Source organism: Carya illinoinensis, chromosome 5 (assembly GCF_018687715.1).
Source record: "Carya illinoinensis cultivar Pawnee chromosome 5, C.illinoinensisPawnee_v1, whole genome shotgun sequence".
In the NCBI taxonomy this organism is placed as follows: domain Eukaryota; kingdom Viridiplantae; phylum Streptophyta; class Magnoliopsida; order Fagales; family Juglandaceae; genus Carya; species Carya illinoinensis.
Window position 1 is genome coordinate 41,975,970 of NC_056756.1, and position 142,634 is coordinate 42,118,603.

The 142,634-nt window shown below is 35.2% G+C and overlaps 11 protein-coding genes and 2 long non-coding RNA genes across 20 annotated transcripts; 12 read left to right on the forward strand and 1 right to left on the reverse strand.

The window, feature by feature from the left end:
• Positions 1-7,448: 7,448 nt before the first annotated feature.
• LOC122309421 (probable arabinosyltransferase ARAD1) lies at positions 7,449-13,873 on the forward strand. The gene is made up of 9 exons (XM_043122905.1): positions 7,449-8,037; positions 8,128-8,301; positions 9,040-9,197; positions 9,290-9,437; positions 10,490-10,605; positions 10,691-10,829; positions 11,812-11,922; positions 12,229-12,297; positions 13,435-13,873. Exons 1-9 carry the CDS (start codon positions 7,579-7,581, stop codon positions 13,561-13,563), a joined length of 1,503 nt encoding a protein of 500 aa, XP_042978839.1. The 5' UTR covers positions 7,449-7,578; the 3' UTR covers positions 13,564-13,873.
• A 719-nt stretch (positions 13,874-14,592) lies between these two features.
• On the forward strand, positions 14,593-17,212 carry LOC122309422. Its single transcript, XR_006242430.1, has 2 exons — positions 14,593-16,837; positions 16,955-17,212. It is a non-coding gene; the product is annotated as an uncharacterized LOC122309422 (long non-coding RNA).
• Positions 17,213-20,220: 3,008 nt separating this feature from the next.
• Positions 20,221-35,389, forward strand: LOC122309423 (cellulose synthase-like protein D3). Of its 2 annotated transcripts, XM_043122908.1 has the most exons (5): positions 20,221-20,550; positions 21,155-22,070; positions 22,747-23,554; positions 23,841-25,291; positions 34,738-35,389. In XM_043122908.1, exons 2-5 carry the CDS (start codon positions 21,190-21,192, stop codon positions 34,991-34,993), a joined length of 3,396 nt encoding a protein of 1,131 aa, XP_042978842.1. In that variant the 5' UTR covers positions 20,221-20,550; positions 21,155-21,189; the 3' UTR covers positions 34,994-35,389. The 2 variants fall into 2 exon arrangements, with proteins under 2 accessions (XP_042978842.1, XP_042978840.1); XM_043122906.1 differs by lacking the exon at positions 34,738-35,389 and having other exon boundaries at positions 20,226-20,550; positions 23,841-25,859.
• On the forward strand, positions 32,812-34,510 carry LOC122309424 (ribosomal L1 domain-containing protein 1-like). Its single transcript, XM_043122909.1, has one exon. The coding sequence runs from the start codon at positions 33,026-33,028 to the stop codon at positions 34,310-34,312; it is 1,287 nt and encodes a 428-aa protein (XP_042978843.1). The 5' UTR covers positions 32,812-33,025; the 3' UTR covers positions 34,313-34,510.
• A 5,356-nt stretch (positions 35,390-40,745) lies between the features above and the next one.
• On the forward strand, positions 40,746-44,815 carry LOC122309425 (4-coumarate--CoA ligase 2). Its single transcript, XM_043122910.1, has 6 exons — positions 40,746-42,137; positions 42,597-42,795; positions 43,015-43,160; positions 43,766-43,833; positions 44,226-44,328; positions 44,445-44,815. Exons 1-6 carry the CDS (start codon positions 41,058-41,060, stop codon positions 44,580-44,582), a joined length of 1,734 nt encoding a protein of 577 aa, XP_042978844.1. The 5' UTR covers positions 40,746-41,057; the 3' UTR covers positions 44,583-44,815.
• A 2,866-nt stretch (positions 44,816-47,681) lies between these two features.
• LOC122310997 (ATPase family AAA domain-containing protein 3-B-like) lies at positions 47,682-56,140 on the forward strand. 2 transcript variants are annotated; one of them, XM_043125328.1, is made up of 8 exons: positions 47,698-48,289; positions 49,159-49,254; positions 52,065-52,175; positions 52,248-52,557; positions 52,838-52,928; positions 53,277-53,607; positions 54,703-54,851; positions 55,290-56,140. In XM_043125328.1, exons 1-8 carry the CDS (start codon positions 47,978-47,980, stop codon positions 55,801-55,803), a joined length of 1,914 nt encoding a protein of 637 aa, XP_042981262.1. In that variant the 5' UTR covers positions 47,698-47,977; the 3' UTR covers positions 55,804-56,140. The 2 variants fall into 2 exon arrangements, with proteins under 2 accessions (XP_042981261.1, XP_042981262.1); XM_043125327.1 differs by having other exon boundaries at positions 47,682-48,289; positions 52,065-52,557.
• A 1,251-nt stretch (positions 56,141-57,391) lies between these two features.
• Positions 57,392-61,014, forward strand: LOC122311357. Its single transcript, XM_043125905.1, has 4 exons — positions 57,392-57,743; positions 57,930-57,970; positions 58,135-59,388; positions 59,548-61,014. The coding sequence occupies exons 1-4, from the start codon at positions 57,497-57,499 to the stop codon at positions 60,763-60,765; spliced, it is 2,760 nt and encodes a 919-aa protein (XP_042981839.1). The 5' UTR covers positions 57,392-57,496; the 3' UTR covers positions 60,766-61,014.
• A 677-nt stretch (positions 61,015-61,691) lies between these two features.
• Positions 61,692-67,727, forward strand: LOC122311358. 2 transcript variants are annotated; one of them, XR_006242767.1, is made up of 2 exons: positions 61,692-62,316; positions 67,358-67,727. It is a non-coding gene; the product is annotated as an uncharacterized LOC122311358 (long non-coding RNA). The 2 variants fall into 2 exon arrangements; XR_006242766.1 differs by lacking the exon at positions 61,692-62,316 and adding an exon at positions 66,121-66,918.
• A 9,916-nt stretch (positions 67,728-77,643) lies between these two features.
• Positions 77,644-79,592, forward strand: LOC122311359. The gene is made up of 2 exons (XM_043125907.1): positions 77,644-78,343; positions 78,491-79,592. The coding sequence occupies exons 1-2, from the start codon at positions 77,744-77,746 to the stop codon at positions 79,385-79,387; spliced, it is 1,497 nt and encodes a 498-aa protein (XP_042981841.1). The 5' UTR covers positions 77,644-77,743; the 3' UTR covers positions 79,388-79,592.
• A 17,149-nt stretch (positions 79,593-96,741) lies between these two features.
• On the forward strand, positions 96,742-105,686 carry LOC122309436. Its single transcript, XM_043122924.1, has 4 exons — positions 96,742-97,021; positions 97,209-97,261; positions 102,894-104,147; positions 104,311-105,686. The coding sequence occupies exons 1-4, from the start codon at positions 96,766-96,768 to the stop codon at positions 105,238-105,240; spliced, it is 2,493 nt and encodes an 830-aa protein (XP_042978858.1). The 5' UTR covers positions 96,742-96,765; the 3' UTR covers positions 105,241-105,686.
• Positions 105,687-106,236: 550 nt separating this feature from the next.
• On the reverse strand, positions 106,237-113,171 carry LOC122309921 (pentatricopeptide repeat-containing protein At5g27270). Of its 3 annotated transcripts, none has more exons than XM_043123709.1 (8): positions 112,496-113,171; positions 110,642-112,046; positions 110,156-110,467; positions 109,127-109,231; positions 108,958-109,045; positions 108,729-108,850; positions 108,376-108,440; positions 106,237-107,831 (listed from the first exon to the last, which is right to left on the reverse strand). In XM_043123709.1, the coding sequence occupies exons 1-8, from the start codon at positions 113,024-113,026 to the stop codon at positions 107,274-107,276; spliced, it is 3,186 nt and encodes a 1,061-aa protein (XP_042979643.1). In that variant the 5' UTR covers positions 113,027-113,171; the 3' UTR covers positions 106,237-107,273. The 3 variants fall into 3 exon arrangements, with proteins under 3 accessions (XP_042979643.1, XP_042979645.1, XP_042979644.1); XM_043123711.1 differs by having other exon boundaries at positions 110,642-112,062; positions 112,496-112,632; XM_043123710.1 differs by having other exon boundaries at positions 107,629-107,791.
• Positions 113,172-114,916: 1,745 nt separating this feature from the next.
• Positions 114,917-137,443, forward strand: LOC122310510 (transcription factor-like protein DPB). 2 transcript variants are annotated; one of them, XM_043124422.1, is made up of 11 exons: positions 114,921-115,329; positions 115,529-115,782; positions 116,330-116,409; positions 117,361-117,404; positions 121,252-121,314; positions 121,431-121,577; positions 121,688-121,756; positions 121,958-122,056; positions 122,425-122,495; positions 122,591-122,831; positions 137,102-137,443. In XM_043124422.1, exons 2-10 carry the CDS (start codon positions 115,556-115,558, stop codon positions 122,826-122,828), a joined length of 1,038 nt encoding a protein of 345 aa, XP_042980356.1. In that variant the 5' UTR covers positions 114,921-115,329; positions 115,529-115,555; the 3' UTR covers positions 122,829-122,831; positions 137,102-137,443. The 2 variants fall into 2 exon arrangements, with proteins under 2 accessions (XP_042980357.1, XP_042980356.1); XM_043124423.1 differs by lacking the exon at positions 137,102-137,443 and having other exon boundaries at positions 114,917-115,329; positions 116,333-116,409; positions 122,591-123,261.
• LOC122310509 (caffeic acid 3-O-methyltransferase-like) lies at positions 127,591-131,910 on the forward strand. 2 transcript variants are annotated; one of them, XM_043124419.1, is made up of 4 exons: positions 127,591-128,128; positions 129,903-130,213; positions 130,495-130,559; positions 131,446-131,910. In XM_043124419.1, exons 1-4 carry the CDS (start codon positions 127,695-127,697, stop codon positions 131,752-131,754), a joined length of 1,119 nt encoding a protein of 372 aa, XP_042980353.1. In that variant the 5' UTR covers positions 127,591-127,694; the 3' UTR covers positions 131,755-131,910. The 2 variants fall into 2 exon arrangements, with proteins under 2 accessions (XP_042980353.1, XP_042980355.1); XM_043124421.1 differs by having other exon boundaries at positions 127,984-128,153.
• Positions 137,444-142,634: the final 5,191 nt, after the last annotated feature.

A 142,634-nucleotide genomic window follows, 5' to 3' on the forward strand; every position in this document is an offset into this window, starting at 1 on the left:
TTCCAAGCGGTTACAAGCTAGAAATTATGAAGTTGAAAAGCTCAAAGAACAAATTATTATACTTCAACGAATTGTTCAAGAGTCTCACACAAGGGAAGAGATCATTCGGCAGAAGAATAAACAGTTGAAATCTTTATTATATTCTTCATTCTGCTTGTCGGTTCTCATGGATAAGAATGATATGATATTGTATGAAGAGAATGAGCGTCTCAAACATTAAGCTAAGAATCTCAAGTTTATGTAAAAGTATTTAAAAAATCTCTCTTTATTTTTATTGACTCTGGTCTATCTTTTAAGAGATATTCATAGCATGCATCATACTTATTTCTCTTCTGATTATACATAATTTATCTTTTGGTAAAGGTTTTGTGAAAATATCTACTAACTGATCGTGTGTGTTTGTGAACTTTAGTACTATATTACCTTTCTGCAAATGATTTCGAATAAAATGATATCTTATTTCAATATGCTTAGTTTTAGAATGTTGTATTGAGTTTTTTGAAAGATTTATAACACTTGTATTATCACATTTGATTGGAATGTGATTATACATGAGTTTAAAATCTTCAAGTTGTTGCTTCATGTAGAGAACTTGAGCACAACAACTACCCGCAGCAACATATTCTGCCTCAGCAATAGATAGTGCAACAAAATTTTATTTTTTACTAAATCAGGAAACTAGTGCATGACCTAAGAAATGACATGCTCCACTAGTACTTTTTCGATCTATTTTACAACCAGTATAATCTGTATCTGTGTAGCAGATTAGATCGAAAGATATGTGCTTAGGGTACCATAACTCTAGGTTAATTATATCACTAAGATATCTAAGAATGCGTTTAACTGCAATTAAATGTGATTCTTTTGGGATGATTGAAAGTGTGCACATAAGCACACATTAAACATAATATCTGGTCTACTGGCTGTTAAATATAATAAGCTACCAAGCATACCTCGATATATCTTCGAGTCAACTCGCTTACCGGATTCATCTTTATCAAGTTTAGTTGATAGGCTCATTAGTGTTCCAATTTCCTTAGCACCTTCCATCCAAAACTTCTTCAATAATTCTTTAATATATTTTGATTGATTGATGAATGTCCCACTTTTTGCTTGCTTAATTTGCAATCCGAGAAAGAATGCAAGTTCTCCCATTATGCTCATCTCAAATTCTTCCTGCATAGTCTTAGCAAAAACTTGACACATATTTTAATTAGTAGCATCGAATATTATATCATCAACATAAATCTGAATCAAAAGAATATCATCATTTTCATATTTAATGAAAAGAGTTGTATTGATTTTTTTTTTTGAAAAACCTTTTTCAATCAAGAAACCACTGAATTTCTCGTACCAAGCTCTAGGAGCTTATTTGAGTCCATATAGTACTTTTGTGAGTTTAAAAACATGATTTAGAGAAATATGATTTTCAAAACCTGGAAATTATTCAACATATACCTCTTTATTTATAAAACCATTTAAGAAAGCACTTTTAACATCCATTTGAAAAACTTTGAAATCTTTATAACAAGCATATGCAACTAGCATTCGAATAGCTTCTAATCTTGCGACTGGTGCATATGTCTCATCATAATCGATTCATTCTTCTTGATTAAAACCTTGGGCACAAGTCGAGCTTTATTTCTAGTAATGACTCCGGACTCATCTTTCTTGTTTCTAAAAACCCATTTTGTTCCAATAATAGTATGATTTTTGGGTCTAGGAACAAGTGTCCAAACATCATTTCTTTTAAATTGATTCAACTCTTCTTGCATAACTAGAATCCAAGATTTATCAAGAAGTGCGTCATCAATATTTTTGGTTCAATCTGAGATAGAAAAGTAGTATGATTGCAAATATTTTTAAGAGATGATTGAGTACTTACACCTTGTGAAGGTTCTCCCAAAATTTGTTCCACTGGATGATCTTTCACAAATTTCCACTTTTTGGTTGCATCTTGTATTAAATTTTGATGATTTTTCCTGATGGTTCTATGTTGAACTTCTTCTATTATGTTCTCTTTGTTGAAATTGAGACTTTTCGTGTTATTTATACCTCATGTTTCTTCATCAATAGATTTCTTGGAGAGTGAAAAATTAGATTCATCAAATACTACATGCATAGATTCTTGTACAATCAAAGTCTTTTTATTGAATACTCTATAAGGTTTACTATTAGTAGAATACCCGAGAAAAATGCCTTCATCAGATTTTGCATCAAACTTGTCTAAATTATCCCTGTCATTCAAAATAAAACATTTGCATCTAAATACATGAAAGTAATCAATGTTGAATTTTTTCTCATTTCAAAGCTCATATGGGGTTTTATTTAACTTAAATCTTAACATAATTCTATTTATAATATAACATGTAGTACTTACCGTTTCGGCCCAAAAATAACTAGGCAAGTTGTTCTCATTGAGTATTGTTCTTGCCATCTCTTGAAGATATCTATTTTTCCTCTCTACTACCCTATTTTGTTGAGGAGTTCGAGGAGCAAAAAAATTATGCATAAAATTATTTTCATCACAAAATGTTTCAATATTTTTATTAACAAACTCTTTTTCCCTATCACTTCGGATACTTGAAATAGTATAGCCATTTTCATTTTGAATTCTCTTGCATAACTTAGTAAATACATTATGTGTCTCATCTTTATGAGCAAAAAAAATGACTCAAGTATATCTAGAGAAATTATCAACAATAACAAATGCATAATATTTTCCTCCTAGACTTACAACTCTATTTGGTCCAAAAAGATCCATGTGTATTAGTTGCAATGGTCTAATAGTGGAAATATGTTTATTGGTTTTAAAAGAAATTTTTGTTTGTTTACCAAATTTGCATGCTTTACAAATTTTATCTTTAAGAAGATTTATTTTTGGTAAATCTCTCACAAGATCATTTTTTGAAAGTTTGGAAATAAGTTCCATGTTGGCATGACCTAATCTTCTATGCCATGGCCAACTAGTTTCATTTTGAGCTGAAAAGCAAATAACATCTTGTGAGGTAATTTCTTCAAAATCGATTGTATAAACATTGTTACTTCTAAAAGTAATAAAACAAATATTACAATCATGATCATTTAAAATAATGCACTTATCTATTTTGAAAGTAACTGTAAATCCTTTATTACATAATTGACTTATGCTCAAAAGATTATGTTTTAGACCTTCAACAAGTAGAACATCTTCAATTATGAGAGAAGATTCATTACCAATTTTACCTATTCCCACGATCTTCCCTTTTGAGTTGTCTCCAAATGTTACGTGTCCTTATTCTTTAGATCTAAGATAAAAAAAACTTAGTCTTGTCTCCCATCATGTGTCTTGAACATCCACAATCTAAAAACTATTTGTTTTTGTTTGTGGAGGATTTCATGCATATCTATAAAAACAATTATAATGATTTTTCTTAGTACCCAAGTTATTTGGGTCCTTTATTTATTAGTATTAGAAGAAATAAAATTTTTAGATATCCATATGACCATAATAGTCATTATATGCTTTCTTCTAATAGGACAAGCATGATAATTATGACCATTTCTATTACAAAAATTACAAATAGCATCTGACATATATGAAGAACTTGAGTAATTATAATAATATCTTTTTTTGACAAAATTATTTTTATGAAAAAAATTTTGAATGTTGGACTTTGATGTAGAAGGATTATCAAAGAAATTTTTATAAGATTTGTATTTTTGTTTTGGCATATATCCCAAACCTGCCTTATCAAAAACACATCTTTGACTACCAAGAAGTTTTTTAAAATTTTTTTTACATTCGTAAAGTTTTCAACAATATTTTCTAAATCAGTTTTCTTCTTATTCAACTCAAGATTTTCATCTTTCAAAATGATACTTTCTTTTCTTAAAATATCAATTTCGTTTGTTAAAGAATAATTTTTCTTTTTCAAAATAGTATACTTGATACCCAATTTTTCAAATTCCTCATATACCTCTTCTAAAACATTTTATAATTTTTCATATGAAAGATCTTCAATATTATCAAGATTTGTTATCTCAATGTCATCTTTAGCCATAAGATAAAGATTTGCTGATTCTCCATTGCTTACTTCACTATCTGAACTACTTGAATCATCATCCCATGTAGCTTTTATTGCTTTCTTGCCCTTGTTTCGATCTTTCTTTAGCAGAGGATAATCTGACTTGATACGACCAGGTTTATTGCATTTATAACAAATTAAAGTGTCATTTTTACCTGAATCTTTCTTGGAAAACTTTTTGAAGGATTTTTTCGGAGGAGTTTTATTTTTATTTAAGAACCTCTAAATTCTTCTTGTTATCATCACAACTTCTTCATCTTTATCTTCATTTTCCTCATCTTCATCACTTTCATTTTCATGAGGAATAGCTTTAAGTGCCAAGCTCTTCTTTGGCTTTCCTTCTTCTTCTCCTCTTTTCAATGTGTACTCATGGGTGATAAGTGACCCGATGAGTTCATTCACTTCGAGCTTCTTGAGGTCTCTAGCTTTAAGAATCGCTGTCACTTTTGATTCTCAGCTTTTTGGTAGAGAGTTAAGAATTTTTCTTACTATCTCTACCTTAGAATAAACTTTGCCAAAAGATGTCAAGCTGTTTATGATGTTAGTAAAACGAGTGTGCATACTAGAAATAGATTTATCATCATTCATCTTAAACATTTCATATTTATGAGTAAGAATATAAATTTTTAATTCCTTAACTTGCGAAATTCCTTCATAAGTAATTTCCAAGTTATCCCAAATTTCTTTTACCGTAGCGCAAGTCATTATTCTATTAAACTCATTTCCATTGAGAGCATTAAATAATAAATTCATAGCAGTTAAATTCAAAGTATAAAGTCTATCGTCTTCACGATCAAACTCTTCTTCTTCCTTTTTGACCTTTATTCCATCAACTACTTTTGTTGGAATATAAGGTCCATTTACAATGCATTTCCAGATTTCTCGACATTGAGCCTGAAGGAATATTCTTATTCTAACTTTCCAGAATTGTCTCCACAAAAGAGTGGAGGTCGACTGCTAGATTGACCTTCACCAAATGAAACTACAATGTTAGCCATAAGATCTTAACTCAAAAGATAGTTAATCTTATAATAGAGCTCTTAGCTCTAATACCAATTGTTGCCCAGATGACTAACACAAGAGGGGGGATGAATTTAGTTATATTAAAAAAAATAACAATTATAAATCAAATATACAATATAAAATATAAACAAAATATGAAATAATAATAAATATAAAGAGTAAGGGTAAGAGAGAAGCAAACTCAGTATGTTAACGAGGTTCGGCCCCGTCCTCGCCTCAAGCCACCCTTGAAAATTCCCAAATTCACTATTCAACCTCTTTCAGGTGGAGATAGAAATTTATTACACATTTGAGCAATGCCGCTATAAAGGATCCGTGAAGAACACCATCTACACTTGCAATCACCTTACACGTGGTGATTCAACTATTCCCTATGTAGAACACTTTCTACACGCATAAGAGTTATACACACCCTTTTACTGATACAAGAGCTGATAGTGGATAGGTTATCAGAAAATACTCTTCAATGAGTGAAATAAGAATAATACAACGCAAACTATATCTCTCTCAAAATGAATAAGGATTAATGCTCAATACTTAGAGAAGAGAAAATGAAAGCTTTGAATGAATGTTATATGTTCTGGATGTTGTGAATGTGAATCTTTCAAATGATCTATTTATAGGCATATGAGACTTCATATTCAAATTTAAAAAGATTCACATGTCAAAGATAACATTATTTACTTTTTCAAAAAATTCAAATAAAAGGTTCTTATTTTTCAATTGTCAAAGACTACATCATTAATTTTTCAAAATCATTAATTTTTCAAAAATTTCAAACCTAATCTTTTACTTTTGGCATATGACAAAAGGAGCACACTTTACTTTTTAAAAAATTCAAACATAATCTTTTACTTTTTGCATATGACAAAAGGAGCACACATTACTTTTCAAAATTTTCAAATAAAATCATCTATCTTTTACATAAGTCAAAAAAAGTATCAATCACTTTTGAAAATATTCGAATAAAATATGCACACGTGAAAGATGACAATCAATCATCTTTAATATTTTCAAAGTTTAACCCTTTAATCAAGGTATGCACATGTGAAATATGACAATCAATCATCTTTCAAAATTTTCAAATTTAATTTTCAAAATATTCATGCACATGTGGAAAATATATTTTAATACTTTATGATAAAATATTAATTTTGAGCCTTAATCCTAATTTCGAATTTTTAATAGATTTATAACATTACTCTATGATTTTAATGTGAACTTGTTCCCTTCTTGCTCATGTTTGTTTTCTTGATGTGCTTGACTCCATTGTGAGCTTGAGACTTCTTTATTTTTTGAATTCATTTGTTATCATCAAAATCCATATATAGATATATAATTACACAAAACTTGAAACTTTGGGTTCAACATACATTATTTAATTAACTTTTTACTGTTTATGTCAATTATTAACTTCGAAACCCAAAAATGAAATAAAAACAACTCATACCTTTTAGATAAACAGACTAAATTGCCGTAGAGCCTAAATGAGAAAGATGACATCCAAACCGGGCTTAAGAGTTTATCTTACGTTTTTAACTTCAAAACCCAAAAATGAAATAAAAAACAACTCATACATTTTAGATAAACAGACTAAATTACCGTAGAGCCTAAATAAGAAAGATGACATCCAAACCGGCCTCAAGAGTTTATCTTACGTTTTGATAAAATTTTAAATAAAAATGATGCTAATTTAAATTTTAAATATAAAGGTAACAGTATTGATATGCAAATTAGCATATGAATTCACTTGTACGTAACAAAATTCTAAAATACTAACCCATAAGTAATAGTTGGAGGAGATAAAAGAGTTTTCAATATTTTATTTAATAGACAAACAATTGCGTAATTTTCAATGTCATCAATTACCGTGATGTATCTAATAAAAGAGTTTTATTACATATAAATGAATTCGTATACCGATCTGAATACCAATACTACTATCTTCATATTCAAAAAATTGACACAATTTTTATTAAAGTCTAACTTTTTAACTTATTACATTAAATGAGTGCACTTATTAGTAAACATAATCGCTTATAACCAAAATTTTCCAGCATTTTATCTTTCTTATAATGTTTTCTTCTTTTAACTTAAGAGAATCCCAAAAGAACTTGCATAATAAAAAAGAGTTATGTTACTGCATAATAAAAAAGAGTTATATTAAGTATAATCACTTTTATATATATATATATATATATATTTTTGTATATAATAACTTTTCATTTAATTTGGGATAAAATAATAACTTTGATAGTTTAGTTATTGTATTAATAAAAATAGTGAGAAATTTGAGGAGTAAAATATAATTTTCTCGATATTTTTTTAGCATTAAGAAAGACATTCTGTAATTAACATGAGATGATAATCAGCTTGCTCCGCAAAAACCCAACCATATCAGATGCGAGTCATGAAGAGGTGAGAACAGTAGACTGTGTGAACATGTGAAGAATCGAATTCCCATTCAAATTCTCCGGCGAAAACGAATATGGCCGGTAAACCGAGTCCTAGAACCAGGTCCAGGTCCTCCTCCCCAATATTCCTTGTTACTCTCTCTCTCCTTGCTCTCTCCATTCTCTTCTTCCTCTTCTCCCTATCCCCGAGAACGCTCCCCTCCGACGCTTTCCCGACCCTGAAACCCGAGACCTCCTTCGTCGCTTCGCTGGAGCACTTCCTAGTCCACCAGGCCCACAAATCCTCCCAAGCAGCCCGCTTAGTCCGTGGTACAGACGACGTCGTTACAGATCTCGACGACTCCATGTATGGGATAGAGAGCAAGAGGGTGATTGGAGACCCGTACTTCCCCGTTGGAATGCCTATTAGGGTTTATGTGTACGAGATGCCGAGCAAGTTCACCTACGATCTGCTTTGGCTGTTTCGGAACACTTATAGAGACACCTCCAATCTCACCTCCAATGGCAGCCCCGTCCACCGCTTAATCGAACAGGTTTTTTTTTTTTTTTTTAATAATTATTGTTAAAGGTAGAGACAAATTGGGAGCGATGGAATTTTTATTTATTTATTTAAATGAATGCAGCATTCAATTGATTACTGGCTGTGGGCCGATTTGATTGCTCCGGAATCGGAGAGGCTGTTGAAGAGTGTGGTGAGAGTTGATAGGCAGGAGGAGGCAGACCTCTTCTACATACCATTCTTCACCACCATAAGCTTCTTCTTACTGGAGAAACAACAGTGCAAAGCGCTTTACAGGGTGTGAGTGATCTTCCAAGTTTTACTTTAATGTATTATTGCTGTACATCCCTTTGTATATTGATATTAATTTACTGTTTATTTACTTGTCTCTGTGAGTGAATATAAACTTGTATCAGACCAATTCCCATTTTCGATTCCAATGTAGAGGAAAAGGTACATAATTGATGAAAAAGTTGAAAGGTAAAAAAATTTGTTGATCGTCTTGAAAAATTGTTTATGGCAGGGCTTCAATTAAAAAAAAAAAAAAAATATTTGCTTTTTGATTAAAGGTGATGGTAATGCAGACAAATTGAACATTTTAACATAACTTTTGGAAAGTTTCAATATACAACGAGACAACCCAAAAAGGGAAGGTTATTTATCTTTTTCTGAGGCAGACAAGTACGATTTGCCAGTGAAATCGACAAGGTATGAACCCCATTATGTTGTCTGTTGCATGAACTTTGTCTCAGGATACAGTTGAGATTACTTATGAAGTTCCATGCCTTTTGGGTGCAAGGATGGAGGGCTTTGTATATTTGATTTGAACCTTGGTAACTGAATATAAAATACTGTAGATTACTATCATTGAGTAATCAGGCATCAAACTATTGCTGTGGAAAATTTTAGGTGTGCTCACCCTAGGAATGCATTTACGTGTACCACCAGTAAGAGAGTATTGTGGTTCTCTTTGAATTTCTTATAGAATTATCTTATTTTTCCTAAAACTCTGACAATACTTTTACCTGTGGAATAGGATGCTCTTAATTGGGTGACAGATCAGCCTGCATGGAAGCGATCTGGAGGAAGAGATCACATACTTCCAGTTCATCATCCCTGGTCTTTTAAATCTGTTCGCAAATTCATGAAGAATGCAATTTGGCTGCTACCAGATATGGACTCCACAGGGAACTGGTGACTCTCTCAGTTGGAAAGGAACCTATATTTTATTTTAGAAGTTCATTATTCATTAACTGTAATCAAGTGACGTTTCTTCTGACTTTCAGGTACAAGCCGGGACAGGTTTTTCTGGAGAAAGACCTAATTCTTCCTTACGTTCCCAATCTTGATTTATGTGATGCCAAATGCTTAGAGGAAAGTTATTCAAAGAGAACCACACTACTCTTTTTCCGGGGGCGTCTTAAAAGAAATGCTGTAAGAATATTTGCTATTCAATGATTATATATATATTTTTTGATTGGTACGATGATTATATTTCATTGGTTTGTGTTAGAACTCCTGGAGTTAAAGCTAATCTTTGTGAGGGTTTGACTGGGCACCTGGTTTTCTTGTGTGGCATGAGTTGAATGTCCTGAATTTGTGAGATTTGATTGCTGCTGCAATTCATGATAAATATACTTTTGTTGAATCTTTCAAGAAATACAGTGGAGCATTACTAATATTTTTTTATAAGTAAAAAGAAAATTTTATTAATTCGATGAAATAGGCGAAGCCCATGTACATAGGGAGTATACTATTGAGAGTGTACAAAATGGCTCGTACTTGTCGGTGTATTTGGAGAGAAAAAAGAAAAGTAAAGAAAGAGGACCGTGAATGGACGATGGATGAGCTCAAGAATTTTCTTAATACTCTACTTTGGGCAACTTCTTTAGACTTTAATGTGCTTAATTTACATGATTTTCTTGTATTTTATCTCTTTCTAGATAGGTGCATCTCTGTATACTTCCTATGTATTTGGGTTGCACCTTTTGTGCATTATAATGAAATCTTGTTACTCATAGAAATATGTATAACATATTTCAAACAGCCCAAACAAGGTTTTAAACTATGGTGTTTTGTAGCTGATTCATCTGATGCTATTTTGGGGTGTCCAAATCAGTCCAATGGACAAATTTAAGGGAAGAATAGGGACATAAAAGAAACGCCCCGGGAAGAAAAGACAAAGGAGAAGATAGTTATCTGTGAGTTATGTTTTTATTTATTCTAGTATGGAAAGGCAGATAATGTCTCTAAACACGACATTCATTGGCCAGAATTTTTGATGGTTTTTTCATCTTTTCCTTTTAACTCCTGGCTTTTGATGTCTCTAAATTATGATTCTTGATAACAGAACTTTCTATTTCTCTGTCAAATTATTCATGTGTTTCCAACTTTTATTTGCTCTTTTTATAGGCATTTCCAACTTTTATTTGCTTGTGTGGATTTTTATGTTTCAAGGTTATGCTGTTATTTTGGTATACTTTCAGGGAGGAAAAATACGTGCTAAACTTGTAGCTGAATTAAGTGGTGCCAGGGATGTAATTATAGAGGAGGGAACAGCTGGAGAGGGAGGCAAAGAAGCAGCCCAGAATGGCATGCGCAGGTAATATGAATAGATGCTTACTGTGTTTTGTGGTGTTCTTTGTTATTGCTCAGTTAAGTAGTTGAGTTGTTTTGTCTGTAATCAGGTCCATCTTTTGCTTAAACCCAGCTGGAGACACTCCATCATCTGCTAGATTGTTTGACGCTATTGTTAGTGGATGCATTCCTGTTATAGTTAGTGACGAGTTGGAGCTTCCATTTGAAGGAATACTTGATTACAGAAAGGTGTGCATGCATTCCTAAAGATTGTTGTGTTATTTCCATCCCTTGATTCTTCTCTTGAAGCCATAAGGAAAAACATTATTGATTAAGTGAGGGAATACACTTGTTCTTATTCATGTTAAGCATTTTGAAAGAGGCATCATTGACCCAGTCAGTTGGAAACTAACTTTAAAAATCCCTGCATTAGCATAAATTCCTTTCCTGATTTATGTCTTCATAGTTTTGAGTTTAGAAGTTACAGTTGGACACAAAAGGGATGTTTTAGTAAAATGAACAACGTTAACATTCTTGTTACTTGTGTCTTAATGATTGGATAGTAGATGAATCAGGCCCCTAGACATGTAAGTATAGCTGGCAGGTGTGCCTTCTTTGTTTGGATGGTTTTTCTTTGGAAAAACCTGACCATGGACAATCTGAGGAAGCAAGGGCTTCTTGTTATGGATTGGTGCTATATGTGTAAAAGAATTGGTGAAACAGTGGGCCATTTATTGCTTCACTGTGAGGTGGCCAGGGTCTTATGGGATAGGATTTTTAGTGGGACTGGACTTGCGTGGGCAATGACTAGGGAGGGTGGTGGATCTCCTCGCTAGTTGGAGAGGCCTTCAGGGTAATCACCAAATTGCTGCAGTGTGGAACATGATTCCGTTACGTCTCATGAGGCATATTTGGCTGTAAAGGAATGGTCAGAGTTTTGAAGATTGAGAATGCTCACTGGATGATCTTAGATGCTTCTTCTTCCATACTTGATTCTTGTGGGCTTCTGTCATTGTCCTCAATGGGACTAGGTGTTCTCCATGTATACTTCTTGTGTACTTGGGCTTTGCCTATTTACTTGATCAAACAAATATTATTTTACCTATATAAAAAAAAGGTGTGCCTTGTCCATTTTACATGGCAGGTGAGAGCTGAAAATTTTATGGGTTGCCGTTGTTTAAATATGACAGCAATTTCTTGAGGCTTTTGATGTCTTTATCCTCCTATGCAGATAGCTTTATTTGTTTCATCCAGTGATGCTGTACAACCGGGATGGCTTTTAACATTTCTAAAAACTGTTAGCCCTGCTCATATTAGAGAAATGCAACAAAATGTAGCCAAGGTTTGTGACTTTTTTTTCAAGCATTCTGGTTCCACTGTGTCATGGATTTTTTGATATATATTTTTCTTTTCTTTTCTTTCCTAGATCAAAGGCTTTACTGGGTGTGAAATTGTGCTTTGCTTCTTAGAGCTGGAGCTCTTCTGTTTTTATTTTATGCATTGGATTAAATAGACATACTACATATATAATTTGATTGACAGTTTACCTCTAGCTTGAAAACAATATACTCTTGAACATTCTTCTTTTAAATAAGGGTGGTAATTGAGCCATTTCCTCGAGGTTACTCACAAATCTTCATTTTTGCAGCATGCAAGACATTTTCTGTATTCCAGTCCAGCTCAACCTTTGGGTGCAGAAGACTTGGTTTGGAGAATGGTTTGTAACTTCTCTTCCTCAAATAAGAAGTTTGCCTTTGGTTGAATATTTGCCTTTGAGGAAGTAACGCTCGAGAAACATTATGCTGATTATTATTTTGCCCCCATGTGACTACAGAATGTCATTTAACTGGTTTTTTAGATAGCAGATATTTCAGAGGGACGATTCTTAATTTGTTTACAACTTAGAGAAGTCCATGTGGTCATAATTTTACGAGATAATGGTGTGGAGCATAGCCATTTTCTTTTCTTAAATAAAACTGTATCGATGCGATACTAGGTATGTACATATCTTCTTCTTTTTATCAACCGGAGGAAGGAACCTCCAAAATTTATTGCAAAATACCCCCTTTATGGTAGGAGAAAACCATTACAAATAACCCAGGCATAAGCCAGCAACACCATTACCAAAACTAAACAAAACATTATAACCAAGAAACATAATAGCAAACCAACATTGACTATACCAGCCGTATAGTGGGAAGACCTATTTTTTCAAGATGCAAAATGCCTTTGAGGAGTGTAGGCAGCTTGCGAGCAGACCACCAATGACAGCTTGTACCTTCTGCCCCCAACCTTGCCAAATAATCTGCAGATTTATTCCCTTCCTGGAATATATGAGAGAAGTGAGCGTTTAGGCCCTGTAAACACTTGTGGTTAGTTTAATTTGAGGATTATCCATGCTGATCCAGTCTTTCTGTACTTAAGGGTCCCAATGTTAGTCTCACGTAAGTGTGATCTTGGGAGGGATGGGTTTGAAACTGTCCTACCTTTCAGCATTTTTGCATGCAGTGACAGCTCTCAGGTCTCAAACCTCATTGCGCTGGGCTGCACATGCCAATGCCCCAGGCACTGACCCTTTGCAAAGCCAGTCTTTCAGGATATCATAGAATCCACAACAATTGATGTTTTAATATTGCTGTGCGATTGAGGAAATTGACATTTTTTCATTTTGTTTATGAGTCTCCCATTTTTCGAACAAATCATTATCTTTGGTTTGACATGTTTCTTTCATTTTCCGTCTTTTGAATTCTGTTTTTGTATAAGATGATAGTAGAAGTAATCTAACAATAATCATAATGCTTGTCACAAACTTCAAGCTCGAAATTATGATGCACCCTTGTTTTCTATTTAACAGATGGCTGGTAAGTTGGTAAGTATCAAGCTCCACACCCGGAGATCTCAGCGTGTGGTAAAACAATCTAGAAGCCTGTGCACTTGTGATTGTCAACGAGCCAACATGACTAGCCCTGGTCGCTTCTTTTAATGAACTGCCACTTTGTGATGAAAATATTCTTTCCTGCACTGGCATAATGCTGGTAAGTCAAATATAATATGCACGGTCGGTCAGAATCTTTTTGTTTACCTGTAGTTATTGTGGATAAGATTTTGTGAAATGCAAATTTGTTTCCATATACAAGCTTAAGCTCTCCTTCCCCCAAATCTCTCTCTCATGTAAACAACTAGTGGCAGTCTTTGGACTTGGAGGATTAATTTGTTTGTGTAATCTTCTTTTTTTGGACTTGGAGGGACAAGGATAAATTTTGAGAGCAATATGATTGCAGAGTCTTTGACAAGTTCTGACTCACTCACACACACACACAATCTTTTCAATTTTTCTTGTGATCTACATATCATTAGATTTTTTATTTTATTATTTTATTGGAGATCTATTGGGTCGATGGCTAATAGGGCTGTAATCGAGCCCAGCCGAGCTGGTTTTTGGCTTGCCGAGCTCGGCTTGACTCAAAATACTCGAGTTCGGGCTCGAGTTTGAGATTTTTTTTTTATTCTTCGTTTGAGCTCGACTCGATAAGTTAAACTCTCAACTTGAATTTGAGCTCTAGTTCGTCCTACAAATGAGTTCGAATTATTTATTTATTTTATTTTTTGAATAAGATTTAATAATTAATAAAATAAATAAATAAAGAAATAAAATATTTAATATTGAATTTATACAACTAACAAGTAAAACATCTATTGAATTATAAAATTTTAAAAAATTTATAAATAATTAATATCTAACTAGTTGATATTTATCCAAAATAACAATATATTATATGTCTATATATATTATTAATACATACACTTAATATAATAGCATATATCTATTTTATATATGGTTCCTATATACTAATATATGAAATTATTTAATTTTATCGACTAATTATTATACAAATTATAAAATATACATATGAAGTATATTCATTGTATATATATAAGTAATTAGATTACATATTATATATTCAATTATAAAAGTGGTATGCTTATATTTTTAGCTAATACATATATATATATATATATATATATATATACATAGGTGTATGTATATATTTATCAATATATGAATGAGTTTTAACTGAGTCAAGCTTACGAGTGAACTTGAGTATAAACGAGCGGGCTTTAACGAGCCTTAATTGAGTCAAGTTGAGTTTTGTCAGGTATGTGTCATTTACAAATCGAGCGGATATCTGCTTTTAAGAACGAGCTTATTTTTTTAATGAGTTGAGTACGATTCGAGTTTAACTAAGTGAGTACCGAGTGGGCTATCGAACAGACTGGTTCATTTACAGCCCTAATGGCTGCATGATTGGAGGTGGTACTCTCCCTTTTGATAAGTCCCTCTTTCTTGATGTAGTTCGTATACAAGCTTTTAATTATCTCCTTCAGCCGTAAAAAGTTTTATCGACTGAATCAATAGTAGTTTACAAGTCGAAAATGGTACTGAGTGAATATATATGATTATTTTATTAATAAATTGTAAACAAAATGTAAATGGGTTGTAACTCTATTATTGCTCTATTGGCATACTTATCTACACACACATGGAATTTATAATCCATCTACTTACATGCTCACATCCCCCACACCATTAGCATGACAGGAGCTAATTTATAAGAAGAGAAGTAATATATTCATAAATAGATATCATTAAAGTTTACAAATGTGACTTACTGAAATATTAGAAATTTAGATTCTAAAGGTTTTTTTTACTATAAAATAAATTTAACATATCGCATCTTTTATATGTTGGTGCAGTCGGAGAGAAAAATGATAGAAGTTTAGAAGATTGTAAGAGAATAGGAAAAAGCTATTTTGCCGCCTGGGGTTGACCGCCTTGGTTGACCGCTAGGCAAAATTTATTTATTTATTTATTTTTTACTTAGTGATTAAGAAAGTGATTTTATGTGTATTGGTATATATATTTTTTTTACTTAATGATTAAGAAAGTGATTAAAAAAATGTGAAATGGAAAATGAAAAAAAAAAAAAAAATTAATGCTGGGTGTACCGCCCAGCATTACATTTGGGGCGGCATAGTAGCCGGACCCAAGAGAATAATAGATTAGTTGAAAGTTTTCTATTTTAAAACCTTATTTTTATTTATGTGTGGGTGTTAATTATTTTAATAAGCTAAATGTCCGCAATTTTCTAATTTTGGTTGTTATCTCTAGCTTAGTATTTATATGCAGCTTGTATACTTGAGCTATGCCTTATTTTCTTATGAATAAAACTTCTTGATTACTCATAAAAAAAAAAAGTTAATGAGTTTACCTTTATGAGATGTATTTACAAATTAAACATTTCTCTTATAAAAAAAGGTCTAAAGATTTTCTAGTTTGACATGTTCATAATGTGAAAGAAATGTCTTGACACATCGACCTTGGAGACAGAATTTGTGATCCAACACGCTTGTATAGTTTTAGCGTGCTTCATTTATGTATCAAGAAATCGTGGATTCTCATTGTGATGACATAGCATATGTTCACATGAATATTAATGAATAACAGCTCATCAGTCAAGAAGAAAGCAATAGTCTATTTGTGACCTCAGTTCTGCAATATTTTCCATGAACAAGGCGACCTGTTATGATACCTTTGTTTTTTGTGTTGACGTTTGATGTTGGTTAATGTATTTGTAATGAATGTTCATGCATGGCTTAAACTTGAAGTTAGCTGTAAAAAGTCATTATACTTTAAATCATAAATGTATCAGTGCGCGGTACATACCGTACTTCATAACAGATCATGGTAAGAGTTACAGATTCAATACAAGTTACAAAGAAGCTTCGGCCTTCTCTCTATTCCTCGATCGGTTTTCTCATCTTCATCTTTGTTGTTCTTACCAAAAGCATCCAATATCGCAGAACTCAAATGTTTGTGCAGTAACACGAGAATTGATACAAAGAAGACTGTACATGCAATTGATGATACAAGTACGTACGTTTCTTATCTCCTTAAGAAGCCGTTTACGTACGTTAGTCATAAAAGGCGCCATACAAGGAAACCCATACCAACACACGCTAGATGCCTGATCTCTTTCTTTCGTTTCTAATTAGTTTCTCACTTTGTCTTCTCTTTCTCATTTGGTATTTCCAGCGCATTGCATGCATCGTGTCACTCATGCTACTCTCATCTCTCTCTTGTCTCTACCTCTATCTCTTGAAAGCTCATTATATGTCAACATGGTCATGTTCTTCCAAATTAAAGTTATCATTCACTTATTCCTTGACTTGGCAACGGTGATAATGACGTGAGAAAGGTAATTCAGTTCTCCATCTTGGCTTTTAGTTGTGGATTCATAGTACTGTTATATGTAATCTGTGAAAAGTTAAATGAATGATACTTGTTTTTGTTTACACCATTTCTTTTTGTGTAGACGTGAGAAGTTTTCGCTCCACTCCGATTTCGAAAAGGTGGAACGGAACTAAAGTTTGAGCCTCCTCGAAGTCAGAATTGGAATTAATTGGAGTCGAAGTTCAAAATCTAAAATCTTGACTCTATTTTCACTATTACCATATATTTAACTATATAAATGCGACAATGATTGTAATAATGTACATAGTTAATAACCTTAAGTTTTGACGTTGAGATGAGATAAAATAATGAATTTATGAATATTATTTTTGTTTGTAAATAGTAATAAATAATTTAAATTAAGATATTTTATAAAGTTTTGAAAAATGAGAAAAAAAATAAATTAAAATTAAAATTAAATAAAAAAAATAAAAATTAAAAAATATTTATGTTAATAGTTTCTTCTTGTTGAAATAAATGAGATAAGATAAGATTGTTATTTTGTTAAAATTTAAAATTGAAAAAGTATTTTTGTATATTACCTCGTCATCAATTACATTCATTCTGATTGGACCGTGTTTTCCACGCTCCTTAGTGGGGGGGAGGATCCGTTGTCACTTGTCACGAATCACGCAGTCGAAAAGCAATGCAGGATAGGAATAGATTAGGAGGAGACATGCGAGAATTACTCCGTTATTCCCTCCTCCATTAAAGAATTAAAAGAATTGGATGGCCAATCTTGTAATAAGTTGGACAGGCGAAAGGGCATTCTCGCAATCAAAAAATACGTTCCACGTGAGCGAGCCTATATTTACAGCAGTTTGTGCTCTGTACCCAGCCAACCAATGGAAAGACGCCACCTGGGGCTGACTAGCAATTCTGTAATTCTTAAGAAACGCGGAGGGCAACTCAGTAGTTTGGAAATGAAGAAAGATTAGTTGGAATGGGAACAATGAAACTTCGTAGTTCCCAGTTGAGACAGCAAATTAAGGAGAAGCGTGTTTACACTCCGCACACGCTTTCTATTCTAAAGTCCGAACAGCTCAACCAACCATATGAAAACCTTTACATATGTCCAACAATAAAATCCACTTTTTTGTCAAACATAGTTTGGATGACGAGACGAGATGAAATGAGTTGAGATGAATATTAAAATATTATTAAAATATTATTTTTATTTTAAAATTTAAAAAAATTAAATTATTTATTATATTTTATACAAAAATTTACAAAAATTATAATGATAAGATGAGATGACTGAACTAGCTGCATTAGTTGGATGTCTATTTATATATATATATATGTATGTGTTATTACTTGTAATGTTTAATAACTTGTTTTAATTGACAGTATATGACTAAGTATATTTCTTAAATTAAAAATTAGGAAAAGTCTTCCTCTCCATACGAAACCATTATTATAATTTGTACGACAGCTTATAAGAGTAATATTAAATATAATTATAATGTGTTTAAGTCTCATTTCTTCTCTTTAAATAAAATTGAAATTTACTATTAAAAAATTTATTTATTTATTTTCTAAAAAGTGAATATGTGAAACTTGCATATTCTAAAACTATATAAGTCATTTTGTAACTTAAAATGTTAATTTCTTTAATCGGAACCATTTTATTAAATAAATCAAGTTTTTTTTGGCAGTAGTTGTCAAATTTAAAATACGATCGAATATGATAATTGGAAAGATCATAAATGTTACATTGGTAGAAGTGATAAACACTAGCCTTTGGACTCTTGTGTGTGAATGGTAGATTATGAAATATTCTGATAATTGTTTTTGACTCGCACAATATAATAAACTTTGGATTCTTGTGTGTGAATGGTGCATGAACTTCTCCTCTTATACAATCCTAAAGAGTAAATTTAAATTAAAAATGAGATGCTATGATGAGGATACAACCAAATGAGATATATGTCCATTATCCACTTTTGTTGGCTTGATAATACTTTTATTTTTAGGTGTATTAAAGTCAAGCAAAACTCTAATTTATATTGATTTTTAGAGAGTGTATGCAGCTTCCTATTATTTAGATTCCCAGTAAATGACCATTCAATAAGGTATAAAATACTCTTGTGATTTCTTATAACCCTTTTTACAATCTATTACATAACTATGTTTTAAGAAAAAATCTATTCATTATTTATTTTCTCATCATTTTATGATGTGGTATTTAATGACAGGTTTATAAATGAAAAATAATAAATAGCCTCCCGTTATCTAATGCTATATCATGGAAGATGAGAGGATAATGAAAATTGAGATAATGAGTAGAGTAGATAAACTATGATTTTTACACAGATTTATTAAGATGAGATGAGATAATACTTTAGTAATCTCATGCTACATCTAATAGTAGTCCCGTTTGGTTACATAATTCAGATAAGATAAGATTATATGTTTTTAATAGTAATGAATAAAATATTATTATAATATAATTTTTTAATATTAATTTTATTTTAAGATTTAAAAAAATTAAATTATTTATTATATTTTATATGAAAATTTTAAAAAATTATAATAATAAATTGAGACGAGACAAAATAAGACAAGATAATTTAGATTTTAATAAACAGACGGTTTCACTCTTACCTGTGTTGAAAAATTCCAAAGGAGTACTCCATTTCTCAAAGGGAAGAAAATGCCATGAAAGCACCCTTTTTCAGAATTCTACTTCACTCTTTTCGGGGATTAAAAAAAGGTCGACTTATTCTCTCATCTTGGCCTAACACATCCCCTTTATCAATTCCACCAAATACCAACCCAGCTCCAGCTCTCCCTAAGCCAACAAGCCTAAAAGAGAAAAAAACAATCATAATCATATAAATGAGAGAAAAAATGTGTTATATATAATTAATTTTATATATTTTTTTACGTATTTTATTGATATGATTGATCAAAATAATTATTTTATATTAAAAAAGTGATATAACTAATCATATTAATTAAGTGTATAAAGAATATAAAAAAATAACTGTATATAAAATTTTTATTAGATAAAAAAATAATTTCTAATATGTATAATTCTTATATATTTTTTTTTCAAAAAAGTAATTAAGTTTTGAATTTATATAAAAAATTTATATAATTGACATTTTTTTAAAAAATAAAATATGTAAAATTTACACACTCGAGAAATATATTTATTATTTTATAAGCACATGACATAAATAATAGAGTAAATAAGAAAAACACGCTTACACGTATGAAGCGGCGGTCCAATGAACAGCCGGCGTTCCACGCGAAAAGAACCAACGCAACGCATGTATTATGTTGTTTGAAAACCTTTCCTCAGACAACCTAAAGGAAATAAAGAAAAAAATATTTGAAAAAATGGCTGTCACAGACGTGGGCCTTCCATCATGGCCGATTAGTGCTTGATAGTAGTTTTGGTGCCCACGACCAAGCCCCCAAACTCTCTATAACTTTGTCTATATATAGCTGTCTGGACTTCGGATGGGGGTAATGGACACTTGAAGGCCGAGTCGCAGCATGCTCTCTGAACTAGTCGTCTGCTAGCTGTAGCTTCTACGGTGATCGCTTCAAACATTGCAGCTTCGTTTTCCTACAAAGGCTTTTGTTGAGGTTCTCAGAGAACTAAACAAACAAGGAGAGGCAGAGATCTGACTTGATTCTGCTGCCATTTTCATCATACCGACCGAGGTACTAAATTGTTTCTTTTGTTCCTCTTTTTTGTTTTTTGTTTTTTGTTTTTTTTTTAAATAAATGGGCTGATCTTCTTTACTGGCTAGCTTAAGGGAAAAGACACACGTCCTACCATGGAAGTCTTCGCCCTGCTCTGTTTGGTTGCTTTAAAATGTGCGAAAGAAGCGGAAATTTGAGAGAGTTCTTTTGGATCTAAGGTTTAGAGATTAGGGAAGACCAGAAGTCACGAGTGTCTTGTTCGACTTCTCTTTCGTTTTCTCGGGAAACAAACGGATAGTTAAACTTCATTTTTCTTTGTTTATCTTTGCTTTGCTTTGTTCTACAGCATTTTTCCAATTTGTACAAAGATTTTGACTTGGTATGGACTCGGTCAAAGGTTTCTGCCATTTTTATGTGCTATTTGGTTGCTTGTAATACGTAGAACAAAAGAAGATTTTCCCTTAAATCGAACGTAATATTCATAAAACTATATAGACCAGTAAAATCTAGCTTTTAAACTTCAGTTTAAGCTGTGTTATCTTCAAGATCCGGTCTTTGTTTTGTTGAGATGATTTGAAAGCATGCTGATACGGGTCCACTTGTTGGGATTGTGGAAATACAGGACCTTGGAGGATAGTTGCTCTCGGTGTTTGAAAAATGGCGTCCAGGTCCTTCAAGGCGAGCCGGTCAAATCTATCGTCAACCTCCGATGCGCCTCCTGAAGCACTTAACAAACCTCCAATGCCTCCGACTGTGACATTTGGTCGGAGGACTTCCTCAGGTCGCTACATCAACTACTCAAGGGATGATCTAGATAGTGAGCTTGGGAGTGGTGAATTCATGAATTATACAGTACACATACCGCCAACTCCTGACAACCAGCCTATGGATCCATCCATATCGCAGAAGGTTGAAGAACAATATGTGTCAAATTCGCTCTTCACAGGTGGTTTCAATAGCGTTACACGAGCTCATCTCATGGACAAGGTGATTGAGTCTGAAACCAGCCATCCCCAGATGGCTGGTGCAAAAGGGTCCTCGTGTGCAATTCCTGGATGTGATGCTAATGTGATGAGTGATGAGCGTGGGGTGGACATTCTTCCTTGTGAATGTGATTTCAAAATATGTCGTGATTGCTATATAGATGCAGTGAAGACAGGGGGCGGGATTTGCCCAGGATGTAAGGAACCTTATAAGAACACAGATTTGGATGAAGGAGCTGTGGATAATAATGGGCGGCCGCTCCCTCTTCCTCCGCCAAATGGGATGTCAAAAATGGAGAGGAGGTTGTCGTTGATGAAGTCAACCAAGTCAGCATTGATGAGGAGCCAAACTGGGGTTGGGGACTTTGATCACAATCGGTGGCTGTTTGAAACAAGGGGAACATATGGATATGGGAATGCCATATGGCCAAAGGATGGGGGTTTTGGAAATGGGAAAGATGATGAAACTGTTGAGCCAACAGAGTTAATGAACAGACCGTGGAGGCCACTTACCCGGAAATTGAAGATACCTGCTGCTGTTCTCAGCCCGTATCGGTATGATCTCTTTTTATTGTTCTCCTCAAATATAACGTGTTACGTTGTTTCTCTAAATTTCAATAGCTTTCCTGCTATGTTTTCATTTCATCCAATTGTGCTATAAAGAGTGAATTGCCCATAATGATAGATATAAGGACTGCATGCATACATGCCTGTGTATGTGTGCAGTGTGCGCAGGCCTCGCCCCCAACCCAATATGAAGCATAATATGAAGTTAAAGTGTTATGTGGCTATACGTGTGGGCATGGAAATCATATGTCTGACTATTGTCTTTCCTTCCATGATGGTCACATTAATATCTGTTGTGGCATGTCATTTGTGATCATTCTCATGGAAATCACATTAATACCTGTCATTTGGTTCAATTATGCAGTGTTCAATATTTATCATTTTCCAATTCGACAGGCATGACAGAAATGTCATATGGTCAAGTAGAGTATATATGCCTTAAAGTTGTTTGAATGTGGAATGCTCATCGTTGATCTTAATTTTTCATCTTCTTCCAGTTACGTCAATTGATGGGCTGTTGATTCGCCTCTATTTGTTTTGTCTCTTGTCAATGTGTTTTTATCACTTTTTCTTTGCAGATTTAATCTGACCAGTTCCTTTTGTCATTTCCTTTACCCGCAAGCTGATGAACATCGTTTGCTTTGCTTTGAATCTGTGTAAACAGGCTTCTAATTTTTGTTCGAATGGTTGTTCTTGCACTGTTTTTGGCATGGAGGATCAACCACCCAAATAATGATGCAATCTGGCTATGGGGAATGTCCATTGTCTGTGAGATTTGGTTTGCTTTTTCTTGGCTCCTTGACCAACTTCCTAAGCTCTGCCCGGTCAATCGTTCTACAGATCTTAATGTCTTGAAAGAAAAATTTGAAACACCTACCCTAAACAACCCCACTGGAAAATCTGATCTCCCAGGCATAGATATCTTTGTCTCTACTGCAGATCCGGATAAAGAGCCGCCTCTTGTCACTGCAAACACTATCTTGTCTATTCTTGCAGCTGATTACCCAGTTGAAAAGCTTGCTTGCTATGTTTCTGATGACGGTGGTGCACTTCTAACCTTTGAAGCCATGGCTGAAGCTGCAAGCTTTGCCAATATATGGGTTCCATTCTGTCGTAAACATGATATTGAGCCCAGGAACCCAGAAACGTACTTCAATTTGAAGAGGGATCCTTACAAGAACAAGGTTAAGTCAGATTTTGTCAAGGATCGTAGACGAGTAAAGCGTGAGTATGATGAGTTCAAGGTCCGCATCAATGGCCTGCCTGACTCAATACGTCGCCGATCAGATGCGTATCATGCTCGAGAGGAAATCAAGGCAATGAAGCTTCAGCGACAGAATAGAGATGATGAACCAGTAGAGATTGTGAAGATCCCAAAAGCAACATGGATGGCTGATGGTACACACTGGCCAGGGACTTGGTTGAATGCTTCTACCGAGCACTCTAAAGGTGACCATGCTGGTATAATACAGGTATTACTGTTCACCCAGTAGGTTATATCAACTGTCAGAATGATAGATAGATTGAGTAAATTATGACTTCATTAACTTAGAGTCCATGTCTTGGTATATGTGGCTTATTAATATTCTTTTTTCTTTTTAAATACTTATCTAATTGTTAGCTACTAAGAGAAGTAACAAAAGAATTACTTATAAAAAAAAGGGAAGTAACAAAAGAATAGAAGTAAGATGTTGGAAGGAGGTTGAGAAAAAAGAAGAAGCGAAGAAGTGGACTAAATGGGGCTGATTTATAATGCAGGTGATGTTGAAACCTCCCAGTGATGAACCACTACATGGAGGTGCTGATGAAAGTAAGCTCATTGACCTCACTGATGTTGATATTCGTCTCCCCTTGCTTGTTTATGTGTCTCGTGAGAAGCGTCCGGGCTATGATCACAACAAGAAGGCTGGGGCCATGAATGCTCTGGTTCGAGCCTCAGCTATTATGTCCAATGGCCCCTTCATTCTCAACCTTGATTGTGACCACTATATTTACAACTCCCAAGCAATGAGGGAAGGCATGTGCTTCATGATGGATCGGGGAGGTGATCGCATTTGCTATGTTCAGTTTCCTCAAAGGTTTGAGGGTATTGATCCGTCCGATCGATATGCCAATCACAACACTGTTTTCTTTGACATCAACATGCGAGCTCTTGATGGGGTTATGGGCCCTGTCTATGTCGGAACTGGTTGCCTCTTTCGAAGGGTTGCCCTTTATGGCTTTGACCCACCGAGATCTAAAGAACACCACACTGGTTGCTGCAGTTGCTGCTTTGGTAGTCGTAAAAAGCATTACTCAGTTGAAAGCTCCCCAGGAGAGAATCGAGCCCTAAGAATGGGTGATTCTGATGAGGAAGAGATGAACCTCTCTTTGCTCCCTAAAAGGTTTGGGAACTCTACTTTTCTTATTGATTCAATCCCAGTGGCAGAGTTCCAAGGTCGTCCTCTTGCAGATCACCCAGCTGTGAAGAATGGACGCCCACCTGGTGCTCTTACTATTCCCCGTGAGCTTCTTGATGCATCAACTGTTGCAGAGGCAATCAGTGTGATCTCCTGCTGGTATGAAGATAAAACTGAGTGGGGACAGCGTGTTGGGTGGATTTATGGGTCCGTGACTGAAGATGTGGTCACTGGGTATAGAATGCACAATAGGGGGTGGAAATCAGTTTATTGTGTGACCAAACGTGATGCCTTCCGGGGAACTGCTCCAATTAATCTCACTGATAGGCTCCATCAAGTCCTTCGGTGGGCTACTGGATCAGTTGAGATTTTCTTCTCCCGTAATAATGCCCTCCTGGCCAGCCCGAGAATGAAGCTTCTGCAGAGGATAGCGTACCTTAATGTTGGCATCTACCCTTTTACTTCAATCTTCCTGATTGTCTACTGCTTCCTCCCTGCACTGTCACTCTTCTCTGGCCAGTTCATTGTCCAGACCCTCAATGTCACTTTCCTCGCCTACCTCCTTATCATCACTTTGACTCTATGCATGCTTGCTATTCTTGAGATCAGATGGTCTGGCATTGAGCTGGAAGAATGGTGGAGAAATGAGCAGTTTTGGTTGATTGGAGGGACTAGCGCTCACCTGGCTGCTGTGCTTCAGGGACTTCTGAAAGTCCTTGCTGGAATAGAAATTTCTTTCACTCTGACATCAAAATCAGGAGGTGATGATGTGGATGATGAGTTCGCTGATCTCTATATTGTCAAATGGTCATCCCTGATGATACCACCACTCACAATCATAATGGTCAACTTAATCGCAATTGCTGTTGGGTTTAGCCGAACAATATACAGCACTATACCACAGTGGAGCAAATTAATAGGCGGTGTTTTCTTCAGTTTCTGGGTCTTGGCTCATCTATACCCTTTTGCCAAAGGGCTGATGGGACGGAGAGGGAGAACACCCACCATTGTTTTTGTATGGTCAGGCCTCATTGCAATCACGATATCCCTCCTTTGGGTGGCAATCAGTCCCCCTTCTGGTCAGGACCAAATTGGAGGTTCATTCCAGTTCCCCTGATTGGTTTTTTTATCATGTCAAGATGAACATATTCAGTAATATTCCTTTATTCAATTACCTCTTCAGAAAGTTAACCATGCTGGTGAATGGACTAGGCATGTTTTGTTTCTTGTCCTCCATATAAAGTCTCAAACTTTTACCGATCTGAGTCAAAATGGATGGGACCAAGAGAATGGGAAACTGTGGTTTTCCCGGCATTTTGTGATTGTTGTATGATATCTTACATGAATTATTAATTTTAATGTTTAATTTTTACATGGAGAATAGGATTGCACACAGGTATATTTTTCTGTAATATTAGCCAGGCCAGCTACTGCGAGATTTTTCTACTTGATCTTATTTTCTTAGCTTGGAGAAGAAAAAATACGTTGTCAACTGATCCGGTTGTTCTAGATTGTGGACAGAACATTTGTCTGAATTATGTGTGGCATAGGAACCCCCGGCTTTGATTGCAGTGTATGACTTTTACCTGTTAGAACTGTATCATTGTCACTGAGCTAAACCTTGGGGAACCTCTTTTAAGTTCAAATTTAAAGATGAAAATTCCATACAGAGTTATCCGATTTCCACATTGCATGAGGCGCATTGAAATGTACAAGTTTGAAGTGTTTGAAGCAAGGGCTGATTGATGGAGTATGGAGGGAGTTAATGGGGTTGGTTACAAATGAGGTTTCATCAGGCATCAACCAGGAAAGACCACACAATGGTAAGCAAATCCCGTACCTTAGTGAAGAGATGCATAGAGCCAACTTCTTCACCGTTGTCACGCCCATCAAGATGGCGGCCTCTCTCGATACAAGTCATTATAAAAGATCATTACTATCCTATTATTTGTTTATCATATACTTTTTTAATGCATATTAAATTGCATCAAATCAGTTTCCTAAAACGGCAACTTATACATCAAAATGCATTAAAAAGAAAAACCATAGCACCCAAAAAAATATAAAATGCATGAATCAGCATCATCAAATTCCATCACATCAAGTTATAATTCTTCTCTCTATCGTATGAGGAAAAGCGATATTGGTGAAGCTAGTTAGTCTTCTCTATTTCCGAGGGAATAGGAGGAAGGAGAGGCAGTTGGAGACGGAGGGGAAAACTTATGGATGAATTGGAAGAGATCTGTGATCGATTGAAACTGAATGAAGAAGAGTCTACTCCAATAACAGTGGACATTGGAGACTTGGAGGAGTTGAAGAAAAGAGGTGACAGAAGCGTGGTGGCAAAATTGTGTTCGGAGAGAGTTGTAGGAAAGGAAGTGGTGAAATCGATGATGGAGAAATTATGGAAAGTAAACAAGCTGATGAAATTCTATGAGATCGGGGTAAATTTTTTTGTTATTTCTTTTGCTACGAAGGCAGATAGGAATAAGGTGCTTGAAGGCTGCCCTTGGCTCTTTGATAGCCATCTGTTGGCACTCAAAGTGTTTGATGGAAGTACTCAACCGAACCTAATTGATTTCTCCAAGGAAGAATTCTGGATCCAGCTGTTTAACTTGCCACTAGGAGGAATGAATCGTAGATTGGGGGAATCTATTGGCAGTTCAATAGGAAGAGTGATAGAAGTGGATACTCAGGAAGGAATCTTGGCATGGGGGCGTTGCCTAAGAGTGAGAGTGGAATGTGAATTATCAAAGGCTCTGGCTAGAGGCAGAACCATTCTGTTTGAAGGTAAGCAAATGTGGATTCCTTTTAAATACGAAAAATTACCTAAGATCTGTTTTAGATGTGGTTGTATTTGTCATAATAAAGATGGTTGTAGAGGTGGAGAAAAAGTGGAAGGAAAGAACCAGTTTGGTTCATGGCTGAGGGCCCCTGCAATAAATAGAAAAAGAATAGAGAGAAGGGGTGAAGAAAATTCTCAGAGTTTTGAATCTAGTGGTAAAGATGTGGATAATGAGGAGGAAGTGGAAAAATTAAAAAAAGTAGAGAAGAAGGAAAAAGTAGAAGAAAAGGGAAAGGTTGTGGTAGAAGATAAAGAGAATGAGGTGGAAAAAAACATGGGAGGGGAAAAGAATATGGAGGGCTCGACCTTGGTAGGGGAAGGATGGGAGGATAGAGTAAATGAAAAACAAGTGTTTATAAGGGATGAGGGAAGGGAATTAGAAGGGGTAGAAGGTATGCTGAAGGGTAGTTCTGAAAATAATCTTGAGCTAAAAGTGATGGTAGCAGAAGGAAGCTTTAAAAAAGAAACAAAACAACATGGGGGTGGATGGAAGAGAAGGGCAAGGGGTAGAGGAGTAGGAGGGGATCCAATAAACTTAAATGTTTCTTTGAAAAGAGATGCAGAAAGATGTGGTTTGGAGGAAAGGGAGGATGGTGGAAGAGAAAAAAAGAAAAGAATAGAAAATGAAGAGGTGGGAATGATGCTTGTTGATGAACTGGCGGAGGCTGTGAAGCAGCCCCGCCAACAGCAATGAATCTTTTATGTTGGAACTGCCGAGGGCTTGGGAACCCTCGGACAGTTCAGGACCTTAGCACTATTGTTAAGGATAAGTGTCCCAAAATTGTTTTTCTTATTGAGACAAAAGTGAAGGGAAGTAGAGTGGAGAGGTTGAAACACAGATTGAAGATGGATGGATGTCTGGCTGTAGATCCAGTGGGTAGGAAAGGGGGGTTGGGGCTTTTCTGGAGAGAGAAAAAAATAGTAGATTTGATGAGTTATTCTCAATGGCATGTAAGTGTTAAAATTCATGAGGATGATGGGAAAGTGTGGGTTTTCAGTGGCTTTTATGGCCATCCAGATTCTGCAAAAAGGAAGCATTCTTGGGACTTATTATCAAGAATTCGACCTGAAGGGGGTTTAGCATGGTGTGTAGCAGGTGATTTCAATGAAATCTTAACACAAAGCGAGAAGGAAGGGGGAAGAATGAGAGCTGAAGGTCAGATGAAAAATTTCAGAGAAGCTTTAGAGGTGAATGAGCTGTATGATGTGGGATGTGTGGGTTCTGTTTTCACATGGAGTAATGGCCATTCAGATCTCTCTTTCACTAAAGAGAGACTTGACAGATATGTAGTGAACAATGAGTGGAGGAATATGTTTAAAGATTTTATGGTGGAAGGGTTGGTGGCTAGGTGCTCTGATCACAAGCCAATGCTCATGACTGTTCTGAAACCAGAAGTTTTGATGAGAAAGAGGAAATTTATCTTTCGATTTGAGGCTAGTTGGTTGAAGGAAGAGGACTGTGGAAAAATTGTGAAAAAAATCTGGTCAGAAAGAAAACAAACTCAAGAGCCTTTGAAACAAGCCCAAAAGCTTCTCAAGCTGTGTAGTGGTTCTCTAACAAGAAGCTTCAGAGATAGGGACAAGGACAGAAATGCCAGTATAGAAAGGTTAACCAAAAGAATTAAGGAGCTACAAGATAGGGAAGGGCCACAGTACATAGAAGAGTTAAAGGTGCTAAAAGGGGCAGTGGGAAACCTTTTAGAACAAGAAGATATAAGGTGGAAGCAAAGGGCAAAAAGGAACTGGTATAATTCAGGGGATAAAAACACAAAGTATTTTCATGCTTGTGCTAGCCAGAGGAAGAAGAAGAGCCTCATTCTTTCTGTACTTGATGCTCAATCAGTTCTAAGGAACAATCATGAAGAAATAGCCGAGGCCTTCAGGGCACATTTTTTTGAGGTTTATAAATCTGGAAATCCCTCTCAGGGGGCAGTAGAGAAGTGTGTTCAGGAGATGGAAGGGAAGGTGACTAGGAGTATGAATGAAGAATTGATTAAGCCTTTCTCAAGAGAGGAAGTGGAGTTAGCTTTAAAGCAAATGGGGCCCTACAAATCACCTGGTCCTGATGGATACAGTGCCTGCTTTTACCAGAATATGTGGAGTAGCATTGGGACTTATATAAGTGATGCTGTTCTGAGTTTTTTAAATGGGAGTAGTCGGATGGAAGAGTCTTTAAACTTTACTTATGTGGCCTTAATCCCTAAGATTGCTGACTCAGAAAAAGTGGGGGATTATAGACCAATAAGTCTATGCAATGTGTTATACAAGTTAATTGCAAAAACTCTGGCAAATAGATTGAAGAAAGTCCTGAATGCTGTTATTTCCAAAAACCAGAGTGCATTTGTACCAGGGAGATTGATTGTGGATAATATCATAGTGGCTTATGAGACCTTGCATACTATGAAATGTAGACAAAGGGGAAGAATGGGAAGTATGGCTATTAAACTGGACATTTCAAAAGCATATGACAGGGTGGAGTGGCCTTTTTTGAAAAGGGTTATGGAGAAGATGGGTTTTTGTGGGAGATGGGTAGAATTAATAATGAACTGTGTCACTTCTGTTACCTATTCAGTGCTGATAAATGGAGAACCAGGGAAGGTGATTTATCCAACTAGAGGATTAAGGCAAGGGGATCCCCTATCCCCTTATCTGTTTCTGCTATGTGCTGAAGGTCTTAGTACCTTAATCAATGGAGCTGAAGCTAAGGGTGAACTACAAGGAGTAGCAGTGGCAAGAGGAGGGAAAAGAGTTACACATTTACTCTTTGCAGATGATTGTATCATCTTTGGGAAGGCTTGTTGGAAGGAATGGAGAAAAATCAGTAGTATATTGAAGAAATATGAACAAGCCTCTGGACAGTGTTTAAACAAGCAGAAAACATCAATTATATTCAGCTCTAATGGAAGACATGCAGACTGGGACAGAATTGTGAAGTGTTTGGGAGGAAGGGTGCAGAACAACTGTGAGAAATACTTAGGTTTACCTACAATGGTGGGTAGATCCAAGTACAACACTTTCAGATGCATCAAGGATCGGGTATGGCTCAAGATCAATAACTGGAAGAACAACTTTCTCTCACATGCAGGAAAGGAGGTACTTTTAAAAGCTGTTATTCAATCAATTCCTACTTATGTTATGAGTGTGTTTTCTTTACCAAAAAAATTATGTAAGGAATTGGCTGCATTGATGTCTAAATTCTGGTGGGGGCAAAGAGAAAATGAAAACAAAATAAAATGGATGAGTTGGGCAAAAATGGGAGTGTCAAAAAATGATGGGGGCCTGGGATTTACAGAGCTAGAGAGCTTTAATCAAGCATTGCTAGCTAAACAACTATGGAGAGCTCTTAAGGATCCTGATTCATTGGCTGCAACTGTCTTGAAAAACAAATATTTTAGCCAGTCAACTGTATTGGAAGCTAGATTGGGAAATAATCCATCTTTGATATGGAGGAGTCTATGGAGTTCGTTGGGGCTGTTAAATGATGGATTAGTTTGGAGGGTGGGTAATGGGAAGTCGATCAGAATTTGGGAGGATAAATGGGTTCCAAAGCCATCATCTTACAAAGTTCAATCTCCAAGAGATGGTATGGTGGCAGATGCTAAAGTGGCACAGTTAATAGAAGAAGGGAAATGGAGGGAGGAAGCAGTAAAATGTATGTTTAGTGAAGAAGAAGCCAAGCTGATTTGTACTATACCCATTAGCCAGACAGGAAGAGAAGATAGAAGGATTTGGGCACCTGCAAAAAAAGGGATCTTTAGTGTCAAGTCTGCCTATCATTTTCAACTGAGCAGAAAAAGAAGAGTAAATGGGGAGTCGTCTATGGTTTATGAAGGGAGAGAGGGTTGGAAGAAATTATGGAAGCTAAATATTCAAGGAGTCACGAAGATGTTTATATGGAGGACCCTTAATAATTGCTTACCTACAAAAGGGAATCTATTCAAAAGGAGAGTGGTAGATAACCCCTTATGTCCTATATGTGAGAAGGAGGTTGAAAATAGCTGCCATGCTATATGGAGGTGCCCTGCTGCAGTGGATGTATGGGCTGAGGAGGGTAGCCCGGTTCAAAAATGGAGTTCAGGTGAAGTGAATATGGAGGTTATATGGAAAAACATGGTGGAGAGACTGAGTACAGAAGAAGTGGAATTAATAGCTTCTATTATGAGATGTATTTGGTTGAGGAGAAACAAATTTGTATTTGAGAATGGCTTTAGCTGCCCAAAAGACATTATCATACAGGCCAAGCATAATGTTACAGATTTTCAGTGTGCTCAAACCAGTAAACCAGAGAATGCAAAGCCATCAAGGAGAGACATGGTGAGATGGGTGGTGCCTGAGAAGGGGACTGTTAAGCTTAACTGGGATGCAGCCTATGATAAAACAGCTCAACAGATGGGGGCAGGGATTGTAATGCGTGATAGTGAAGGGGAAGTCTTAGTATCTCTGTGTGTATCAAAGCTTAATGTTGGATCTCCTTTTGTAGCAGAGACAGTTGCATTATGGAGAGCTTTGACTCTGTGTGAAGAATTAAATGTATGGGAAGCTGTTTTTGAGGGGGATGCGCTGGGTGTTATTCAAGCTATCAACAGCAAGGAGGAATCATGGGAATGGAGTGGGCAACTGATTGAAGATATAAGAGGTATACTAGTAAATAGACCTTTATGGAAAATACAGCACATATACAGAGAAGGTAACAAACTAGCCCATTTTTTAGCTACTTTTGCTTACAATGTAAAGGAAGAACAAGTGTGGATAGAAGATGGCCCTAAGGGTTATTTCAGTTTCTTTTTACAGGATAAACTTTGTAATGACAACAGTTGATCAATGAAGAAGATGATGTTTTGATTTCATAAAAAAAAAAAAAAATTCCATCACATCAAATTACAACGTGTAGTGCTACGTATACTTATATATTTTGTGTATAAGATTCAATTTATTAATTTTCTTTTAAAATTTAAAATAAATTTTATAATATGCAGCATATCAATAGTTGACATTTAGATAATTAACTTTTTTTGTATTTTTTTTAAGAACAATTAGCATTTTTCAGTTACAAATTACACAAAGTTGGAGAGAGAATAATGGTTTTTAATTACAAAAATGATATTTTTAATCGTAATATACTCCTTTAAAAGAAATAAATAAATATAAAATTCATATAAAAAAATTAATTTTTTTATAATAAATCTCATTTTTTTTTTTAAAAAAATACACGATACTTCAAAACCCATTACTGCCTTGCTCTTTTAACTAATTAATTGCCTAGAGCTACAGTGGCATTAAAAGACAATCAGGAATTTCACAGTCAACTTTGCATGGAAATTGTAAAAGTAGCACCAATTACTGATGGCTGGCTCTGAGATGCGTACTAATAATCCAGTAATTGTCCAGATTTTTGAGGTCCAAGCCCAGGAGGAAAAACCCAGCCCGTTTGAAAAAAGAAAAGGAAAGACTGCAACGCACCGTTTGGAGTTTGGACACCTAGGTTAGTTTCCTCTTCCTTCTACCACCTGCCCCGACGTCCTCCTTTTATTTTCCCTCCCGTCCTGTGCACAAACCATCCTCACGCCGCGCCTCCTGTTTCTCGCACCCTCTCCATTCATCTCATTCTCTCTGTTTCACTCAGTTCGTTTCTCAACAAAACCTAAGGCCTCTACTCACCAATCGTTTCAGCAAAATAGTGTTGTCAACAAACTGCTTCCATGGCCGTTACCAGTCCAAACCCTCCTCTTCCTACACCTTCTAGGGTCAGCTCCACCACCATCCACACGGCCGTCACCGCACTCCTTAAATGGAGAAACTCCAAGTCGGGGACCCAGAAACCCCAGCTTTTACAGCAAGACGAATTCGTCTACCTCATACTCACCCTCAAGAAAATACCATCCCAATCTCGCACTAACCCCCATAAGATCCTACTCCCACACGCCATACAATCCCCCCAACTCTCCCAAGAGCTCTGTCTCATCATCGACGATCGACCCCACTCCAATCTCACCAAAGCCTCCGCCATATCGAAGATCGATTCCGACCAAGTACCTGTCTCCAAAGTCCTCAAGTTGTCCAAGCTGAAATCGGACTATCGCCCATTTGAGGCCAAGAGGAAGTTGTGTGATTCGTATGACATGTTCTTTGCGGACAAGAGGGTTGTGCCCCTCTTGCCGGGGTTGCTGGGGAAGCACTTTTATAAGAAGAAGAAGATTCCGGTGCCCGTGGACTTGAAGCACAAGAATTGGAAGGAGCAGATTGAGAAGGCGTGCTCTTCGGCCTTGTTATTCTTGAGAACGGGGACTTGTAGTGTCGTGAAGGTGGCGAGGGTGAGTATGGAGAAGGAGGAGATTGTAGAGAATGTGGTGGCTGCGATTGAGGGAATTTCGGAGATTGTACCACGGAAGTGGGGCGGTGTGAGGTCGTTGCATTTGAAGCTGCTGGGCTCATTGGCTTTACCGGTTTATCAGGTGGTGCCAGATGTGAGGTTGAGGATTGAGGGAATAAAAGAGGAAGAGGGAAAGGGTGAAGTGGCTGGCAAAGGTAAGAGTAAGAAAGGCGAGCGCGTGGGGAAGAAGAGGGGGAGGATTCATGAAGTGAAGTATATGGACGGGAATGTAGGTGAGGTGATTCATGAAGATGAAGTGGGGAGTGATGAGATTGAGGGTGGAGATGTTGGTGATGGTGAGAATGGTGAAATGGATCTTGGTGAGTCAGGGAATAAGAAGAGAAAAAAGGGAGATAAGACTGAAGTGGGGGTTTCTGGTGAGTCGAAACACTTGAAGAAGCTGGCTAAGCTGAAGAACAAAGTTATTCTAACAGAGACAAGAGATGAGTTGTTGGCTGCGAAGGGGAAGAAGGAAGATGGTATAAAGAAAGGGAGTGTTGGTTTGTCTGTTGAAGATGGGGGATCTGCTGGAAAGAAGGAGAAGAGTGGGAAGATGAAATTGAGGAGTGCTGAAATGAAGGTGAAGGCTAGGAAAAGCAAGAAAGCAGCTGGGTAGTTTGATTCGGAAGACTGAGAGAAGTTAGAGATGGTAATTCGTCCTCTTGCAGATGCTTTTTTCAAGTATCAAATAGCTTGTACTTTTGTCTTATTTCTTTTTGTTCGACAATGAGAATTCTGCTGATCTAAATTAGTAACCACTTTTGTTTTTTTGACTATTTGATTTATGAAGAGAATTATAGAGTGGATGATTTTATGTTCTTGTGTTTTGTATCACCTTACTTTTATTCTGGAACTTTGATTTTGTTCTTGTATGCAAATAAAAAATGTCCTCATCTCATATTCTGCTTCCAAATGGGTGAAGAATTCATTTCTTGGTTACTCATGCAACATTGAAATGAAGCGCCATGACCAAAACCATTACTGCTGCGCTGGTGATGATGAGGATGATGAGTTTGCTGATCTCTATTTTGTCAAATGGACATCCCTGATGATACCACCACTCACAATCATAATGGTCAACTTAATCGCAATTTCCGTCGGGTTTAGCCGAACAATATACAGAACCATACCACAGTGGAGCAAATTAACAGGTGGCGTCTTCTTCAGTTTCTGGGTCTTGGCTTATCTATACACCTTTGCGAGAGGGAGACCACCCACCATTGTTTGTGTATGGTCAGGCCTCATTGCAATCACGATATCCCTCCTTTGGGTGGTGGCAATCAGTCCCCCCTTCTAGTACTGACCAAGAGCTCTACCTCTTCATTGACGATCGACACCACTCCAATCTCACCAAAGAAGGGTAATAATTCTAAGAGGTTGTAATTACCACTTGGACTAGTACTTTTTAAGTATAAATCTGGAATTAGTTTATGCTTTCATTGGATGGTTATGCTATGTAAGAGAGATTTTGGTTTGATGAGGTTAATCATGGTATAGTCTGTCTCAATCTCTCCAATTGCCAAATTTGTTAAGGCAATACGTTTGAGGACATTGTGCTTGTTGAAGAAGCTATTTTGAAGTTGGTGTCAATAGTTTATCATTAGCTAGTTAATATTACTTGAGGGCCTCGATTCTCAAGCTTGTGAGCATATGTTCGACTGCTAGGAGAGACATCTAGTCAAACATTGGTTTCTTCCCTGTCTATGGTTTAAAACTTGGCACTTGTTTCACGTCTGAGCTTATATGTAGTTTGTCTAAAATTTGGCGTTATGAGATTAAGAATTAAATCCTCTAAATTACTCATCAGAAGTCTAAAAATCTTGGCTTTATGCTGTACATCTGTCTTCTGAGTCGTGACCTGGAAATATGGGGAAAAAACTTTGACACTATTTTAAGATAGAGAAACATACAACACTAGTTTTACTTTATTACTCCAGTTTTATCTTTCGGAGGTTGCCTTTGTTAAGAATTTGCTGAAACTTCGTGGTTTTTGGTGCATTGGGTGGTTATCTGATTTTAAGTTCTGAGGTCGCCTCTAGTTTCTCCAAGACCATGAGCAAGGTTTCTTAATTTGGGATGCTCATGTAATGGCTTATCTAACTTCTGTGTAACACGAGCATTTTAGATTTGATATCAGAAGATGGTGAAAGGGATTTTGCATTAAGAGAAATTTTTACGGTTTGTAAATTCCAAGAGGTTGTAATCATCACTTGGACTAGTTCTTTTTTAAGTATAAATCTAGATGTAGTTTATGCTTTCATTGGATCGTTATGCTATGCAAGAGATATTTTGGTTTGATGAGGTTGATCATGGTATACTCTGTCTCAATCTCTCCAATTGCCAAAATTTGTAAGGCCAATGAATTTGAGGGCACTGTGCTTGTTGAAGAAGCTTATTATGAAGTTGGTATCAGGAGTTTTATCATTCAATAGAATCTCTTGAAGATCTCGATTCTTAAGCTTGTGAGTGTATGTTCGACTTTCTTTCCTTGTAATGTTCCATGAGCATGTCCTTATAAACAGAGGCTTTAGCATTGCTAGGATATAGGTCTAGTCAAACATTGGTTTCGTTCTGTCTATGGTTTAAAACTTGGCACTTGTTTCTCTCGTCTGTTCTTTTAGGTAGTTTGTTCTAAATTTGGAGTTATGAGAATTTATTAACTTAACGTACAGCTTAAAAAACTCAAATTAAGGCAGTCTGGCAAGAGTAAGGGATGACCCTATTCGTCTAGGTGGATTCAATCCAGTACTCCAAAATTTCAAGATTCTAGAAATTGGAATCAGATAAGGACTGATTCAATGAATCGAGTGATTCAACAAATTAAATCGGGCTGATTCATAACAACTTTGAATCGGTTGTTTCAATGTTGATTAAAAGTATTAAAAATTATATATAATGCGATTCAAATATTTAATATCATGTATAAAAGAGTATAAAAGTATAAATTTTTTGTCTAGTTTCAATAAACATGTTATCTATGTATTTAACCTCAATTGTCGACATTTGTTTGCCTCATATATGAAGAAGATGAAGACTATTAAGTTATAAGCACATGGCAAATGCAGTATTTTATGTACAGCCGTAAATTTAATACAAAATACTCATTCATCTTCTAATTATTTTATTCAACTAAATAAAATAAAGAACTACATGCTTTATCTTTAAACTTTTCTATGATTCTTATTGAATACAATAATGAATAAGTTAATATATGTTTAATTCTATTATATTTTTTTGTACAAGAAATTTGAAAAAAAAAAATGTTTTTCAACAACTTAAAAATAAATATAGATTTAAAACGGTTGGAGTCAGCTCAAATTGATCTAAAATCAGCTATAATCAGTCCAAATCATCCGAAATTGATCGATTAAAGCGGTTTGGTAAACAATTCAAAAAGTTTACTAAAAGCGATTTGATTTCTGACCCTTTTTTCAAGCCTTGAGTTTACTTTAGATAATTGCCCTTCTCAATTGGCTTTGCCTATGCCATTGTAGGGTAAAAGGTGGTTGCATTGGCTAAAGGAAAATGCTTGCTTGTTCTTCTATAGTGCATTTTGTATTTTTGTTTTTTATTTTTTTATAAGAAGATTGCTAAAAACACAAAAATATTTCACAAACTGACTAGACATATTGATATTATGCCACGCCAGCCTTTTCTTCTTTTTCATTTTCCTCCCTCCCCGTGCCCCTCCCCTCCTTCCATTTTCAAAAGAGAACTGCTACACAGCAGCCCCACACTCAACACACCATTATTTTTGAAGTATAAAATAGAAGAAGATAAAATAATAAATTTACATTTTTCAATGGTGTGAAAAAGTGTGAGGCTGCTGTTCTCGAGCATCATCCCATTCATTTGAGTTGCCGTCTGCCTTCACTTTTTAATTTTTTTTAAAAAATTTTTTATTTTCAGTTTTTCTCCTTCCGTCTCCTGCATTTGTGTGTGTATTTTTTTAATATTTAAAAATAAAATAAAATACACTAGAGACACTTTGGAGATACGTTTAGAGGGCAACCTACATCATCCTTAGCAAAAAACTGGCTAAAGGGACTGGTTGATGCTCGAGAACAGTGATGCCACAAATCCCAGAAATCCTCCCTTACTCTTTTATTTTTAATTCTATAATTCTAAAATAACCGTTGTAATTTGTTGGTATAAATCCACTATATTACTAAGCTATATTGATAATTCAGCCAACAGCTGTTATCTATGCAAAGCTATCTACGAGTGAAGAAGGAAGAAATAAAGAGAGAAGATAAAGTTGTAGGTTGACCAAAACACAAGGCTCAAAGACAAAAAGCTTGCAATAAAGGAAGAGGGAGAAGATAAAAAGAGGCATGATACACAACCAAAGAGGGGTGACTTCATGGGGAGCATGGGGACTTTCATCTTCCTCTACCTTTCCTCATCTTTCCTTTCATCTCCTCCATTGCCATTAATATTATCTCAAATCTCAATGAGCTTGAGAGTAGCATGGGAGTGTGTGTACCTTTTCCAAGACTTGTGGACACTGGCATTAATTGAACCACATAAATCATAGTTTCTCTTTTTATTTATTTATTATTCATATAATGGATGAGAACTTCAGCACTGCTCCACCATCCAAGAATCACCATGGATCATTCAACAATATGGCATCTACATTTGATGGAAAAATGCATCAACCCTTGACTTGTCAAAATCTTACAAAACTTCCAAAATCGCTCTCCTATCTTCAAAAAAGTCAAAAGAAATTCTTAGGATACGTTTCGACACAAGGTGAGACATAAAATTCTTAAAATTTTTTTTAATTTCATTTTCAAATATTATTAAAAAAATATTTTCCAATTTTAAATTTTAAATTTTTTTATTTAATTATTACTTAATTATTATCCAAACACAAAACTAATACAACTTTTATAGACTTTAAAATAATACGCAAATGTCAATACAACTTTTACTAACTTCAAAACAAAAAAATTTCAAATAATTAGATGAAAAAGTTATATAATATTTTTTATTAATCTTTCTCCTCTCATTTCTCAAAATTCACTCAAACATCTTAATTCAAATTATTTCACTATTGTTCACAGAGTTATGAAATACTCCAAATGTCTAAACAAGTTGACGAGTCTTTAGTCTACAAAAAACTCAAAACATATTAACTTAATATTAGTAGAGTAAAGAATATGTAAAAGTGACTGTACATAAATTTTTTATATATATATATATGTGTGTACACACACATTGTAACATAAATCTCATCCTATTTATCCATGCAAAGGTATTTTTTGTGGGAGGTTAATTTCACATATAGTAATTATATATGCAGTTATGGATTATACAAGCGCTGTGTATATATAAGTTTTTTTAAAAATTGTAGAGTTTATCATTAAAAAATTAATTTTTTTATATATGTATTATATTTACTCATTTTTTTAAGAGGAGTGTGCAAAATTTGTACAATTTATAACTATAAATATAATATAACACATGTCATTAATTTAGCTAATTAATCAGCTAAACAGAAAACTTGAAAAAGGAGGAGATAAATATATAGAACTCAAGAACCGGATTCCCCAGCATGCCAACCGTAATAGGACACCAATCCTAGTTAATTCCAAAAGCCATTAATTTCCTGCACACGTCTGAACGTGGAGTTGCAGGCCGACAAGGTTGGCCACATGTAATATATATGAAAAATGTTAGTGTTTTATATAAATTTATTTTTTTATTTAATTATTAAGAAAGTGAATATGAGTGTATTGATATATATATTTTTTTATTTTTTAAAAATATTTAAATATGTTTAAAAATTGTAAAAAAGAAAAAAAAATTAAAAAGTAACATTTAATCTGCGGAACATGCGCAACGGTGACCATTGGGAGGCAGAGTAGCATTAGTTGATACCCTTCATAAATTGATTCTCCTTGAGTACATATATATATCTTGACCATTCTATTTCAGAAAATCTAATGCTCAAAACATAATAATATCTTCACCTCGATTTTAAATTTATTTTATTTTATTTTATTTTAAAAAAAGAGTGTGAGATGTATACAGTGTGTCGTGCAATGCATGCAGTCCTTTAATTAACCCTTCTTTAGCTAAACACAGGTAATCATTTATGTATTACATACCTCAGGCATTAAGCATAAAAGTCAAAGAATTCGAATAGAGAGCATACCCATTTGAGAAAAGAAAGTATTCCTAGCTACAACATTATGCCAATAATTTTCTGCTGATGATGATATGGTGTCATTAATGTCTACGACCAACACAAACATGAATTGGTTGAACCATTATTTTGATCAATCGGTATATTTCTTTCAATCAAAGAGTGAAATCATGACTTCTCTATTCCTCGCATGTGCACAATTGGAATTGACGTCCCTAATGGGATGTGAACATAGTAACCCCCCACATTTGTTGGGAATCGAACATGAGGGGCCTGGACGATGGGAGGCCGTAGGCATTCTCTTAAGTTAGGATTGAGCCATAACTTAAACACTGAGTCCATTAAAACATTCAATAAAATTATAAGCACTTAATTAATAATAATAATAATAATAATAATAATCTAAAGGAAAATGCTAGATCTCCCGCTGGGAGCTACCGCTCCCAATTTTTTTTTTTTTTTTCTTAGTGATTAAGTAAAAATTGTTTAATATTATTATGAATTTTTTATATTTTTTTAAATATTTAAAAATATTAAAACAATGATGTGAAAAAAAAATAAATAAATAAAATTTTTTTTGGCCTAGCGGGGGCTCCCGCTGCGGTGGCCTAGCACTACCCTAATCTAAAATTAATCTATACTCGAACTCGAATTCATAAACGAGTAAATTTCGAACCATTCGACAATAATAATAGGCCATTGGACTGAGAAACATGCTGAATAGCATAGAAAAATAGGTGCTGGACAACACATCAAAATATAAAAAACAAATAAAGGGCAGCAAAACAAGAAATTGAAGGGGAGTGGTCCATATAATATATACAAGGAAGGCAAGCCGCAAGACCCATTGCTAATAAATAGAGATGGAGGGGGGTAGGTAGGTGTGACGGCCTTGATGGAGGGAAGGCTTGGTGATTGAACGTGAGGTGGAGCATGCTTCTACATCGATCTCCCTCCCCTTTCAAACCAAACTCCTTCCCCCATCTGCTTATCTGCTTTGCCCTTTTATCTAACCTCTCTTACACCCACGCTATCTACCTAACTCCAACCCCCAATCTCTTTCTTCTTTGTATTTATTTCTCTTCCCAATTCCACTTATTCTGTCACCCTCTAATTAGCCTCTCTTCCCTACTCTCACGCACACACCACTTTGAAACACAAGTTAAACAAACAGATCATTGCACAGATTACACGCCATTCAAACGCCATGGTTTCTGTTGTTTCTGCTAGTTCTATGGAACCCCAGACCCAAGACTTTTCTCCTAAAAAATCCCCCTCCCAAAACCATGAAGCTTCTGAAACTGGTCGTGTGTTCAGATCGAAGTTACCTGACATCCCCATCTCCAACCACCTCCCTCTCCATACCTACTGCTTCGAGCACCTCTCTGAGTTCTCTGATAGACCTTGTTTGATCGTCGGTTCCACCGGAAAATCCTACACTTTTGCTGAAACCTACCTCATATCGCAGAAGGTTGCAGCTGGGTTATTTAATCTTGGCATCAGGAAAGGAGATGCCATCATGATTCTTCTCCAAAATTGCGTGGAATTCGTCTTCTCCTTCATTGGCGCTTCTATGCTCGGAGCAGTTACCACCACTGCTAACCCGTTCTACACTTCGGCCGAAGTTTTCAAGCAATTCAGTGCGTCCAGAGCTAAACTGATCATTTCCCAGTCTCAGTACGTGGAAAAACTTTGGGAACCCGGTGAGGACTACCCGAAACTGGGGGAAGATTTTACAGTGATCACGGTGGATGATCCGCCGGAGAAGTGTTTGCACTTCTCGGTTCTCTCAGAGGCCAACGAGAGCGAAATTCCAACAGTTTCAATCAACCCGGATGACCCGGTGGCGCTACCATTCTCCTCGGGGACAACCGGGCTTCCCAAAGGAGTAGTTCTCACCCATAAGAGCTTGATAACAAGCGTAGCTCAGCAGGTCGACGGAGAGAACCCGAACCTGTACTTGAAGCCGGAAGACGTCGTGTTATGCGTGCTTCCTCTGTTCCACATATACTCATTGAACAGTGTTCTTCTCTGCTCACTGAGAGTTGGAGCTGCGGTTTTGCTGATGCAGAAATTCGAGATAAGTTCTTTATTGGAACTGATACAGCGGCATCGGATTTCAGTGGTGGCAGTGGTGCCGCCGCTGGTGCTGGCGCTGGCAAAGAACCCTATAGTGGAGAAGTTCGACCTTAGCTCCATTAGAGTGGTGTTGTCTGGGGCGGCGCCGCTGGGGAAGGAGTTGGAGGAGGCTCTCCAGAGCAGGATTCCTCAAGCCGTTTTTGGCCAGGTTTGTATATATACAAAAATTCTATATAAAAATTCTATATTTAGTAATTTTTGGATATTTTTTTTGGTACACTTTAATAATATGATTAATTATATATTAAACAAATTAATTTAATTAATTATATCAATGTAATTTTATATCTAATTATTTTTACATATTTTTTTTATATAATTAATTATATATTAAAAAAATTAATCTAATAAACCATATTAATGAAATGTATAGAAAGTAAGTAAAAGTAAATGTAGCAAGGAATAATTTTCTAGTGATTATTGGGAAATCTGGAAACCAGAAAAAGTATCAGTCGTGGGTGGACCTTGTGGTGTTGACACGTGGAAAGTATTTAAGTTTTGTTTCTAGTTGCGGTGGCAGATTTTTAAAAAGATCAACATTTTCTATACAAATTCTGGGATTTGGAATAAATATATATTGAATATTGAATATGGAAAATGGATGCAGGGATATGGGATGACAGAAGCAGGGCCGGTGCTATCGATGTGCCTGGGGTTCGCAAAGGAGCCATTTCCAACCAAGTCAGGCTCATGCGGCACAGTGGTTAGAAATGCAGAGCTCAAAGTCATTGACCCTGAAACTGGTTCCTCTTTTGGCTTTAATCAACCTGGCGAGATTTGCATTCGTGGATCTCAGATTATGAAGGGTACTCCTTCCTTTAAATACTCTTAAGCGTATTAAAAATGATAATCCAATTACTCTCTCTTAATTGTCAACCATATTATAAAATCCAAGTAAAGAGATATATACAATTCATGGTTAGGACATTTTTTTTGTCACGTTCCCAGCTAGCTAGCTTGATTTTTGCATTAAATACACTTACCCCTAGCTTATAATTAATGTCCCACCAATTAATAAATCACAGGATATTTGAACGATCCTGAGGCCACAGCAAGCACCATAGATGATGAAGGTTGGCTCCACACAGGTGACATAGGCTACGTAGATGATGACTACGAGATTTTCATTGTTGACAGAGTGAAGGAGCTCATCAAATTCAAAGGCTTCCAGGCATGTCTTCCTTCTCCAGAGTTTGTACCATTTATTTCCTACATGTTTGTTTGTTGAGAAAATTTATTTGTTATACAGTTTAGTGCGTGTTTGAAATTATTTATAACTTATAACTTAAGTAATAAATTATATTATTAAAAAGTTATTAACTGTTTAGTAATTATATATTTAAAATCTTTTTAAATATGTTATGTTTGTTTGAGAACAAATTAAAAAATTAATTTCTTATATAGACTATTTAAAGGAAGTATATGAAAATTATAATTATTCTTGAAAGTTTAAAAGTTATACGAATATTTTCGTTTATTGACAGATTTTTTAAAATTAGAATTCCATTTTATATTTTCTCAGTCGTACTTTTTAATTTATTTAAAATTAAAAAAATATTTTAATATATAATATTTTAACAATTTAATTTTTCTATTAAATAACTTTTAAAATTATTTAAATAATTTTTAAGATTCCTACTATAATCCCAAATAGACCCTTATGTCATATCAAATACATTACTAATACAAAAATCTGTCCCATCAATTAACATAAAAATATTAATGTTTTGATCAATCTTTGATGTGTGATAAAACCTTTTTATTCATGTGTTTCAGGTGCCCCCAGCTGAGCTTGAGGCCCTTCTAGTCAGCCACCCATCAATTGCGGATGCAGCTGTTGTACCGTAAGTTCAATACTAGACGAATTCTGGAACATATAATTATTTTTATATATTTTTTATATATGATTGACTTAAAAAAATTATTTTATATTAAAAAAAATAATGCAGCTAATCATATCAGTAAAGTACGTAATGAATACGTAAAAATAACTACATATAAAGTTTTTGATATTAGACTATACTCTTGTTAAATTATTAGTTAGCTTGAAATCTATTTCACGTGTCACTTTCTCTCCTAAAATATTGGCGTTTTAATAATAATTTTAATCACATTTTATATATTATGATAGGATGAGAGACATACTCCAAAATCGGAGTATTTAATAGCTTTCTCACATGTTGCAAAGCTTTCCTAAGCGCAAGAAATAAATGTCTAAAATTTGTAATGTTAATAGGCAAAAAAACGACGTCGCCGGGGAGGTTCCGGTTGCATTCGTGGTCAGATCAAATGGGTTTGAACTTACTGAAGAAGCAGTGAAAGAATTCGTAGCAAAACAGGTACAAAAAGGAATAGTAGTACTATTGCCTCAGCCCCCTCCTCTAAAAGCACTCAATCTTTGACTTAATAACTAACAGAAATGGCGCTGTGATTTTTGATTTTTGGTATCAAACAGGTGGTGTTTTACAAGAGACTGCACAAGGTTTACTTTGTTCATGCAATTCCAAAGTCTCCCTCTGGAAAAATTCTAAGGAAAGATCTTAGAGCCAAGTTGGCTACATCTTCTCCTTTGCCTCAAAACCCTCTTTCTTGATTAATTAGCGCACTCGGGGAATTCTCTATCCTTACCTTCAACACAACAGGACAGAGAAGTCGCATCATCCATATCCAAGCAATGCTATTTTTCTTTCTCTTCTCTCTCTCTGTCTCTCTCTTTTTTCGTGCATTTGCTGTAATTTTATTTTCGTGCATTTGCTGTAATTTTGATGTGTAGTCACTACACTACATTGTTTTTAATAATAAAAGTGAAAAAGGTAATTTTTTTTTGGTTGTGTTTTTTTAACTTTTTTTTTTCATTAGGATATCATAAAAATATTAGTTGAAATTTGCAATTTAAACAGCTGCGAGTTACACATTGTACTTTCAAACTACAAAAAGAGTTGCAATGTGCATATTTTATTCTGATTTGATGGTTAGATTGTATCACAAAACCCATATTCACTTATTTTCTATCTATCTTATCTGTTGAAATTAGACAAATACACTGTTTTTCATATATATATATATATTTTAATTATTGGATGTGCAGTGCTTCTTTTTATTAGTTTGAAATGCAAAGTGAAAAATGCTAATACTTGAAGGTGGAAGGTAAATTTTTCCTATAATATCTAAAAGTTCCAAGCTTTGATACAATAAAAATGCTGATACTTGAAGGTGAAAGGTGCAATGGGTCATGTCTAAGTTATCACAATAAAAATTAAATACTAAACGGATTAACCAGTCATGTCGTGTCATTTGTTAATTAAATGGATTGGGTTTGAATTTTCAAATTTGATCTATTTAATTAAATGTGTTGAGTTCGAATCAACTCATATAATCTAATATCCATGACTTTACAGAATTCCCCAATACAAATTGCATCTAACGTAAAACTTTAACCTATGAATGGCAAACATCCTCATTTATTCAAGACCTTCACCAGCTCCAAAGGGTTGTACTAGAATGACAAGCTTTCAAAGTTGCCTGCAGGCTGGGGAATCTCGCTTACTGTGAAAAAGAAAAGAAAAACATTTCTCAAAGTCCTCATAAATGGGCTGATAAATTAGAAGTATCGTATTCGGTGGTCATTTAATGCGTATGCGTGGTCATGAATTGAATAATTTGTTTAACCAAGGAACATTGCTAAACACCCAACTAACCAAATTATGCAGATCAGCCAAGTTGGATGTTGATATAAAGTCCCCGTATCAACTTAAAAGGGGCTGCAAAAGAAAAAAATAACATGAAAAAAGAGTTTGTTTCAAGGGGTATTACATATATATTTCTTTATGATAATATTTGTTTTAACCAATGGTATGAACATGGGTTATTGGTGAATTTGCCTTCAAGATGCAATGAAACTTATAATAAATCTGTTTGGTCATAAACAAACAGAATTAGACTCAAATATATTTAAGATTTTACTATTATTTGCAGAATAAACAAATTCTAATAATAAGTTTTGAAAAAATGAAATACTTTTAAAAGGGAGAGAATTTCCAAATCTGCTTCTATGATTATCAATTTGCAGGTCATAAGATCTGTTTATATATGACTAAAGAATACTAACAAAAAACTTTCGTTTGACTAAGATCAGACTCGAATAGGTACATATAATGCATCTCACATAACATTAAAATGCTTTCTTGACATAGGGAGGGTCAATATTGTTGCTCAATAACACTAAGACTGTGTTTGGGTATCGAGAGTTTCAGGTACTCTCGACACTTCTTACTACTATTTATTATTTTATTATTATTTTGAATAATGCTACATATACTCGTGGAATGTGCAAACGCCGTACAATCGCTTTGAAAAAAAGTAGGGTCTACAATTAAAAAATTAATTTATTTTCATGTGAGTCCCGTATTAATTCATTTTTTTCAAAAGATTGTGCGACGCTTGCATAACCACGACTGCAAATATCATTACTATATTACTTTTATTACTATTCATTATTTTTTACATACTTTTTATTACTATTTATTACTTTTCACATACTTTTTACTATTATTCACAACTCTTTTCAATACTTTTCAACCCTCAAAACTACCCTAAGCCATTTATTAATTATAATTCATAAAGTTCACTCAAATTGTTATAACCATAAGCATATACTTATAAACTTTTCTTAATTTCTGTTTTTTTTAAAATAACTCATAACTTAATAATAAATTTTAAAAATAATATTAATAATAGATATAATATAAAATTATTTTAAGAATATTTCCAACACGAGATATTATGGTATTTAAGTTAGAGGACTAATGAATATAGAATTGTAAATTATAGAGTATTTGGTAGAAAGGACCAAGAAACCCACGTGGATTTATGGTGTCACCTTGGCTTGGTGCTTTCTCTGTACACGTGGATAGCTGCTCTCTGTCAACTTGTAAATTTGGACTGGACTAAACGGATAAGGCCTTTGGACCAAATATGACTGCTTAGTTCAGTCCGGTCGGTCTTATCGAAACTTTTAGTTCGGGTCAATTTTTATTTTTTAAGTTTTGACAAAAATTTATATAAAATGATAAAAAAATTTAAGTGAATGCTATAGTCCAAGTAATTAATTAATAGTAAAGTTGTCTAACTGTATACTTAACTAATTATGTATTATAATTAAGTATAATAAATTAATAATATTAATAGTATGTATACTATCAACAATCAATAATTAATACATTGCTTTTAATTTCTTAAACTTTAATTTTTAAATAATGCATAAATAATTAGGTTAGAAGAAAATTAAATAATTATTTATAATATGCTAGAAAAAAATTACATAATCATTTACTTTTAAATTAATTTCTTTCCTTTTTTAGATCCAGACTCATTGATTCCTTAATCGGTCTAGTAACTCAAAACAGTTGGTTGTTAATTTTTATTTATAAGACTCATTTTATTAATTTTTTTAAATTTAAATTTTAAATTTGATAATTTTTAATGTATCAATAATTAATAAGTGGAGGAGTAAGTTTTTTTTTTTTTTTTTTTTTTTTTTTTTTGTAATTTGTAAATTATTTTAACAAATATTTAGCATTGTCTAAAATTAAAATTCAAAATATATCAGCCTGAGTGTTTAATTGAAGAATATTCTTTAGAAAAAATAATAAAACAGTAAGAAAATTAAGATGAACAAAAAAAAGACATGTCATAAATTCAAATTAGAAAGGGTATTTATTACCAATTAAAAAATCCCCAGCCTAAAACCGCCACAAAACCCTGAAAGCAAGAAGGCACAAAACCTGCCATAAACGGTAAACCCTAAACCCCTGAGTCCATGTCTCTCTACAACCTTCTACGGTAACATTAGCGAGTCTTTGATAATTTTGATTTCCATATTCTTGTTCTGCAAGACAAGCCACCTTCCCCCATTTTCTTTCAGACCCTTAAAAGCCCACCTCTTGGGGTTTATTTGAAAACCCAGGAGGAGAACAAGGAGAAGCAAAAATGGCTAAATCATATGCGCTGGGGCTCATATCTACAGCACTTGCAGCCGCGGCGACGTCCTCATCCTCCTTATCATCCCAATCTCACTTCGCTTATGCGGATGGGTCTTTCAAACTCTCTCCATTTTCTTCTCCTCCTTCTTCTGAGGAATCACAGCCGTCCAATCCGCCGGCGGGTAATTCCGATTCTATATCTCCGTCGAGGGTTCGGAATGATAATCCGAGGACCACATCGGCGGGGTTTGACCCAGAGGCATTGGAGCGGGGGGCCAAGGCGTTGAGGGAGATCACCAATTCCGCTCATGCCAAGAAGGTTGGCTTGCTGTTATCTTGCAAAGGGGTTTTCATTTCCTTCTGATTTATTTTTTATTCTATTGCTATCGATGGTGTGCCATTTTGCGACGTGTTGTTATTGTGGTTTTTGTGCAGTTTCAGCAAATGCTTTTTGTTTGTTTTATGGGTTCTAATTGGGATTTATGTTTTTTTTTTTTTTTTTATAATATATATATATATATTTTTTTTTATGATGAGGTGTTGTAAATGAGTTTTTAATGGTTTCCTATGCATTTTCTTTTCAAATTGAGTTCGGGTTTAATTAGTTTGACTTTAAGCATTTTTAAGCGTTGTAAGGCAAGGAGAGAAACAAGAAGGAAATACAATTTTGGTATTTGATAAAATGAGTTAGTGATGTCAGTCCAGCCAAGTAGGCTTGTAACTGGTGAGATGAGGAAAACAAAATAAAAGAAAGAAAAATATAAAATTTTTTTCAGGTTTGCTTTGTTGAGTTACGTTATTTGATCTTTCATAAATGAAATTATTGTAAAATTATTTTTGGGTATTTGAGTGTGTTTTTTTTTTTATTTGAAAAAGTTGTATTTTTTGGTTACAATAATGGAAGTTCAGAATTATGGCAATAGTTTTTGGCTTAAATGACACCACTCACACGCTTCAAATCTGACATGCTTCAGAATTATAACATGATCGTTTATTTTTCATCAGAACATCCAAATAGTGCGTGGTCATTTCAGAAGTTCTCACCCACCGAATTCAGTTTTGATTGTCATTCTTTTGATGTTTCATTCATCCTTCTGAAAGCAGAAAACATATTATTTATTTTTACTGTCGGTTTCCCTAGAATTGGTGACTTGTGGAGGAAATTAGTGGTTTTTTTTGTTGGTATAGGTGTTTGAAGTTATCAAGAAGCAAGAAGAGACAAGGCAGGTGGAGATGGAATCAAAGGTTGCGGAGTTCAAGGCAATGAAAGCTCAAGCTGAGACTGTAAGATATGTTTTTGCTTGTTCCTTCTTGATTGAAGTACAACTAGCTAAATTAGAGCTACGACCTGCCCGCATGTTTATCTTGAAACAATAAGATATTGTATAGAAAGTACCTCAATATTTGCTAGCCAGAAAGCTGTTTTGGGGATTGGCACTTTTGAATTTTCCTAGTTCCTTCAATGCAAATCCTCGGCATAATGGAGTATGTGCTCTTCTGAGCAGGTTTTTTCTTTTTCTTCTATGTGGATTTTATTAGCTTTTAATCACAGTTCTCTTGTGAATTTTAAGTAGGTCCTAGGGTGGCTTTTTATTGGCTCGACCAAGACTTCATTTATAAAATAAACTTGTTAGTTTAATGATGTTTCATCTCACGTTCCAAGTGTTTTGCTGATCAATTATATTACTTGCTGTCCTCGGGATTAGCTGGGACGCTATTCCGGGACACCTGGTGCTAATAAAAAAAAAAATTATATTACTTGCTTGACTGCAGTCAAATACCTTGCAGTAGAAACGAGTTTTAATATTTGTTGAATAGAGGCTCATTCAATTTTTGTTGCCTTAAATCCATAACTACACAATTTATTCTTGGTTGTTATTTGTGATCATTTTTGTTTGCTAACTACCCTTGAAAAACTGTTTTGAGTTCCAATGTTCATCTCATATCAAGTTTTTTGATGAAGAACCTCATACCAAAAATTTAAAGCCACACGTGGCTTATTTACTTATTATAATTGATAAAGAGAAGTTTTACAGTGTATGTTCAAGTCTTAGATGAGACTCAAGTAGAATTCTTGGGTTCACATACCCACACAAGCCTTAAGGTTACAGCCCAATGAGTAATGCTAGGTACAAGCCCCAAATAGACAAGCCTCATACGAGCAATTTATAAAAAAGTGGGTCCCACTAATAAAGAATAATTTTTTTATACTTTTTTAAGGTGGAGTCCACTTTTTTACAAAGGCTTGCCCGGGGCCTGTACAAATGATTTCTCTTTCATATATAGTGCCATTACTATGACAGCATTTGTGATGAACTGGTATTGTTTGAGTTCCTCATTAGAGATTTTTTCCCCTTTTCCACCTGAAGTCTCTCTCTCTCTCTCTCTCTCTCTCTCTCACACACACACACACACACACTCATGTATGATATCTTGCTTTTGTGAAAGCCATAACCTTACTGGAAAAAATAGCCATTAGCCTACTGGGTGGTGGTCACTGTCTTTTGACTTCCAGTGCTTAGAAACTTCTTAAAATTTTATCTTGAATTTGAATTGGACCAAGTGACTACTCTCAACTATTATCTAAGGTTTGTGACCTTTTTATTTGTCTTTAAGGAAATGCCGAACTGACAGCTTAATGCTAGAAATTGAGCTGTGTAGGAATGGAATTATTCACTGGCTGAATGGGTTGGATATTCAAGCATTGTACTTAATCAGATCACAAGCTATTCTTCGATTTTTTCTTCCTCAATTAGAACATATTACTTGCTAAGAGTCATCATTCTGTCTGCCTTTTATCACTTTTGGTTACTTTTCCAGTTGTCCGTGGTGGCATGTCATTAGCTAACAAATATTTTGGCGTGGCCAACCTTGCTTGTTCAGATCATTGTTGCATTTTTCGTTTGATATATATATTTTTTTTGATAGGTAAAATAAGATTTTACTTGGGGTGATGTTTCGCTTGATATAAATGTTGTGGCAGTACCAATCTTACTTTCTCATTGTTCAAGTCTTTACATTACCAGTTTGGTTTGCTTTATCTGGTGGTGGCAGGTTGTTGAGTACCCTTGTTTGAGAAAGACCAGTCTTAATGAATTGTTTTGATAGAAGTGATTAAACTGCCAATACAACTCTTGTTGGTGGGCTTCTAAAGATTTGTGAACTTGATTAGATGCAAATTATTAACATAGATCTTTTAAGAATGTTTTTATTATTGTTGTTGTTGTTGTTGTTTGGGAGCCATGTAGGACAAGAACGGGACTGTAAATTGCTTCTCCTCACAGTCACAAACCAATAGCTAGTTTGCTTATTTTTGATGAGTCTTATATATCTTGGATTTTCTTCTTAGCTCTTTATTCAGATAAACTCTGGTGTGTGGGGGAAGGGGTAACTCCCTGTATACTTGGGCTATGGCTATATTTCTATCAATAAAATCTTATTTTACCTATTGCAAACAAGGTGATGTATTCAGAACTTTTCAGTGAGGAGTCAGTCACCTTCAGTCACTCAAATAGAGTCAAAGAAGCAGGCTTTTAAGCTCTCTCATGAGTGTTCTTGGACTGGGTCCATGCACCCAGATTAGATGCAAATTATTAACATAGATCTTTTAAGAATGTTTTTATTATTGTTGTTGTTGTTGTTTGGGAGCCATGTAGGACAAGAACAGGACTGTAAGTTGCTTCTCCTCACAGTCACAAACCAATAGCTAGTTTGCTTATTTTTGATGAGTCTTATATATCTTGGATTTTCTTCTTAGCTCTTTATTTAGATAAACTTTGGTGTGTGTGGGGGAAGGGGTAACTCCCTGTATACTTGGGCTATGGCTATATTTCTATCAATAAAATCTTATTTTACCTATCACAAACAAGGTGATGTATTCAGAACTTTTCAGTGAGGAGTCAGTCACCTTCAGTCACTCAAATAGAGTCAAAGAAGCAGGCTTTTAAGCTCTCTCATGAGTGTTCTTGGACTGGGTCCATGCACCCAGATTTGTGCTTAATAACTTATTTTTGATATAATGAGCATATCATACCAAGCTGTTTTTCACTGGTGTACTGATAAGTTTTGAAATTCTCTGTTCTGCTATTTGGCAGGAGAGACTAAGGGTAATATATGATGAACAGAAGAAGCTAGCTCAGCATCAAGCTCAAACAAAATCCCAAATGGCTCGGTATGAGGATGAATTGGCAAGGAAGAGAATGCAGGTAAGTAATTTATTCTGGGTTTTTACAATTTATTTATGGTGGAGAATTAAATCTGCTTTGTTGTTGTGGCAGGCAGAAAATGAGTACCAGAGAGCGAGAAATCAAGAGCTTGTAAAGCTGCAAGAAGAATCATCAATTCGGCAAGAACAAGCTCGGCGAGCAACAGAAGAACAGATTCAAGCACAACGTCGGCAAACAGAGAGGGAGAAGGCTGAGATAGAACGTGAAACAATCAGAGTGAGGGCTATGGCAGAAGCAGAAGGGAGAGCCCATGAAGCAAAGTTAGCTGAAGAGGTTAACAGGCGAATGCTAGTGGAACGTGCCAATGCAGAGAGAGAGAAATGGATATCTGCCATAAATACTACTTTTGACCATATTGGAGGTATGAACATAATTATATTGTTTAATTCGACTTAAGAAGGGCTTGGTTTGCTATATATAACTAATAATTATGAAAACAAAACTTTTTGACTTGATCTCAGGAATTAATTGAACCCTCCTCTGTTTTTGGGTTTGTCAACTGCCATAGATGACTTTCCAAAGTTAAATTTTATTACAACTTAGCTTAAATTGCAGTTAAAAATTTTCAGTTTTTCTATGGCATTCTTTTTTTCCCCCTTGATAAAGGTGTAACTTAGTGCGGAGCCATCTATCTTCTGCAGGGGGTTTGAGAGCCATTCTAACAGATCAAAATAAGTTGGTTGTATTTGTTGGAGGAGTGACAGCTCTAGCAGCAGGGGTTTACACAACAAGGTACGTGTTAAAATAATACTAGAGGATTGGAATATACCGTCCTTTTAATATTTGTAGGTGCCTTTTTTTCCTTCAAAAGATTGAGATATCTTGGCCAGCTGTTAATAAAAGCAAGAACTATTTTGTTAGCTGCATGCTGAGGTACCTTTAACTTTAAATGTCTTAGTAATTGGGCTGCTAAAGTCACAGGGAAAGATTTACATTCTAAACGATAGCAGATTTCAGGTGATTTGCTTGAGTTTTAGTATTGATAAGAACTTTGTTGATTATATACTAGTTGTATTATTTTGGTTGTGATTTTCTATTTTTCAAGTTATGGCTTATGCAGGTCGCTTTTATTCATTGCAGAGAAGGTGCAAGAGTGATATGGAGCTATGTTGATAGAATACTGGGACAACCATCATTGATTAGAGAGTCCTCCAGAGGGAAATACCCTTGGTCAGGCTTGTTTTCTCGTGCCATGAGCACACTGTCTCGTGGTGTTGATAAGGGATCTTTGAAAAATGGGAATGGGTTCGGTGATGTAATTTTACACCCTTCTCTTAAAAAAAGGATTGAACAGCTGGCTGGTGCAACTGCCAATACAAAATCCCATCAGGCACCATTCCGCAACATGCTCTTCTATGGTCCTCCAGGTACGGGAAAAACAATGGCTGCTAGAGAGCTGGCTCGTAAATCGGTATGAGATCTTACTTACAACCATATTGGTCCATGGCCTTCTTAAGGCATACATGAATGCTTTTGTGCGCTATGTATAAATATGTATAGTGGAAGGACAGTTGAGTGGTTAACAAAGTGATGCACATCTTGCTTGCTTCCATAAATTTAACCATGAATAAAAAATCTGATGAACTGTGGAATTGAAATTTATTTATCAAGTCTATGGATGTGCTTTGATAAGTTGATAGCAATAGGGTTTTGTTTGTTATTTATAAACCTTCCAAACTTTTGCAAACTTTTGAAGTAGAACTTAGGCATTCTGGAAAGAAAAATTATCCACAAAAACATATGGACAGTGAGGAACAAAATCTGATTCATAGTTTATCTATAGGGGTGTAATCAGTCTAGCGCGGTCGGTCTTGGAGGAGAATTTTGGACTGGACCCATTTTTCCGGTCCACCAAAAAGTCTAGTCTGGACAGGATCGGACTGCTTTGGTTGATCTGATTGGTCTATTTTGGTCCAGGTCCTTTTTTTTTTTTTTTCTCAAGTTTTTGACAATAAAATTATACAAAATGAAAAAATTAAGAGAATGATTTAATCTAAATTGTCTAAGTAAATGTATGCTTAACTAATTAAGTGTTTTAATTAAGTAAAATAAATTAATAATGTTAGTAGTATGTGTATTATCAATAATTATTAGTTTATACTTCTTTACCTTTAATGTTTTATATAATCTAAGCATAAATAATTGGTGAATACGGTTGGCCTATTCCGGTCCGGGGTGAAAAAACCCCACCCCTAGACCGGACCAAAAACTGAATTTTTATACTCTCTTAGACTGAGACTGACTGATTCCTTAATCGGTCCAGTTGGTTTTTTCAATCTGGACCGAAATTCTTGCACCCCTATTTATCTGTGTCTAGCTGTTGAAAACCAACACATCTTACCACATTTTGGGTGCTATTGAGATGGATATTGAATACATGGACAATTGTACCATGCTTATGGGTTGTTCTGAAGATATGACTCTCCTTTCTCATCATTATTGTTGTTGTCATCATCATCATCCTCTTTGTTAGCATCTTACTAGTGTTTAATTCTGATGTTTCTAGGGACTGGATTATGCATTGATGACTGGAGGAGATGTTGCTCCGCTGGGACCTCAGGCTGTCACAAAGATACACCAGTTATTTGATTGGGCCAAGAAGTCACGGAAAGGTTTATTGCTTTTCATTGATGAAGCTGATGCATTTTTGTGCGAGTAAGTTGCCAATTGGTTTTTTGCCTAATTTCTTTTGATAAGTAAAAATGCATTAATTCAATAGGCGTAGTCAAGTACACCGGATGCTGTTTTTTTCCTAATTAGGAAAATTTAAAAAATTCATACCTAAGATATTCTCTAATCCTTACCCGCCCTACCTCTGAACATGGTGTCGGGTTATGCTTGCCAGTTGCTTGTTTGACCTGATGTCCTTTATGAAACAATATGGCCAGTGTGTAGTGCTTTTTGGAATCATTCTCAGACAGAAGGCAATGATTTTACTCTCTCTCAGGCTCTTATTAAGTTTTTTATTCAATGTTATATTTGTAATCGCTAGTCTATATGGTGTTACTCAAATCGAGATGAGAATATTCAAACCAATTGGGTCAATAGGAAACCCTGGCTAAGGACCTTGTATGTGTTGACCAAATTTTGCAGGCGGAACAAAACCTACATGAGTGAAGCCCAAAGAAGTGCACTCAATGCCCTCCTTTTCCGCACAGGTGACCAGTCCAAGGACATAGTACTTGCTCTCGCTACAAATCGCCCTGGCGATCTTGATTCAGCTGTGGCAGACCGTATTGATGAAGCTCTGGAATTTCCATTGCCTGGGGAACAGGAACGTTTCAAGCTTTTAAAACTTTACCTGGACAAGTACATAGCTCAGGCTGGACAGAAGAAATCTAGTTGGTTCCAAAACTTATTCAGAAAGGAACAACAGAAGATAGAGATTAAGGGTTTGACTGATGATATATTAAGGGAAGCAGCAACCAAAACCGAGGGATTTTCTGGAAGAGAAATAGCAAAATTGATGGCAAGTGTCCAAGCGGCTGTTTATGGGAGTGAGAATTGTGTGCTTGATCCAAGCCTGTTCCGAGAGGTAGTAGATTATAAAGTTGCAGAGCATCAACAGAGAAGGAAAATGGTAGCTGATAAAGGTCGTAGTTCATGACGCGATCTATTACAAACAAGCAATTTTTGTATTATGTGGCCATGCATTATTCATGGCAGGTTTTATCTGGGTAGCGGTTACTGTTAGGAATGGCCCATGTTTTTATTGTTTTGGGCATCATGATCTTCATCATTATTTTGGCCCCTTTTGAGTTTGGGGATTTTGGTATTTCTCATCTTATGTTCATTCAATGGGTAATGAGCATGAAAGCGGCTGAAATATTGTATTTTCTGTTGGTATTGTTTTTCGTGTTATCTTTCTACCCCTTCAGAGGAGAAGAACTTGCAGCATTAGCTCAATTTTAATTCAAATAAAACACCGCTTGTCTTTCATGGAAGGCCATTGAATTCAATCTCATCTTCTTCCTTTCTGTTCTTGTCCAGAGTAAAACCTCTTGCTCATGCATCACCTATGATTTTATTATTCTCAGTCACATCTGTTGATATGAAATCTTATTCTCATACACTGGCGATAAAAGTCATACTCATGCTACACAAGGAAGATTGACCAAAGTATTCTGGCATTACTCTCATCTCACCTCATCATTATAATTTTTTTAAATTTTTGTATAAAATATAATAAATAATTATTTTTTTCGAATCTCAATTCAATTTTTTTAAAATTTTAAAATAATAATAATATTAAAAAATAATATTCTAGTAATATTTTATTAACTTTCATCTAAACTATCTCATCTCATTTTACTAATTAAACAAACTCTTAATTGTAAGTTCATTCTACGAAAGTTCAATCAAAACATATATCTCGATTTTAATAAACGTAAAAACTCAAGTAACTTCATTATAAATTGAACTATGTTTGGACAATTTGTCATGATCTAGAACAAGCAAAATCTTAAAACTCGCACAAGTTGATCAGGATGGTACAGTTATTTGGATTCTTTGGGCATATTATACCGAGTTCTTCTTGAATGATGCTATCCCTCGATTGCTTAATGCTTAATGCTTAAAGGAGGGAACAAAGAGGAGACAAAGCAAAGTGAAAAGGGTAAAAAAAAAAAAAATTTAAATTATTCAGTAGATGTTCAATTTCAAAAAGGTAAAAAAAAAAAAAAACGTTTGAAGATTCTATTTAATTTGCTTGAAAGAAGAGGAACAGATAAAGCACTAAAGGTATATATGGCAGAACTAAGGAAATTGTCATTAGTCAAGGAAATCAAGATGGTTACAACTACATGATTTCCTTTATATGCACTCAATAACATCAATAATATTCTCTTTTCTTTTTTAAAAAATTATTCTTCCGTACGAATCCACCAACAGTACTTCCATGAGATAAATTATCAGAAGAATAAGTGAAATATTTCCATAAAAATAAAAAAACACCTTAAATTGAAGATTTAAATGAAAAACCAGTTGATTTCATCTGCAGGGGGCGATGTAGCGGGGGGTGGGGCCCCGCTGCCCACCCCTAAATTAATAAATTATCTAGAATAAGTTAATTTATTTTATTTTTTTAAAATGAAAGTTCTTATGATTCTATCTCTTGCTTAAATGAAGAGAAAAACAGAATCACAGATGAAGCACTAAAACGGCATATATATAAAATTATATATAATTGGGGAATTGAGTGTAAAGTTTCCACTATAAAAATAACGTGCATGGATTGAGGGACATCACCTGGAGGCCAACGAGCTCTTGATCAGAGAGATCAGAGTGTGATAGAGAGAGAGATGGCGATAAGGCGGAAGGATACTGAAGAGCGAGTTACAGAGGGTGGGGACAAGCTAATCCACCCACATCCAATGCAATTCTTAGAGAACATTCCTGAGGATAGCAAATGCCGCGAATGTGGAAAATCTTGCGGTAATAAGGTCTACGGTTGCTTACAATGTCGTTACTTTATCCATCCGAGCTGTCATCCAGTCCAGAAATTAGAGAAAGAAGTCCAATCCTTGTGTCATCCCTGTCTTCTCATCGGTATGTGCTATCGTTACACTAGGGGGTGATTATATTGTTGATGTATATGTGTTAATAAATTTTCTTAATTTAGGGTTTTTTTTACTATAAATAATATGTATTCATGGTTATGACATTTTGTTGTTACGATAGCAACCTGATTAAATTACTTAGCTAATGTCGCACAAATGATTTAATATCCTATAGGATATGTGGTTCGTCCCAGTATGTCGAGCTTTATTACTCAGGTCCGTCCCATACATCCGTTCTTCTTTTCTTTTGATCTTATTTTTATGATTCAGATTTGTATGTTATTGAACAACACATGATGATTGCAATACATTCATACCTTAAGTTTCATATATATATATATATATATATATGGTGTCTGTGACTCCGTATATTTTGCCAGGAAACAATGGTTTGCTGTAATATTTGTGGCCAGCGTCCTAAGAGGGGTGGGGTCATCTTTCACTGTAACGAGTGTGATTTCAACCTTGATCCTGAATGCATTGATGTGAGCCCGGCTACGCCTAGCAATATTAAAACGGTGCCGGATGAGGAACTTCAAAGTTCTACAAAATATTTTAGCCACGAGCATTCGTTGATACTCTACAATAACATACCTAGAGATCGAGTTGAATGTTGTGTATGTGGAAAGTACTGCTCCAATAATGCTTACAGTTGCTTACCATGCGCCTTCTTTCTCGATCCATCATGTGCTGAGCTAAAATTGCCGCAAAAAATCCAACATTTCTACCATTCCTATCCTCTCACCTTGTACATTAAACCAGAAGTTGGCTTTCGAAAAGATGACTATTGGCAGACATCTGCATGCAGAGTTTGTCACCAAAAGTTTCCAGCTAAAGCCGGCTACTATGGTTGTCGTCGGTGCGATTTCGTCATAGATATTGATTGCACTCTATTGCCGGCTAGCTTGGCAGCTGGATCAAGTAGTCAAAGAATGCTTCATACTATTTTCCACGAACATCCATTGTCACTTTCTCAGGAAGAGAACGATGTCAGAGTTAATTGCTTTGTCTGTGGGAAAGGCTGCAACAGTAGTAGTTCAACCTATTCATGTGGTAGATCTACCTGCCGTGACATTTACATTGATAAATCATGCATTGAGTTGCCGCCAAAGATCTACCATCCCTTTCATTTGTATCACCCTCTCTTCCTTCTCAAACTGGAAGGTCGTCATGCAAAATGCAATGCCTGTCGCAAGGATATTGGGGAAGGTGCCTTCGCCTATAGTTGTCATGTTGACATTGACAATTGTAGTTTCCTCTTGGACATTATTTGTGGTGGAGTGATAGTGCCTGCCATAAAGTACGAGGCCCACAGTCACCTACTACATTTTAGGGAGAGAACGGATGATCTACTCAAGTGCAATGCTTGCGATAGAACTTGTGAATCATCTATCTTCAACTGTCTGTACTGTGATTGGAATATCCATTATACTTGTGGTCCATTACCACATAGCATTACCCATAAATGTCACGAACATCCACTTGTTCTTACAAATGCTCTTGCTGAACATGAAGATGAGATGGACGATGAATTTTATTGTGATGTTTGTGAGAAACAGAGAGACCAATTATTGCCGAGTTATCAATGTACAGGCAGCAATTTTGTTGCTGAAATTGGGTGCGTCATATCTGAGGTAAGTTAGATATAAATTCCAATTTTTCAAAATTTGAAAGTGAAAGCTTTGATCTTCTAATTAAAAAACCTTTCATTTCATTCAAGAACCAATTAAGGAAAACTTATATATATACATATATTTATATATTGATATTGCTTTACGTTTATTGGCTATTAGGTAATATCACTGCTAAGGGGAGATCATGGAGATCATGTAGAGTTAAGGGATCCTTTTGAGCAGCTTGGAAAATTGATTATGCCGCCCAAAAACACAATAGAAGATCAGATGATGCAAAACAAAGAAGAACAAAGTGAGCCGACTTTAAGCTTGTCTAAAATTTTAAAATCCTTGAATGAAGATGAGAGTATGGAATTGAGAAGGGCTCTAAGGGTTAGAGAGATTAGAAAAACACTGCTAAAGGGAGATCATGGAGAGTTAAGGGATCCTTTTGGGCAGCTTGGAAAGTTGATTATGCCGCCCAAAAACACAATAGAAGATCAGATCATGCAAAACAAAGAAGAACAAAGTGAGCCGACTTTAAGCTTATCTGAAATTTTAAAATCCTTGAATGAAGATGTGAGTATGGAATTGAGAAGGGTTCTAGAGGCTAGAGAGATTAGACAAACAGTTAATGCTGAAGAGAAATTCTTTAATGATGACCCTGGGGAAGATAATATTCTACAGTTTTTTGACAAGGATTACAGAGAATTTATAAATTTTCTTGCTCAGGGCGCAGAGATTTTTGTACAATTTTGGGACGAAAGACTCAATTCCTATTATGGGCGGGGACCCGCTGCCCACCCCTATTCAGGAAGAGTTGAGGTTTTTTTATGGAGTTCGGATGCAAAATCTCACAATGACTACTTTGCTCTTGAAGAAGAGGTTGTCAATGTTGGAGAACACCACAAGGCTGCTCGGACTTTTGCTCCTATCCTGAGGAGCTTGCTTTCCAAACACGGTGATATTAGCGCTGCATCCAAACTAAGTCCAAATGTAAAAATATTTTTTGTTAACATGTTATGTGGTTGCATAAACAGCATGAGAAACGCCAAGGTTGTGGATATCACCAGAGATTTGCTTCTCCTGTGGTGGACAAGCTTGAAAACTTGCCAAAAGGCAGGATTTAAAATTCAATCTGTCTTCGATCATTTGAAGAGAGTTGCAGATGCTTTCTTTGGTCTTTATATTGGAAAACAAGCAGACAAAGTTGACAGAGATATTGCAGAGCTTGCCAAAGATATTGCAAAGCTTTCCGAAGATATTGAGGAACTAAAACGGAAACGTGATTCTATAGTGTCTAGTAGAAAACGAGACTTCGTTGACAAATGCTTGAGGCAGGCTTCGTTCTTGAAGAAAGGTAAAGCTATTACTGAACGATCATGGGGGTCGATATAGGCCGGTGTGGGAATTATTATGTAATCTATTAGCATTAATTCTTGCATAATTGTTTGCTTCTTTTCTATATTTACTTCACCGCATCCATCGTGAATAAGCAAGGCTCGACAGTCACTTTGCATTTCTAATCCCATTTAATTATGTACATGTAATACAATATTGTGGTCTTGAAGACGATGTTTGTACTTAGAATCTCTACTTTAATATTATGTGAAATTATTTATTATTTTAAAACAGTTAAAAGAGTTATATTTCATTATTTAATTTCTTATCAGAAATTGATAGACGTGTGTGGAAAAAAAAAACTGATCCAAAGAATCTTCACCTAAAATGAACCTATATATATAGATAGATGTTGAAAAATAGTGCATGGTTTTTATACATACGGCTTAGGGATTTAGTGCAACTGGGTTTGGGTTTTCCATGAGTTAGCTGTTGGGTCGATTTTTGGGCTTTGTATGGGCTTATCAAAAGGGTTGGCTTAACGGGATTCTTGGACCTATGGACTTAATAAAAAAATCTCAGAAACCAATTCCAGATAATAATAGTTTGTGGGCTTATTGCATATAGCCCATTAAACCTAATTTGGCCCAATAAAAATTGTTGCTATTTTCCTTATAATACTGGATTAGGGTATTACAATATCTCATCTTTATAAAAATCTTATCCTCGAAATTTGTTTGTATATCGAGCAATTCATAAATACTTGTCCATCACATCGATTTCATGTCTATTTTAATCTTCAATCATTTTGTCAAACCTAATATTCCAAAATTTTAGCCCGGTGCTTCACATACCTCCCTTTAGGCATTATTAAGGCCATAGAATCTACACCACAAGAACCAGGAGGAAACCCTTCCAAAAGCATGACTCGAAAGGATGATTCTGTAGAATTCTAGAATATTTTCTATAACCGTCTTAGTACAGGTGTCACATTTCCATTATACTGTGTCTATAAAAAGGCACATTTACCTGAATCCATCCACCTCATGGTCACACGGTCCAAATCACAAATTCATTGTCCTGGGGTCCGTTCTGACGGGACCATTCCATAGCCATCGAAACCCACTCTTTCTCTCACTATTTCTTCGCCTCTACCATCTAAACTGATTCTTCCCATTCCTGAAGAACCTACTTCCTTCACCAAAGCATCAAAATATCCTGAATGGCAATCTGCCATGCATCTCGAATTTCAGGCGTTGTTGCAAAACCAAACCTGGTATCTTGTCCCTTTCTCACCCCACTACAACGTCCTTGGTTCAAAATAGATTCTCAAAAGCAAACGAAGGGCCGATGGCTCCATTGAGCGTCGCAAGGCTTGCCTTGTGGCCAAGGGATTTCATCAACAACTTTGCCTAGATTACTCTGAAACCTTCAGTCCTGTTGTCAAACCCGTCACCATACGTCTCCTACTGTCAATTGCAGTCACCTCCCACTGGACCCTTCACCAACTGGATGTCCAAAATGCTTCTCTCCATGGAGACCTCGAAGAAGTAGTGTTCATGCAACAACCTCCTGGGTTTGTCCATCCAGATCATCCAACTCATGTTTGTAAGCTTCGGAAATCTCTTTACAGTTTAAAAACAAGCCCCTAGGGCCTGGTTTGCCAAATTGAGTGATAAATTAATTTCATTCAGATTTCAAGCCTCTCGGTCTGACTCCTCTCTGTTTATCTTTAAAAACTCCACTAATTGTTTGTATATATTAATCTATGTCGATGATATAATGGTGAGTGGTTCAAGTAATGTGCTAATTGCTGATTTTATTCGGTCTTTGGGTTCCCATTTTCCTGTCAAACCCTGGGCAAACTACATTATTTCTTGGGCATATAAGTCAGTCGGGACCCCTCTGGTCTCACTCTCTCTCAATCCAAATACGTTCATGACCTCATTTTCAAAACAAACATGCACAATTCCAAATCAATATGCACACCGATGTCCTCCTCTATCAAAATTAATGCGTTGGATGGTAACACCTTTGAGGATCCCTCCTTGTACAGGAGTGTAGTAGGTAGTTTACAGTACCTAGTATTTACACGTCCTGATATCTCCTTTGTTGTCAACCGAGTATGTCAATACATGCACTGTCCACGCCAACCCCACTGGCAGGTTGTCAAACGCATTTTGAGTTACCTCAATCCACTAGTGGATTCTGTGTTTACTTTAGGACTCATCTTGTCTCCTAGGGATTGAAAAAGCAACCAACCATAGCTCGGTTCTCCACCGAGGCCGAATACAAGTTAATAGTCAACACCACGTGTGAGATCCTATGGTTGTAATCCTTACTCAAGGAACTTGGAATTTTTCTCAAAAATCCTCCTCTCCTATGGTGTGATAACCTAGGCGCCACCTATTTATCAGCTAAGCCTGTATTGCATTCTAGAACCAGACATGTAGATTTAGACTATCATTTTTTATAAGAGAACGGGTAGCTAATAAAACACTCTAGGTGGCCTTTATTTCCACCAAGGGTCAAATTGCCGACATTCTCACTAAACCACTTTCTACAGCTAGATTTCAACATCTACAGTCAAGCCTCAACATCAAAGCTATAACGTTTGACTCGCGGGTGGGTATTAAGGCCATAGAATCTGCACCACAAGATCAGGAGGAAACCCTTCCAGAAAACATGACTTGAAAGGATGATTCTGTAGAATTCTAGAATATTCTCTGTAACTGTCTTAGTACAGGTGTCACATTTCCATTAGAAGTTATTTTCTGTACTGGCTAGATTGTGTCTATAAAAAGGCACATTTATTGTGTAAACAAATCAATAAAGGAAGATGAATATTTTCGGAATCATGTCTCTGTTTTCCTTATGGCATTTGCACACAGTTAACATGCACACCTCATTCCAAAACCTCAACAGGCATGCATGTTCGTGCACATTATATCGATTATGATACCTTCTAGTGTCCAATTTAGGTAATATATATATATAAACCTCAACAGCAAGCTCAATTAAAACCTAATAAGAATTTCCTTCAAATTTTTAGCTTGATTTCATATAAAATGGTAAATAGAACTCTTCATGTATTTAAAAAAAAAAAAATATCTCAAATAAATCGCAATATAAAACTTTCCCAAGTTTAGGGTCCTTAATCTTACACTTAATTTACGAAAGAAATCCAACTCTTTATTAAAGTATGCAAGATCTAAAATCTCAAAAATTATTTCTTAAAAAAAAAAAGGGGCTCTCCTAATGTATGCAGAATTTAAAACTTAAATCTCAAATTGAATTATTTCTTCAAAGCTTCACAATCCAAGTCTTAAACCTTACTGACTTCACTTCCTAAAGTCTGATGAATCTAAAATCGTAAATCTCATAAAAGTCATTTCTTAAGGTCTGCAGAATCTATAACCTAACATTTTATTTAACTTATGTACTAAAAGTTTTCAGAAATCCAAAACCTCACCAGGTCTACAGAATCTAAAACCATAGATACAACAACATCATTCTTAAAGTCTGCAGTAGCTAAACATCATGTGTCACAATCCTAAAACCGCAACTTTCCAAAAACACATTCCATCAAGTCTACAGGACCTAAAACTTGAAATCTCAACCAAATCTTTTTTAAAATCTGCAGAATCTCAAACCTAGCTTAGATTTCCAAAAACTCAATTTATAAAGTTTGCAGAGTCTCAAACTTAGGATCCCACATATGATAAGAATAAGGTTAGGTGGTATATGAGATCTCACATTGTTTAGGAAGGAGAAGTTTTAGCTCTTTATAATGTTCCAATGAGGCTCCTATTGTATCATTGACTTGTTATTTTAGAGTATAAATCATGTGATTTAGGTCTTCTATTGGAGTGTCATAAATGGTATCAAAACATATTCTAACTAGAAATGTGGACTTGAGCCATGCCACCTACGATGGACTGGCCGACAAGGATGTCGAAAATTTAAGGAAAGTAGATTGTGATACCCCATATAATAATGATAAGGATATGTGGTATATGGGATCCCACATGCATTGCTTTAGAATGAAAAGTTCTTGCTCTTTATAATATTCAAATGAGACTCCAATTTAAGGGTAGGTTTGGGGAGTGAAATGAGAATTCTTAGTTTTAGATGAAAGTTTAAAATATTATTTTTTTAATATTATTATTATTTTGAGATTTGAAAATGTTAAATTGTTTATTATATTTTGTGCGAGAATATGAAAAAATTATAATTATGAGATGAGATGAGATGAGAGTTTTATATCTCATCCCATGCCCCAAACTTGCCCTCATGTGATTTGGGAAGCATTGGAGCCTTACAAGATGTCATGGAGAATAGTCGAATTTTCCTTACCCCAAGCTTTCAAGAATGAGTAGTCAGGGGCAGGACCAGAAAATCTAACTTTTTTTTTTGGGGGGGGGGGGGGGGGTTTAAATATTAATTTTTATATAATTTACTTTATAAAAAAATATTTAAAATTGTAATTTTCATATGATTTTAAAAATTTTGGATGGCCCCCCAAGGCCCTTAGTAGTTCCGCCCTTGTGAGTAGTGATGTTACCACCCAATCAAATCTCATTTGCAATTTTTAATAAAATAATATTTTTTAAATATTTAATTACATAAAATCAAAATAAGTGTCAAGCTAAAATTTGAAAAAATATATTATTTAATCCATAATTATAAACAAACTATTAATAAGCTGTTGGTCTATAATCGATTTTTGTTCAAGAATTGAATGATGCCATCCCTCGCTTCAAGGACAGAACCAAGAGGAGACAAAGCAAAGTGAAAATGAAAAAAAGTAAAAAAAAAAAAGAACTAGAAATTATTCAGCAGATGTTCAATTTATATAAAAAAGAAAAAAAAAATTCAAGACATTCTTTTGCTTGAAAGAAGAGGAACAGATAAAAGCACTAAACTGAAGGTATATTTATTGGTAGATTAGGTCTCGTTTGGATACACAGTTAAGATGAAATAAGATGAGATGAGATATTTTAAATAGTAAGAAAATTTTTGAGTTAAGATGAGATGAAATAGTTTGTAAAAAAAAAAGTATGTTTGGATATGAGATGAGATGAGATAGTTTTTAATTTTTGAGATTTGAAAAAGGCGTGGATCCTACTATTTAATAGAATAGCCAAATTATACTGTTTATATACTGTTCATGGTAGATTTTACTGTTCACGCACTGTTTATAAACTATTGAGAAATGCTACACAACCTCCCAACACTCCACGCTCCACTTTTTTTTTTTAATTTTTTAATATTTTTTTTTGAATTTATTCTTTTTAAATTAATTTAATTCTTTTATTCATTATTTATATATTAAATATTTGATAAAAGATAAAATAATAAAAATTAAAAAAAAATGTGGAGTGTGGAGTGTTGAGAGGTTGTGAAGATTTTTTCTAAACTATTTATGTCAGTTTTTTACTGTTTGGTACTGTTTGTTTAATGTGATGTTTTTAAAATTTAGAAATAAAATATAGTATATTTAAATAAGAAAAATTAATATACAGATGAGATGAAAAACATCTATCGGCAATCCAAACCGGGCAAAGGTTCTTCACAAAATAAAAAAATAAAAAAAAAAAGAAAAAGAAAGAAAAGATTGACAAATGAAATTGTCATAAGGGGCAATGTACTCAATACTCAATAGCATCATTATTATCTTCTTATTTTTTTCTTTCTTTTTCATTCTTATTTTTTGTTGCAAATGATCATTCTGTTGGCCCAAACATTAGAAAAGAATAACAAGCAAAGAATGAAAAAAAAGTGTACCGCATTCAACCTACCTACGTACTCTCCGGCACTTGTTCTTTTCCTTTGTATTCAAGCCGTTTTTATTTCTTCTTCTTTCTTTTTTCTCTTAGTAATCTTCACTAGTTTGAAATATTAATATCTTTTTACAGGTACGAAGCCATGAATAATTAAATTTTTTAATATTTCACAAAGATTAATATTTGAGAAGTTCTACACAACATTCTACTGTAGGTCAACCTCCGCACACTAACGTATGTGTATTTACTTTTCTATTTTTTTATTCGTTTTATGAAATGTGCGTTTAGAATCCTAAATCTATAAATCAGTCTTGCTATAACTTCCATATGGCTTCGTCGCATAGCTTGCGGTGTTGCTTCTCACCGCTCGTCTCCTTAACAGCGCCATCTGTGGCCACTGACAGTGGTCTATTCTGAAAGAAGGGTTTGTGTTTCTTTCCATTCCATTTTCGTTTCCTAGCATCCAATATCTTGTATGTTTTTGTGTTTTCATTTTTGTATCCTTTATCTAGGTAGATGTTGTAAACTACTTTCATTAGTTTGCCTAGTTATGGGGGAGAACGAAATTCTGAAAGAGGAAGAGTGCGGTGGAAGATGAATAGGGTGTAGAATTTGCAGTAGCAATATCGCACTTAATAGAATAGGGTGGAGACGCACGAGCCAAGGGTTAATAATGTTTGATCATTTGTTAATAATGTTATAGGGTCATTTTAGAGGTTATTTTGGTTGTTGTTAATAAATTTTTGCACGCTTTTCCTAATAACCACAAACATTTATACACTTATGCTTAAATTTTTATTTTATTTTTTCTTGTATATGATTTCTTTCATATAGAAGGTATTATCTTTATTTGAAACGTGCAGGATCTTCATAGATAATTTGAACACTGGACAGACAATGGATTCTGACATGAAACCCAGGTACACAGCATGAGGCTCCTCAAACCCAAGTACATTGGTGGTTATGGATTTTGACATGGATTATTTTTGTGGTAGACGGACTGCTCCTCCCTTTTTGGTGAAGTATCATTGGTGGAGATGACATTGTTTTGTGGAGATGACTATTTTTAGTGCATTTAGTCTCCATAAACATGTAGCTATTGTAAATTCCAGACGTTATTGTTTTTGAGTATTTCAATAATTTATTGAGCAAGTTTGATCCAGATTTTTTGTAATGAAACTACACTGTCATTTAAAGATCAATGATAATAACTTTTCTGGTTTCAGTTTTCAAGTTTGATCCATAACAGTTCTTTTGTTATTTTTTAGTCTTTTAGAAGATCAACATGTGGCTTTTCACTATGCAATATTTTACATTGACAAAAGCTAGCTATGAAATAGCATCAGAACAATGAGTTCAAAATCATGCATGCTCACAGAAGAGAGGGGGCAAGCAGTATGCTCACATGGGTGCCCTCCCCTCTTCATTACAAAAATAAGTAAAAAAAATATCAGCAGTTTAAATTCTATGCCCTCTACTTATTGCATTTGCAAGCAACATAAAACATTGAAAAGAACAACTAATTTATATGTTAATAGAGAACAAGATGGGTTACCATACAAATGTAACCTGCAACCATAAAGGCAAGAATTATGTTGTACTTGTAAAGTGATTGTTTATTTTTTATTTTTTATTTGACCGAGTGGAAGGAAGTAAGTGGAATTATAACCAGCAAAGATCATGCAGGGAGGGGGTCACATAGCTCTGGAGTACACGTGCCTAAGGAATGCCATGCCATGTTCAGAAGGTGGATTTTTCAATAACCACTGTAATCACTCTGTTTTGATAACATTTTCAGAGAGCAGAAAATGCTGTACAAGTTTCTAATAAATGACGCACTTGGCAGTCACAAAACTAATATAATCAAGAAACTTCCAATACTCTAAAAACAATGTTTTATAACACAAAACAGTGATGCTCTAGTGCAAAATGGATAATTAACATAGATGGATCAACAAAGAATGACATGCTCAATAAGTAAAATTAAAAAGCTGAAAATTAATCTGAAATGAAAACAACTTAATATAAAATCCTAAAGTACCAACGACATGAAAAAATCATCTTGTTCACATTGTTTTCTCATAATTTCCCAAAATAAAATCCTAAACAAAGTACCCACGTCATTGAAATTACTATAAATAAATTGACACTCAAGTTTTCTCTTGTGCCTCTTAGCCTCTATTTCTAGTTGATGTCAAGTTGTTTGGATATCCATTACTAGTTGTATCTTTTGAAGTTCGGTTTTTAATTGGTTGATTCTCTTTTCGCCATATGGTGGTATTTTCAAGTCATACCAACCAAAAAAACCCACAAGAATGCCTAGCCTGCAAATCGACCAACGCGTATTAGCAAATCAAGATTACCAATCACTTCTTAGCAAAAAAAAAGTACCAATAAATAACATACCATATTTTGAGAAGTTTCAACCACAATAAACATAGGAAAGTATGTACATAACCACTTAATTGGTGCTATTAGTGTACCTTTAAACATAATATATTTTCTACTTTAAGTCTATGGTTGAAGTAGCTCTATCAAAAATCAAATCACTGCATTTCTTCCCAAGGAATTGGATCCTTTTGAAATCTTTTAGTACCAAATGCAAAAATCCATCACTGCTATTCGGGTCATTAAAGGAAAGTTACAATCAGATGAGACGTTAAATCTGAAGCCAATAACTCTGATGGCACCATACTTCAAGATTTATTTATTTATTTATTTTATGTAGCAACGTATCTAAGATCTCAGATTTTCATTCCTGTTGCAGTGTATAGCTAGCAATCTCGCTGTAAAAAACAAGCATCGAAGGAGAGATGATTCTGAGAGATTTTCCCTTACCTTTTCTTAGAAGTACTCGTTTATCTTGCCCAGTGCACCACTTTCACCACCAACTTCATTCCCCTGTTAACCTGTTTTAAGAGGAAAAGATATGCATTAGAAGTCAGGAACTGTTAGATTATGATGGAAGTATGTATCTCAAATTTCTTATCAGAGTGAAACTTGATCTACATCTATAGAGTCTATATGCCAGTGTGAAATAGCCCACATTTTGTGATGTTGATCGATTGAAGGAAATGGATAAGAAATTAAAATATTACAAAAATAAGCCCAAAAATATTAATAAGAGCATATAGTGTTAAGGAAACACATTTTCGGAGTAGCAATAGAGATACAACAAATACTTCACAAAATAATGTTTTCCTCATTTTACACATTGCTTTTAGTAAAGGCAGAAAGGACGGCATTCCAAGATGCCTTAGGCATTTCCACTTAAAATCTTCACTTCACCAATCATCATTCATAAATTAATAAGATTACTACAACATGAGTTAATAAAATTAATAAATGAACACAAACTACCTATTCTAAAGTTAATAAAATTAATTGCTTTTGGTATGACCCGAGCACTATCCACCCAAAATTCCAGAAAAAACAGAGCAGAAGAAAAACATTTTGTCCTGTGCTCTTGCTAACTATTTACTGGACATAGATATTCCATGCTATTTAATTGGTGACTAAATTAAATTGATATCGATTGACATTATAATTTCTTTAATGGTTTCATACTTTCATATCAAGAGTAATTTTTTTTGATAAGTAGTTTGAAGGCAAAACAAAGGGCTTCCTTCCTTCCAGGCTATCTTAAATATATATAAATATATATATTTATATATATGTTTTGGACAATCTCTAATATCCTCCTTCCTTTTTTCAAAATCAGCACTAATTAATCAATGCTCAATTCAAAGTTTACAATCTAAAATGTGCATCTCTGACTATCATTTTTCATTTCATTCTAAAAATTCAAGTAATTTCACCACTTTGTTTCTCTGTGTTTTGTTATTGCCTCAATTAATTGAGCAAGCCGTAGATCATGCAGCAGTAACCAATAATATAAAGAACGAAATAAGTATCAAACAAATAGAAGAGAACCACCATTTAACGAGATGTTGACCAGAAGGTAACAACAAGGTAAACACGAAGGTTGAGAATTTATCCTTCTACTTATAACTAGAAATTCAAGCCAATATATCAGCATAAAAGAATTAGCATTTCTTGCATCAATAATTAAATAACCTGAAAACATCCGTGACAAACACCCCCCCTCCCCCAATCACCCTTCTTCATAGACCAAACTTACTAATAGGAATACAATGAAAGAATATAAATGAAAAATGTAGAGTCTTAAAGTCGGAGTTTTAAAGTCCATTTACAAGATACCAAAACACACACACACACTCTCGAAAAATGTAGAGATCTTATTAACTCTTTAAAGCAGTCACTAAATTTAAATTACAAAATTGAGAAAATATATCATCACTTCCAAAGCATCCAAACAAAACACCCAAAGGAAAACATATCCCCCGCCAAATTTCTCCCTTTTTCTCAGCAACCATAAAAACCAGGGAAAAAAAAGGAAAAGAAGCTACTTTGATGTGATGAAGCAGATCTGGACGGAGTGAGCGTTGGTGTTCGACGTCTGGAGTTTGTAACAGAAGCTCAACACACCATATGGATTTTGAGAATGAGATTGAGGGTTTCAGGGGTGAGAGATGTGAAGAAGGGGCTGGGGTGAGAGGTGAGGACGAAATCTTCTAGGGTTTCATGGGTGAGAGACGTGAAGGGGCTAGGTTGACGGGGAGTGATTTGTTGGTAGGGTGTTGGCTAGGGTGGGCGTCAGTGTGCATGAGATCTAGGAGAAGAGGTTGTTCGCTCCTTGTCTTGGTAATGAGAAGAGGTAGGAGTAGGGAGCCGAGTGAAAGAAGTCAGACAGAGCTAGGTGAACAAACCGTGATGTGGGTGAAGAACCGAGTTCGCCACATAGGTGTGGTGTGTCCGTCTGTGATCTACGGACCAGAGGCTGGATAGACTTTTTCTTTCAATGAGGAACTTACGGAGAGGACGTGTGGCGAATCTGGGCTGGCAGGAGGCTTTCAGCATCACTTTTTGTGGTTTTTTCTGTTGAGGTGGTGGTCGAATAGAGTTTCAGCTTCATGGCTTCCTAATGACCTAACACGAATTTGTCAAAACCCCAAGGCAAGAGGCCACGACCATGCCTTGGTTAGCACCCTCAGATGCCCAGACAGCACGTCAGCAACACTGTTGGGGTCACTTGATTGCCCAGACCAAGCCATTGGTGAATACTAGGCCATGGTCATCCTCCATCAGGTAGTGAACAATCAGTGCACGCGCAAGCGAGGTTGTCACACCATACTCAACTCACGGCTAGACTGCATGCATGCCTAGTGCGCTTACGCAGTGTGCACGCATGGGCTACTCGCACACACTGCGAGCATGCATGGCCTAGGCGCCAGCGTAGCGCACGCAGGCACGCCAATGTTGGAATTGACTGTGCGGCTGCCTAGAAAGCTCACGCATGCTGGCATGCCGCTCAACGCCTTGGCCTTGGTCAGGGCCTTGCTGCTCAACACCTTGGTCTTGACTAGGGTCATGCTGATCAACACCCTAGTTTTGGCCAGGGCCCTGCTGACCAACACCCAGCCCCATCAGTCTGGGCCATGTAGACCAATGCCCAGTCCCCACTGGCTTGGGCCATGCTCAAGTCCATCACGATCCAACCCAGCAACTCACCAATGGTGCCTAGTCCACACAACCTGGGCCACACATGCAAGGACCAAGGACCAGCCAAGGCTAGCCCGACAGGCCAACTTGAAGACCCATGCACACAAGCAAGCAGCCCATGCTGTGAGTTCATCCAGGCCACCTATGGGCCACTGACAGCATGAGGCCTTAACCAGGAGGCGTGGATCCAGTAACCATTTTCCTTTGTAATTGTTTTATTTGCTTTCTAGTATAAGTAAGGTACTAGGCTGTCAGTTAGTTTTTATCTTTAAACATTTGGATGAATTTGGCTTGTAAGCCCTCTTAGACACATTGGTGCTTTATCACTTAGGCTCCATTAGGTGCAATCCATGAATTCCAAAGGAGAAGACTCACCTTGTGCAATTCGTGAATCAGGGTAACCTATGCTTTTCATTGTTTCCCTTTCATTAATGCATTTTTGAGGTATTTCAGCATTGTGGTTTGTGTCTATTGCATTGCATTCGCATTTGCTTGATGATCATTTTGAATTGCTCAAGTGGGGCATCGCATAAGGAAGCTGCGAGTTGTCATTGAAAGGAATCTGGTCTGCACCAGGCATCCTTGGTTGAATCTGGAGTAAGGTCAAGGACAAGCTGACAGTTACTGCTCACCAGCCAAGCCACTCGCCCAGCCAATGCAACCTGTCTAGCCATAACCGCTCCCCTACTTTGTAGGGAGTAACCAACCACACCTTAAACTACTCAGCCACCACCCACTCGGCCAGCCCACAAAAACCACCCATAGCCACGTGTGCTTTATCATTAGAAGACACATGTGCTTGACTTGGTCAGTCCACCAGAAAACTACACTTGTGCTTGACCTAGTCAACCCACCATCAGGAGACACCTGTGTGCCTGACTTGGTTAGCCCACCAGTAGGAGACACGCGTGCCTGACTTGGTCAGCTGGCCCCTTAATAGCCTTATCCCACTCAACCGTTTTAGCCCACTCAGCCACTGTACATGCATACATGCATGCCCAGTCACTAGAATTTCGCCCACCATCAGCCAGTAAACAGTCATACGAGTTCAGCCAACACCATTCATAACCATCACAGTTAAGTAAGTGGCAGTTCACATCAGTCATCGTGGAACAAGGAGGGGTGCGACAGCTCGGTGTCTAGGATCTCAACCGAGGACCCTATCAGAATTGCCATGCGTGGGAATCTTTCGGTGCATTTGTCAATACTTCTTAAATGCGTACTGATCCTATCATTACTCATTTACTATTTACAAAGAATTTGAAATTTTTTATTTTCTTATTATTTTATTTTAAGTATTTTTTTAACATCCTTAATCACTAAGAAAAAATTAAAAAATATATAATTTTATTAATAATCACTTCTTTAATCATTAAGTAAAAAAAAAAAACAAATACAAAAAGAGTAGTAAATGGATAGTAGGATGGTTGTAACTGATTTATCATTTTCCCTTCCTAAATTACATCAACATTCTATTTTGGTAAAAACATTTTTTAAAAATATACTTTCTCAATTCTTACTTTTTCTTAAAAAAACAGCTTTTATTTAAAAATGAGCTAAAGCAAAGTGAAAGGGGAAAAAAGACACCATAAAGCACTAAAAGTATATAAAAAGGCATATTAAGGCCATGTTTAGGATTGCGGTTGGAGTCTTAAAAAGTACATATATAGCTTTAAAACCTATTTAATGAAAAAATTAGGTTATTTAGATATTTCATATTAAAGTACTTTTTAATCTTAAATAAATTAAAAAATATGTTTGAGGAAAAGTATCATTTTTAGGGATGAACAGAAACCGACCAGACCAACCTTTACCAACAAAGATCGGCCACCGGAGTCAGGAACTAGCCGAAATCAGTGGAGAACCTGTCGGCCAACGGTAGAAAATAAATAAAATTGATGTCTGCAGGTTCGGTTCAGTTCCGGTTTGAACTTGGTTCAAATTGTCAAACCGACCGATTAAATAAATATATAAATAATTATGTATATATTGTAGTTAAATAGTTGTCATTCTACTTAAGTTTAAGTGAAATGACGTCATTTTATACTTAAAGTTTACAAAAAAAACACACACACACGCAAGTGAAACAAATAGCGTTATTTTATACATAACATATTAAAAACAATATGAGTGAAACAACGCCGTTTGATTTTAAACCAAGCAACATCGTTTCGATTTGAGATCATCTTCTTCCCCTCCTCTAGCCTTTTTCAATTCTCAGTCTCTCTCTCCTTTGCAACACTTTGTCTCTCCACTCTCTTAAATAGACCTCGCCGTTAGGAGTATTGAGAACTGCCAAAGTTGATACGGTCGTTATCTTTCCTCCACATTGACCGGTACGGTGGGTTGTTCATTCCATGCAAATCCCCTCCATTGGTCGGCGTCAGTTTTCATCCCTAATCATTTTGATATTTTTCTTAAAATGTATTTTTTTAAATAATGCGAAATGTAATTTAAATTTTAAAAAGATTATTAATGAACAAAAATATCTATACAACTTTTAGATAATTTCAACTTTTAAAGATATGGTCATAATATTTAAAAAATCAAATAATCCTCGTTAATTTCTAGATTAGAAAACACTTTTTAATAGTAGAATATATTACTTAAGCAATAATCCCTAAAACTATAAGGTATATTTTTTACCGAAATTCCAAACATGCACTAAATTGACCAAGGAAATTCTCAAGACGTCTAATGCACTCAACAACATCAATATTCTCTTTTTCTTTTGTTTTCTTTTATTTTTTTCTTTTAAAAAGATTATTCTTCCTCCGTATTTATGCCTCTTTTAAAAAGTTTCACAGATTTTACGGATTTATTGATTAATCTTCTAACCCCAAAATCTTGATATTTTCATGCTTTTCCTGCACAAAAGTGACGATGTTTTTAATAAATAAAAAATTCTATTCTGGAGCCGCTGGTCTTGTGTGAAGCATATATAATAAGAATAATGTGTAATCATTTTTACGTATTTTATGTGTATTTTATTAATATAATTAATTGGATTAATTTTTTTAATACATAATCAATTACATTAATAGAATGTATAAAAGAGTACGTAAAAGTGACTGCATATAGAATTTTTGATATAATAAAATATTTATATAATATAATTTGATTTGAAAAATAGATTCTAAAATTTGAATCTTATAAATAAAATCTTATCGTTTAAGTGATTTAGAAGGTGTGTTTCACACGTCGGTTTAAAAATAAAATAATTATTTTAATAGTCCAATCTCTCTCTCTCTCTTAAAAAAAAATAATGTAGGATCGAGAGGCGAGAACTCATGTGGCTGGACGTGCAAAAAGGAAGAACATCATCATTTGATCACTTGAGTGATTATGAGCTGGCGATGAAAGTCAGGTGTTGATGATTTTGTCATTTTCAATGACATGTATTTATGTTTTGAAAATATAAATAATTCGGACGAAAAGTCTATAAATAACAAACATGACAATCTCATATTTTGAAAATGTTTTAAGACTCCTAATCATTACACATGTAGGTATAGTTACATTTCTTAAAAATCCAAATTTCTAAATGTTACAATTATATTTAGAACGTAGATGTCATGAGAGAATTCTCATTGCCCTGTTCTTAAGAATTGAATGATACCATCCCTCACTTCAAGGATGTAACGTCAAAAAGGAGCCAAAGCAAAGTGAAAGGCGAAAAAAAGACACTACAAATTATTCAGCAGATGTTTAATTTAAAAAAAAAAAAAACAAAAAAACAAAAGTTTTCAAGATTCTCGTTACTTTGCTTGAAAGAAGAGGAAGAAATAAAGCTCTAAAGGTATATATGGCAGATTATCGACTTAAGGAATTTTTCATAACGTGTAATGCACTCAATAACATCAATATTCTTTTTTTTTTTCTTTTAAAAAAGATTATTCTTCCATCGTATTTATGCCACTTTTTTGTCTTCCTCTAGTAATTTCGTTTATCTCGTAAACGCTAAGATAATACAAGCCAGTACTTCCATAAGATTATCTCATTTTACACACAAGATCAGTTCAGATCGATCATCCAGCCATAGACTGTCAAAGCAAGAAGATCGAGAGGGTTGTTAATGCATTAAGATCTTTACTCATAGCTGGCCTGGTTTGTTTTCACAAATCATTTCAACTCATCTTATTTAATAATTATAATTTTTTCAAATTCTTACATTAAATAAAATAAACAATTCAACTTATTCAGATTTCAAAATAAAAATGATATTAAAAATATATATTCTAACAATATTTTATTCAACTTTTAACTTTAATCTCAACTCATTACATCTCATCTGTGAAAACAAACAAGGCTAAATTTTAAGTCTTTTTTATTGTTAATATTATTTTAAATTTTAATTATTTAAATGACCTGTGAATTATAAAAGTAATGAGCTTGTGAATTATAAGGTTACTATATAAAAAAAATGTTAAAACTAACAGTACAACAAATTCGGTTTTTGGGATGAAATAAATAAATAAAATCATCCGTTTACGGACGAAATTTTAAAAATTGTACCTAAATAGTGACAACATTGGTTTATCATTCGAACAATCAATATTACATTTGAATGTGATATTTAGGAATGAATAATTCTCTCCAATAACCATTTCGAATGGCTATTAGTTATGGTTGGTCATAAAATTGGCAGGATAAGTTATTAAATTTAGGGGGAAATTGACTAACCCTTCGAACGCTTTATTTTAGTATTGGAATGAAAAAGGAGTTTTGGTTTGAATGACTTATATTTTATTCAATCGATTGGTTTTGATAGGGAAGAAATTGTTTAAAATAATATAAACGTTCCAACATGATTAATTAATCCGTAGTAATACTCGTTTGAATGAAAAAACATATATAGTTCGAACATGAATTGTACTCGATTGATCTGTACTAATACTCGTTCGAATGAAAAAATATATATAGTTTGAACGGCAAACATTGCGGGATTGATTAAAACATCTTTGGCAGGAGTGGAAATTTCGCTTGAAGGCTTCTATAATGCATTCAAAGATGACTAAAATTTTGATTTATTTTAATGTCAAAACAATAACTTAATTAATTATTGATATATTTTCAATTTATACTAAAAAATAGTAATTAAAGAATATATAGAATAAAGATCAATAATTAGTTTAGAAAATAAAATGACGATTAATAATTAAATTAATTTTAGAAACATTGAGTGTCTATACAAAAAATTACAAAAATACAAAAGATATAAACTACTGCCCCCAATTGTTTTACCACCTCCTCGACTGTAGCTAAGCTTGTCTCCATCTGTGTCAACCTATAGTATTATTCATCCCAACAAAAACATTTTGTTTAAACGCTATTAAATGTTTTACGCTATTAAATGTTTTTGGATATTTTAAGGATGAAGTTTAAAGTTTCAGTCATATTTGGATGACCAGATTGGGACGCTTTTTTTTCATCCCAATTATAATTATAATTAGTAGATATAATTATCTACTAATTATAATTATATCTACTAATTTGAAAATTAAAGTGTAAAATTTCCATTATAAAAATGAACATGATTGAGGGAGATCACCTCAGGCCAACTAGTTAGCCCTTGAGAGAGATCAGAGCAAAAAGGGATAAGAGATAGAGATATTGGAGATTGCATGCTTTGAATAATTACGGGCATATGAGCAAGCACAAGAGAGATGCGGCCTATTCCTGTACGCGACTACAATGATTTGGCAGCTGGATCAAGTAGTCAAAGAAAGAATCACCAGTTGCCGCAAAATATATACCATCCCTTTCATTATCACCCTCTCTTCCTTCTCGAGCAGAAAGGTCCTCTTGCAAAATGCAATGCCTGTCGCAAGGATATTACGGCCGGTGCCACCGCCTACATTTGTAAGCATGACAATTGTGGTTTCATTTTGGACATTATTTGTGGTGAAGAGAGAGTGCCTGCCATAGAGTACGAGGCCCACAGTCACCTACTACATTTTAGGGAGAGAACGGATGATCGAGTACTCAAGTGCAATGCTTGCGATAAAAGTTGTGAATCATCTATCTTCAGCTGTCTCTACTGTGATTGGAATCTCCATTATACTTGTGGTCCATTACCAAATGGAATTACCTATAAATGTCACGAAGATCCACTCGTTCTTACAACTGCTCTTGCTGAACACGAAGATGAGATGGACGATGAATTTTATTGTGATGTTTGTCAGAAACAGAGAGACCAACTATTGCCGAGTTATCAATGTGCAGATTGCAATTTTGTTGTTGAAATTAAGTGCGTCATATCTGAGGTAAGTTAGATAAAAATTCCAGTTTTTCAAAATTTGAAAGTGAAAGCTTTGATCTTCTAATTAAAAACCTTTCATTTCATTCAAGAACCCAATTAAGGAAAACTGATACATATATTTTGATATTGCTTTACGTTTATTGGCTATTAGGTAATATCACTCCTAAAGGGAGATCATGGAGATCATGTAGAGTTAAGGGATCCTTTTGGGCAGCTTGGAAAGTTGATTATGCAGCCCAAGAACATAATAGAACAAAGTGAGTCGACTCTAAGCTTGTCTAAAATTTTAAAATCCTTGAATGAAGATGAGAATAGGGAATTGAGAAGGGTTATAGAGGCTAGAGAGATTAGACAAACAGTTAATGCTGAAGATAAATTCTTTAATGACCCTAGGGAAGATAATATTCTACGGTTTTCTGACGAGGGTTACACACAATTTATAAAGTTTCTTGATCGGGGCACAGAGATTTCTGTAGAATTAAGGGACGGAGGAGCTGAGGTTCTTTTTAGGAGTTTGGATGCAAAATCTCACAATGACTACTTTGCTCTTGAAGAAGAGGTTGTTAATGTTGGAGAACACCACAAGGCTGCTTTGACTTTTGCTCCTATCCTAAGGAGCTTGCTTTCCAAACACGGTGATATTAGCGCTGCATCCACATTGAGTCCAACTGTAAAACTATTTTTTGTTAACATGTTATGTGGTTGCATATACAGCATGAGAAACACCAAGGTTGTGGATATCACCAAAGATGTGCTTCTCATCTGGTGGACAAGCTTGAGAACTTGTCAAGTTGCAGGATTTGAAATTCAACCTCTTGTTGATCATCTGGAGAGAGTTGCACGTGCTTTCTTTGCTCTTTATATTGGAAAACAAGCAGACAAAGTTGACAGAGATATTGCAAAGCTTTACAAAGATCTTGAGGAACTAAAACGGAAACGTGATTCTATAACGTCTAGTACAAAACATGAAGTTGACAAATGCTTGAGGGAGGCTTCGGTCTTGAAGCAAGGTAAAGCTATTACTGAACGATTATGGGAGTCCATATAGGCCGGTGTGGAAATTAGTAAGTAATCTATTAGCATTCTTGCGTAATTGTTTGTTGCTTTTCTACATTTACTTCACCGCGTCCATCGTGAATAAGCAAGGCTCGACAGTCACTTTGCATTTCTAATCCCATTTAATTATGTACATGTAATACAATACTAAAGTCTTGATAACCATGTTTGAACTTAGAACCTATACTTTGATATCATGTGAAATTATTTGTTATTTTACCACGGTTCAAAACAGTGAAAAGAGTTAGATTTCATTATTTATATTCTTAATGGAAATTGATAGACGTTTGTAGAAAAAAATTTGATCCAAAGAATCTTCACCTAAAATGAACCTATATAAAGATAGATGTTTGGATTTTCCACGAGTTTTTGGCTGTTGGGTCGGTTTTTGTGCTTTGCATGGGCTTATCAAAAGGGTTGGCTCAACCGGATTCTTGCTCCACTGGACCTAATTAAAAATCTCCTAACCAATTTCAGAAAATAATAACTTGTGAGATTATTAAATATAGGAAAAGTCTAGTTACAAGTACACTTGTACATTAATATGTACATCAATTTATTGTGATTGGTCAAAAAGTAGATTTTATTAAAAGAAGTGCTAATTTAACTTTTAAGTATGAAAGAATTAGTATTAGTACGCAGATTAATACGCGACTTTGTTTGTATTTAACAAAACTCTTAAATATAGCCCATTAAATCTAATTTAGTTCCAATAAAAATTGTCACTACTCTCCTTCTAATATCAGATTAGGGTGTTACAATCTGCCTTCTTTATAAAAATTCTGCCCTTGGCATTTGCTAGTACCTCGAGCAATTCCTAAATGGTACTTGTCCATCACATCGATACCATGTTTATTTCAATCCTCAATCATTTTGTCGAATCTAATATTTCAATTCAGGTAAACAAATATAAACCTCAACAACAAGCTCAATTAAAACCTAATAAGAATTTTCCTCAAATTCTTAACTTGACTTCATATAAAATAAGTAAATAGAACTCTTCGTATAATTAAAAAGCATCTCAAAGAAATCACAACATAAAACTTTCCCAAGTTCAGGGTCCTTATTAAATGGCTTGATTGAATACACGAAAGAAATCCAACTCTTTATTAAAGTCTGCAGGATCTAAAATCTCAAATATTATTAAAAAGAAAAAGTTATCCTAAAGTCCACAAAATGTAAAACTTAGTTCTTAAAAGAAATTATTTCTCTAAATCTACACAATCCAAATCTTAAACCTTATCGAGATCAGTTCCTAAAGTCTACTAAATCTAAAACCGCAAGTCCCATAAAAGTCATTTCTTAAGGTTTGCAAAATTTACAACCTAGCATTTGATCTAACTTATGTACTAAAGTCTTCAGAAATCCAAAACCTCATATATTAAAGTTTATAGAATCTAAAGCCATAGATACAACAACATAATTCTTAAAGTCTGCAGTAGCTAAAACATCAAATGTCACAATCCTAAAACCACAACTTTCCAAAAACACATTCCATCAAGTCTATAGAACCTAAAACTTTAAGACCTCATTTGGTTACACATATGAGATGAAATGAGAAATCTGTGAATAAGATAATTCGTGAATAGAAGTGAAATGGTTTGAATTTAGATTTTTATTGAGTTTTGGGAAAAAAAGAAGAGAAAAAGTTGAATAAAAAATTATAGAGTTAAAATAGGGTTAGAATATAATTTTTTAATATTATTTTTGTTTTGAGATTTGAAAAAGTCGAATTGCATTTTGTGTTTTATTTGAAAGATTAGAAAAATTATAATGATTAGGTAATGATTAGATGAAAATTTTAAAAATTTGAAATTGAAAAATATTTTTGTTTGAATGGTATTTCAATGTTGAGATAAGAAGAGATGGGATGAAATGGAATGAGATGATTTGAAAGGTTTGTGAAACCAAACCAACCTCAATCTCAACCAAATCCTTTTTAAAGTTGGTAAAATCTCAAATCTTAGATTTCCAAAAACTCAATCTATAAAGTTTGCAAAATTTCAAATTTGAGATCTCACATATGATAAGAATAACGGTAAGTGGTATATGTAATTGATTAATCATTTTGGAGTATATGTCATTTGGTTTGGGCCTTCCATTGGGGTGTTACACCTACTCACCTATGCGCCGGACGTAAAGTTGGACATCGCTTGTTAAAAAATCATACGCATGATCGTTACCAATAGTGTGACGAAGGGAGCCAGAGTGTGCAAATGGTCCATAGGGGAGACCATGGTACATGTGTAATTAAAATGATTATATGGACTTTATGTGGATTACGACTCTAAGATGAGATGTGATATTATCTCAATAGAGCTCATCAGGTCACTCGGGAGCGTGTAAAACCAAATGATGTCCCCCGAGCTTTTGCCAAACTACAAAATAATCGGATGAAATGGTAACGCTCCCAGGCGGACTCTGTGGCCACTATGCTGTTGGTGGTTAGAGGATGCCTGGTCACGTACTCGTTGGGTGCTGAGTTGGGTATCGCTTGTTACGAAGTCACAAGCATGGTCATTGACTGTGGTGTAACGTAGGTAGCCAGAGTGTACGAATAATTCCTAGGGAGACTATGGTGCATACCTTAATTAAATTGTGGCTTTTCAAACAAAGATGTGATTTTGGAGTGTGTGGCTTTTTCTGTAAATATTGAATAGGATGGTTTTGTACAATTCTACTAATGCTAAAGATCTCAAATTTTCTCCTTTACTATGAAATGTTCATATTTTTTCGTGCTTATATTTTTTGGTGTTAATCTATGGCTTTACTTGCTGAGGTTGCGAAATCTTATTGTAGTGTATCCACCTGCGGTATTGCTCCTCGAAACTGTAGACTTTAATGCAGATGAAGGATACAAAAATGGAGGACTGACTCCACCTAAGGAGTGAAGACCTAGGATTTTTCCTAGGGATATAACCGGTCCAATTTCATCTGGTTTTGTACATTGTTTTAGAACCAAAGCGATATATATATATATATATATATATCAGTTTTGAAAATTTAAGAACCAATACCAGACTAATTCACTATCGAAACTGAAACTTCTGGTTTTTCTCGTTTCGGTCCGGTTTTACCGATTTTACGGATTATCTATATTAGTAATAATATATATGATATTTACATATACTAAACTATTATTATATTTATATTATAGTATACAAATATTATTTTATAATAATTAACACATACTAAATTCTATAGTCTAAATAATAATTAACACATACATAATAATTAACTATAGTCTATATAAATTCTAGACTTTTTATATGAGTATATATGATTAAATGTGTAAAATAAATATATTTACAAATTTTTATATATAAATATATATAAATATATATATATATATTATAATTTATTGTGCTGAAAATGTATTATTTATATCAAAAGTAAGTTTATAGTTAATGTTTATGTTTAAGATTAAAATTTTATGTCATATTAATTAACAATTTAACATATATATATATATATATATATATAATATAAAAAACTATAAATATATACCGATCCGGTTCGGTTTAAACTAGTTTTCAAACTATAAAAACCGGTATCGCACCGGTTCAAGACTAGTTTTGTTTCTTAAGAACTGGTATTGCGCCGGACCAAATTCACTAGTTTGATCTAGTCTAATCTGGTTCAACCTGTTTTCCTTTTATTTTTATTTTTTTTTCCACTCATACTTTTCTCTTAGTAGTTTGATTTGGCATTTACCTTTTTATCTAGTCGGATGACTATAATAAATTATGGATTATTTTGGTAATTTGAATGTTTGGTACTAGTAGCAGTCCATGCTGCCTTCTTTATATTTCTGTTGTGTTTATAACTGCACACTTATATACTGTATGCATGCACACACTTGCTTACACAATACGCATAGGGTGTGTGACACTCGTATAACTTTGGCATTGCAACATTTGCCAAATGACACGTAGAGGTCGAGGGTGCCACAGTTCTTGCTTTTATAATGTTCAAATGAGACTTTAACTGTATCATTAACTTACCCATTTAAAATATAAGGTATGTGGCTTGGATATTTCATTTAGGCGTGAGAAGATGTCATGAAGAATAGACGCATAAGAGAATTTTCCTTACTCCGAGCTTTCAAGAATGAGGAAGTGATATTACAGCCCAATTACATCTCATTTACAATTCTAAAGAAACTGTTAACAAGAGTTGTTTGGTATATCAAGAACTGAATAATGCCACTCCTCGATCGCTTGAACGAGAGTACAAAGAGGAGACAAAGCATAGGGAAAAGGAAAAAAATATATATACCATAAATTATTCAGCAGATGTTCAATTCAAAAAAGAAAAAAACAAAGTTATCAAGACTTTCTTTTGCTTGAAAGAAGAGGAACAGATAAAGCACTAAACTTAAGGTATATTTACTGGTGGATTAAATCGGCAAAGGAAGTTTTCATAACGTGCAATGCACTCAATAGCATCATTCTTATCTTCTTTTTAAATTTTAAATTTTTATTTTTGCAAATCATCATCTTGGCCCAAAATTCAGAAAAGAATAACAAGCATGTTCTTCTCCTGGAGACAAAGCAAAGTGAAAAGGGTAAAAAAAAAAAAAAAAAACATTATAAATTATTCAGTAGATGTTCATGAGTTTAAAGAAGGAAAAAAATAAACAAAGTTTTGAAGATTCTATTTAATTTGCTTGGAAGAGAAGGAACAGATCATAAAACACTAAATTTAAAGGTATATTTACTGGCAGATTAAATAGACAAAGGAAATTGTCATAACGTGCAATGCACTCAATATATAGCATCATTTACTATCCTGTCTCTTCTTTTTTATTTTATTTATTTTTTGCAAATCACTCACTAACTTGGCCCCAAAAATCAGAAAAGAAGAACAAGCAAGGAATCAAGAAGAGTAGTGCATGCAGTCGACCTATCTGCTTAATTATGCTCTGGCACTTTTATTCCCTTTTCGTTAATTATAAGAAAGATGTGGATCCTTCAGATTTAGGTAATTTAAAATTAGCTAGAAGAATGAGATTGGCCAGTCTTACAATGTTGATGATGATGATGAGGCATGTTCTTCCTGTGTATTTACGCCGTTTCTTGATCTACTTCCACTTCCCTTTTTCTCTTAAATTATTAAGGAGTAATCTTTACACTGAGATATTAATCTCCTTTTAAAGGTTCAAAGCCACGATTTTTTTTTTTTTAATTTTTAATTTTATATTTCTCAGATTTCTGTAGTATTTTCAAATTTGGTTAGGCAACAGGAACTTTTACAAAAAATTAAAAAACTCTTTTATAAGAGTTTTAGAATATTTTAAGAAATTATGAAAATGTAAGAGTTGTGCTATGTACAGTCACTTTTGTTTACTCCTTGCGTACTCCGTTAATATGATTGGCTTAAATAGTTATTTTATATTAAAAAAAGTGATGCAACCAATCGCATCAGTAGAGTTTTTGTATATTTAGCTTAGTTAGGATTTGTTGAATCAAGTCAGCTTAATTAAGGACTTTAGAGCATTCACATCCAGTGCCCAAAAGTACCGGATTCCCCATAATTTGAGATTTATTATACAGTAAAATATCCCCTACATCCGGATCGTTATTTTAAGGAAAATGTTTAGCGAATGAACAATGATTTCTCATATTTGGGAAACCACTATTTATTCCCTAAAATATTTTTATCAATATTTTATTCTAATACATAAAATAAAGTATTCTTTCAATTATCTACACTTTCTATTATACTCATATTTGTTATAGTTTTAAATAATAATTTTAAAAATAATTTAAATAATTACGAAAATATAAAAAATGATTTTAAAAATATTATCATACCCATAAAAAAATAATTTAAATTTTTGTTTAAAATATTTACTAGAGTAATAGTTCAAAACATAGCAAAAAAATATTGAGTAGTTAAGTTTGTAAATAAAAGTGAGAAAAAAATAATAGAGAAATATTATTTTAATAGAATAGATATAATATAGGGAATGAGATGTATGAGATTTTTGAAAGATGAGTAAAATTTTCAAAAAACTTTTAAGAAATGTCATCTTTAGCTAAATTATAGAAAATTTTATGGGGAACCCAATGTGAATGCTCTAAACCTGCATTACCTGCATAATTATATTGACCAGTTTGGTTTTGTAAAATTCTATCAATTTTTATCATCGACTCAAAAGTAATTTGCATTGGCAAAATTTTCATTACCTAGAATAAAACAGGTAGAATATTGAAACTCCATGAGACGAGCATAATAGAACTAATTTTGTAGGTGTAGTATTCAACAATATTTTGAATTTTCCCTTTTTTGAATCATGATATTGCTTAATTATCACTAGCTATTTTTTAAAGTCTGAATTCAAAGTAGTAAAGGTGATAAATTACTTTATTATATACACAAAAAATCAGACAAGTTTTAATTGATAAGAGATATGAGAAAATAAATATTGTTTTGGAGAATATTGAAAGAAAAACCAAGATTAATTGTATATAATTTTTTTTCTCCGACATTTTCGTAGATATAAAATTCTTACATAATACTTATAAATAAGAATATAATACAATATAATATAATATTTGAGAATCATATTCATGTAGTAGATTCCTACTCATTCCAAATGCAAGATTAGTCAAATTCTAAACAATCCAAAGTTTTAAACATCTACATTAATAAATGGCATGAAAAATGAATTTGATGGAAATAGCTTATATATTTTATTTTTTATTATTGTTTTTTTTTTTTTAAAGAGACTTTTTATGATTCTATCTCTTGCTCAAAACAAGAGCAAAACGGATGGAACACTAATTAAAAAGGGAAATAAGTGTAAAATCCCACTATAAAAATGATGTGGATTGAGTGAGTCTAGGACAATGTTTTGAATACCATACCGGATGCCGTACCGATCAAGACATTGAAACGAAATATTTCGGTATCGGTACCGTTTCGTGTACCGTTTTGGAATAGTCAATATATAAATAAATTATATGTATAAATATATATAAATTATATTTTAAAATAATAATTTATATATGAATAATTTATACATAAATACATATATATATAAATCATAAATAGTCTGGTATAAATTGAGGGTCAAAAAATAAACTTATAGTTTGAAAAAATGAAAAAAAAAATGAAGGCCGAAATACCAGCCGGTACAGGTCGAAATATCGGCCAGTACGACTAGCGACCGGTATTCAGACCGGTACAAAACAGGTACAATACCTATATCGAAGGGGTAGCCGGTTATATTGGCCGGTACAGGACGGTATTTAAAACCATGATCTAGGAGATGATCACCTTAAGGCCAACCTCTGAGAGAGAGAGAGAGAGAGAGAGAGAGAGAGAGAGAGAGAGAGAGAGAGAGAGAGAGAGAGAGAGAGAGAGAGAGAGAGAGAGAGAGAGAGAGAGAGAGAGAGTTTCTAGTATCTATAGCTAGCTAGCAAGTATTCGTCACGCAGCTCCAATAGTTTGGAACAAAATGGCATTGGTTTATACGGGCTTTAGAGCATTGTTAATGGATTATGCATATGTAAAGGATAATTTTACTAAATGTAAAATGAATTTGAATTTTGGCTATTTCATTTATATAAGTCTTTACATTGGAATAACTATTTTTTTTTATTACATAATAATAAAATAATATAAGATGAATTTGACTTTTGCTATTTACATCAAATCTCCATTTATTTATTATATAGTAATGAGTAATTAATAATTTAAAAATTATTTAATCTTTTTAATTATTAATTTATTTTATTTTATCCTATTTTAATTATTAATTATTATTTTATTTTATTTTATCATTTTACTATTTAATTTAAAGAAACTAATGGAAATTTGTGGATGTAGATGGAGAGAAGAGAGAGTGCATTATAAATATATATATATATATATATATATGTATTTGGTCTGTAAAAAGTAGATATCAAATTTGGTATTCTCTTTACAATTACTGTAGTTAAAAGTTACAAAATTTGCTATTGGGTAATCCATTACAAGTGAATTTTCTGTCCAATAGTTATAAAGTATAGTTTATTTTGAATATAGATAATCCGATGAGAGTGCTCTTAAGATGTCTTGGGCGTCATGAGTCACTATAGTCTCCTTTGTTTATTCCGGCCTATAGAGGGTGGGGACAAGCTAATCCACCAACGTCCAATGCAATGGCAATTCTGTTTAAGAATTTGGATAGATTTCAATGCAGCGAATGTGGAGAATATCTCATTGATCATAAGATCTATGGTTGCTTACCATGTCGTTACTATATCCATCAACGCTGTCATCCATTCCAGACTGAGAGACCAGTCAAACACTCGTTTCATCCCTGTCCTCTCATCAGTAACTATCGTTGCACCAAGGGAGATCGTTGTTGATAAAAAAATAAATTTTCTTTTGGAGTTTTTTTTTACTCTGTATATATATAGATATATTCATGATTATGACCTTTTGTTGTCACGATAGCAAGTTAGCAACCGGATTAAAGTACTTGGCTAATGTCGCACAAATGACCTAACACATCCTACAGGATATGTGGTTCACACGCGGAACAACTACAAGAATAATGGTATATCCCTCATGTCCCTCATACCTTCTCCAAGGCATGTTTTTTTATATCTATATAGATCTCCCACCATTGGTTCTCTTATATATATATGCATCCTGTCTTAATTCTTTTCTTTTGTTCTTATATCTTTTTATGATAGAAACTTGTATGTTGCTATCCTTAATGTTCAATCATATCATCAATTGAACTGCCACTTCAATCATGAGTTTGCACTTGCAACACATGATGTAATACATAGATACCTTAAGTTTCAATAAGGTTTATATATATAAATGGTGTCGGTATATTTTTCCAGAAAACATTGGTTTCCTGTAATTTTTGTGGCCAGCGTGGTGAGAGGGATATTGTCATCTTTCATTGTAAAAAAGTGTGATTTCAACTAGCTTTATTCTGAATGCATTGAGTTGCCGCTAAAGATCTACCATCCCTTTCTTTTGTATCACCCTCTCTTCCTTCTCGAGCAAGAAGGTCCTCGTGGAAAATGCAATGCCTATCGCAAGGATACCCTTTCCTTCACCTACATTTGTAAGCATGACAATTGTAGTTTTTTCTTGGACATTATTTGTGGCGGAGTGGGAGAACCTGTCATAAAGTATGAGGCCCACAGTCACCTTCTACATTTTAGGGAGAGAAGGGTTGATTGACTCAAGTGCAATGCTTGCGACAAAACCTGTGAATCATCTATCTTCACTTGTCTCTACTGTGATTGGAATCTCCATTATACTTGTGGTCCATTACCAAATAGCATTACATATAAATGTCACAAAGATCCTCTCGTTCTTATGAATGCTCTTGCTGAACATTCACACCAATAGACACAGCAGTACTCGAACATGAGCACTTTATGGCAAAGGCCTAGACAATTTATGACAAACATCTAGAGCCTAGTGGTCGGAGAGATAGAAATAAAAAGTGGATCCTATAGCATCAATTGTTGTGCAAATGAATTTCTCAACCCCTCAATACTCGACCTAGTCATGTTATTTGTGCAAGAAAGATGGGAAGTTAGTTGATCATTTGTTTCTGTGTTGTGAGGTGGCAAAGATTATTTGGGATGAGATTTTCAGCACGTCAGGTATAGCTTGGGTGATGTCCAAGAGATTGGTGGATCTATTGGCTCGTTGGAAAGGATTTATGGGCAGCCATCACATTGCTGATATTTGGAAGATGGTTCCTCTATGCTTAATGTGTTGTTTGTGGTTAGAAAGAAATGGATGTTGTTTTGATCTTTTTTTTTTTTTTTTTTTTTTTTTTTTTTTTTTTTTTTTTTTTTTTTAACGCATACCTCCCTTTAGGACAACCTTTGGTTTGAGCTGGCATAGACGAAACCCAGAGATGAACAACCTCCTCATCTTCGTTTAACACCCATGCACAGAGCCATCGGGAGCTTATTTCCAGATAACCACAAAACAAACATGGCTAAACAGATTTAACAAAAGAAATAATATGAAGAAACCGAGAAAAACCATCTGACTCTGTTTCATTGAAGCTCCGACCATCATCCCGGAGAACATCCACCGTGAACTACGGCCGGGTTCCACCCCAAATACGCTTTATCCCCTCCATGCCGCTTGGCATGCATCCCCGAAAAAACCTCTGTTTTCCATGGATAAAACAGAGTACATATACCCCATGGAGGAGCATCCCAAACAACAAACTAAAATCCATCTCCAAGAGCTAAACTCTCTAACCGAGCCACACCATAAACCCTTTCTGCTATCTCCTCAGAAGACCAACACAACATGGTCAGGAACGCAGGCCATACAAAGCCGAAAAACTCCGTTTCTAGCTAGGAATAACTCTTTGCCCAGCTCGGTGAAATGATACGAAAACAGACTCGATACCAGGCCTTGTGATGGCCTTTCAACATAGCAAAACTCAGCCAAACAGATGCCTGAAACGGCTCTTATTACATGCATCCCCGAATGATTAGCTTTGACCACACCATTCCACGACCAAAAATGAAGTCGAGGCCCTCCTCTTCCACCGTGCAAACATCACTCCGCCAACTGCGAGATTTAAAAAGGAGGATGACTTCGGGCTCCTTGACCGGGAGGTGGAGCTTTCGACCACCATACCACCTCCAAACCGACACTTTATTGTAAATAGAAAAACTAAAAGCAAAAACAAAGAGATGGAAACGGAAATGGAACTTAAAGTAAATGGAAAAACAGAGAGATGGAAGGAGGGGAAGCCTAGGCTCCCACCTCCCTCGGACGGAAAACGCTGCCTTGTTTTCTAGAGAGATGGATGAGTTTCTCTCACTAGAGTTTTAACATTTCTAACTTGTTGGATCCTATATATATAGTCTCTTTTGAACTTCTAAGCATAAGAACGTCTGTGAAGCATTTCAACATCTACGTACATAGCATTAACATGTAGATAGGAATTATATATCGAGTTCGATCAGGTATTAAACACTTCATATAATGAAATATAAACTATTACTTTTTTCCATTTTATTGATCCCAACCTTCTTGATCAAATTCTCCTTAGCTCATCTGTAGATAAGGGCGTCTGTGATATTGCATGCAACATCTACAAAGAAACACCATGCATACTAACAAGCAAATTATTGATTCAACTTTCAATAGATTTTTGTGACATTTTACACTTTTCTTGAGTGAATAAACCATGCACCATGTTGGATCTCATGCATGTATGGGATCGGAGTTCCCACAAGTGCCACATAACAATTTATGCTGCAAAAATTAAACTAATGAAACAATTTTTCAACGAAACTAAGCAATACTGTTACAATAAACAAATCGGACATTTAGAAGAACTAGTCCATTCCTATATGTATGTATGTATGCATTCATGCATGCATGTATTTATGTATATATGTTAGTTTGCTGCATGCATGCAAGTATGTATGGATGAATGCTAGTTTGCATGCATGTATAGATGTATGCATGTATGTATCGATGCATGCATGTTTGCATGCATGCATGCATGACTTGTATGTAATGCGATGCAAACATTCGAATAAGCTTTTGGAACCATTTCCCTTGCCTCTAGTGAACAATTTTACCTACAACAAAGAAAGTTTAGGCAAGGAGTTGGTTCTTATAGATACATTGCAATAATTAATATAACAAGTACATACCTCCTTTGTTGTTTTCTTCCGTACAAGGTGCTGCAAAAGAACTTCACAATTCCTTAAAGAACAAAATGATGACATCTATTAATATAAAATGATTGGTATTAGATAGTATCTATTAATTCCAAATATTTGAAATAAGATCATCGAATCTAAAAGTGATGCTATTGTAAGCCAAATAACTAAAATATTTTATACTTTTAACGGCGTAAATGAGTAAAAAGATAATAACACTCTATTTTTTAATTACGCTATTAAATTTAAAAGGAAATAAATCAAAAAACTATGGTAAATAATTCAACCTAATGAAAGAGATACATTTAGACAGGCCGGCTCTTCTCTAAGGCGAATTAGGCAATTGCCTAAGGTCCCAATAGAAGAAGATGCCTCCTTTCAAAAAAGTCTAAAGTAGAATTTTTTTTTTAAAAAAGAAAAAATATTTAATTAAAAAAGTAATTAATCCAATAAAATAACATCAAAAGTATTAGATAGATGTTATGTCATTATTAGTTTTAAAAGTATCTCACATAATAATTATTTCAAATATTCTTCTTCTAAGAATACACTTCTCTTTTGTCATTATTAGTTTAATATATATAATGTAAAAATTATAAATAGTAAAATCTAATTTTTGAGTATTGAAAAAAAGATTTAGTATGATCTTTGAAAAGGCAAGGGCCTACTTTTTTCCAAATGTGTAGGTTATTTATAGAACTTTATTGAAATTTATAATTATAATTGCTTTTAGGGCTTTTTTATATACTAAGAATATATGTAAATAGTAGTGAAATAGTTTGAATTAAGATATTTTTTTGGTTTTGAGAAATGAGAGAGAAAAATTTGAATTTAAGAATATCTGAAAATACCTAAGAGTAGTTGTGTTTCCAAACGGCTCCTAAGAATCTAAAGTACGTCTTGTTAAACTAGATTTGATAAAATCTTCTTTAAACAGGAAATTTTCTAATAAAAATTAAGTCGGTTATAAGTTGAAAATGTAGTATAAAATCTTAAATAGTAATTTTACTTGACAAACGATTAGAATTATTTGTAAATAAAAATATAATGTAAAAATTAAAATAATTTTATTTAATTTTACTTTTTAAAATAAATAAAAATTCCAATAAAAATTTTGGCCATAGGTCCCCATTCTTATGGAGCCGGCCTTGCATTTAGAAGTAGTAGTCCACAAGAGATGATGGCAAGAGGCGGCCGAAGAACCAAAATGAAGAGAGCTAAGAAACCAAAATTTTTGACTATTTGCATCGAGCTCGAAAAAACACCAGGCCAAGCGTTGTACCAAAACAGTAAACAAACAAATTTTATCAGCAACTCTAATCTGGTCAGCATCATCATATTTACAACAATCTCTTATTTCTTAAACCCACAATGACTCACGCACCCATCTAGGCATGTATGTATATACGAATGTATGCATGCAATCTATGTATGTATGTATGTATCTATATATGTATGTATGTTAGTTAGCATGGATGTATGTATTGTGTGCATGTATGTATGGTTGTATGTATGTGTGAATGTATTTGTGTATGTATGAATGCATATATGTATGGTTGTATATATGTATGGATTTATGTATGTATGCATGCGTGCATGCATGCATGTATGTATGTATGCTTGTATGTTTGTATTTATGTAGTATGTATGTATTTTTGGATTTATGTCCATATGTGTATGTATGTGTGATTTACAAAAGTCCGAAGAAGATCCTCAAATCATCTTTCTCACCTCAAGTGCACAATTTTACCTAATCCTAAAATATGATAACCAAGAGGGTTTAGGCAAAGAGGCAAGCAGGGGGGGGGAGGGAGAGAGAGAGAGAGAGAGAGGTATTCATGTTGGAAATTTGTACCTCCCAAATTCACCCCCTCTAGGATCTACCCTTTACAGGCATAACAAGAAAAATAGAGAAATAATAACAACACAAGATTTTACATGGAAACTCCTAAACAGTAGAAAAACCACCAGACTCAGAGAAGAAAATTCACTATGTAAAAAATTATTACAATCACACAATTTTTTTCCTTACCCCAAACACACCCACAAAGCTATCCCACTAGTAAAATTTTAACTTTACACCTCTTCTCCTTTTATACAAAAAGATCAACAAATGAATTTAACTAAAGTCAAAAGTTATTAGATAAGCTTTCAACTGGTGCACTTAGCCATGAGGCTAAACATCATTTTTATAGACTTGAGGATTTGCTCCTCCTTCACATCCCACCCATGCGGGACTTAAGTTAAAGGAGCAAAATAGTCAACAATTCAATTAAATGATTGACCTTGCTCGAAGCTTGTTTTCGGCAGCAATTAATCATTCTTCTGTTTATTCATCCCTAAAATTGTTAGTAAGCTTAAAAGAAGTAGGAAAAAAAATTATCACAAGATATGGGATGCAAATATATATATATATATAGAACGAGTCACTAACCCAATGAAGTACCTAGCGTGATGAGGGGCAATCGTCGTTGACTTAGCAATCGTGCACAATGGGAAGCAAGGGTGGGGATGTTCGGCATTGCTCAAGTGGTGGTGTTGCGGCAAACGATGCAACAAGAGGCAAGGGAAGACCTTATCGTGATGGATTTTGGGTTCCCAATGGGATGGGTGATGAGGGCTAACACGATGCCAGCCCATGGGGCGGATCACGATTGTTGGGTCTCAGTTGGCACCATGGCCGATAAGAGACAACGCAACTCTATTGAGATAGCTTGGCCAGCGGTCGAATGTGATTTCGGTGGTGATGAGTCCAGTGACCAACTTCAGCCATGGAGAAAAAGTCTAGAGAGAAATCGTGGGGGAAAAAAAAGAAGAGGGTGAATTGCAAGATACTTTTCGTGAGGGAGTGGGGCACGAAGAGATATGGAGAGAGTTGGGGTGTGGCATGAATGGGAGAGGAAGTATCGAAGAGGAGAGGAAAGTCGGGGAGGGAAAACCATCTGGGGAGAAGGGAAGAAGAAGAAGGAAAAAAATAAAAGGAAACTTACCAAAAGAAGCTGTTTAACTAGTAGTTGGGCTACCTCTTCGGGGGCTTGGGCCTGGGTGTTACAACGCACATATATTTGAGTGATTGTTTGAGTCATGGTTGAAGTATATGAATGACTAACCACCAAATGCAATCATCACAGACTGAGACAAGACAATGAAAATTGAAATTTTGAAGGCATTTCCAACGTCTCGGCATTGCTTTTGCTTGTGGCACATAATAAAAAAACTTCTTGAAAGCTTGGATCACATTCTCAATATGAGGAGATCAAGAGTACTATACAAGAATTGCGTATGAATTTTTAATTGAGCTTGAATTCGAAGAATGTTGGTGTGATTTGCTCGATTCCTCTGATTTGCATGAGAATGCATGGTTGGGATCGCTACATAGTGACTGGCATGTTTGGGTGTTGGCCTATGTTAGTGACGTATTTTGGGCTAAAAAGTCAACTACACAATATAGTGAAGGCATGAATGCATTTTTCAATGACTTCATTGACTCTAAGACAACTTTGAAATAATTTGTTGATAAGTAAGATTCAGCACTTAGAAGGAAGGTAGAGAATGAAACCATTGCTGACTTTAATTCATTTAATACCGAGATTCTTTGTATTAGTTGCTATCCTCTTGAGAAGCAGTTTAAAAAAGCATACACAACTGCTAAATTCAAATAAATACAAGGAGAATTACGAGGATTTCTATATTTGATGAAGTACTATTCATGTTCGAATGTATGATCACATTCAAAAAAATGTTTGAATATTAGTATAGAACTTGCTCTAACAACATTCGATCGTACACTATCACGTTCGAACACGTATTGTTTGCAAATGTATCCTTGCACATTTGAACGTATATCTATTTACGTCCGAACTAATGACAAAGAGGCGTTTGAAATTTATATATGGTACCATTCAAATGTTGTATTTAAACATTTGATCGTATTTACAAACGGTCCGAACATCTATTTGTTCCCGTTCGATCTATTGTCGATGGACGTTCGCATTTAAAATTTGTATATACATGTTCTCATGTGATCACGAAAGTCGAAGAAGATCTGCATGCACTTTCAGCCCCAGGCATATATGTTCTCCCCTCTATATATACATAGATGATCAGAGCCAAATTTATTTGTATATATATTAATGCATTAATCCTTCTTCAACCATGAATTTATATTTCTCTATATATATAAAGCATGGAATACTTTGTCGCGCTTCAATTATATTTATGCATGTAAACAACTTCTTTTCTTTTGTTTCATCTATATATATATATATATATGAATATTCGCAGACAATATTGCTTCCCTGTCATCGTTGTGGCTAACGTAGCGAGGAGGGTAGGGTCAGCTAGCAGTACCGTAGCTAGGCTGAAACGAGCTGTGTTATGAAGCTCCACGGAACTAAGAATAACAAGCAAGGAATCAAGAAAATCACGGTGTATAAAGTCTCATATATATATATATATATATATTTATATTACTGTATGAATGTTTTGAAAATATAAATAATTCTTAAGCAATTTCTATAAATTATAAATAATTCTCCTTACCCCGAGTTCTCAAGAATTGAAAGATGCCATCCCTTGATCCAAGGAGAGAACAAAGAGGAGAGACAAAGCAAAATGAAAAGGAAAAAAGAAAAACAGATAATATAAATTATTCAGCAGATATTCGATTTAAAATATTAAAAAAAAAAGATTTTCAACATTTTCTTTTGCGTGAGAAAAGAGGAACATATAAAGTACTATAAATTAAAGGAATCGATAAATTAAGGAAATTGTCATAACGTGCAATGCAATAAATATATAGCATCAATATTATATTTTCACTTTTTTTTTTTCCATTTATAGGAACGAATCCAAGAATCTTTTTTTTATTTTTTTCATTTAAAGATAAATATTATTATATATATCTTGCTGCTGGCCGTATGAATGCACCAACGAACTGCCATAATATAAAAAGAGGAATTAAGTATTATTTGATAAGAGATGGTGACGCGAGACAAATTTAAATTAGCTAGAATTATTCCGATGACGGCTAGTTAATCAACAGAAGTTGGGTATTGAAATTGAGAGAATATGCAAAATATATAGAAAGAAAACTTTCAAAGTAGAATTTATTAATAAAATCTGAAGGAAGATTCTTAATCTCACGAGCCATACTCAAATAGTTATGGAAATTCAAGATTATGAGCATTTTGTCCAAAAATGTAAAATGCAAAATTACAATTATTGCATAAAAATAAAGTATGTAAACAAATAAGAATATTATTGCTAAAAATCTGGCCCAAATAGAATCAAAATCATCTCTAAAAAGTATAAGTTAAATATTTCCATAAAAATTAAAAACACCTTAAATTGACAATTTAAAGAAAAAACCGGTTGATTTCATCCGCGGGGGGCTAGTTTGAGGGGTGCGGGGTCTTGCTGGCCATCCCTAATAATAAATTATCTGGAATAAGTTAATTTATTTTATTTTTTTAAAATGAAAGTTTTTATGATTCTGTCTCTTGCTTAAATGAAGAGCAAAAGATCAAGCACTAAAATAGTATATATATAATAAATAATTCACAGTTACAAATATCTTTTCTTATATATAATTATATTTAGTTAGGAAATTGAGTGTAAAGTTTCCACTATAAAAATAATGTGCATGGATTGAGGGAAATCACCTGGAGGCCAACGAGCTCTTGATCAGAGAGAGAGAGAGATGGAGATTGCAGGCTTGGAGACTGAAGAACGAGTTACTAAGGGTGGGGACAAGCTAATCCACCCACATCCACTGCAATTCTTAGTGAAGATTCCTCAGAATGAGTATGCTTTTTGCGGAGAATGTGAGAGTTTTTGGGATAAAACGATTAAAGTCTACGGTTGCTTACGATGTCGTTACTATATCCATCCACGCTGTCATCCAGTCCAGAAAGTGAAAGAAGTCCAACCCTTGTGTCATCCCTGTCCTCTCATCGGTACGTACTATCGTTACACTAGGGGGTGATTATATTGTTGACGATACATGTGTTAATAAATTTTCTTAATTCGGGGTTTTTACTATAAATAATCTATAATATTCATGGTTATGACATTTTGTTGTTACGATAGCAACCTGACTAAATTACTTAGCCAATGTGTCACAAATTATTTAACATCCTACAGGATATGTGGTTCATCCCAGTCCCAGAATGCAGGGCGTGATTACGTTTACTCAGGTCTCTGTCCCATGCATCCTTTCTTCTTTTCTTTGATCTTATTTTTGTGATTGAAATTTGTATGTTTATTGTGTTGAGGGACCACCCCATGTGTGCCATCCACCCACCCCATGTGTGTCATCCACTATGTGTGCCCATGTGTTGGTGGTGTCCAATTCACATGATGATATTCCTCACTAAGTGCTTTAATTGAGTGTCTAGCTTGTGCATTCCAGCACATATGTGGAGGGAGAAGGGTTGAGCTTCTCCTATAAATAGGAGAGGTCATATGAAGGGAAATTCATCCCATTGAGAGAGAGAAGCAAGAGAAGTGTGTGTAGTGTGCCATTTGAGATAGAGTTGTTTTGAATATAGTGTTTCCGCTCAGTGGACGTAGGCAAATTGCCGAACCACTTAAATATTGTCTCTATCTATTGTGGGTGTGATTTCTGGGCGGCTTTAGGCGCAACAATTGGTATCAGAGCCAATTAGGCTCTTTTTTTTTTTTTTTTAGGGGTGGATTTTTGTGGTAGTGTGGATACGTACAGTCTAAGAAGGTTCTGTCTAGGAGATTGGAAATTTTAAGCGTGTCCATTGTGACCCTCCAATCTTTCCTGGGAACTGACTTAGTGTGGTACTATTCATTTCTACCGTAAAAGTTCATCAGAGCTTCGGTTCGTGTTACCCAGAAAATTGCAGTTGATTGGAATCAACTTTTGATCACACCACAACGTTCCTCTCGTCAAGACGGATCCGTTGCCGCAAACGGCATCGAAAACGAGTACCGGAGGAGCCCCCACGCGCCCCCAGTCGCCCTACACAGCGCGTGCATCTCACGCGCCAGACGATCAGAACCGTCCGTTTTTCAGATCTATTTTGGGCTTGATCTAAGCCATTTGGAGTCCGATTTCAACGATCAAATAGTACTTTCCGACTATTTGGATCATTCCGGACTTATCCGTACGGTTAGAATTTTGAAATTTTGTGTCTAAATTTTCTAAATTCAAATGGAAAGATCTGGAACAGATAGGGGCTCTGAAAATACCAGTAGCTCTGGACGTAGGTCCACCGTGTCAAATGCTAAGTTTGAAGTTGAGAAGTTCGATGGAACAAGCAACTTCGGCATGTGGCAGTGTGAAGTCATGGACGTTTTGATCCAACAAGAGTTGGATATTGCGTTGGAAGGAAAGCCAGACGACATGACTGATCAGGGTTGGAAGAAGCTTAATACTCAAGCTTGTAGTACAATCCGGTTATGCCTTACCAAAGAACAAAAGTATTTTGTCATGAGAGAGACAAATGCTAGGGTACTTTGGCAGAAATTGGAGGATAAGTTCATGAAGAAGAGCATTGAGAGCCGTTTGCACTTGAAGAAGAAGCTCTTCAGATTCCAATTTCGTGAAGGTATTTCAATGACTGAACATCTAAATAGTTACAACCAAATTCTTGCTGATTTGTTAAATTTAGATGTTAAAATCGAAGATGAAGATAAAGCTTTACTTTTGCTAAATTCCTTGCCTGATACATATGAGCATTTGATTACTACTCTATTGTATGGGAAGGAAAAGATTAGTTTTGAAGATGTATCTAGCTCTTTAATTAGCAATGAGTACCGGAGAAAAGATAAACATGTACAACAAGATACATTAAGTGAAGCGCTAACAGCAAGAGGGAGACCACAGTCAAGGTATCCCGGAAAGAAGAAAGGTTTTCAATCGAAAACCCGAGCCACATCACGTGATCCATCAGTTGGTAGAAATCTCGCCAGAGACGAGTGTTCCTTTTGTCACAACAAAGGACACTGGAAGAAGGATTGTCCCAAGCTGAAGGGACAACAGCAGAATCAACCCACCACAGCCAATGTCGTGGACAGAGATGATGATTCAGATTTTTCCTTGATAAGTTCATCATCCATTTGTCATTCTGATGAATGGATTATGGATTCCGGATGTACCTATCACATGTGTCCCAATCGGGACTGGTTTACTAACTTCAAAAAGATTGAAGGTGGAACAGTACTTATGGGCAATGACAGTGCCTGTAAGACTCAGGGAATAGGTAGCATTCGGCTAAAGCTGCACGATGGTAGCGTCAAGACTCTGACAGAAGTTCGGTACATTCCGGACTTGCGGAAGAATCTCATCTCACTGGGAGCTCTGGATTCAAAGGGATTCAGAATCACCATTGAAGACGGAACTCTCAAAGTATTAATGGGAGTTCAGGTGGCTATGAAGGGTTTGAGGCGAGGAAACTTGTACTTCTTGCAAGGAAGTACTGTTGCTGGAAGAGCTTCCACAGGCTGTGAGAAGCTAGATGAGACTGATGATGACACCTCCAGTCTGTGGCATATGCGTATGGGACACGCAGGAGAAAAAGCTTTGCAAACACTGGTGAAGCAAGGCTTACTCAAAGGTGCCAAGACTGGTAAACTGTCTTTCTGTGAGCACTGTGTATTGGGGAAGCAGAGGCGGATCAAGTTTGGAACCGCAGTACACAATACACAGGGAATACTTGACTATGTGCACTCCGATGTTTGGGGACCTACCCAAAATGCATCTTTGGGAGGTAAACATTGGTTTGTGACTTTTGTGGATGATTATTCTCGTCGTGTGTGGGTGTATACGATGAAGAATAAGGATGAAGTGCTGAAAATCTTCCTTGATTGGAAGAAAATGGTTGAGACTCAGACCGGCAAAAAGATCAAGCGGCTCAGATCTGATAATGGAGGTGAATACACTTCAGATCCCTTCATGGAAGTATGCCGGAGAGAGGGAATTGTCAGACACTTCACAGTACGAGGTACGCCGCAGCAGAACGGTGTGGCAGAACGAATGAATCGTACTTTATTAGAGAAAGTGCGATGTATGTTACTGAATGCTGGACTCAGTAAGAAATTTTGGGCTGAAGCTGTGACATATGCCTGCCACCTCATCAATCGACTACCCTCATCTGCCAATGACGGGAAGACACCCACTGAAATGTGGAGAGGTACACATGCTACTGATTATAACTCTTTACACGTTTTCGGATGTCCTGCTTACTATCACGCTAAAGAGAGTAAGCTTGATCCTAGAGCCAAGAAAGCAAAATTCTTGGGCTTTAGTACTGGTGTAAAAGGGTATAGACTCTGGTGCATAGAGTCTAAAAAGGTGATCATCAGTAGAGATGTTACCTTCAACGAATCTGAGATGCTTAAGTCACATAAGCATAGAGATTCCCGTGAATGCAGCCATGATAGTGAAACACCTGGTGATTCGCAAAAGGTGGAGTTTTTCACTCGAAAGGATTCAGGAGAAACAAATGGAGAGCATGGACAAGATGAGGTTGATAGTCCAGTCACAGTACCTCCAATACAACCTGAATCAATAGCAACCAACAGACCGAGAAGAGAGAAACGTGTACCGTCACGTTATGCAGACTATGTGACATATGCATTACCAGCTGAAGGGGGTGAGATCCCAACCACTTACAGAGAAGCGGTACAGTCCAGTGAACAAGTTGAATGGACAAAGGCGATGAATGAAGAGATGCATTCTCTTCACCAGAACCAGACTTGGGAGCTTGTGCCGCTTCCAAAAGGAAAGAAGGTAATTGGCTGTAAGTGGATCTTCAATCAGAAAGATGATCAAGCTGCTAAGAATGGAGTGCGATACAAAGCTAGGTTGGTAGCCAAGGGCTACGCTCAGACAGAGGGAATTGACTACAGCGAAGTATTCTCTCCTGTTGTGAAGCATTCATCCATTCGGATATTGTTAGCTTTAGTAGCACAATATGACCTTGAGTTAGCACAGCTTGATGTAAAGACAGCTTTCTTACATGGTGATCTGGAAGAGGAGATTTATCTGTCTCAACCAGAAGGATTCAAAGAAGCTGGCAAAGAAAACTGGGTATGCAGTCTGAAGAAGTCTCTCTATGGCTTGAAGCAGTCACCTCGGCAATGGTATAAGCGGTTTGACCGCTTTATGATGGATCTGAAATACACTCGTTGCCAATACGATCATTGTGTATATTTCAGAAAACTTGCAGATGGATCTTTCATTTATTTGCTTTTATATGTAGATGATATGTTAATTGCATGTAAAAGCAAGGAGGAGATAGATCGCTTAAAAACTCAGTTAAGTCGTGAGTTTGACATGAAAGATCTGGGAGAAGCTCGAAGAATATTGGGGATGGAGATCAGCAGAGATAGGGTGAAAAGTATAGTTCACCTTACTCAGAAACAGTATCTGAAGAGAATACTGCAACGCTTCAACATCGACTCAAAGACGAAGCCGGTGAATACTCCAATGGCCCCATATTTCAAGCTCAGTGCATTGCAGTCTCCTAAAACTGATGAAGAGCGGGACTACATGAGAAATGTCCCATATGCAAGTGTTGTAGGAAGCTTAATGTATGCCATGGTGTGTACACGACCTGATATCTCCCAGGCCGTTAGCTTAATTAGCCGCTATATGCATAATCCTGGAAAGACTCATTGGCATGCGGCTAAGTGGATTCTACGGTACATTTTAGGAACCGTAGATATTGGTTTGAAGTTCGAAAAGGGTGGAGATAGTCTAGTAACTGGGTATGTTGACTCAGACTATGCAGGTGATCTTGACAAACACCGATCGACAACTGGATATGTGTTCACTATGGCTGGAGGACCAGTTAGTTGGCGATCAACTTTGCAGTCAACAATTGCACTGTCATCAACTGAGGCTGAATACATGGCTGTAACAGAAGCTGTGAAAGAAGCCATTTGGTTACAGGGATTGGTAACAGACTTGGGCTTTAAGCAGCAAGAGGTTACCATTTACTGTGATAGTCAGAGTGCAATTCATCTGGCCAAAAATCAAGTATATCACTCTCGAACAAAGCATATAGATGTCCGTTTCCACTTCGTACGTGAGATATTGGAAGAAGGGGACATTCTACTTCAGAAGATTGGCACTGAAGATAATCCAGCAGATATGTTGACAAAGGTCGTCACCGGGATCAAGTTCCAACACTGTTTGGACTTGATTAATATCTCATACTGCTGAGCACCCACGGGTGCATTGGCGCCTTAGGGCGCATTTGGTAGCGGAGATCTCTCATGGCAAGCGAACATTTCGATAAAGGGATGAAATCATTGGAAGGATACAAAATGCAGTATCCTAATGTGGCACACTTGGGTGGAGGGGGTGATTGTTGAGGGACCACCCCATGTGTGCCATCCACCCACCCCATGTGTGCCATCCACTATGTGTGCCCATGTGTTGGTGGTGTCCAATTCACATGATGATATTCCTCACTAAGTGCTTTAATTGAGTGTCTAGCTTGTGCATTCCAGCACATATGTGGAGGGGAGAAGGGTTGAGCTTCTCCTATAAATAGGAGAGGTCATATGAAGGGAAATTCATCCCATTGAGAGAGAGAAGCAAGAGAAAGTGTGTGTAGTGTGCCATTTGAGATAGAGTTGTTTTGAATATAGTGTTTCCGCTCAGTGGACGTAGGCAAATTGCCGAACCACTTAAATATTGTCTCTATCTATTGTGGGTGTGATTTCTGGGCGGCTTTAGGCGCAACATATTGAACAACACATGATGATTGCAATACATTAATCCCTTAAGTTCCATATATATATATATATATATATATAAATGGTGTCTGTGACTGTATATTTTGCCAGGATACAATGGTTTGCTGTAATGTTTGTGGCCGGCAAGCTAAGAGGGGTACTAGGGTCATCTTTCACTGTAACAAGTGTGATTTCAACCTTGATCCTGAATGCATTGATGTGAGCCCGGCTACACCTAGCAATATTAAAACGGTGCCGGATAAGGAACTTCAAAGTTCTACAAAATATTTTAGCCACGAGCATCCTTTGATACTCTACCTTAACATGCCTAGAGATCGAGTTTATTGTCGTGTATGTAGAAAGTACTGCGCCGATAATGCCTACGGTTGCTTACCATGCGCCTTCTTTCTCGATCCATCATGTGCTGAGCTAAAATTGCCACGAGAAATCCAACATTTCTACCATTCCTGTCTTCTCACCTTGTACACTGAACCAAAAGTCGTTCAACAAATTGCTTGGCAGACATCCAACTTTTCTCCATCATGCAGAGCTTGTCATCAAACGTTTCCATATGAAGCCTTCTACTATGGTTGTCTTCGGTGCCTTTTCGTGATGGATATTGATTGCACTCTATTGCCGGCCAGCTTGGCAACTGGATCAAGTAGTCAAAGAAAGCATCACCCTATTTTCCATGGACATCCATTGTCACTTTATGAGGAAAAGAACGAAGGCCAAGTTAATTGCTTTGTATGTGGGAAAGGCTGCAATAGTAGTAGTGCAATCTATTCTTGTGGTAGATCTACCTGCCGTGATATTTACATAGACGAATCATGCATTAAGTTGCCGCTAAAGATCTACCATCCCCTTCATTTGTCTCACCCTCTCTTCCTTCTCGAGCAAAAAGGTCCTCGTGGCAAATGCAATGCCTGTCGCAAGGATACCCTTTCTTTCGCCTACATTTGTCAGCATGACAATTGTAGTTTTTTCTTGGACATTATTTGTGGTGGAGTGAGAGTGCCTGCCATAAACTACGAGGCCCACAGTCACCTTCTACATTTTAGGGAGAGAACGGATGATCGAGTACTCAAGTGCAATGCTTGCGATAAAAGTTGCGAATCATCTATCTTCAGTTGTCTCCACTGTCATTGGAATCTCCATTATACTTGTGGTCCATTGCCAAATCGCATTACCCATAAATGTCACGAAGATCCACTCGTTCTTACAACTGCTCTTGCTGAACATGAAGATGAGATGGACGATGAATTTTATTGTGATGTTTGTGAGAAACAGAGAGACCAACTATTGCCGAGTTATCAATGTACAGACTGCAATTTTGTTGCTGAAATTGGGTGCGTCAAATCTGAGGTAAGTTAGATATAAATTCCAGTTTTTCAAAATTTGAAAGTGAAAGCTTTGATCTTCTAATTAAAAACCTTTCATTTGATTCAAGAACCCAATTAAGGACAACAGATATATATATATATATATGTATGTATTTATATATTGCTTTACGTTTATTGGCTATTAGGTAATGTCACTGCTAAAGGGAGATCATGGAGATCATGTAGAGTTAAAGGATCCTTTTGGGCAGCTTGGAAAGTTGATTATGGTGCCCAAAAATACAATAAAATATAAGATGTTGCAAAACGAAGAAGAACAAAGTGAGCCGACTTTAAGGTTGTCTAAAATTTTAAAATCCTTGAATGAAGATGAGAGTAAGGAATTGAGAAGGGTTCTAGAGCCTAGAGAGATTAGACAAACAGTTAATGCTGAAGAGATATTCTCTGATGACCCTGAGGAAGATAATATTCTACGGTTTTCTGACAAGGGTTACACACAATTTATAAAGTTTCTTGATCGGGGCACAGAGATTTCTGTAGAATTAAGGGACGGAGGAACTGAGGTTCGTTTTAGGAGTTTGGATGCAAAATCTCACAATGACTACTTTGCTCTTGAAGAAGAGGTTGTTAATGTTGGAGAACACCACAAAGCTGCTTGGACTTTTGCTCCTATCCTGAGGATCTTGCTTTCCAAACACGGTGATATTAGCTCTGCATCCACACTAAGTCCAAATGTAAAACTATTTTTTCTTAACATGTTATGTGGTTGCATATACAGCATGAGAAACACCAAGGTTGTAGATATCACCAAAGATTTGCTTCTCGTCTGGTGGACAAGCTTGAGAACTTGCCAAGATGCAGGATTTGAAATAAAACCTCTCGTTGATCATCTGAAGAGAGTTGCACATGCCTTCTTTGGTCTTTATATTGGAAAACAAGCAGACAAAGTTGAGAGAGATATTGCAAAGCTTTCCCAAGTTCTTGAGGAACTAAAACGGAATCATGATTGTATAGCCTCTTCTACAAAACCAGACTCAGTTAAGGAATGCTTGAGGGAGGCTTCGGTCTTGAAGAAAGGTAAAGCTATTACTGAACGATTATGGGATCAGTTGATATAGGCCGGTTTGAAAATTATTATGTAATCTATTGGCATTAATTCTTGCGTGTTTGTTTGTTTGTTTTTTTCTTTTTTATTTTTACTTCACTGCATCCATCGTGAATATGTGTAACACCCGTTCCCTAGGGTTATGAATAAAGCCATTTTTAGAAATATCATAAACTGGATTTCGACGTTGCCTTGGGAGAAAAACACAGACAATCTTGCCTCAAAAGCAAGCAAAGGAAGCCATCTCAGAAGCAATCTTGCCTTGGGAGAAAAATGATTGTGTACAATAATTAAGCTAAAATCATGGGTCCGATGTTGAAGTTCTGAAATTCTTTGATTATGCTTTTTTATTTTTAAATAATGAAAAACGTCTTCAAAGTAATATGCAAATGCCATTATATATGGTTTGGCGGTGAACTGTAGGGTTGCAATATGTTGGCCTTCATTCCTTTTATGTTCTTCTTTGAGCGTGAACTCTTTCCATGTTACAAAGACTCTAGTTATGCAAGGTCCTTAGCTGCAGGTCATGATTTTGGGCTGAAATGAATTTCTAGAGGGAGAGAGAGAGCAACGAAGGGTGGAAAAAAGCGACGAAGGGAAATATCTGAAAAAAAAATTACCTGTGTGCAAATTTAGACTATCTGAAGTTGCATTCTCTACGTGGCAGCTTTTGATTTGTTGGTGTAAAATGCAATTACACACCCGACCGGACCGGCCTGAAATTATCTAACGTTATAACCTAAGAAAGTTTTAAAAAATGTGTTTTTTTTTAATAAAAATGCTTAGTAATTATAAAAATTAAAAGAATATATACTTTAAAATTATCTTTAGGTAACTTTTTGAAACGTAGCAAATTTTTTATTTTTATTTTTTGGGATAAAAAAGAGTAATTAAAATGGGATGAAAACCTGTATCAATTTCATCTGCTTCTTCCGCTCCAATACTTCATCACACAGTTAGCTTATGAACTCCGTCTACGCTATTAGTTCACTTCCTCGCACAGATAGAATTAACTATAACTTAGCTCCTTAATTGTTGAAAAATCACATCAAAGTTCCAATTAAAGAACGTCTTGTAGAATGTATTAAATTGATACATTTTGGAAGATTTGTGGGAAAAGAGAAGAATGTGCAGACGATGATATATCTCAATAAATCAAGCTTTCCATTCAACTACTGTATCAATCGGCTCTTGGCTCATGCAACTGCTCTCGACGTCAAAAATAATAATTAACGCAGCTTTGCAAAATCAGTGTTGGCGGCAACATCTAGAATGGAGTCAGATTGCAAACTGTGGAGAGTGGAACGCGACTCCCACATGCCGGTGGGATCAGGTCATGGTGGAGACTTTAGGTGGAAGGGCTGGCGCTGGCAGGCAGTCGGATGATAAGGCCGTGGGAAAGAGGGCTGGCACTGGCACTGACTTGCAAAATCCTGCAAAACAAGAGGAAAAACAAAAGAAAAAGGGAAGAAACCAAAGCTTCGCTCTCCTCCGGGACAGCAGGGGCGCTTTCAGAGGAGAAATCTGTATGTCATATCAATCCACCATCACAAAACTGCCAGTAGGAATCATACCACATTTTAATTAACCTATCACAATATGGACACTTAAGTAACGCAGATCATCTAACGTCAACGGTCAAACTCGAATTCATTTGATGTTATCAACACAAGAAATCCCGGTGTGACGATGGCCCCCAAGCAAGATCGCCATGTTTCCCCAGTCATCAATCATCACATTCCATCGTCGAAGGGTGTCTTCAAGCCACTACTTTTTAAGGGTACGAACAACAGACAAGCTCAGTGCCACTTGATCAAAGCAGGATTAGCAATGCAACAGTTGTAAAGCATGCAACCACATTACATTTGCTGCACAGACCCTTAGGTCAAAGTTGGCATCCTCTCAAATGAGTCTTGATAGACGAGGACCTCTTTGCTTTTCCATCACGGCAAGGACTATTAGCAATAAACTACCTGAACCAATGGCACCATTCACGGCATTTCTTTGTAACAAGCCGCATTCCATTACCAAATAGTTAGTATTGTGTTAGGAGGTTTTCAGTTTTAATCCAACTTCAAGGTCATTAAGGATCGGGATTCCTAAACTGTTCATGGAATTTAATACACCTTCAGCTTTGAGATCTCTTCCTGAAGACTTGTAAAAGAGCACAGCTGCACTCATAATAAACCTGTCAGCTTCCACAGACCCAAATATGCGTTCAAAAAACTTGATGCCTTCTTCCACATATCCATAGTCCATGTAACCTCTGAGCATGGTCTGATTGCATGCAAGGTCAGGATATAAACCAGCTGTGAGAAGCTTTTTGTAAACCCTTTCAGCTTCCACGATCAGGCCTGCTTTTGCAAGAGCAGAGAGCAAGAGGTTAAAATGTGCACAAGAAGGGGGAATGCCTCTTTTCTGCATAGAATCAATAGTTTCCTCGGCTTCTGTGTATTTCAAACCCTTAGTGTAACCCCGAACAAGGGAAAGGTAGGTAAAGGAGTCGGGTGAGCAACCATCTCTCTGCATGGCTTGAAAAAGTTCAACTACTTCAAGATAAAGTCCTGCAGTAGCATAAACATTGCTCATAATATTGTAGCTTACCTGCATTTTCCGGTAAAAGAAAAGAATCAAACACTTTATTGTGCACGTCTAATCTTCTCACAAATATAATGTGATGGCAACGATTTACAATCTACAACATATTATGAACTGTAGTGTCCCACTAATCAATTAAATTGGGCAGTGCAAAACAGGAAAAGGGCATGGAATCATATGCAGACATCATTTTATAGTGTCTAACAACTCATTAAAAAAAAAGATTTGTGTCTAACAGCATTGTATCCAACCAAAAATCATAAATGACAGCACAGGGTGTACAGTCATAGATAAATAAACTTGAATGTTGCCATCTTTTAAATTTAAAACAAAAATCATGTTTTCAAACAATATCAAGAAGCTTTTTTGAAAGAAGTAAATTGACTTCATGGAATTAAGGAACATTATGACATCGCTCACCCTCGAAAACTATCTCCCACTAATATGCCTCTTTTTTTATCCCTCTATCTACCATCAATGATTCAATGCTATTATTTCCTTCCATCATAATCTTGTAAGTCTGGACAATATATAAAAAATGTGGGCATACCATCCCAGGTTTTATCCCTTCTTCCTGCATTTTGTTGAATAACTGGGAAGCTTCATGCCTCTTACCTACAAAATAGAATAAAGTTGTGAGGTTTGGTAGACTATAACCTCATACCACCACATATAGATCAGAAAGAGGATAGGGAGAAAAGGAGAGGGGGAAATAAATCTGCCTATATGATTGGAAATAAATCTGTCTTGTCTAAATTTCCTACCAAATAAACCGGAATCGCATTGCTTATTGATGTTCTTCCTTACCAAGAATGAAGCCAATATAACTATTGCAATTCAAGAGAAATGAAGTTTTATTTTTATGCATTTCACTAATGACTGAGATGTTAAGTAAAACCATACCAGCCTTCCCATAATAGCTGATCAAATTCATGTATGCCTTCTCATCCAGAGTCAAACCCATGCTCTGAGCGGCATTGAACATCTCTACAGCCTTGTCCAACTTCCGACCCCGGCCATACACACTGTCAGCACAAGTAACCAGCATGAAGAACACATTGTCACCAGGATGTGAACATGATTCTTTGAGTAACTCGACTTCAAATCGAACAAAATAACATTAAACGCTTACCTGATCATGGTGTTGTATGTCTGAATTGATGGAGAAATTCCCAAGGAGAGCATGCGATCATAGATGCTGGAAGCAAAATGTAACTTACCTGCAAGAGGAAGTTTATGGGTTATTGTATGCATTAAGCATATACTAGCCTCAATAAATGGCTGAAATGCTTTACATCAACCTGCTACGAGCATGGCCTTGATAAAAGTATTGTACGCCACAGTATCAAGCTCTAAGCTGCCTTCAAAACTCTTATGGATGATATTTTCTGCCTCTTGGTGTTTGCCTGTGGATGAGTTACTGTTATTACCAATTGAAATTAGCACAAGAATAACTGCAGTGAGCCAAACATTTCATGCAACTACCTCATGGGTCTTAATTGTTTATTTTCAGTGTATGCCTTTGACCATAATGGTTGGAATATTTTTCATCCTTTATCTACCATTCTTTGAGCCTTTGACCTTGGGGACACTAAGGTACCTTACCGCCAAATGACAAAGGTTATGATGGTGGGGATTTAATTCCAAAAAAAAAAAAAATGGGCAGTTTGAGAAAAAGAGAATATGTCATGAAATCATATCCAAATGGGCATTCAGATGCATAACGTGATATAAGCTAATCTTTGAGGATTTTGATGCATAACATGATAAATTTCTGTAGACAACTAAAATTTTGAGGAATTTCTTTTACTGGAAAAATAGCTCTTCAACTCAACAAGGTGTAATTTCTAAGAGCCTGATATAAGCGAAGCTCTGCTTGAAGTATATTGCTTGTATACCTACATGTGCAAGCACAGGTTTTGTAGAAGCAGGTATTTACAACTTGCACCTTATAGGTTATGCTTTTGAGTAATGCTACATACAAGCCTCAAATAGACAAGTCCCATACAAGCCCTTCGTAAAAAATTAAAAAATAATAGTTATTTTTAGCTTTTTTAGGTGGGGTCTACTTTTTTACAATGGCTTGTATGGGACTTGTCTATTTAGGGCTTGACAAATCATTTCTCTTTATTAATATAAATTTAAAAAATTAAAAATTAAAAACCTATTTATGACTTTGAACTCAAATAACACGCACAGTAGTTTTGAACCACATCATTCATAAAACATACAAGTGCTTTGCACATTGCTTGACGCTATTACTATCTGATTACCACTGTAAATTGAGAAATGGAAACCTTTTGTTAGTTTGCTAAGTTTTCAGCTCATACCACTCCTCGTCAAAGCGTTCACAACAATGCTTATGGCAACAGCATCCAGATCATGCCCTTTCTCAGCTACTTGTTTGTAAAGCGAGTACACCTCCTCTGGTTTGCCACATTTGGCATATGCATCAATCATTGACCTATATATTATTTTCTCATAAGTAGGGGAATCTAGAACAGCTGCAAAGACTTCCTGGGCTTTTTTCAACTTGTGTTGCTTTGCATATAAACTAATCAAAGAAGCAATTGTGGCAGCCTCCAGTCTACAGCCTAGCTTGATCAATTGACCTGTAAGAGTTTCTGCTTTCAGAGCATCACCTGTGTAGAAATCAATCTCAACCTTGGTTCATTTCAGCAGGTATAGATTAAAAGTCAATAAGCTTTTACTCCTAGAGACTTGCACAAAACAATTATAATTTTTTTTTTTTTTTTGATAGATACAAAACAATTATAATTTTATCATTAAAAGAAACATTAATCAACCTTACTTGCCTTCTCTAATGAAATTGTTAATAAGCTGGTTCACAATTGACAAGCCACCAGCAGTTGCAAGCAACAACTTCAGTATTTCTTCTGTTTTCTTGGAATTGACATCTGCCACGTACAAATTCAGCATCAGCACAAGGGCCATGGTGTCAAGATGGTCAAAGGCCAAATCTTTTTCATCAAGTTGCTCATCTACCCTGTTGTCAAACACAGTCCTAAAACATGTTTGGAAAAACTGATTATCCTTGAACGATTTCTCAGTACCCAACATCTCTAACAGCTGTTCAGCCTCTCTTAGCATTCCCTCTTTGCAATATACTCTCATAACTGTCTTGTAAAGTTCTTCATCAAAATCTACTTTATCTTTCCTTATCTGAGCAACAAAATGCTTGGCCTTTTCCATCATGCCTAGTCTCACGTACAACTTGAGCATATCATTACAAGAGCCAGTATCAGGAAGTCCAGTCTTGGATAGAGCCTCAAATGTGACTTCAGCAGAGTTCAAATCTTCCTTCATAGAATAACATTGCAACAAGACAATATATGCAAACCTTGAGAACCAAATGTTTTTTGACTTCATTAGCTCAATAACTTTCAGGGCTTTCTCAACATGTCCTGAATTGAGATGGACTTGTGCCATCGTTAAATATGTTTTCTCATCACTTAGTAAGCCCAGCCGCTCAGTCTCTTCAAAAGTCTTTTGAGCATCTTCATAAAGACCAAGTTTTCCATATATTCTTATGAGCAAACCATAGATTACTTCATCAGCTACAATTTTTCTTCTTTCCATTTCCAAAAAAAGAGAAAGTGCTTTAGAATAATCCTGATTTTTGTAATACAAAGTCAGAAGTGAAGCACAAGTGTAGTTACTTGGAACTATTCTCTGAGATCTCATATCCTCATACAATCTCAGTGCTTTATCACGGCTACCACTTTTGGTACTCAAGCTAATAAGTAGGCTATAAGTAACCTCCTCCGGGACAAATCCAACATCCTTCATCTCAGTAAAAGTCCTAAAAGCCTCCTCATGAAAACCTTGTTTAACAAGTGAGCTTATGACAACTGTATAAGTAAAACTATTGGGCGCAACCCTTTTATCCACCATTTGCCTCCAAATTTCTACGACCTTTCCATGTAGTGATTTCTTCTGCAAGGAGGACATCATAAAATTGAAAACAGAAACGGAGAGTGTAATTCCCCTTTCTTGTACAGCAGAAAAAAATGACAACATAGCCTTATGACGTCCCCATCTGGCATACGTACAGAGCATGGTACCACAAGCAACTTCATCCGGCTCACATCCTGCTTCAAGCATCTCCAAGAAGGTCTCTTCAGCCAGCTTGATCTTTCCAACTTGCCCATATATGCGCAGGACAATTGTGTAGACAATTACACTGGGGCGATAGCTTAACTGTTCGAGCGGAAATCTATCATTACACTAAATTAATCTCCACGCTTTCGGAAGAAAAAAAATAATGAAACTTCGACTGTCAGATATTCATGATGACAGCAAAGCACTCATTAAGAATATAAACACCATTGCTTTGGAACAAATACAAACTCGATTGATGAAATTATTAACACCAATAAAACTCGTATATAAGTTCAACAAACGATATTAACACCAACACAGAATATGAGGACCAAAACGAAATAAATCAATAACAATTTTCCAGTACAACATACGAAAGACCCACTAACAAGAAACCCATAATAAACCCACCCATCTAGACTTTCTCCAAGAAAAAAATCGTAAATTAATTAAAAAAAAAAAAACAGATATTTACAATTTCCAAAAACCTAAATGAAATTCACCAAAATTAAAACTTCCGAAAAGACGCCAAGCAACCAATTACCAACCTGAAGTTTCATCCAAGCAAAAAAGTCTCTGGCCTGCCTCCACCCCTTCTGTTCCTTCAACACTGCACACATTTCCCTGTAACTCAGCTTCCCCACGAACGAGGCCATGACCTGCCTCATATCGTACCCACCCTCACCCCTCTCCGCCAGTGTCCTCACGTGCCTTATCGCCGCCACCACGTGACTTCCGTAGAGGCGGCCGTTCCTGTCGTCCTGGAGGTATCGCACCATCTGCTCCGGGCTTCGCTTGATCCATTTGGGCGTCTGGACTCGGGGGCCCTGATTCTTGCGCAACTGGCTGAGGTACTTGGCCTTGGCCTTGATGATGCGGCGGGCGTTGTCGTCTGACAGTGGATTCTTGGGATTCTTGGACCTGGGTTTGGGCTTGCTGGGGTCGTTGCCATCGCTGAGGGACCAAGGGTCCGGGGTGACAGAAGAGTGGATGGTGATTTTGGGTTTTGTTGAGGGTGGTTGTGGAGAAGGAAGGAGTGGGCTGATAGAGAGGAGGAAGGAGGACTTCAGAGAGTCCATTTCTTCTTCGTTGGTGCCGAGTCTGATCGTACTTTTGCTCCGCGGGAAAGAAATTTGTCTTGCTTCGAAAGGGTTTAGCGGAGACACTGACGAACAAAGAAGTTACACTGCTCGGTTTTAAGCGAGCGGCGACTACCATTGGCCCGTAGATGGAGTGGATAATAAATATAAATATAAATATATATATATATATATATATTAATATATTGCCATATGATTTTTTACAAACGTTATATTTGATCACTTTGATCTTGAATTTTATTTATTTATTTATTAATACTCTCCATAATTTTTAATTTGAACCACTGTAGCATGATTCGATTGAAAAAATAAAAATAAAAATAAAAACATTATTACTATTCTTTCTGGGCAATTTCCTCTTGAAATATCTTTATTTTTCTTTTAAGAGCAAGATCATTCATATTTTATCTTTTACTCATACACCCAATAAGAGTAAAGAAAAAAAATATAAGTGTTGAGATTGTAGGATTGTACAAAAAAAAAAATAAAAACAAAAATATTGTACTCCATTTTTTGTTGTTTGGATAGTAATATGAGATTATTTTAGATAAAAGTTGATAATTAAATAAAATATTATAATATTATTTTTTAATATTATTATTATTTTAAAATTTAAAAACGTTAAATTGAGATTTTAAAAAGTTAAATTTTTTATTATATTTTAGGTGTGAAGTTGAAAAAGTTATAATGATGAGATGAATGAGATAAAATGAATTGAAAGTATTTTTCAATCCGAACAGCCTCTTTGTACTAATGTACTCCTATTTTAATTTGATATAAAATTATTTTGAATAAAAAAAGTTATAGTAAGAAGAAAAATAATACAATTACAACTATTTTCACAATAGGTTTTATAACTTTTTACACAACCTTATTTTAAATGAAGGGTATTTTTATAAAATAAATTATAAAAAAATATCGTTATATAAAAATACTTTCAATTTAAAACATAGTCATATAAAAAAATTGAATAAAATTATATGTGTAATTTTATCATTACTCTGTCAAAAATAAAATCTCTATCAAAAGGCCGATTGAAGTTAAAGTTTTCAATTTCCCTAGAATGGGTGAAATGCAAGTTGGGTTTATACCCATTTTGTAATTGAGATGGTCAGATGAATCCCACCTCTAACGTTAACGTGCCAAAAGATGGGGGCAGTTTTTCTTGTGGACATGATTGAAATCTAACCCTCATGTCAAACTTTGCATTATGGTGAGGGTTGTCCTTTGGTTGAAGTACAAACTTTTGGTACCATAAACCCTCTTTTTCCTTTAAGGTTTCCTGTTGCTGGGGGAAGCTTCCTCATCTACATTCTATCTTCCTTGCTTTTGTAAATCTGGGTTTGTCAAAGACATCAAGCACCCAATACAGATGTGCCTCATGTCTCCGGCCTTGGCATAGCAAAAACTGGCATCCTTTTGGTACCATACACTTTCGGACAAAACATAGGAAATAACTACACTGTTTCGTGGTTTCTGTCTCAATAAATTAACGTTAAAAACCCAATTTTTTTCACTAATCTACTTTATAGTCACTATTTATGAATCTATCCCAAAAGATAAAGAGAAGGAGAGATAAAGGCAGCTATATAGGCATCTTATAACTTGACCCATAAAGTATTCAGCCAAAAAAAGAAAAAACTTGACCCATAAAGTAAAAGTGAGAAGGGTTCATATCCTCTCTGTGTCTTTGTCTCTCTCTCTCAATGTTATACTCGTTTACTACAATATTAAAAATCTAAGGGACATATATACCAAAATATATTCATGTGTGGATTTTCATTTATGGGAGAGAAATCTTTATATAAATTTAGAATATGTTATCTATATTAATATCCTAGACCGGAAAATCATAGATTTTGTGTATTAATTATGTGATATTTTTGGGTTTAGACTTTAGTTGGCACAAAGTTTTTTCATTGAACCATTTTTTGACCAGAGTCCTAACTATTTACTTTTGTGATAAATTCGTAGCTATATCGAAACGAAACCCTCAAGCTATTTTCCCTCTTTCCCGTGCGCTTGAAGTTGAACCCTGGTGTTTTCTCTACCTCTTCTTCCGAGTTGGTTCATCTCCTTCAACCTTTGACCTCTGTTCTTTGATAGCCACATTTACCTGCTCCCAATACCCACTACCCCGATCCGTTGCTGAATCCTTCGACCAAAGCCCACTCCACAAACCTACTCTTTCTGCCCACAAAAACACAAGGGCAGAGACCCCCCTTACTTTCTTTTCCTGGTGCCCATCCCTCTTACTTCTTCCATACCCACTTCCCCTCGAGGTTGGCTCTTTTATGGGTTTCACTCTAAACCCAACCACACATCACAATTTCGCTTTTTCTTTTCTCATTTAATCACTATATTTCTTGAATGTTGGGTTATGTGGCCAGTTTCTCACCTGGATTTTCCTCCAAACCAATAATTTCTGATTTTTCTGGCTAAATTAGTTTTTTTTTTTTTTTGTTTAATTTTGGGGAATAGAAACTATAATTACTGGAAAGAGCTGCCATGGGGACGAGGAACCAGCAATTGAGTCGAGAGGATGAGGAGGAGGATCCACCAGGTCGTGGCGCTGTCTCAATTTCCGGTCAATCGGTATCCACCAGTCGGAGCATAGGGTCACCATCGAGCCGGAGCGAGCAGACGATGGCTACACCTGCCAGTGACAGCACTTTGTGTAGACTAAACCATCTCGACATCCAAGGCGATGACGCAGGATCGCAAGGCGCTGTTGCGTGAGTCTAAATTATTTGACTTCAAATTTGATGACCTTTTTAGTTCTTCTGATTTTTTTTGTGTGTTGGGGTTCTTTATGCCCGAGGGTCGAAGGTTTTATTTTATTTTTTTTGATATGTTCGGATCCCAAATGTGCAATTTTTAAAATTCTTCACTTGTTTAGCATTCTTATTGAGAACGTCCAAAAAAATCATGTTTTTCTTTAACCACAATTGTGTACATTGTTAAGATGGATCATCTATTTGACATCATTTAGACTTGAGCAGCTTGATAATCTTTTTCAAGCGTAGAAAGCATAATCCAAGTACTTGGGAGGTGTACACGAGAGCACCATTAAAGTGAGCTTGATAAAGCCAAAAATGTGGATGTGAATTTTTCAATCTTTAGTTATAATCGATGATTAGTTGCTTTATGTTTCTTCAAAGATTTTGTTTAAATTTGTTGTTCTTCTTTTGATGAGTAAAAGCTTAGTTTTAATTTTTTTAGTAATGAGAAGAATGCAGCAGCTTTTTTCAACTTTCTTACTGAGTATCAGTTTCTAAACAGCAGCAAGAAGAAAAAGAGAGGGCAACGTGCTGTTGGAGGTGATAAGAGTGGAAGAGGACTCCGCCAATTTAGCATGAAAGGTATCAGATTCATCTTCATATTTCCATTTTTATTGGTCATTTTGTCCTTGATAAATTGTTATAATATTCTCAAGTTGTGGATTGTAGTTAGGTAAGAATTGCATAATAGAGTCATATACTTAATCTTGAGAGGCTAAATTGCACACTAATGCTTGGTATTTTGGGAGGGAGAAAGAGGAGAGGATAGGATCTGTTTTTAGGGAGATGGCCTCGTTTGGTTACACAAACTATCTCTCTCATCTCATCTAATCATTACAACTTTCCCAACCTCTCACACAAAATACAATAAACAATTCTACTTTTTCAAATTTCAAAACACAAATAATATTAAAAATTATATTTTAATAATATTTTGTTCAACTTTCTTTTTATCTTATCTCATCTCATCAGTGTAACTAAACAAGGCCGAAAAGATGGGGAATTCTTCTCCTGTTGTCTAGATGTTTAGAAGGGAAAGTTGATCTAACTAGTTATCTTATATTGTAGACAATGGTAAATAAAGTATACCCCATATATATATAAATATATATTCGATTCTATTCTTTCTTTTGCCTTTTTCCCCTTCTTCTGGTGTTGGTATGTTGGTGTTTGTGGAAAAATAACAGTTGGAACTTGTCCTTTTGGCCCAAATCCACCCACTTTCAGGTGAAGAGCAAGATGGGTAAAATTATGCCTTAGGTGGTGTGGAGTTTTCCACTCTAGAAAATGCAGAGAATGAGTAGGGTTGATCCCTTTCTTGCATCCTCTCTTTTCCCTCCAAATATGCCAATCCAACAAGCTGTTAAGTCTATCATGTGAAAGTATTCTCATTTGCTTGCTATCCCTTGGATGGGCTTTGTTTAAGATGAGTTAGGGGCAAGATTACTTTTTTGATTTTCTTGATTTATAGAAAGAGTTACCGATGACAAAATCTGACTAATGTTGTATGTAATTTTCATTGGTATTATTCAGTGTGTGAGAAAGTGGAAAGCAAGGGGAGGACTACTTACAATGAGGTTAGGTGATTTGTTTTAGTCGTTCTTTTATTTTTTTTCTTATCGTGTTTGGTGGAAGTTATAATGTTCATTGTATGAGTGCTTATTCTTATTAACAAACTATTTATGTATTTTATCAAAATGCTACTATGCCTGGAAGCAATTAAATGATTGAGCCGGTGATACCCCATTCTGATAAGTGCTAGGTATTATGAGAAGTGATAAGGATAGATGGTGTATGAGACCCTACATTGCTTGAGAAGGATTAACCCCTAGGGGTTGGTTCAAGTGGTAAGGGCTTTGGGCTTGGGGATATGCTGCCCCCAAGTCTAAGGTTCAAATCCCCTTGGTTGCAAACAATCTCTAGGGGCTATCCGATTGGAGAATTTTATCATTGAATTACTCGAGGTGCACTTGCAGGAAACTCTTTACCGATAGCTTGTGTACTCTTGAGATTAGTCGGGACGCTATTCCCAGACACCCAATGCTGATAAAGAAACATCTCTTGGGAATGAGAAGTTCTTACTCTTTATAATATTCTATTGGGACTCTAATTATATCATTGACTAGTCATTTTGGAGTATAGATCATGTGACTTTGGCATTCTATTGGGGCTTTACAAATAATATTAGAGTCTATCCCAATTAGAAATGCGGGACTTGAGCCGTGTCACATACGACAGATTGGCCCAATGAGGACATCATGAATACAAGTGAAGAGATTGTGATATCCTATTCTGATAAGTGATAAAGGGTAGGTAGTGTATGAGATCTCACATTGCTTGAGAATGAGAAGTTTTTGCTCTTTATAATATTTCATTGGAGTGTTATAGAGCCTGTGCATGTTGATTCACACATGCTAATGATGGAATTCTTTGGTAATTGGCAATTCTGTTATGTCACATCGGAAAAATAAGGAAATATCTATCTTGGTTCAATAGACTTCATGAAGTTCTGATTGTCTCGATTCTTGATGGAGGCTAAGCTGCGTTTGGATATTGAGTTGAGTTGAGTTGAGATGAGACGAAAGTTGAAAGTTGAACAAAATATTGTTAGAATATTATTTTTTAATATTATTATTATATTAAAATTTGAAAGAGTTGAATTGTTTATTATATTTTGTGTTGAAATTTGAGAAAGTTGTAATTATTAGATGAGATGAGATAACCTTGAGGGTTAGCTCAATTGGTCAGGCCTTGGGTTTGCTCCCCAATAGTCACTAGTTCGAGTCCCCTTAGGGCCACTGGAGGATTTACCTGGTCGTTAATTTCAGGGCCCCTTGGGATTAGTTGAGGTGCACGTAAGCTGGCCTGGACACCCAAGGTTATCAAAAAAAAAAAAAATAGATGAGATGAGATGAGTTGAGAAAAGTTGAGGAGCCAAACTAGCCCAGTAACTCATCTTAAACAAAGCCCATCCAAGGTAGTAAACTAGTCATACTTTTTACTTACTTTTTTAAGTAATTCCAAGATTACTTAAGCTTGGAATTATGAATTGAAACTAGTCATACTGTTCTATTGTTCTACTGTTCTATTTCCTCGAGCTTGGAATAAGGAAATCAACTTATGGTCCTACTGTTTCATTTGTTGTGCAAAGCTGGGAACTCTAGTTTGGTAGGTGACTCACTTGTTAGTTCTTTCCTGCTATGTTGTATGTCTACTTTTTAAGGCAGTCTTCATTCCTTAACCTTTCGGTTGTAGAGGTAAAAGTACCATTTTGAGGGGTGTTTTAAATCTCTCTGATCTAAACTCAGATAATTGTGAGAACCATTGTTCTGAAAAATAATGATGGCTTACTATTACACGGTACTTTATTTGCAGTCAGTAAATAGCCCGCAATAAGAAGGGAAGCCATTTATAACAAGTTTAGGAATGCTGTTGTTGTACCCAAAATTGCACCAGCCAAGTTATTTACGGCTGAAAGTCACTTTCATGATTTTTTGGCTAGGGTTGTGCAAAAATCCGACTCCGAGTCTGGCTCCGCTCGGACTCCCAACACCGTTCGGATTTTTATTTTTAATTTTTTAGTTAGAGTCGGAGTCCGAGGTGTCACTGGACCGACTTCGACTTTGATCCGATTTGACTCCGACTTTGACTTTAACTTCACCATCCAAGTCTTACTTCAACTCTGAATCTGACTCTGATATTGTATATATATTACAAAGATATGTATTTATCTATATATTTATCATATATACTATTATAGTTATATAATTATATAACTCAAACTTTTATAGTTAAATTTAATAATATACTTGTACTATAATATAAATAGACTAATGATGGTTTAGTATATGTAAACATCATAAAATTGCTATCATACATAATCAAGTACTGAAATTAGTTAGATATTAGTATTTAAATAAGTCTAGTAAAATAAGTTAATAACATATAATACTAGTTTACTAAAGTATAACAACATGTAATTAGACATTAGAAAGTCTAGTATATGATTAAGTTAGAAATAAGTTAGACATTAGTATAATAATATGTAATACTAATGTATAATAACATGTAATTAGACACTATAGTATAAGTCTTGTATAGAAATAAGTAATAAGTCTAGTATAATAAGTTAATAACACATAATACCAATTTACTAAAGTATAATAAAATGTTTAGATACTAAAAATAAGTCTAGTGTAGAAATAAGTTATAAATAACTTAGATACTAGTATAGTATAATAACATGTAATACTATAGTATAATAACATGTAATTAGACACTAAAAATAATATGTGATGCTATAGTATGATAACATGTAATTAGATACTATAGTATAAGTTTATTATAAAAATAAGTTAGATATTAGTTTAGAAGTAAATTAGCAGTGAATGATTTAGTTTTAGATTTTAATTTTTTCGAAAAATTGATATTTGAAAGCCCGCAAAAAAAAATCTTTTTAAATGGGCTAAATATGAAGCTAAAAAACAGAAGCCCAAAGTTGAAAGCCCAAATCTGACTCTGCTTCGACAAATCGGAGTCGGAGTCAGAGTCGGATTTAGGGGAATCTGACTCTGACTAAGTCAGTGCTCACCCCTACAGTGCATGGAAATGATTCAAATTCCACTTCCAAGGGTGAATTGATGAGGGAGTTTGGGTGTTTGAGTGCGGGAAAAAAAAAAAAAAACTATTTACAAAGATGTGATGGGTTAGTTGAATGCTGAAGCCTTTAGTACATCCTTGCAACTTTCTTTTTCCCCATGATAATGCCCATGGACTTTGTAATTCCATATACTTTGATAATTATACTCTCCCAATAATGCCTACGGACATTGTCTTCTTGAGGAGTAGCGTATTTCACATTTCATTTTCGTGCATTTAACTTCTATAGCATCAATGAAATCCCACAATGACTACTAAAGTCTGATTGTACCTGAATAATAATCTTGAGTGAATAACTTTGGACTAATAAGCTTGCAAGCCTTATAATCATTTAATTTATATGAACATTCTGAAATTAAAATACAGAAATACTAAACTCACCAATAGAGGGTCCCGAATCCCTTTTTTTTTTTTTTTTAACTTAGTGATTAAGGAAGTGTTTTCTAGTGATGTTGTGATTTTTTTATTTTTTATTTTTTAAAATAAGAATATAAAAAAATGAAGGAAAAAAGAAAAATTTCACTTCTCGGGACCAAGCTCGTTCTACATCCTCGGCGAATATAAAAAAAAGAAAGCTGTATTCCATCGCCAAGATAATTCATTCTAATTTTTTATACTCCACATCTAGAAAGCCAGTTCTCCAGTCCACATTTTAGTGAATTTTCATTATTTCCTTCGCATATATGCAATGGCTGTAATTTTACCATTTATCGACCCCTAATCATGAATCCATAAATCATTCTAAGATTGTAAAGTAATACCCAGGTAGCGGATGAACTTGTGGCAGAGTTTGCTGATCCTGGCAATAGTGTCACATCCCCAGATCAGGTTTGCTAGTCTTTATCCATGCATTTGTTTTCCATCTGTCCAAATGTACAAGGGTAAAAGTACAACTTAAGAATGCAACTCTTTATTTTTTGGTAATTTGAACTTATATTTGACAGCAACAATATGATGAGAAAAACATTCGAAGAAGGGTGTATGACGCCCTGAATGTTCTCATGGCGATGGATATCATTTCTAAGGACAAAAAAGAGATACAATGGAAAGGTCTGCCTCGTACTAGCCTGAACGATATTGAAGAATTGAAGGTCTGACTGCAGTTTGTTTTTTTATATCTTATGTAAATTGTGTTTATTTTCTAATCATTATCCTAGATTCAATATAAGCTTAAACAACTCCTTAAATTTAATGGATGCAGACAGAGCGTCTGGGACTCAGAAACAGAATTGAAAAGAAAGCCGCATATTTGCAAGAACTGCAGGAACAAGTATGACTATCTCTATCTGTTATGCATATCATTACTTGGGATTGAATTTGTTCTTACCGCATGCTTTAGTGAAAAGTTTTTTTTCTTCTCTCCTCTTTAGTTAACTTTGTTTAGTTCAGTAAAGTAACCAAAAAAAGGGTAAGAACATGATAACAGCTACTTATCATGTCTGCTCGGTGGTTCTTGTCTCCTTCCATCAAGTTCATAGGTCTTCAGAACCTGATACAGCGAAATGAGCAATTGTACAGCTCTGGGAATGCTCCAAGTGGAGGTGTGGCTTTACCTTTTATTCTTGTTCAGGTATATTTCTTCTCACCATTGACCTTGTACCATAATTATCCCCATTCTGTGAAGTGATTAGAAAGTTGCTACTGTTTTTTTAAGGTTTTCCATTAATGCCTTCCCCAATTCTGTATAAGAAATCCTACTAAAGGTTTAGGAGTAGTTGGGCCAATTAGTTCTTGCTCAAACGAATTACCTTCACACAGACACCTTCTCCATGCTTTTTAATGATTTAGTTGCGTTATTCTTGAACAAATAGATTCATTGCATGTATCATGAGTTACAGAGCATTGTAAAATTGTTGACATTTATCTTTCCTGTCTTAGATTTTCCAGTTACTTTCTCATGCTTTATTTATTTATTTTCCTGATATTTGGGAACTGTAGACACGACCTCATGCAACTGTCGAGGTGGAAATATCAGAGGATATGCAGCTGGTGCATTTTGACTTCAACAGGTAATGAGCCATCTGAGCACGCAATATTTCTTGCCATTTCAGCTCCCACTGACAATTAATGGTTACTAACTATTTCATTATGTTTGGTCTTACAGCACCCCATTTGAGCTCCATGATGACAACTATGTTCTAAAGGCAATGAAATTTTGTGAAAGACCACAGGTTGATGATATGGTGCACAATTTCTCTGCAGATGGAGGCGAAGGTTCTAGCTTGTCGGGTGTGCATCAACCACAGATTCCTCTTCCTTCAGTGTCAAACACTTCAGTTAGGCCTCCCACCTCGCCACCACTTCCTGGAATTCTAAAAGCACGCGTGAAGCATGAGCATTAGTTGGTAAGATCAAGTTGAACATCCCACTGTGAACAATGCCATGTCTATATTTTGCAAAGAAGTTCGCCAGAAGTGCATAGGGCCTAATGAATATGCTGATCTCATTAGATTGCCAACGTTCTGGAAATATCTATTGCAAGCAGATGGGTAAACTTCTGGCCAAATCCTTTGTTTACATAATCCATTGTAATTGTTTATCCTATTCTTTTGTTGCTTTTTAGCCTCCACTGTAGTAGAAATGGGAGTGTTAGACTGTAGAGGATTGTCCAGCTCCATAGAAGTCATAATATCAGTTCAACAATTAGAGTTCCTGTATTGCGTATTGGATTTATGTCTTAGCTTCAGTGTTGCTATTGCAATACCATTATTTTCAAATGTCAATGGGGAAAGCCGAAGAGAGACGATGATCTATAGAAAGCCACCATTTCAGCTATAGCCTCCATAGATAACCCCATAATATAAATATATATAAGTTGCATTAATTAAACATGCATGTTCAGGATGGTTGATTCTTGAAACCAAGTCACTCTAAACGGTGAAAGTAGCAACTTGTCCATGGCCAGGTTGAAATTAGAGGGGCTATAAGATTTTAGATCCGGTAGCTACGTGGCCATTGCAATCAAATTATAATGATCAATGGTGTGTTACCTGATCTTTAGCTTATCCTTGAACCTTATGCATCTTGGGGTTACAATGGAACAAGAGCAATGAAGCTATCTAACATGATCTATCGTGAAAGAAGATTATCTTGCTGTAAAAACAAAAGGGCTAGCTATAAATGTGCATTTTATGCTTTCAAATGTCATGGATTCGCAAATGCAAGCTCTGCCCTTTTTTCCCATATATAGTTGCATTCTTTCAAGGAATACTACTATGAGAGTTGTCTTAAATATTGCATGGCGCATCAGTATGATGAAATTAAGAAACTCCTACATGCAGCTATGATCATCAACAAGCTGATATTTTTTACATATATATTTGTTATTTCCATCCAGCTATGACTATCAAGAAAAAGCATATCACTTGTTATTTCCAGCTTCTTGGCTATCATATATGTAGGGTATGGGATATTATAAAAGCAACCCAGTGGTTGTTTTCAAATTCTACCTTTCGTTTACTAAAACTCTATAAAATCATAATACGACAGAGAACTGATTTCCAACTTGTTCATCTTAATGTAAATAACAAATCATGCAAAACGTTATCCAAAAACTTCTTGATACATAAATGGGCGCGCAGATGAATGCCGAAGAGTTAATAATAATAAGAACATCAACATCGAATCAAAACACAAGAACCATATGTTGTACATTTTATAACAGTCTATTACCTGCAGTTTTGTCCAACTTCAGCACCAAACCTCGTTCAAGGCATTCTTTGATGTTGCCTAATTTTGCAGATGCTATGCGATCACGTTTCTCTTCAAGCATCCTGATTTCTTCATTGAGTTCACCAGTGGCATCGGCTTATTTATTTCCAACTTTAATGCCAAAGTAAACCTCTGCAACTCTCCGCAGTAGAGTTCTAAGATTTGTAAGCTTCCCCACCAATAGAGAAGCAATTCATCGGTGACAGTCACTATATAGTGGTTTTTCCTGCCATATGCAATCACATAACAGATTCATTAAGTAAATTTTTCAATGTTGGACTTACATTAATAGAGTCAACACAAACATCCTCATGCTTGCAAAGCAAGTCCTTCAATATTGGGGCCAACGTCCCATTAAGCAATCATATACTCCCCAACATTAACAAGCTCTTCTTTAAAGGCTACACTGGAGGGAAACTCGTCATATCCGTATTTGCCGTGCTTAATCCTCAGTCTATATAATTAAAATGAAGCCTGGCCTATGCCATATTGATGAAGAAACATTATAAACTTTCCCTAAGCCCAATCAGGAGACTCTAAAACTTGGTCACAATCATAATCTAATAGGTCTCCATCAAACAGAAGGTTGTACTGTTTCCATTTGATCTCCACATTACAACACTCAAAAATTCATTTTTCTCATCTTCACTCAAAGAGGTTAAGATATCGTACAATATTAAAGCCGGCTACAGGACTCGTACTTCTTTCTTTTGCAGTACCATCTCGTTTACTGTGGCTGCGGTAATCAATTTTTTCCAAACCTTCCAAAACCATCTCTCAAGTTAAATCCTCTACAGCCTGCTTCACCACTGTATTAGGATGCATAAAAGATTGGTTAAATATATAATTATTCCTCCTCTGCCAAATTCTTCTAGAGATCACAGCAAATTCCTTCAAGAGTTAATTCTCTGTATGGTTGCACATCTCCTCAAACAGTTCTTGAAAACAATGCTTCAAATCAGATTACTTTTGCATCTTTTTGGAACATTGGCTCTACACATCTTGAGTTGCATGACAGCTCCACGATACATGGGCCATTGATTCCTCTCCCTCCAAACAGATAAGGCAAATTGGCTTTTCCACAACCTTCCTCTTAAAAAAAAATTGAGATTGGTAGGGAGACATTCTCTACGAGCCTTCCATAGGAAAGTTTTGTCTACTGGAGTAACATTCAACTTCCAAATAGCATTTCACATCTTGCTTCGACCCAGACTAGTAGAGTTTTGGCCCTTAGAGTACTCGAGTAGGTCCTTGTGTAAATGATAAGCGCTTCTAACTGTAAATTTGTCATTTCAAGTACCTTTCCACAATAATCTGTCAGGAGTAATGCTACGTCCCTCTAGAGATGTAGCTCGAGAAGCCACCGAATAAGGCAAAAAAAAAAATTATTTTTTATTTTTTTTCATTCATTTTTTTTATATTCTTAAATATTTTTTTAAAAAATTCACAATATTACTAAAAAACACTTTCTTAATCATTAAATAAAACAAAAAAGCTTACGGGACAGAAATTCGGATCCCAAAACATTTCTGATCTGTCAGATATGTTGCTACAACTTAAAGGTATATATTTAATAATTACTGCTTCCTGACTAGAGAAAATTTCATCAATAAGGTTTGAGTTCCATTGCTTAGTATTAGGATCAATTCGTTCTTACACCGTCGCATTATCCTCTAACAGGTTAACTACACTTTGAACTCTTGCAGTAGTTGATTGAGGGAGATATTTGTTCTTCCAAATTTTCACCTATGTCATTTCCTATCCTTCACATTGTGCCTTTTCCCAGTAAATGTCTAGTAGCTAAAATATTCCTTCAGGTCAAAGATGACATGCATCCCACTTTAGCTTGAAAAAATGGACCCGCTGGAAATATTTCAACTTCAAGACTTGAGTTGATGGGGATTAAAGATATTGTAGAATGCACCATCCTTACTTTAGAGCATCCTCATTGTATTATGCAAATACAAATATAAAATTTACATAATATGACATGATTTTACATTTGGCTATTCCACTCAAAATTTATTTTTACATTGAATTATCCATTTATTAGTTAAAATAATAATAACAAATTATAAATTTATAATATTTTCAAAAATTTTTTTCTATTAATTGAAACCAAACTGCCTATGAATACATTCACAAAACCACAAATTTAATAATATTTTTTCTGAGTTAATAAACATTTAGTAATTCTGTACGTAAACATCGCATAATCTCTTTAAAAAATAGTAAAGTATTCTATTAAAAAATTAATTTTTTTCATGTGAATCTCATATGTTATTCATTTTTTCAAAGCGATTATGCTGCAGTTGTATAATTCACGATTGCAAATATCTTTTCTTTGTAAACAATATTTCGTCTGTAAAACCACTCTGCACCATATCTAAAATTGTCATTTCGAATCCTCAAAAAAAAAAAAAAAAAAAAAAAAAAAAAAAAACAGTGCACGAAATAGAGTGATTTAATCGCATTGGAGGGTAGAAGGCGAACTATTCAAGATGCAGGTATAATCAATTGGAATCGATCGTAATCCCCAACAATGAATGGTGGCAAACTATTCAACATTTACATGACCATTATTGGATTGAAGATGCAGGTCCAAATTCGCCAGTGCTTTGAAAGCAGTATTTGGCATTTTGGAGCTGAAAGTAATGTTACCCAGTATTTGGCATGCAGGTACAATCAACTGCAAAAAGCTTTTACCATAAGGACGAAACGCAAGCTGCTGCAATGAAGGACTGGTACTTCGGCCCAGATCTTGGTAGAACTCAAGACTTTTTTTCTTTTCTCATTTTCGTGCAAAGGAAATCTTACCTGGTGAGTGTGAACGACAAGAAGACAAGAAAATAGAGAGGAAGAAAAGAGGAGTTTGTGTAAAAGGAAAATGGTGAGAAAGAGAAGAGGAGTTTCAGTAAAAAGAAAATAGAGAAAGTTTCGACAGAAAGAAAATAGTTTGGATAGAAAGAAAATGGAGAAAACATGGGAGAGAGAGTCCAGATAAAAAAATAAAAAAAATAAAAAATAAAAAATAAATAGTTCTTTATTTATTTGGCCCCGCTACAATATTAATCAAACATGATCGACATCTTTAATTTTTTGTAGTTAAAAGCTAAGTTTTTTAAAATTGAATAATTCAATGTGGTTTATTTTTAAATTTTATTAGTTAAATTTTTATTAAATTTACATTTACTTAATCGAAAGCTATGGGCAAATGTGGACAAGTTGACACTCTCGACAAAGTCAAGAATAAGATATGAATGTTGGTTCGTAACATATGAATATTAAAATTAGAATAAAAATAATAATATTTTATTATCATATGTCAAATCTAATAAAGGATTAGTGTTGATCAAGATAAAGCAACACGTATAAGGTCCATAAAAATTCTGACGTTTCTTTCCTGAAAGCACGTCCAAACACTCTCTCTCTATCCAAACTTATCCCTCTCTGCTCGTCTGGTTCTCGGATTGTCACTCACTTCCTCTGCACAAGTCATGAGTTTCTCCGAGAAAAACAACGCGATCCCGATAGCCCAACAACAAGAACTTAATGAAGAAGAAGAAGTGGGCAAATTTGCCGTCCGGTTAGCGAACGCGGTGATACTTCCGATGGTTCTGAAGTCTGCCCTTGAGCTCAACCTCATCGACATAATCTCAGATGCCGGCACCGGCGTGTTCCTCTCACCTTCTGAGATCGCGGCTCGGCTACCCACAAAGAATCCGGACACGCCGGTTCTGCTGGACCGGATGCTACGGCTGTTGGCGAGCTATTCCATACTCAAGTACTCCCTCCGGACCAGAGAGGACGGAGAGATTGAGAGACTGTATGGTGTGGCACCCATTTGCAAGTTCCTTGTTAAGAATCCTAATGGGGGCTCTGTTGGTCCTCTTTTCCTGTTGCACCACGACAAGGTCTTCACGGAGAGTTGGTAGTGATCGCTGAAACAATGTTTGGTGTGTTTTTTTTTTTTTTTTTCCTGTCGTTTTAATACATCCTGTTAGAGCAATACTTAACCCTTTCAGGTATAGTATGGTTAAGCTTGGAAATGAATTGACTTTCCCTTTCAGCAACGGTTTAGGCTGGAAATGATTTGACTTCTGTCAGATCCTAATGTCTGCCTCATATAATTTTTTATCTCGTATCATCGTATTTTAAAAATTTTATATATAATTATTTTTATATATTTTTTTACCTACTCTATTAATATAATTAATTATTTTATTTTTTAATATAAAATAATTACTTTAATTAATCACATTAATAAAATATATAAAAATAATTATTTATATTAGAACTTTATTATTTTATATTATCATGATAATTTTTTTAAAATTTTTATATAAAATAATATAAATTATTTAATTTTTTAAAATTTTAAAATAAAAATAATCATAAATCAATATATTTTAATAATATTTTATTTAATTTTTATTTCAATTAATTCCATCTCATCTCAAAAATTAAATAAAGATATTATGTTTATTTTTTAAAAATATTTTTTGTGTATGTTTTTTTTATTAAAATAATAAAACAGAAATATACAAATACAAAAAGAAAACACAATTCGGTAGAAATTCGAAGTAAACTTCGTTGGTACCTATCGCTTTACTTATTCTAAAGAGGAAAATGATAAGTGGCTTCGTAGTTTTGCCCCTTCATTTTAACTGTTAATTTAATTTAATTTATTTTATTAATGATTAATAAAATTTCTACTAGTAAATTTGTATATTTTTTTAAAAATTAGTTAAAGATATTTAAAAAATGACTGAAAGAAAAAAGGAAACAAAGTGCAATTGCACTAGAGTAACATTGAGGGACACTTTTAGGATCCATTTGGATACTTAAATATCTTAGTAAATGTGTAAATAATAACGAAATGATTCGAATTAAAATATTTTATTAAATTTTTGAGAAAGTAGAGAGAAAATTTTGAATAAAAAAATTATAAAATTAAAAATTATTTGAATATTATTTTTTAATATTTTTGTATTTTAAAATTTGAAAGAATAATATTTTTTTGTATTTTGTTGAGAAATTTAGGAAAGTTATAATGATTAGACGAAAAACTTAAAAATCTAGAATTAAAAAGTATTTTATATTTGAGTGACGTTTAGGGAAAAAATATATGTATGAGAATGTTTGAAAATGTTTAAGAACGATTGTGTTGCCAAACAGATAGACCCTTAAGTGCACGTCAAAATAGTAGTTATAAAATAGTTTGAGTGGAGAGATATTTTATTAGATTTTGGAAAATGAAAGAGAGAGAAAGTTGAATAAATTATCAAGTTAAAAAAATTGTTTGAATATTATTTTTTTAAAATTATTTTTGTTTTGAAGTTTTAAAAGTTATATTGATTTTTGTGTTTTATTTTGAAATTTATAAGAGTTGTATTGATTTTTATGTTTGGATAATTATTAAGTAATGATTAGATGAAAAAGTTGAAAAGTTGAAAAATTGAAAATTTTAAATTATAAAATATTTATATTTGAGTGATGTTTGAAAATGAAATTGTCAAAAATTTTGATAATTTTGAGAATCTCATGTCTCATCTGTGTGTCCAAACATTACCAGCCCCGCACCAGTATACTTGACAAAAGTCCTCAGTGAAATAACATTGAATTTTATAGTATTTTAATATCTATTGCGTTTAGTTTATTTAATGGTACTATTGTAGGCTTATTTGGGGGCATCTTTTAATCAGGTACCACATGAATGATGCCATACTAGAGGGGGGGATTCCTTTCAACAGGGCCCATGGAATGACAGCTTTTGAATACCCAGGTAAAGACGAAAGGTTCAATCGGGTATTCAACCAAGCCATGTCAAACCACACTATCTTGATCATGAAGAAGATACTTGATGTGTACAAAGGGTTTGAAGGCCTCAAAGTGTTGGTTGATGTTGGTGGTGGAGTTGGTGTTACCCTGAACAGAATCACTTCCACGTATCCTCAAATCAAGGGCATCAATTTTGATCTGCCTCATGTTTTAGCTGATGCACCTTCTTTTCCAGGTACTAATTTTAGTTCCTTCTCTGGTTGAAGAGTTTCTTGACACAATTAAGATGTAAATATAAATAAACGTATAAGTTCTCTGTTGATGTGTCTGGCTATCCCATTACTCACCTGTCTTCGTTAATATCATTATCTCAAATATGATGGTTATCCCATTACTCAACTTGCTGCCAAACAGCCTTGATGCAACTCCCGATTGGATCAGATTGTCGCTGCTCACAACCAGCATTGATGAGACAAGATTAACTATAACTTATTCATAGAGCATTTGATGGTGTAGGTGTGGAGCATGTTGGGGGAGACATGTTTGATAATGTTCCACGTGGAGATGCCATTTTCCTGAAGGTAAGTCCCCGTAATTCTGCTAGCCCTTAAATATACTTGGTTTTATAGCTTTTATTCTGTTGTTCAAGTCAAATAACCGTCTAGCTAATGTCGTACAGACTAATATTAATAATTTCAAAGACCAACATTACTTTGGGATAATAGGATATGGATAATAAACAGAAGGAATAATAAGCGGGGGATCTCGTTGGGAGCGCAGCTTTTTATTTTTTTCTCTTTCTTAGTGGTTAAGAAAAAATTATTTAATATTATTATAAATTTTTTATATTTTTTTAAATATTTAAAAGTATTAAAATATTTTTTTAAATATTTAAAAGTATTAAAAAAATGATGTAAAAAAAAAAAGAATTTTTTTAGCCTAGCAGGAACCCAGCGGTGGCCGTAGTAGGGTTCTAAACAGAAGTTATATTGTACAAAGAGTTTTGCTAGATACAAGCATAATCGCGCACTAATCTGTGTACTAATACTGATTTATTCATACTTAAATTTAAATTAACAATGTTTTCAATAAAATCTATTTTTTAACCAATCACATAATGTTGATATACAGATTAATGCATTATTATGCTTGTAACTATATTTTTCCTTGTACAAAACCTGTCAATCCAAACCACCTCTGGGATTCTCCCCAGATGGCTCTTTCTCGGTTGTCACATGATGTTGTACTCTGAGGAAACATAAACATAATTATTTAGGACCTTTGGCATTATTGAATGCATGGGTAGACTGGTAATCAGGTGCAGGCCGTTACTACTGTGATCAGACTATGCAGTTTTTTGTCTTGGTCTGCAAAGTGAGAGAGGCTAAACTATATATTATGTTATTTCTTCATCTGATTCTTTAATAGTTGTATTCATTAGTTGTTGAAACATTGAAACTTTTGCAGTGGATACTCCATGATTGGAGTGATGAGCATTGCTTAAGACTTCTCAAAAACTGCTGGAAAGCACTACCCAAATCTGGAAAAGTGATCATTGTGGAATTAATTCTTCCTGAGGCTCCCGAGAGTAATGTTTTATCAAATATCGTCTTTGAGCAAGATTTGTTTATGTTAGCTCAATGCCCTGGAGGAAAAGAGAGGACACAAAAAGAGTTCGAGGCATTAGCTTTAAAATCTGGGTTTTCTGGCTGTGAGGTCATATGCTGTGCTGACTACAGCTGGGTTATGGAGTTCCACAAGAGAGCAGGTCCTTAAGTTGTTGGAGTAACTATAATATCCAACATCTCTGGTTTGCATGAATAAGTGTTGGGTTTCCCCTGTCAATTATGTTTGATTTGTTTTCTATTTCAAGTATCTAAAGATTATAAAACTGATTGATCTTGGAAATTTGAGTACTGATTTGGAAAGTCACTACTGATCGATCTGAGTACTGATTTATACAAGTGCTAAATAGACTAGTCTTGCACAATCATAACTGACATTGGTCTGTCACTTAGCTTGTAGTGGTTTCAGTTTTTTAGTTCAGAGCGCAACTGAACTGGCTCCAGTAGGAGCAATGATATGTTGTAAAAGCATATTTTAATTTTATAATGTTTCTAATTTTTATTATTCTGAAAAATTGGCATCGCTTTTATCGTTTGCACACGATGATATAATTATCTGCGAGTCAGAAATTTTAACTTGCGTAGTAAGAACTGAAAAGGTAATAAAATAATAGTAATAATAATAATAATAAAAGGAACTGAAAAGGTAATAAGCCAAAAATTAGAAAGCTCAAGTACTTTTTTTTTTTCTTCTTTTACAAAAAGTGAAACTCATTGAATAATTTGTCATTTTAACCCGAGCGTATGGGATTCGGGACAGAGACCGATGCTTCAATATTTACTTTTGAGTTTAGGGCAAGTTTAGTTATTCAACTCATCTTAACTCGTCTCATCTCATCTAATTATTATAATTTTTTTAAAATTTTAAGATAAAATATAATAAATAATTCAACTTTTTCGAATCTCAAAATAATAATAATATTCTAACAATAATTTATTCAACTTTCATCTCAATTCTAACAAAAAAAATCATGTTTTTCTTTAACCACAATTGTGTACATTGTTAAGATGGATCATCTATTTGACATCATTTAGACATGAGCGAGCTTGATAATCTTTTTCAAGCGTAGAAAGCATAATCCAAGTACTTGGGAGGTGAAGACGAGAGCCCCATTAAAGTGAGCTTGATAAAGCCAAAATGTAGATGTGAATTTTTCAACCTTTAGTTATAATCGATGATTAGTTGCTTTATGTTTCTTCAAAGATTTTGTTTAAATTTGTAATTCTTCTTTTGATGAGTAAAAGCTTAGTTTTAATTTTTTTAGTAATGAGAAGAATGCAGCATCTTTTTTCAACTTTAATTCTTACTGAGTATCAGTTTCTAAACAGTAGCAAGAAGAAAAAGGACTCCGCCAATTTAGCATGAAAGGTATCAAATTCATCTTCATATTTCCATTTTTATTGGTCTTTTTGTCCTTGATAAATTGTTATAATCTTCTCAAGTTGTGGATTTTAGTTAGGTAATAATTGCATAACAGAGTCATATACTTAATCTTGAGAGGCTAAATTGCACACTAATGCTTGGTATTTTGGGAGGGAGAAAGAGGAGAGGATAGGATCTGTTTTTAGGGAGATGGCCTCGTTTGGTTATACAAACCATCTCACTCATCTCATTTAATCATTACTACTTTCCCAACCTCTCACACAAAATACAACAAACAATTCTACATTTTCAAATTTCAAAACACAAATAATATTAAAAATTATATTCTAATAATATTTTGTTCAACTTTCATCTCATCTTATCTCATTTCATCTGATCTGTGTAACTAAACGAGACCGAAAAGATGGGGACTTTTTCTCTTGTTGTTTGGATGTTTAGAAGGGAAAGGTGATCTAACTAGTTATCTTATATTGTAGACAATGGTAAATAAAGTATACCCCATATATATATATATATATATTCGATTCTATTCTTTCTTTTGCCTTTTTCCCCTTCTTCTGCTGTTGGTATGTTAGTGTTTGTGGAAAAATAACGGTTGGAACTTGTCCTTTTGGCCCAAATCCTTCCACTTTCAGGTGAAGAGCAAAATGGGTAAAATTATGCCTTAGGTGGTGTGGAGTTTTCCACTCTAGAAAATGCAGAGAATGAGTAGGATTGGTCCCTTTCTTGCATCCTCTCTTTTCCCTACAAATATGCCAATCCGACAAGCTGTTAAGTCTATCATGTGAAAGTATTCTCATTTGCTTGCTATCCCTTGGATGGGCTTTGTTTAAGATGAGTTAGGGGCAAGATTACTTTTTTAATTTTCTTGATTTATAGAAAGAGTTACTGATGACAAAATCTGACAGATGTTGTATGTAATTTTCATTGGTATTATTCAGTGTGTGAGAAAGTGGAAAGCAAGGGGAGGACTGCTTACAATAAGGTTAGGTGATTTTTTTTAGCCGTTCTTTTATTTTTTTCTTATCGTGTTTGGTGGAAGTTATAATGTTCATTGTATGAGTGCTTATTCTTATTAACAAACTATTTATGTATTTTATCAAAATGCTACTATGCCTGGAAGCAATTAAATGATTGAGCCGATGATATCCCATTCTGATAAGTGATAGGTATTCTGATAAGTGATAATGGTAGATGGTGTATAGGATCCTACATTACTTAAGAAGGATTAACCCCTAGTAGTTGGCTCAAGTGGTAAAGGCTTTGGGCTTGAGGATATGCTCCCCTCAAGTCTAAGGTTCAAATCTCCTTGGCTGCAAACAATCCCTAGGGGTTATCGGATTGGAGAATTTTATCATTGAATTACCCGAGGTGCACTTGCAGGAAACTCTTTACTGATAGCTTGTGCACTCTTGGGATTAGTCGAGACGCTATTCCCAGATACCTAATGCCGATAAAGAAACATTGGGGAATGATAAATTCTTGCTCTTTATAATATTCCATTAAGACTCCAATTATATCATTGGCTAGTCATTTTAGAGTATTGGTCATGTGACTTTGGCCTTCTATTGAGGCTTTACAAATGATATTAGAGCCTATCCCAATTAGAAATGTGGGACTTGAGCCATGTCACCTACGATAGATTGGCCCAATGAGAACATCAGGAATATAAGTGACGAGATTGTGATATCCTATTCTGATAAGTGATAAGGGTAAGTAATGTATAAGATCCCACATTGTTTAAGAATGAGAAGTTTTTGCTCTTTATAATATTTTATTGGAGTGTTATAGAGCCTATACATGTTGATTCACACATGCTAAAGATGAAATTCTTTGGTGATTGGCAATTCTGTTATGTCACATCGAAAAAATAAGGAAATATCTATCTTGGTTCAATAGACTTCATGAAGTTCTGATTGTCTCGATTCCTAATGGAAGCTAAGCTGCGTTTGGATGTTGAGATGAGATGAAAGTTGAATAAAATATTATTAGAATATTATTTTTTTAATATTATTATTATTTTAAAATTTGAAAAAGTTAAATTGTTTATTATATTTTAGGTTGAAATTTGAAAAAGTTGTAATTATTAGATGAGATGAGTTAGATGAGTTGAGGAACCAAACTTGCCCTAACTTAAGGTTGGAATTATGAATTGAAACTAGTCGTACTGTTCTATTGTTCTACTGTTCTATTTCCTCGAGCTTGGAATAAGGAAATCAACTTATGGTCCTACTGTTCCATTTGTTGTGCAAAGCTAGGAACTCTAGTTTTTGTAGGTGACTCACTTGTTAGTTCTTTCCTGCTATGTTGTATGTCTACTTTTTAAGGCAGTCGTCATTCCTTAACCTCTCGGTTGTAGAGGTAAAAGTACCATTTTGAGGGGTGTTTTAAAGCTCTCTAATCTAAACTCAGATAATCGTAAGAACCATTGTTCTGAAAAATAATGATGGCTTACTATTACACGATACTTTATTCGCAGTCAGTAAATAGCCTGCAATAAGAAGCGAAGCCATTTATAACAAGTTTAGAAATGTTGTTGTTGTAGCCAAAATTGCACCAGCCAAGTTATTTATGGCTGAAAGTCACTTTCATGATTTTTTGGATAGGGTTGCCTGAAAATCCGACTCCGAGTCTAGCTCCGCTTGGACTCCCAATACCGTTCGGATTTTATTTTTAATTTTTTAGTTAGAGTCAGAGTTCAAGGTGTCATTGGACCGACTTCAACTCCGATCCGATCCGACTCTGACTTTATGCTCCGACTTCGACTCTAGCTTCGCCATCCGAGTCTTACTTCAACTCTGAATCTGACTCTGATATTATATATATGTTACAAAGATATGTATTTATCTATATATTTATCATATATACTAGTATAGTTATATAATTATATAACTTGAACTTTTATAGTTAAATTTAATAATATACTTGTACTATAATATAAATAGACTAATGATGGTTTAGTATATGTAAACATCATAAAATTACTATCATACATAATCAAATACTGAAATAAGTTAGATATTAGTATTTAAATAAGTCTCGTAAAATAAGTTAATAACATATAATACTAGTTTACTAAAGTATAACAACATGTAATTAAACATTAGAAAGTTTAGTATATGATTAAGTTAGAAACAAAAGTTTAAAGTTGAAAGCTCAAATCTGACTTTGTTTCGACAAGTTGGAGTCGGAGTCGGATTTAGAAGAATTCGACTCCGACTAAGTCGGTGCTCACCCCTACAATGCATGGAAATGAGTCAAATTCCACTTCAAGGGTGAATTGACGAGGGAGTTTGGGTGTTTGAGTACGTGAAAAAAAGAAAAAAAAAAAAAAATTATTCACAAAGACGTGATGGGCTAGTTAAATGCTGAAGCCTTCAGTACATCCTTGCAAATTCACAAAGACTTTGTTATTCCATGTACTTTGATAATTATACTCTCCCAATATGCCTACGGACATTGTCTTCTTGAGGAGTAGCGTATTTCACATTTCAGTTTCGTGCATTTAACTTCTATAGCATCAATGAAATCCGACAATGACAACTAAATTCTGATTGTACCTGAATAAGAATCTTGAGTGGATAACTTTGGACTAATAAGCTTGCAAGCCTTATAATCGTGCATTTAATTTATGTGAACATTCTGAAATTAAAATACAGAAATACTAAACTCACCAATAGAGGGTCCCGAATCTCTCTCTCTTCTTTTATTTTTTTTTATTTTATTTTTAACTTAGTGATTAAGGAAGTTTTTTCTAGTGATGTTGTGATTTTTTTTTTTTTAAATTAAGAATATGAAAAAAATGAATGAAAAAAGAAAAAAATTTCACTTCTCGGGACCAAGCTCGTGCTACATCCTTGGTAAAAAAAAAAAAGAAGAAGAAGAAGAAGCTGAATTCCATCGCCAAGATAATTCATTCTAATTTTTTATACGCCGCATCTAGAAAGCCAGTTCTCCAGTCCACATTTTAGTGAATTTTCATTATTACCTTCGCATATATGCAATGGCTGTAATTTTACCATTTATCGACCACTAATCATGTAATCCATAAATCATTCTAAGATTGTAAAGTAATACCCAGGTAAAAGCACGCGTGAAGCATGAGCATTAGTTGGTAAGATCAAGTTGAACATCCCACTGTGAACAATGCCATGTCTATATTTTGCAAAGAAGTTCGCCAGAAGTGCATAGGCCCCTAATGAATATGCTCATCTCATTAGATTGCCAATGTTCTGGAAATATCTATTGCAAGCAGATGGGTAAACTTCTGGCCAAATCCTTTGTTTACATAATCCATTGTAATTGTTTTTCCTATTCTTTTGTTGCTTTTTAGCCTCCACAGTAGTAGAAATGGGAGTGTTAGACTGTAGAGGATTGTCCAGCTCCATAGAAGTCATAATATCAGTTCAACAATTAGAGTTCCTCTATTGCGTATTGGATTTATGTCTTAGCTTCAGTGATGCTATTGCAATACCATTCTTTTCAAATGTCATTGGGGAAAGCCGAAGAGAGACGATGATCTATGGAAAGCCACCATTTCAGCTATAGCCTCCATAGATAACCCCATAATATAGATATATATATATATATATATATATAAGTTGCATTAATTAAACATGCATGTTCAGGATGGTTGATTCTTGAAACCAAGTCACTCTCAACGGTGAAAGTTGCAATTTCTTGTCCATGGCCAGGTTGAAATTAGAGGGGCTATAAGATTTTAGATCCGGCAGCTACGTGGCCATTGCAATCAAATTATAATGATCAATGGTGTGTTGCCTGATCTTTAGCTTATCCTTGAACCTTATGCATCTTGGGGTTTCAATGGAACAAGAGCAATGAAGCAATTCATCGGTGACAGTCATTTAGTGGTTTTTCATGCCATATGCAATCACATAACAGATTCATTAAGCAAATTTTTCAATGTTGGACTTACATTAATAGAGTCAACACAAACATCCTCATGCTTACAAAGCAAGTCCTTCAAGATTGGGGCAAACTTCCCAGCAAGTAATCATATACTCCCCAACATTAACAAGCTCTTCTTTAAAGGCTAACATAGAGGGAAACTCGTCATATCCGTATTCGCCGTGCTTAATCCTTGATCTATATAATTAAAATGAAGCCTGGCCTATGCCATATTGATCAAGAAACATTATAAACTTTTCATAAGCTCAATTAGGAGACTCTAAAACTTGGTCATAATCATAATCTAATAGGTCTCCATCAACAGAAGGCCGTACTGTTTCCATTTGATCTCCACATTACAACACTCAAAATTTCATTTTTCTCATATTCACTCAAAGATGTTAAGATATCGTACAATGTTAAAGCCGGCTGCAGGACTCGTGCTTCTTTCTTTTGCAGTACCATCTCGTTTACTGTGGCTGCGGTAGTCAACTTTTTCCAAACCTTCCAAAACCATCTCTCAAGTTAAATCCTCTATAGCCTGCTTCACCATTGTATTAGGATGCATACAAGTTTGCTTAAACACAAAATTATTCCTCCGATGCCAAATTCTTCTAGAGATCACCACAAATTCCTCCAAGAGTTCATTCTCTGTATGGCTGCACATCTCCTCAAACAGCTCCTGAAAACAATGCTTCAAATCAGATTTCTTTTGCATCTTTTAGGAATATTGGCTCCACACATCTTGAGTTGCATGACAGCTCCACAATACATGGGCCACTAATTCCTCTCCCTCCAAACAGATAAGGCAAATTGGCTTTTCCACAACCTTCCTCTTAAAAAAATTTAGATTGGTAGGGAGACCTTCTCTACAAGCCTTCCATAGGAAAGTTTTGTCTACTGGAGTAACGTTCAACTTCCAAATAGCATTTCACATCTTGCTTCGACCCACACTAGTAGAGTTTTGGCCCTTAGAGTACTCGAGTAGGTCCTTGTGTAAATGATAAGTGATTCTGACCGTAAATTTGTCATTTCAAGTACCTTTCCACTATAATCTGTCAAGAGTCATGCTACATCCCCTGAGAGATGTAGCTTGAGAAGCCACCAAATCAGGCAAAAAATTTTTTTATTTTTTTTATATTCTTAAATATTTTTTTTAAAAAATTCACAACATTACTAAAAAATACTTCCTTAATCACTAAGTGAAAAAAAAAAGGCTCACGGGACAGAAATTCAAGTCCCAAAGCATTTCTGATCTATCAGATATGTTGTTACAACTTAAAGGTATATATTTAATAATTGCTGCTTCCTCACTAGAGAAAATTTCATCAATAAGATTTGAGTTCCATTGCTTAGTATCAGGATCAATTAGTTCTTACACAGTCTCATTATCCTCTAACACCTTAACTACACTTTGAACTCTTGCTCTTGCAGTAGTTGATTGAGGGAGATATTTGTTCTTCCAAATTTTCACCTCTTTACCATTTCCTATCCTTCACATTGCCTTTTTCCAATAAATGTCTAGTAGCTAAAGTATTCCTCTAGATCAAAGATGACCTGCTTCCCACTTTAGCTTGAAAAAATGGATCCGCTGGAAATATTTCAACTTCAAGACTTGAGCTGATAGGGATTAAAGATATTATAGAATGCACCATCCTTACTTAGAGCATCCTCATTGGATTATGCAAAAACAAATGTAAAATTTGCATAATATGACATGATTTTACATTTAGCTATTCCACTCAAAATTTATTTTTACATTGAATTATTCATCTATTAGTCAAAATAATAATAAAAAATTATAAATTTATAGTATTTAAATTTTTTTTTCTATTAATTGAAACCAAACTGCCCATGAATACATTCACAAAACCAAAAATTTAATAATATTTTTCTACATTTTTTCTGAGTCAATTAACATTGAGTAATTCTACGTACAACTCATGTAACATGCATAAACGCCGTATAATAGCTTTGAAAAAAAATGTGGTCCACTATTAAAAAATTAATTTTTTTCATGTGAGTCTCATATTTTATTCACCTTTTTTAAAGTGATTACGTGGCGGTTGCATAATTCACGATTGCAAATATTTTTTCTTCATAAAAATTACTCCATTTTCTGTAAAACTACTCTGCACAATATCTAAAATCTTCACTTTGAATCCAAAAAAAAAAAAACAGTGCACAAAATAGAGTGATTTAATCGCATTGGAGGGTAGAAGACGAACTATTCAAGATGCAGGTACAATCAATTGGAATCGATTGTAATCCCCAACAATCAATGGTGGCAAACTATTCAACATTTATATGACCATTATTGGATTGAAGATGCAGGTCCAAATTTGCCAGTGCTTTGTAAAAGATAAAGTCTGAATAATATTTCCTTCATGATTTCAATGTTTGTACAGAGGCTTATTTATAGAGAGAATCGAATTGCCAAGAACATTCTAGCATTCTCACAGGCACATGGTGTGCCGTATGCTTAGTGCTAGCTTTGTGAAGCTGTTGTAACCGAAAAGAATGCCTTAGTACAAAACAGAATTACAAGAATAATCCAGTAATACAATTAAACATTTTTGGACAATTTCTGTTGCTGAGATGGCTCTGCATCTTCATGTGCAGCTGACTTGGAGCTAGATGATTGTATATCTGAGTTGGAAGCCGATGTGGAATGTCTGTTAATACCCTCCCGCGAGTCCAACAGGGGAACCATGGTGAGACTCGATCTAAGTGTAAGAAAGCGAGTGGAGAGCAGCGGCTTGGTAAATATGTCAGCTACTTGATCACGAGAGGAGATAAAAGCAACACTCAATGTTTTGGATGCTACTTTGTCACGTACAAAGTGGAAGTCAATTTCCATATGCTTTGTACGTGAATGAAGAACTGGATTTGCTGAGAGATACGTGGCTCCCAAGTTGTCACACCATAGAGTAGGGGCTTTGGGAAGAAAAACACTGAGTTCCTTGAGTAGTGATTAAAGCCAAAGTAATTCTACAGTGGTATTGGCAAGAGCCTTGTATTCAGCTTCGGTACTAGATCTTGCAACTGTGTGTTGCTTCTTGGAGCCCCATGAAATTAGATTAGGTCCAAGAAAAATACAAAAACCCCCTGTAGAGCGCCGATCATCTGGGCACCCTGCCCAATCCGCATCTGAAAATGCTTGAAGGGTGTAAGTGGAAGAGGGTTGAATGTGAAGACCATAGTGAGCTGTTTGCTTAAGGTATCGGAGAATCCTCTTCACAGCTTGCCAGTGAGGGAGTTTGGGAGCATGCATAAATTGACAAATTTTGTTCACGGCAAAGGCAATATCAGGACGGGTTAGTGACAGATATTGGAGACTACTGACAGTGCTCCGATAGAGAGTAGGATCACTGAAGTCAGGGCCATCAGTAAGAGAGAGACGAGTAGAGAAGGCCATGGGAGAAGTTACGGGTTTGGCTAACTCCATATTGGTTCTTTTAAGGAGGTCGCAGATGTACTTGGTCTGAGAAAGATGAAGACCATTGGAGAATTTATTTATTTCAAGTCCAAGAAAAAAACGCAGAGGCCCTAAATCTTTGACAGGAAACGATGAATTTAGAGAATGAAGGACCGAGGAAATAGCTTTAGGACAGGAACCCGTAAGTATAATGTCATCAACGTAGATGAGAAAATAGATAGTAACAGAGGAATATTTATACAAGAAAAGAGAGGGATCAGAGCATGATTGTGTGAAACCGAGTTCAAGGAGCCGTGTACTCAATTTGGAGAACCAGGCCCTTGGTGCTTGTTTGAGGCCATAAATGGCCTTATTCAAGCGACAAACATGCGTAGGGTATTCGGGATTGATAAATCCAATTGGCTGAGTCATAAAAACTTGTTCTTGAAGATCCCCATGCCAAAAAGCATTGTTAATGTCTAACTGTCTAAGGGACCAGCATTCAGTGACTGCAATGGAAAGAATAGTCCGAATGGTAGTGGGTTTTACTACAGGACTAAAAGTTTCAGAAAAATCAATACCTTCCTGTTGACGTAAACCCTTTGCTACCAGGCGCGCTTTGTGACGTTCGACAGTGCCATCTGAGTTCCTTTTGGTTCGGAAGACCCATTTACGGCCGACCAAATTTTTGATTCCAGATGAAGGGACTAGGGTCCAAGTGTTTGTGGCCAGAAGTGCTTGAAACTCATTTGCCATGGCCAGACGCCATTTTTTATGCTTAGCCGCTTCTGTGAATGAGCTGGGTTCTTCAGGAAAAGAGGTGGAGATGGCGGTAAGGCAGCTTCGTGGTGGTGGCCACAGAACTGTCCCGTCGGTGAACTGCTTTGGACGGAGGGAATTTGTTTTGGAGCGAGTGATGATTTGATCTGAAGAAGATGAAGTTTGAGGCTGAGTCGTGGACTGAATGGTGGAAATTTCGAGAGGCTGAGATGTAGAAGATGAGCTGGGAGAAGTAGTTGTCTGAGGCACGCGAGAAGAATTTTCGGGAGATGAATCTGGAGGAGATGAGCTGGAAGAATTGATTTGCTGTGGCACGTGAGTGGAGAGTGTTGGTGCAGGAGAGGTGGGCTGAGTAGTAACGGGAGGAATAAGATTCGGGCTTGGAGGGCTAGTGGGCCGAGTGGTTGGAGAAGTTGAGGATTGAGTGAAGGATGGTAGAGGGCCCAGAATGGAGGGTAATGACACGGAAGTAGTGTGAGAAGGAATTTCAGATTGTGTGGAGAAAGGGAAACACGTTTCATCGAAGATGACATCTCTAGAA

What these genes read in the sequence shown, in the direction of transcription:
- LOC122309421 (XM_043122905.1), top strand. Translation starts at nt 7,579, where the DNA reads ATGGCCGGTAAACCGAGTCCTAGAACCAGGTCCAGGTCCTCCTCCCCA. An exon ending in GGCGTCTTAAAAGAAATGCT is followed by an intron (nt 9,438 to 10,489) that starts GTAAGAATATTT and finishes GTATACTTTCAG; the next exon opens with GGAGGAAAAATACGTGCTAA. An exon ending in TGCAACAAAATGTAGCCAAG is followed by an intron (nt 11,923 to 12,228) that starts GTTTGTGACTTT and finishes TCATTTTTGCAG; the next exon opens with CATGCAAGACATTTTCTGTA.
- LOC122309423 (XM_043122906.1), top strand. Translation starts at nt 21,190, where the DNA reads ATGGCGTCCAGGTCCTTCAAGGCGAGCCGGTCAAATCTATCGTCAACC. An exon ending in GCTGTTCTCAGCCCGTATCG is followed by an intron (nt 22,071 to 22,746) that starts GTATGATCTCTT and finishes CTGTGTAAACAG; the next exon opens with GCTTCTAATTTTTGTTCGAA. An exon ending in ACCATGCTGGTATAATACAG is followed by an intron (nt 23,555 to 23,840) that starts GTATTACTGTTC and finishes TTTATAATGCAG; the next exon opens with GTGATGTTGAAACCTCCCAG.
- LOC122309424 (XM_043122909.1), top strand. Translation starts at nt 33,026, where the DNA reads ATGGCCGTTACCAGTCCAAACCCTCCTCTTCCTACACCTTCTAGGGTC.
- LOC122309425 (XM_043122910.1), top strand. Translation starts at nt 41,058, where the DNA reads ATGGTTTCTGTTGTTTCTGCTAGTTCTATGGAACCCCAGACCCAAGAC. An exon ending in GCGGATGCAGCTGTTGTACC is followed by an intron (nt 43,834 to 44,225) that starts GTAAGTTCAATA and finishes TAATGTTAATAG; the next exon opens with GCAAAAAAACGACGTCGCCG. An exon ending in AAGAATTCGTAGCAAAACAG is followed by an intron (nt 44,329 to 44,444) that starts GTACAAAAAGGA and finishes GGTATCAAACAG; the next exon opens with GTGGTGTTTTACAAGAGACT.
- LOC122310997 (XM_043125327.1), top strand. Translation starts at nt 47,978, where the DNA reads ATGGCTAAATCATATGCGCTGGGGCTCATATCTACAGCACTTGCAGCC. An exon ending in GCAGGGGTTTACACAACAAG is followed by an intron (nt 52,929 to 53,276) that starts GTACGTGTTAAA and finishes TATTCATTGCAG; the next exon opens with AGAAGGTGCAAGAGTGATAT. An exon ending in GCTGATGCATTTTTGTGCGA is followed by an intron (nt 54,852 to 55,289) that starts GTAAGTTGCCAA and finishes CAAATTTTGCAG; the next exon opens with GCGGAACAAAACCTACATGA.
- LOC122311357 (XM_043125905.1), top strand. Translation starts at nt 57,497, where the DNA reads ATGGCGATAAGGCGGAAGGATACTGAAGAGCGAGTTACAGAGGGTGGG. An exon ending in TGTCGAGCTTTATTACTCAG is followed by an intron (nt 57,971 to 58,134) that starts GTCCGTCCCATA and finishes ATATTTTGCCAG; the next exon opens with GAAACAATGGTTTGCTGTAA. An exon ending in TTGGGTGCGTCATATCTGAG is followed by an intron (nt 59,389 to 59,547) that starts GTAAGTTAGATA and finishes ATTGGCTATTAG; the next exon opens with GTAATATCACTGCTAAGGGG.
- LOC122311359 (XM_043125907.1), top strand. Translation starts at nt 77,744, where the DNA reads ATGCGGCCTATTCCTGTACGCGACTACAATGATTTGGCAGCTGGATCA. An exon ending in TTAAGTGCGTCATATCTGAG is followed by an intron (nt 78,344 to 78,490) that starts GTAAGTTAGATA and finishes ATTGGCTATTAG; the next exon opens with GTAATATCACTCCTAAAGGG.
- LOC122309436 (XM_043122924.1), top strand. Translation starts at nt 96,766, where the DNA reads ATGGAGATTGCAGGCTTGGAGACTGAAGAACGAGTTACTAAGGGTGGG. An exon ending in TCATCCCTGTCCTCTCATCG is followed by an intron (nt 97,022 to 97,208) that starts GTACGTACTATC and finishes AACATCCTACAG; the next exon opens with GATATGTGGTTCATCCCAGT. An exon ending in GCGTGATTACGTTTACTCAG is followed by an intron (nt 97,262 to 102,893) that starts GTCTCTGTCCCA and finishes ATATTTTGCCAG; the next exon opens with GATACAATGGTTTGCTGTAA.
- LOC122309921 (XM_043123709.1), bottom strand. Translation starts at nt 113,026, where the DNA reads ATGGACTCTCTGAAGTCCTCCTTCCTCCTCTCTATCAGCCCACTCCTT. An exon ending in TAACAATTTCATTAGAGAAG is followed by an intron (nt 110,468 to 110,641) that starts GCAAGTAAGGTT and finishes ATTTCTACACAG; the next exon opens with GTGATGCTCTGAAAGCAGAA. An exon ending in AAGGGATAAAACCTGGGATG is followed by an intron (nt 107,832 to 108,375) that starts GTATGCCCACAT and finishes CGGAAAATGCAG; the next exon opens with GTAAGCTACAATATTATGAG.
- LOC122310510 (XM_043124422.1), top strand. Translation starts at nt 115,556, where the DNA reads ATGGGGACGAGGAACCAGCAATTGAGTCGAGAGGATGAGGAGGAGGAT. An exon ending in GGATCGCAAGGCGCTGTTGC is followed by an intron (nt 115,783 to 116,329) that starts GTGAGTCTAAAT and finishes GTTTCTAAACAG; the next exon opens with CAGCAAGAAGAAAAAGAGAG. An exon ending in GTGCATTTTGACTTCAACAG is followed by an intron (nt 122,496 to 122,590) that starts GTAATGAGCCAT and finishes TTGGTCTTACAG; the next exon opens with CACCCCATTTGAGCTCCATG.
- LOC122310509 (XM_043124419.1), top strand. Translation starts at nt 127,695, where the DNA reads ATGAGTTTCTCCGAGAAAAACAACGCGATCCCGATAGCCCAACAACAA. An exon ending in AAGGTCTTCACGGAGAGTTG is followed by an intron (nt 128,129 to 129,902) that starts GTAGTGATCGCT and finishes TCTTTTAATCAG; the next exon opens with GTACCACATGAATGATGCCA. An exon ending in TGATGCACCTTCTTTTCCAG is followed by an intron (nt 130,214 to 130,494) that starts GTACTAATTTTA and finishes TTGATGGTGTAG; the next exon opens with GTGTGGAGCATGTTGGGGGA.